The 144179-nt window shown below is 29.9% G+C and overlaps 8 protein-coding genes and 1 non-coding gene across 12 annotated transcripts; 4 read left to right on the top strand and 5 right to left on the bottom strand.

The window, feature by feature from the left end:
* The first annotated feature begins 32532 nt into the window (after positions 1-32532).
* Positions 32533-35772, top strand: LOC137836885 (homeobox-leucine zipper protein HAT7). Its single transcript, XM_068645662.2, has 3 exons — positions 32533-33072; positions 33638-34014; positions 35240-35772. The coding sequence occupies exons 1-3, from the start codon at positions 32943-32945 to the stop codon at positions 35558-35560; spliced, it is 828 nt and encodes a 275-aa protein (XP_068501763.1). The 5' UTR covers positions 32533-32942; the 3' UTR covers positions 35561-35772.
* A 1533-nt stretch (positions 35773-37305) lies between these two features.
* LOC137838925 (U1 spliceosomal RNA) lies at positions 37306-37465 on the bottom strand. Its single transcript, XR_011085566.2, has one exon. It is a non-coding gene; the product is annotated as a U1 spliceosomal RNA (small nuclear RNA).
* A 16038-nt stretch (positions 37466-53503) lies between these two features.
* LOC137836601 (putative serine/threonine-protein kinase PBL11) lies at positions 53504-66314 on the bottom strand. Its single transcript, XM_090301530.1, has 6 exons — positions 66119-66314; positions 65377-65807; positions 64964-65099; positions 55120-55256; positions 54934-55039; positions 53504-54018 (listed from the first exon to the last, which is right to left on the bottom strand). Exons 1-6 carry the CDS (start codon positions 66312-66314, stop codon positions 53504-53506), a joined length of 1521 nt encoding a protein of 506 aa, XP_090157656.1.
* A 13907-nt stretch (positions 66315-80221) lies between these two features.
* LOC137836374 (putative serine/threonine-protein kinase PBL11) lies at positions 80222-84697 on the top strand. The gene is made up of 6 exons (XM_068645101.2): positions 80222-80527; positions 81588-81886; positions 81991-82126; positions 82338-82477; positions 82681-82804; positions 84085-84697. Exons 1-6 carry the CDS (start codon positions 80341-80343, stop codon positions 84606-84608), a joined length of 1410 nt encoding a protein of 469 aa, XP_068501202.2. The 5' UTR covers positions 80222-80340; the 3' UTR covers positions 84609-84697.
* Positions 84698-89125: 4428 nt separating this feature from the next.
* Positions 89126-106571, top strand: LOC137836600 (putative serine/threonine-protein kinase PBL11). The gene is made up of 6 exons (XM_090301529.1): positions 89126-89318; positions 90082-90413; positions 90757-90892; positions 103758-103897; positions 103986-104109; positions 106030-106571. The coding sequence occupies exons 1-6, from the start codon at positions 89126-89128 to the stop codon at positions 106569-106571; spliced, it is 1467 nt and encodes a 488-aa protein (XP_090157655.1).
* A 2440-nt stretch (positions 106572-109011) lies between these two features.
* Positions 109012-113660, bottom strand: LOC137836883 (3-dehydroquinate synthase). Of its 4 annotated transcripts, none has more exons than XR_016520503.1 (9): positions 113197-113660; positions 112318-112484; positions 111962-112060; positions 111758-111826; positions 111547-111701; positions 111369-111458; positions 110718-110885; positions 109628-109703; positions 109012-109550 (listed from the first exon to the last, which is right to left on the bottom strand). XR_016520503.1 is itself a non-coding variant. In XM_068645660.2 (9 exons), the coding sequence occupies exons 1-9, from the start codon at positions 113576-113578 to the stop codon at positions 109423-109425; spliced, it is 1320 nt and encodes a 439-aa protein (XP_068501761.2). In that variant the 5' UTR covers positions 113579-113593; the 3' UTR covers positions 109012-109422. The 4 variants fall into 4 exon arrangements, 3 of the variants coding, with proteins under 3 accessions (XP_068501761.2, XP_090157699.1, XP_090157700.1); XM_068645660.2 differs by having other exon boundaries at positions 111547-111687; positions 113197-113593; XM_090301573.1 differs by lacking the exon at positions 113197-113660 and adding an exon at positions 112729-112821 and having other exon boundaries at positions 111547-111687.
* Positions 113661-114734: 1074 nt separating this feature from the next.
* Positions 114735-117893, bottom strand: LOC137836882 (uncharacterized). The gene is made up of 5 exons (XM_068645659.2): positions 117556-117893; positions 117398-117447; positions 116180-116303; positions 115887-115994; positions 114735-115578 (listed from the first exon to the last, which is right to left on the bottom strand). Exons 1-5 carry the CDS (start codon positions 117731-117733, stop codon positions 114932-114934), a joined length of 1107 nt encoding a protein of 368 aa, XP_068501760.2. The 5' UTR covers positions 117734-117893; the 3' UTR covers positions 114735-114931.
* A 1703-nt stretch (positions 117894-119596) lies between these two features.
* Positions 119597-125068, top strand: LOC137828083 (uncharacterized). The gene has a single exon (XM_068634503.2). The coding sequence runs from the start codon at positions 119597-119599 to the stop codon at positions 125066-125068; it is 5472 nt and encodes a 1823-aa protein (XP_068490604.2).
* Positions 125069-132828: 7760 nt separating this feature from the next.
* LOC137836880 (plant cysteine oxidase 2) lies at positions 132829-136908 on the bottom strand. Its single transcript, XM_068645657.2, has 5 exons — positions 136124-136908; positions 134848-134966; positions 134586-134748; positions 133461-133679; positions 132829-133193 (listed from the first exon to the last, which is right to left on the bottom strand). Exons 1-5 carry the CDS (start codon positions 136341-136343, stop codon positions 133069-133071), a joined length of 846 nt encoding a protein of 281 aa, XP_068501758.1. The 5' UTR covers positions 136344-136908; the 3' UTR covers positions 132829-133068.
* Between the last annotated feature and the right edge of the window lie 7271 nt (positions 136909-144179).

The following is a 144179-nucleotide window of genomic DNA, read 5'->3' as shown; positions in this document are numbered from 1 at the left end:
ACCGGATGGATGGATCAACCGGTGTAATATATGTAGTGCCAAATTTATTAAATTTTAAATTTTTTAACTCTAAGAAACATATTACACCGATTGGATGGACCAACCAGTGCAATATGTCTAGTGTCAAAATTAATAAATTTTAATTTTTTTTACTCTCAAAGACATATTACACCGTATGGACTAATCGATGTAATATATGTTTAGCGCCAAAATTAATTTTTTTGAAACATTTTTTTACTCTGAAAAAAATATATTACTTCGGTTGATCCTGTATATGTCAAATATCTACACAAATATCACTGTATTTTTATTTATACCAATTCTCAATTAATTGACCTAATATATTGTTGTAAAATACCTTAATATGATTCTAGCGTAGACTTGTCTAACACTAGAGAGATGATAGTATAATTGTGGACAAATGTCCCCAAGTCGTCTCCCAACGAATCCAATAGTAAAATCAGTTGATCAGGGTTTAAAATCTATCTGCAGACAATACAAGTTAGCAATAACAATAAAGATAAAAAGGGGGTTTGAGATAGTTGTGCAGAAAATATAAAAAAAAATTAAAATAACAAATAAAAAGCGGTTGATCCCAAGTTCTTCCACCATTGAATTCTTCACAGGTTCTCTAAAGATTAATCTTTTCTCAATCCTCCAACAGAGTTAAACCAGATTGAACATGCGCCGATCTGATTCAACTGAAACTCACCAGTAAAGCATGCGTCTACTGGTTTAATCAATACCCACTTTGTTCCATGCATATACTCCATGGGAATGCTTACCTCCTCTCCCTTGAATCATGCGCCCAAGAAATTAATTAGAACAATGCGAACTAACTAAGAAACCAAAGTTTAAGATAAGGAAGACTCTCAATCATGCGTTCAAGTACAACCTCTCACAAAAACCAGTTTTCCAGGAGATTAGACAATAAAAACAACTGCTATAGAGAATTAAAAATCGAAACTTTTATTGAACAAAACCTCAGACCTCAATGGGGAATTACAAAAGAATCAACCAAAAAGGTTTAGCCTTCCATGCGGAGGCAAAACAAAAGAATTGCAAAGAAGAAAAGAAACTAAGAAAACCCTATGAAAACTCTCCCTTCTCTCCTTTATGCTTGTGTCCTTTTATAGGCTTTTTTGCTCCAAGGATCTTGAGAGAATATTGTAGTTTATATTTTGTTAACCGTTTCTAAGTTTCCATCTTTCCATAATTCTTGTATTTTGCAGAAGATTTGCTTCCAATTCTGTTTCTGAGATATTGTAGATTTTATTTTCTCTTTCTTCTCCTCAGAATTTGTTTTCTGTTTTGATTCAAAGAAGCAACTTGGACTTTTGCATGTTTGGTCCATTCACAAAGGTAGATGCTTAAGATAATTTACCCTAAAAACACAAAATTACCAAAGATAATAGTTAAGGTCCAAATAAACCCAATAATATGAATATTAATTAAAACAATGGATTTATTTATTATTATAGTCCAATAATCTATGATTAAGGCTATTGTGTGTGAATAAATATATGCTCATCAAATATCCCCACACTTATCCTTTTGCACTCCTGGGCAAAACATTCTAAGGTTTAAAAATAAAAGAAAAACAGTGCAAATAACAAATAACAAATTCTAAGAATGCATAATGACAAATATGATATAATTTCAAGAAATCAAGGAATCAAGAAAAATGTGAATGGAAATTCCTATATTTTAATATACAAGCAGGTAATTAAAATCGAAGGTTGAATCAAAATTGACAGAACTTCACTGGACACTCTCAAACTCTCAAGTGTTTAGGGCTTGTATTTACACTCAGCACCCATGCAGACAAACACTACCATATGCTTAGCAAAACTCTAATATTCACAACAACCGAAAAAAATATGCAATCAAAGATCAAGAGGACTTCATAAGGGATGTAATGAGGCTAAGGTAAAGGTAGGTAAAAGGGGAAAAAAGGCTTAAAACCATAGAAAAACAAAGGAGCAATGGTGGGTAGGTCTAAAAACAAGTGTAAGTATTTATGACAATTCAACTCCTCTTTTTATTTCAAGATATAATTTTTTTTCATATAGTAGACAGTCAATCCAATGTATTAGAGGATCCACTCTTATTTTATTTATTTTGCTTTGCTTTTCTTTTTCTTGATGTTTTCATTTTTTTTTCTTACCCCTTTCCTTTTTTTTCTTTTCTTTTTTCTTTAAAACTGAAGAGGTAAACTATGAAAATGAGATACACCCCCACACTTATTCAAAAACCTATTCCCAAATAATTTCAACACTCCTTCATCTTCTAAGGCAGGGACAAACATGGTTTTTTTGTTTTGAGGCTTGCAATGAGGGTTAAAAATAAGAAAAAGGCTATAGGCTCAAGGGGTTAACAAATGGATTATCATAAAGGTAGGCTAATATGGCTAGTGGGTTAATTTAAACAAAGAATGCCTCAATCATATCAATTCATACATGTAAATCACAGTTGTAAAACAAAGAATCAAGCTAAGTTCTAGAGTATAAGCAAACATGAGTGAAAACACACTAAAAAGAGTATTAAATGATATATCAATTAAGCCTCAAAACTCACTTGGGACATTTTATCAAAAGATTCAACCCAAAAATTCTCATAACCAACTCATTTATCAATTTTTAAGAAAATCCAAACAAAAAATATCAAGAAACCAAGATTTTCAAGAATTATAAAACATGTCAGCCATTAGACAATCCTAAAAAGCTTATTTATTAACAGAAGCAAAAAGAAACTCAAACAATTAAAAGAAAAAACAAAAAACACAAAAATAAATCAGCAAAAGATAAATGCTAAACTATGATTCTCCTCCCCCACACTTAAATCATACATTGTCCTCAATGTAAAATCAATAAATAAATGTGTATAATAAAAGTGAGAGAAGAAGTACTCCCTCATTCAGCTTGAGGGAAGTGGCAGTCGCAGCTGTTTCAACCATCCCCTCTACAGTATAAGCCAAGACTTTTCATCCACAGTGGTGTAGAAACACTATTAGCTGGAGCATCTAACCAAAGCATGCAGTACCTTGGTAAACTATGTAACAAAAATATAATGATGAAGAAGCCTTGAAATAGTGGATGGAACTGGGGTAGGTCTGGAGGGCGTGTGAAATGGTACAGTTTCTTCCATGAATGGATGATGGTACTTTCTAGAGTATAGATGGAAGACAAAAATTTATTCATCATAGACGATCTGATATGGTTAGCTGTTTGGGGATCGTCTAAGGGTGGTGGTCTAAGGCTAGACAGTCTAGCTAGGGTAGACGGTCTAGTTGGGGTGGGAGATGGAATGAAATGTAAGTTAGGAGATGGTGGTGGCTGGTAAAGGCTGCTTTCAAACGTTCCAATTATGATAGAAGGTGTAGCCAGTGGAGATGATGGAATGAGTGATATGGGCTTCACCTTAAATAGTGGAGGTTGTATTCTTTGAAGCTTTAAGGATGGAAGAATAATATCATCTTCTTCTCCACTAGCAGTGTCTACTTGAAGGATGGGTAACATCTGCTCTTCCTCTTCTTGTATTACCTCCAAAACTATGTCAGAGCCATCTGCTAGTGCACAATCTTTTTTAGTAGATTCGGCAAGTATAGCAGCATCAACAACTTCTCTATCAAGACTTGCATCACAAGAGTTAGTGCATTCTATCTCAAAATCTGTACATTTAATTGGATTGGAGAAGTTAAAATCTCCTAAAAACTCAAACACATTTTCATCCTCAGTGTTTATGTGATGCACTAAATGATCTTCACATGTCACAACTTTTAATCCCTCATGATTTAGCAATGATTTCTCCTCCATCAGTAGAGGTTGGACAATAACATTCAATGGTGTAGCAATCTTAGGTTCAGCCAGCTCAACTTCATGCAAATCATTCGGATTAGCTTTAAAAACAGTTGATATGCCCCACTTCTTTTCGAGAGTGTCTATGGCAGAGGTAGGTGCTTCAGTGCCTGGATCAAGAGTTATATCTGGATCACGAGGTGATTTCATCTCTTGAACATAATCTGCAATCTCTCCAATCATTTGATCAGTTTTCTCTCTTCTTGCTACAACATCAGTCTCTTGAATTTTTTCATCTGCCCATTCTTGAAATTTTATGTTAATCTCCTCCATCCGCCTCACCAACTCTTCTAAAGTTGGTTCTTCCTTTTGAATTGCAATTTTTTTAGTCGCCCATTCATGATCATATTTCATGTTGACCTCCTTTATTTGCCTTGGTTCTTCCTTTTGAATTGCAAATTTTTCAACCGTCCATTCTTGAAATTTTGTGTTACTCTCCGTCATTTTCCTCATCAACTCCTCTAAAGTTGGTTCTTCAAGATTACGAGGAGTATTATCAGTTTGCACAAATGGTTGAAAAGATGTTTGACTTTCATCAAAATAGTTTTGCTGATAATATGATTGTTGTTGAGGTTGCTCATAAGGCGGTTGACAATATGGATTATAACGTTGAGGCTGCCGAAAGTGAGGTTCACATTGCTGCAGAGGTTGTTCATATTGCTGATAATATGAATTATAATGTTGAGGCGGTTGAAAGTAGGGTTCACATTGTTGCAAAGGCTGCTCACATTGTTGATAATATGAATTATAATTTTGAGGCTGTTGAAAGTAAGGTTCACATTGCTGTAAAAACTGCTTATAAAACTGTGAAGATTGCTGCAAATATGGCTCACAATGATTATCATAATTGTAAATTTGTTCAGCTAATTTCCTTTCCATTTTAGAATTGCAAACAGGGGAGATATGTAATGGACACCAACACCTATTAGACGCCTCAGAGCAAACTTTTTTTTTTTAATTGAAAAGCAAACCAAGTAAACTCCTAGGAAATAGAGGTGAGTCATAAGCGGACAAACTTAAAAACCAAGTCTTTCCTAGCCAGAGTCTTCCCTGAATTGCTTTCAATTTAAAAACTTAAAGAGTAGCAACCGAAGTGTCTACCCTAAATGCAAAATCCTATAAAAATAAAAACTAATGCAAATGCTACACTTAATGCTTTAAAAAAAATAGTTAGAGAAAAAAAGAAAAAAGAAAAAAAATATTATGTAAAAATAAATAAAATATAGAAAATAAAAACAGTAAACAAAAACAAAAATAGAAATAAATAAAGATGACAAAACAAAACAAAAGAAATAACTAAAAAAATAAAATATATAAAATAAAGGCAAAATAAGATAAAGATAAAAGATATAAAGGAATAAAATAAAAACAAAAAAAATAAAATAAAGATAAAAGATATATGACATAAAATAAAATCAAAACAAAATAAAGATAAAAGATATAAAGAAAGAAAATAAAACAAATCAAAACAAAATAAAGATAAAAATATAAATAAAGAAAATAAAAACAAATCAAAATAAAATAAAATAACAGATATCCTAAATATTAGATTTTTTATTTTTTATTTTTTTATTTTATTTTTCGTTTTTTTATTGCTATAATAAATAAATAAAAACTAAAAGGAAGAAAATAAAGGTTAAATATGCAGAAAAAAAAAATTGGGAAAAAAAAAAAAATTATGCAGATAAGAAAGAAAAACCTAATAACCAAAATCAAATTGAATTCCCCGGCAACGGCGCCAAATTTGATAGCTGTCGTTTTGCTGTCAAATTAATATGATTCTAGCGTAGACTTGTCTAACACTAGAGAGATGATAGTATAATTGTGGACAAATGTCCCCAAGTCGTCTCCCAACGAATCCAATAGTAAAATCAGTTGATCAGGGTTTAAAATCTATCTGCAGACAATACAAGTTAGCAATAACAATAAAGATAAAAAGGGGGTTTGAGATAGTTGTGCAGAAAATATAAAAAAAAATTAAAATAACAAATAAAAGCGGTTGATCCCAAGTTCTTCCACCATTGAATTCTTCACAGGTTCTCTAAAGATTAATCTTTTCTCAATCCTCCAACAGAGTTAAACCAGATTGAACATGCGCCGATCTGATTCAACTGAAACTCACCAGTAAAGCATGCGTCTACTGGTTTAATCAATACCCACTTTGTTTCATGCGTATACTCCATGGGAATGCTTACCTCCTCTCCCTTGAATCATGCGCCCAAGAAATTAATTAGAACAATGCGAACTAACTAAGAAACCAAAGTTTACGATAAGGAAGACTCTCAATCATGCGTTCAAGTACAACCTCTCACAAAAACCAGTTTTCCAGGAGATTAGACAATAAAAACAACTGCTATAGAGAATTAAAAATCGAAACTTTTATTGAACAAAACCTCAGACCTCAATGGGGAATTACAAAAGAATCAACCAAAAAGGTTTAGCCTTCCATGCGGAGGCAAAACAAAAGAATTGCAAAGAAGAAAAGAAACTAAGAAAACCCTATGAAAACTCTCCCTTCTCTCCTTTATGCTTGTGTCCTTTTATAGGCTTTTTTGCTCCAAGGATCTTGAGAGAATATTGTAGTTTATATTTTGTTAACTGTTTCTAAGTTTCCATCTTTCCATAATTCTTGTATTTTGCAGAAGATTTGCTTCCAATTCTGTTTCTGAGATATTGTAGATTTTATTTTCTCTTTCTTCTCCTCAGAATTTGTTTTTTGTTTTGATTCAAAGAAGCAACTTGGACTTTTGCATGTTTGGCCCATTCACAAAGGTAGATGCTTCAGATAATTTACCCTAAAAACACAAAATTACCACAGATAATAGTTAAGGTCCAAATAAACCCAATAATATGAATATTAATTAAAACAATGAATTTATTTATTATTATAGTCCAATAATCTATGATTAAGGCTATTGTGTGTGAATAAATATATGCTCATCAATCCTATATATGTCAAATATCTACACAAATATCACTGTATTTTTATTTATACCAATTCTCAATTAATTGACCTAATATATTGTTGTAAAATACCTTATTTACACTTATGAATCCTTTGGTGTACTCCCTTTCCTACAACATCTTGATCCTAGTCATCAACTTTGTATTTATTGTTGGAACAAACAATCTAGGAAACACAAAAGGAAAAAAAAAAAGGCTAAATTGCAAAGTTAATATTCCCTTAAATATGTGTTAGGCTTAAGGGTGGAAGGGTTAGGTTCTAGGTTGGATTATCTTGGGTCTTGGATAAGTAATAGTGGGTTTCTTTATAAATTAGAATTTATGGAACATTTCTCCATGCCTTCCCATTCCACCTCATCTTCTTCTTTTTTTTCTCTAAAATTTGCTCATTCAACAACGTTTGTGTATACTTATTTATCACTATCTTAACAAATGCCCTACAACAATAACATCACAAGCCTAACACTCCTCAAAACCTAAAACCTTTCTAGAAAGAGAAATATGATGGTTGGATGAAGTTAGACTTTGTTTTTTTCTAAGAAAGTAATTGGTGGTTATCATGTTACAAAATTATATTTTTAAAAAGTTTTAAATAAATAATATTAATAATCAAAGGACCAACTTGTTACTTATCACATGTGTGTAAATATTTATGGCCCTAATAAGAGAAGGTTCCAAAATAAGTTATTTAGAGAGAACACATGAAAATTGTCTTTTGATTTTTCTGTATAACACACACATATATAATATATAATGTTAATAATTTGATTTTATAATTTAGTACCAAACAAAATATTAAATAACTTAAAAAGATAAAATAAAATAAAAAAATGCTAACAACTAGAAATAATTAGCATCGGAATTTTTTTGGTAACCAAGATCATTAGAAATTGGCCATGACACTAAAATTGTGTATGTGTGAACCAAAATTCAACAATCAAAACTACATAAATCAAAATACTTTTTTTTAACATTATAAACCAAAATCGAAATTGATTAAATTAGAGGAAGTAAAAATACAAATAAATTTGCTTTGATAATCTAGTTTCAATTTGACAAGATTCATATTAACTACTTTTTTTTTGGGTTGTGAAATATCTTGAGGTTTGCACGTGGGAATGTGGGACACACTTTATCTTTATGAACATATGATTCAATGAGATTTTTTGGGATTGAAATAATGTTAGTAGTTGCTGTGATTGTCTTGAGCTTGTCCATATGAATGACTGAAAAATGTCTATATACAAAAACTTGGATAAGATCACACTTTTTCAATATTTCTCCTCTTTTAATAAAAATATTTTCATTATCACACAAAACCAAACCTGAATTTGAGGTCACGATTCACTAGATGGAGAAAAAACCAAGAACTCGGATTTACATATATGTGATTTTCATAAATTATTTCCATGATTTGTATGTAGTGCATTGAATATTGTTGAATGAGTATTTTTTACTATATTTTGTTAAGTTTGAATATCTTTTGATTATAGCTAAAGACTAGATTTTTGTTGAATTTTTTTATACACATTTTATAAAAAAATCATTAAATAAAAATTAAGTTTAGAGATCACAAATAATTAATTTTTTATATTGACTAAATTAGATATTATTTTAAAAATTGAAAATTATTGATTTAAAGTAATTTATATTATTAATTAAAAATTAAAAATTATTTTTTAATTTTGGTATGTGGCATTAGCTACCACAATTTTAGTTATAATTAAAACTATGATAATTAGTCACTCTCTGTTTTTATGATTAATTTTATTTTAATATTTAAATTTTATAATAAATTACTAGGATTTATTAGACATGTTTTATATTAACCTTAAACAAGAGAGGGTCCAGATTCTGTTTAGAAGAAATTAAACTATTTTACAGAGAACAGAGAGCGAAAATGATAGAAAAATCAGGCCCTTCAGCCCACAGGCCCATGGACCCTATAAACTTGAGAGGGCAATTAATATGTGCAGTCAATTTTATGTAAAATGATAAAAAAAAATATACTTAACTAAAATGGATGTGAATAAAAGTACATTTCAAAATTTCTTTTTCTGGAATATTTTCCAGATTAAGATTTCTGTAATATTTTTCTAAATTTTATAATATGTTTTTAGATTTTTTTATTCTTTTTCTTATAACATATTTTTTTCCTTTCAAAATTGTTTTTCTGAAATGAAATTTTGATTTTTAAATTTTATTTACAAAACACAAGGACCTATTCAAGATTTTCTTTTTTAGAATGTATTTTTTTAATTTCAGATTTTCATTTTTGGAATGAAAAACATTTTTAAAAATTTAAAAGTATATAAGGTGCAAATTCAAAAAAGTTGGGTGTAGAAAAATTTGCCACTTGAGAGAGTATATAAAGCTCACATATGGTGCACTATGGATTGCTTCTTTCTGCACCTCCACGACTTCTTTAGCCACCCCTATAAAATTTAAAATTCCTAAATTACCCTTCAATAAAAAGATAAAAATACACTTAGTTGTTAAGTGAAGAAGTAATTCAATCTCGTGTCCTTAAATGCTTATTTTATGGATTGGGTAATCTGTAAAATCAACGGATTATATAATCATAATTGTTAATGTGAAGGAATCATCTTCTAGATTACATAACACGAAACTTAGTTTCAGAATATGGATTATTCAATTCGTAATAAAAATATATTATTTAATCATGTAACAATAAAAATTCTTACCGAATGTGCACGCTCCTCCTGAGACGAGGCGACGACATGATACAACACTGGACTGATCTCCAAGCTTATCTCTACCAATGTATGAGTGTGACACCGTCCTAAATCAAGACATGTACTTAGGAATACATGTAGATGGACTAGAAGCAACGGTTAAACTTGTCACCAAAACTGGTTAGCAAACTGTAACCATTTTTTATTCTCAGCTGACATCGGTGATGGTGGAAGACTCTACTCGTAGCCAAAATGGTGCAACACATGCTCGGGCATATGTCTTTATGATAAGCTGCCCCATCGTAGGTAACCCGAGAATAAATAAATTATTTCAAATGGCCTTGTCAATCTGTTGTCCTTATATGGAGTCCAGATGATGTCATCATGTGTTAGTCCATCCAACTGCACCCGCGCACCACCAACAACATAAATCTGATGGGCAACGATGTATCGTGTTGCCTGCGTGTGTACCTTGTCATATGAGGATTAATATCTCTTCTTCTCATGCTCGAGAAGTGCTTATAAATTCATTGATCATATTAATTACAAATTATTTAATACAACATTATAGAATGTAACATGTGATTGCTAATTATTTGTATGATTTCATACCTGAACCAGTGTCGCATAACTGCCCAACTGTTTTGTGTTAAAATAACATGCATCCTCAACTACTCATATAGATGTGTCAGTGTTGTTGCTCCCCGACACATACATAGATTGTTGAATAGCAGCAAGTACGAACACAGATATAAAGGTGATACTTTTATCTGCAAAAGTAGTGCATCGAAGTCAGCTCAGTCGTACATAGACACCTCGACACTACCTCATCTCAAGCTTCTCATGACTCTTCTCCACCCCTAGTAACTTAGTTAAAATTGCCACAACTCCATTGTACTCTAAGGGAACGTATGTAGGGAATTAACTCAAAATGGGGAGGTGTAAAAGTGATGACACATCATCAAATGTGATGGTCATCTCACCTATGGAAGGTGGAAGGAGTTCGTCTCCCCATGCCACCTCTCGACAAAGGCTGAAAACAACCCCTTGTCCCCCACCTCATAACTTATATTGCACAAATTAAACAATCTAGAATTTTGTACAAGAAGCTCAATATCAGCATGAGGCATCCCAAATTTACGTAATTTTCTACCTTGGGATACCAAGTTAAGTTCTCCCCGATCCTAATACAAAATTTATATATATTTAATATAATTAAATCAATTTATAAAACAATTAACAAAGATAATTTAATTGAAGGTTTTTTTTGTTCTTACCTCACTGTCCCAACGCTCAACAACAAAGCAAAATTTACCAGCAACGACATATAAGAAGATCCTCCAAGAAACCCTTCTCCCTAGTCCACTTGCTCATCATCACATAATCCTTGTTATAGCTCATTATCAGTATGATCATCAACATCAATCCTGTCATAGACATCATCTCGGTCTCTTCTACGGACAACCTTGTGCGATCATGACTTTAAGGTCCAACAACTCTTGTTTTAGCCATATTTGTCCACCACGCGATGTGAATTTCAATTACTTATAAATAAGATAAGGGATAACATAATCATCAAGTTGAATCAAGCCACATAATATAAAAAAAGGTTCTTTAGGATTACCTAGTCTTTCTTTAGGATTACCTAGTCTTTCTTTAAGATTACCTAGTCTGAAACCCCAAAAAAAGCCACTTCCAGATTACCTAATCCAAAACCTAATTAAACAACAAAACTACCGAATTACGTAATTCGGAACCTATTTAACAAACTAACAAGATTGGATTACATAATCCAAAATATATTTAAAGAAAAAACCTACCAAATTATGTAATCCAAAATCTAATTAGACACCCACTAGATTACGTAATCTATAACCTATTTAACAAATTAACACTACCGAATTACGTAATTAAGAACTTAATTAAACAAAGAAAAATACTGAATTAGGTAATCTGGAATTTGACTAAATTCAAATGAAAGAATTACAGATTCAAACAAACAAAATTACTAAGCTCTATGGTGGATGAAGAGGGCAAGTGTGGTGAATGCTTGGAGGAGAGTATTTGGAAGAGAGTTGTGGAGGAGAATTTTGGAGGTGGAGGTCTGCTGGGAGGCAATGTTTCAGAAAGGGAAAAGTGTGAAAAGTTAGAAGATAGGTTAAAGTAAAAATTGAATTTAGTTTTTTATTTTTTAATATTAGTTACTGAAGGATTTAGTATGGGGGTGGCTGAAGAAGTGATGGAGGTGCAGGAAGAAACATTCTGCACTATGTTCAGTTTTTGGGCCATTAATATAAACTAGAAATTTGGGCCGCTTTAGAGAAGAGACGCACTTAGAATAACAAGGGAGTGAGTAAAGATATTTATAGGTGCAAAAACAATATAATGAATCAATGTTATTGTATATATCTCCGGCATCCAACCATGATTATATTTCAAAATGATCAATTTAATTCTTAAAATTCTATTTCGTTGTTATATTAATCTCTAAAACTAAGAAAATAATTAACTAAACTATTGAATTTCACAAGATTTTATTTAAGGCACTAGATTTTGTTTTTTCATTTTGGTTCCTAAATCTACTTTATTATACAATTTTAGAAAACTAAAATGACAATTTACTCTTTCAAACAATATGTTAAAACGACTGAAATATTTTAAAATATGTTAAATATCGTAATGTTACACGATTTATTTTGGGTTGCTTCTTTCTCAAAAGGATGTCAATCTAGTTGTTTATTGGGCTTAGCCCATTTAGTTTCCGAAAACAAAAATCACATGTAAAAATATGAGTAAATTTTGAAAGAGCATTAAACATCTTCAACAATTTTCCTTAAGTTACTTCATATACTAAAAATATCACATTTACACTCAATTTTTCTTGAAAGTTATCAATACATCTCTATATCTTCCCCCTACACTTTCATAGGTTTTTAGTTTCTAACAATACCTTCTGAATATGGTGGAGAGTGTGGTGTCTGGGTGATGATTGCTTGTTGTAGTTGGTGATGGTTAGTGGTGAATATTGGTGGTGGAGGTAAATTTTGTGATCACGAAACCCAAAAAAGAGAGGTGTGAAAATGAACTACAAAACTCGAAACAGAATTATCTTAACATTGGAGAATGTCGAATACAACGAATCTTCTTTTCAAACCTTTTCGCACATGCTCAAATGATAAAATTGTTCTCTCAAATGTTAAGATTGAAGAAGAATAAGAGTGTTAAAATTGAAAGAGAGATATGAGATATGGAAGTACAACTGAAATTATTTAAAAATATAAATTTATGCTTCTGGATTAGGTTTTATTATTGATGAAAGATGAATGAAAATGATACTCAATCTTTATAAATAATTATTTAAATAAGAACTAAAGTTTCTTCTTAGATACATATTCATCTTCTTCTAAATTGAAGACACCTATTAAAGTTTGATGAACATAATACACAATACAACATGAGCAATAATTCATCATATAGGACAAAAAGTAGCTAAAAGAAAAAGACAAAGGAAGCAAGTATAAATGATATTGCATCATCTTGGAATAGAGAGTGCAATAAATGAAAAATAGATCAAACTAGATGAATTTATTGAAATTAAAAGAGTTACAAAAAAAAAATATTTGGAATATGATATTCTCATGGAAGACAAGTCTAACATGTCTCAAAAGTAACAGACAATTTTTTTTTACTGAATTAGGTAGAAAGAATCATGACACACTTATCAAAACCATATTAATTATGATAATTGACATACTTTTAAAAAGGAGAGAGATTTGAAATAGAGACATCCATTGCCAACTCTAGACACATTTAATCAAACATATTTAAGAAAAATTTGGAAGAGAGAACAGTGAAAGTTAATGATATAAAGCATATTGTATTTCTTTAGTGTTATATAATTTTTATAATTTTCCAATTATTTAAATGTTCAGCAATTGACATAATTTTAAATTTAAATATTTTTATAAATTATCAATTATTCAATTAACTAAGTTTTTAACAAAAGAATTTTCAATTAATATAAAAAATTATAAAAAAAATACTTAAATTTTAATAAAATTTATCGTAATAAAATATTTATTTTTTATTAACTTATACTATTATTACTATTTATAATAAAATTTAAATAAAAATATAAAATAGTGAGTTACTTGAAAAAATTTTAAAATTTATTTTATTGAAACAAATCTTATTTGATTTACTTGGAGATTATTGATTAAAATTAAAGATTATTTGATTTGCAGACTAGATTTAAAAGAAAAAAATATAGTTCTTTGGACCAACCTAATTAAAATACAGTACATAGCTTGTTCTTGAGTTGCTTTGCTCTACTATAAGCTTTTTTTTTGGTTTGGAGTCATAGTCTCTCTTCTCTATGGTGTTATGAATTAGAGCATCACTTAAATGATTTTTTTTTAATTTAATTTATTTATTATCGATAAAAAAAACATACATTATAAAAAAATCATTAAAAACATTAATTTTAAAAATAAAAAATAATTTATTACTAAATTAGATACTATTTTAAACACTAAAAAAATTATTGACATCTAAAACAATTTTTATTATTAATAAAATTTATAAACTAGTAGCTATTAGATACTAATTTAGAAACTAGTTGATAAATTTTATTAATTAATAATATAAATTATTTTAGATACTAATAATTTTTTTAGTTCCTAAAATAATATCTAATTTAATCAATATAATAATTAATTATTTTTAGTTTCTAAAATTTATTTCTATTTAATGTTTTTCTTAAAATAATACTTATCAAATGGGACTTAAGAAGTTCACTTATCCCTATACTTCCACTACAAGAAAAAGTTATATTTATGTTGACCAAAATGAACGTGAAGTAACAAAAATAGTGGAAGCAACGTGAATTTTCGTCGACCAGTCAGAGAACACAATTTGCGTGGGCTAAGCCAACATAAAACTGATGCAATTTGCGTGGGTCAAGTCAACCCAAACTATGTGTGGGCTAGGCCGACACATAAGAGCTGGAAAAAAATTATGATGATCACATGACACTCTCTTAGTGAGTGAGAATAAATTTATGAATTAGATAACCTTATATAATTAATTAATTGTACAATTAAAATAATAGCAAGTAATATAAAGATTCTTTAACAAGGCATTTTCATGAAAAACGAAGTCATGACTTTAGGAGGAAGACAAGCAACAAAAACACTACTACAAGCAACCATAAAAAGTTCAACCAACCTCAAATCATAAACCAACAACCATAAACCAAAATAGCTCATTCAACAATTCAAACTGAAACTCTAATTTAAATTTACATTTTAGCAATTCAAAATCAAAATACGTATAAACTGAAGAGGGAGCTTCACCTGAGACAATAAATAGAGCTGAAATAAAAAAAACAAAAGGTTTATTTATTGTTATTATTATCAAGAGAAGAGAAAGATGGAAGTCACGAAAGAGGAGAACATGCCACGGAGAGAGAGCGATAGAGAGAGGAAGCGACAAAGGGAGAAAGTTGCACAGAGAGAAAAAAAAAAGATTTTGAATTTTGGGGAAAACTGAACACGAGGAGAAGGAGTTGGCATTTATTAATAGTTTTGCATTGACTTAGATCGATGCAAAACAACGCTAAAACCTTATACAAAACTTGCATTGGTCAAGCCGACACAAAACCAACAACGACTATAACATTGACTAGGCCAACACATATATTTATACTTTTATTTAATTTATTAACTAAAATTGCATGATAAATAAAATTTATTAACAAGAATTTTCAAAATAATTAATTTTTTTTTGCATCGGTTAAGCCGACACAATTTTTTTTTCTCTTCCACTTTGTCTTAGCGTTTGTCACGTGTCGGACCGATCCACACAACTTTTCGTTTTGCGTCTACCTATCATAAGTTTGGCCGACGCAATTTACGTCATTCTCTTGACCGACAAAACTCTTATGTAACTGATCTTTCATTTTCTTGTAATGCGTATAGATCCATAAATTAGTAAAAATTTATAACAATAAAATGTGAAGAAAGGTAATAAAGTTGGTAAACATAATAGTTAAATATATAATTAAGTGTATTTGCATATATATATATATGTAGAAGAGAAGGAAGAAAAGTTGTCAACCAACCATAGTGAATAAACATATAGTTATGATGTGATTCAAAGGATTTACCTTGCAAGCCATGGCCATGTTTTTTTGTTGGGATTGCATAAAAGATTGGTGGTTGGCTTGCATCCAAGGACTCAAGTAACATGGTTGGGGAACACTTGGTCTCCAATGAAGATGCTTTTCTTTCTTTTCTTTCCAAATTCTATCATCTCAAAACCCTAAAATAGAAAACCACTTATTAAATCATTTCCAAAACTTCTCAAATATTAATACAACGTGATGGAAAATGATCTGTTCCTACACAAACCTAAGTATGTAGTATAGAGAATATTTATAGACCCAAACAACACATTACTTTATAAGAACTTTCATCCTACACGCAAAAATAATCAAAACCCTAATAACATCTATTATAAAACTCTTGATTCAATACCATAGTTTACTACTTACCTCTTCTTATTTTGCAAATTTTATCACATCTTTTCTTTACATGTATTTGAACGTTGAAATTTGTACTCTTTTTCTTTTTTGCATTTATAATCTTTTTAACGAAGTAATAATCTGTTAAAAACCATTTTATGAGTTTTACTATTTTTTTTCATATTTTACCATTCAATTTTTAATTTTCTCACATTTTACAATCCATTAAAATTCTAAAAGAGTGATAACCGGACGATTAATTATTTGAGTTTATTTTTAAAAAAATGCTTACTTAATAAAATAACTAGATTTATGATTTTTTGTTTAATAAGAAGTCTTCAACTTATTTTAATTAGTAAACGTTATTTATTTTCTAAATAAGTATTTTTTAGAAATATGAATTTCAAAACACTTACTTTAAATTTAAATAGATCGACCAAACATGCAAAAAAAAAATATTAAAACAAAATAACGTCCTTTTGTGACCAACTTTTGCAAAACAATATCGTTCGTTTAATTTTCCAGATTTTTTTTTCATAACATGTTATCACTTGTTATAAATTTAATGAATAGATAAAGCATGTAAAAATTTAAAAAATGATAATAAATTACGTGAGGGTGATAAAATTCACAACAATAATTTGAATAAAAAATGTAGTTAAATAAATAAATAAAACACCGAAACAACGTTTATTTGATACCAGTTTTTTTATTTTTTGCAAAACAACATTGTATAATCTTATAATTTTATGAAACTCTTTTATCACACATAATCACATTTTGGTTATAAATTTAACCTATTGAAAAAACATGAGAAAATTAAAAAAAAAGTAATAGTAAAATGAGAAAATTATGAATGATAAAATTCATTAAAAATAATTGAGCAGTTAAACACGTATTTTACACAACTAATTATAACAATACAATAAGAATTGAAAAAGACAATGAGAAGGAATATTTATTTTGATGAAGAAAATTAAAGTTATGTCTCCAATATGTTTAGGTATAGCTAGGGATATATGAAGCAGAAAATGAAGCTATAGTTATGATTTTCTTATCATGGAGGTACCTATGAATAGTTTTATGAACTCTACTCTAGGGAAGCATGGTCATATAGGTTATAGAGATAGAAATAGAAAGACAAAGACTCAAATAATGTGTTAATAATTAGGAAGCCTTTTGAAGGCATCATTTTGTTGCTAGCTTTTCATATTTTTTTTTTTAACTTTTTTATTTATTTATTATTCAAATCTTTCATAGTATGTGGACTCTTGAGTCATGATGCTTAGCCACAAAAAATAAAATAAAATTATGTGATTAAAAAGTTCAAAAGAAGAATGGCTTATTTAGATTCCCCTAATGATAAACAAATAAAGTGTTTTTTTTTCTTCTAAGAAGTGAGTTATACTTACCCAACTTGTTCTTCATCATTGTCTTCTGGGGAACAGTGGTTGATTTACAACATAGGAAATTGTGAGTGTGTGTGTGCTTGATCCCAGATTTTTGTGAATGGGTGAATGTGCTGCTGCAACATATATAACTACTTATCAAGAATCATAAATTATTATATATCAATTCTTTAGTTTATCTCAAAGTACTTATCCCTTACCATCCATCTATTAACAACTTTAATTTTTCATTGGAAGTTGTATATTCTTTAGGTCTTGCTACCCAATAAAATAAAATATTGGTTAAAGAATTAAATAATAATAATAATATTTTTTTCATTAAAATATCGATAATAGGGGCTAATAAAGAAATTAACCTTAGTTCTATGTTTTAAATATCATATTAAAATAAAATAAAAATAATAAGATAAATCTCATATATCTATTATATTTATATATAAAAAAAACATAAAAAAATATGAATTAAACCTTAAAAATAGCTAACAATATCCCTAATATCTAATAATATATATTAAAAATTATTAAATATGATAAATTTTATTTTTTTAATTGCAACCAGTGTTCTAGAACACTAGTGTATTTTTTTCCTATAACTTTTGGATCATTCTGATATTTTTATGGAATATCATGCTAACAACTAATTATGACAGATTTTTTTTTTCATTTAGACGGTTTAAACCTCAAATTTTTCACAATTAAAAATATCTAACAATATTTATAATATACGTAATATCTAACAAAATTAAAAATTATAAAAAAAAGTTTTTTATCATGATAGTTTATTTTTTAATTGCATAACCAGTGTTGTATTTTTTTCCTATAACTTTTGGATCATTTTGATATTTTTAAGAAATATCATGCCAAAAACTAATTATGTTAATTTTTTTTTTTTCATTTAAACCTAAAATTTTGCATAAAAATAAGTGAAATTCCACTTACAGAAAACCCATAGAAATATTTTTTTAAAACAAATAGATTTGGCACACCATTTGAAAATTTGAATAGAAAAATATGATTTTGTAAGAAGATTTAAAAAAAAAAGGGTATTATCTGAAAGACAAATAATATGAGACAGAAAGAATAATTAATAATTTAAATCAGAGAGAGAATGGAAGAAGTAGGGGGCATTAAAAATGAAGTAAACATGGAGCTGAATTGTGTTTGTGTTGTTGTGATTGAAAATGATTTTGGTTGAAGAAAGAAAAGAAGAAGAAGAAAGAGAGAGAGAGAGGAAGCAGAAGCACATGGGAACAGAGAAGCATGTGGAGAAGATTCAGAGCACTTTGATGAATTAATTTAGGGAGAAAGAGCAACAGGGAATAACATGGTCTCACCCTATTCCAAAGGGGTTGCCCCCAAACTTCCAATAAAGGGCTGCAATTGCAAAGGGACTTTGGTGCTGTAGGACAGCCTAGCTAGAGAGGTACACCTGGTGGGCCCCAGTCCCCCCCCAACTCATACCCCATTACCTACCCACCCTTCTTTTTCACCACCACACAATTCAATGTCCAACTATAACACCAACCTACCCTACCACCTACCAACTTTTCTTCTCTAATCTTACTACTACCCTAACACCACCCTCATCTTCTATACCAATCAAACTAATCACTTTATTGCTTAATCATTTTTAACCTTATCAATCAATTTTTAGTTTAGTGAAAAAAAAACAAACAAACTAGTCTTTCACAATGGATTTACAAAAAGGGGTTTACTTATAAAAGAATATGCATGTTCCTAAGTTTTTTTTTTTTTTTTTAATTCATGAATTGTTATCTTGGTTTCTAGATTTTGATATTGAAATAGATATACAAAATATTGTAGTGTGAATGTGTTATTGTATATATTCATGACTATTATTGTGTTTAGGGTTTAGGGTTTATTGTATATCTTTAAAATAAGTTATGTAGTGAAATTCGAAATATGATTGATGTAGTTTCTGGTTTTGTTGGTGTAGTTTGTGATTGAATTTTGGAACGGCAAATAAAGGAGAACATCACTTGTAAGAGATTTAGGTTAATAGGTTTTGCTTTGGTTTTTAGTATTGTCAATCCTGTTTTGAGTATAGTATCGCTCTAGGCTTAGTGCATGTGGAAGCTTGGTAATACTGATTTTATATAAGGGTTTGAGTATCCTTGAAATACCCTCTTTAATAATTTCATTCTTAGCCGATAAAAAAATGGCTATTATTGTGTTTGTTTAATTGACTTGTGGATATAATTACATTGAATATGTTTGACGTGAGAGGTGAATTATTAGGAAATAATGTATGTTGAAATCGATGGTTTTGAAGTATTTGCAATGATGTGTTATATGTTTTCTAGTAAAATTCTATTATTTAAGCTAAAATCGATTAAGTGGTGGACCACCACTTAAGCGACATCCATGTGATGAATCACTGTGGACACTCAAGCAATAAAGTGCATAGTTGAAATAAGGATTTGAGGATAGGGTAATATAGAGGCAATGTCAAGTCACTTGAGCGGTGAAATGACGGTGGTACATGATATTCTGAAATGTGTGAGATAATGAAATTGTATGTCAATGCTTAAGCAACAATATGGTCATTCAAGCGGTAATATTAGTGATTATGGATTTTGTTGAATGATACAAGTATTGTTAAAGTGTTGAAATGACGCTCAAGTGATTGTCGCTTAAGTCTCAGATGAGCGTTTGAGCGAGAAAGATGAACTAAATTCTTCCATTTGGAGTTGTATTGCTTAAGCAATATGAAACACTTAAGTGATAAACTTTTATTTAGTTTAAAAGGACAAAGTCACTTAAGGGAGAAAAAGCTTGCTCAAGAGATATATATTGTATTTTTTTAAATCGGCAAAATAAATAAATAAATATGGAGTACTTCAGGGGTGCTCCAATCCTATTACAAAGAGAAAGTGCAACAAAGAGAACTTCCAGCCAAACCTATAAGACTTAAGAGAATTACATACCCTAGTGTCCCAAAACCAACATCATCAGAACAATTTCTCCAAAAACCCGACGACACACACACACATATATATATATATATATATATTGTATGATGATGATAATATTGATAAGGAATGTGTAAATGTATATATTATTATAAATGTGATTGATGTGTTGAGATGCATGCGTGGAATGATTATGCGATGATAAAATGCATATATTTGTATAATATACATTGTGTTGTATATTGTATGCGATATTTAAATGATATGCCTTTTTATGGATGTATAGTAAGGATATTAGAGATGATATTGTGGTCTCGTATTGAACACAAAGCTCATTAAGAAAAAGAAATATCTTATATTTCACTAATAATCTATTTTCATAGATAAGAGAAAAACTTAAAGACTTTTTTATCATATAAGAAGTCACTCAAACATAAAAAAAAAATAAAATGAAATTTTATTAATTGTATTATATTTTAAATGGGTTAGATGTTAATTTTTTGATGAAATATATTTAATAAGGATGTTGAATATGGAGGTGAAAATTCTTTTATTCTTAATTGAAAGTAATTTAATTATAATTTATTGGAGGTGTGTGCTATGTTGAGATTGTGACGTGAACAATGTATATACGCATTGTTTATAAATATATATAGTTTTAAAATAATTAAATGACTGTATACGTATTAATTTCTATAATTAAACTTGGTTCAAAAATAAATAAGATACCAGCAAATTGGGAAAATGTTTTAAATTTTCCTAATAGTTTCGTAATTTATTTGTTTAAATATATAGTGTCGGAAATTTAATGTTATAATGTCTGTATTATATATATATATATATATATATATTTTATACAAGTATATTAATGTATGCATGTTATATAATACTATATATAGACTAGTATAACTAAATTAATTGCGTTACACCGGTGAAACACTCTCCTTTTTTTTTACTACCCTCTCTTGTACTCATTATAAGTCAAAATTGCAACACAAATATTACAACAAAACAATAAGCAAAATTCAAACTTTCCTCTACGTTTCGTTAGAAGAACATTCTCATAGACTCGTTATCAAAGAGATAAAAAAAAAAGGCCTTAATTGGAGTGAATTTTGTCATCTAAAATTATCCTTCGTATAATTTAACTTATATTTGTTGGAGATCCCATATCGACTAGAGATAAAAATATTTCATTGTAAATAAGTGGGTGCAAACCTCATCCCATGTCCACTTCGTAATATGATATCAGAGTCATTTAAAGTCCATCCTAACGAGTGTTTGTTGAGTCTATCGTGTCACCTGCTATCGGGCTGTTATCGAACCACCCATCATATGTTATCCCACATCGACTAGAGATTGAGACAATTCATTATATATAAGTGGATGCAAACCTCACCCCATGAGCCGGTTTTATGGGGTTGAGTTAGGCCTAAAGTCCACTTTGTAATAATATTTTATATTTTATTGATTTACTCATCATTTGTTTATGAATTGACGGATTGGTAAAATATATTTTGTTTTTTTAACTTGTGTGCACCTAGTCCAGATCGGATATATATTGTTATGGATAGATCAAGCATGTCTGATCCAAATCACGATACATCCAAGACTCATAACGAAATAGAAACAAAATATATGAAGGGTGAAAATTTCCAAAAATTCACATTTATTTTCATTTTGGATTTAATCAAGATATTTAAGATTCTTATTAAAAAATTCGACAAATTTATTATCACACGCATTCAAAACCAATATCAATTGTTCAAGTTCATAAAGACATATAAATAGACCACCACACTCAAGAAGTGAACTCAACTCATATTTTTACACTATATTAACTTTATACACTATATTTTATGTTTTTATTGATTTGAATGTTGAAAAATCTTTTGGAGGCAGAGTTTTCTCTTCTCCTTATACTTCACTACAAGAAAATCATCAAATAGAAACCAATTTTTAAAAACCAAAATAATTAGTTGCAATAGTAATTAAATTAGAGACCATTTTAGAAACTAAAACAAAAATTGGTTTCTAAATTAGTTTCTATTATTGTTAAATAGTTTCTAAATTAGTAACCAATGTTTTATCTACCAATTATTTAGTTTCTAAATTTAGTCTCTAAAACCTTGGTTGCTAATTAGAGACCAATTTAGAAACTATTTAACAATAATAGACAATAATAGAAACTAATTTAGAAACCAATTTTTGTTTTAATTTCTAAAATGGTCTCTAATTTAGTTACTATTACAACTAATTATTTTGGTCTCTAAAAATTGGTTTCTATTTCATCATTTTCTTGTAGTGGTTGATCCACAAAGTACGCAAGAATTCGATTCGGTGACCATCTCGTAAATCACTCGACCTCATCTTAACGAGAACACGAGGTACAATAAACCCAACAAAATTCACAAAATATAATTAAATTTCATTACATTAATTTAAAAACGGATGGAATAAGGTAGAAGTATGATAATTTAATTTCAAGAAACTCTTCTTAAATATCGAAATAATTAAAAGAAGAGAGGGTACCTAGGTAGGGTGTGATTCTTGTGAGTTAAATTCTCGTAGATACGCTTAGCATTAGAAAAATAAAAGCACTTAATGCTTTCTCCATCAATGGATAAAAGACATATTCTATCACATTCCCTCACAACTCTATATATTCATTCATTCATTCACAATGCTTGTGTGAAAATTATGATTTCATGACTCATCACTACTCATCCCGAAGAATAAGCAAATTCGTGATCTAAAAAAAGATACTCTCAAATTTGATTTGATCCTTCAAGATACATATGTTTATAGCTCTACCTTTAAATTATTGGTATATATATATCCAAGAAATTAAAGTGGGGTACATGGTAACGTGATCAACCCCAATTATACCAACTAACAAGTTATCTTTATTGTTTCAGGGCATTTAAATGTTAACTAGTATATAATCTTTTATTTATGTGGTTTATTTGATATATATATATATATATATATATATATATAATTAATATGTTTTTTTTTATATCATCATCTAACATAAATTAATTACCAATTTATAATATTTTTTATGGAGATCTCACATCGATTAGAGATGAAGACAATTCATTGTATATAAGTGGGTGCAAACCTCAACCTCATGAACCGGTTTTATGGGATTGAGTTAGGCCTAAAATTCACTTTATAAAAATTTTCTTTTAAAGAAATTATGGATATTGATCTCTTTAAAAAATAATCACATTTGAAATGTTTTTTACATATGTTCGAGTAAAAATTTCCACTAGATTAAAATCACTAAATAGTAACTATTTTAAATATTAAAATAATTAGTTACTATTTAACTAAATTAATTACTATTTTATAAATAAAAAAATTATTGGTATCTAAAATAGTTTATATTATTAATAAAAAACTATAAAATAATTTTTAAATTAATTTTAATAATATTTTTTTTTAATTTTTTGTTTTGAATTTTTTTATTTTACATTTCATATAATGACTATTTAATTTGACTTATATATTATCAATGTTTCATGAAACATATTTTATATTTTTAGGAACCTTTAATTTGTCTAGTTAAAGATTTCCAGAGACGAAATATAAAATATTATTCTTTTCAGAGACCAAAAACACTACTCTTTTATTAGAGACTAAAAAAAATCAAAACATCTTCGAAAACAAAACAAAAATACTCAAGTCTAACCATATTTACACTATTAATTTATTGAAAATTAATATGTTATACTATAAGAGAATTAGATGAAATTTATAATTTTTTTACAATAAAATCTATCTTTACCATAGCAGGATTGGAGTGAAAATATTCGAAAATCTTAGTGTATGTTTGATAGAAAATGGACAAATATATCCAGCAGATGCCAGACTCATCACTTTAATTAATTTAATTCCTAGTGCAAGTTCCATCACTGATGCTTATATACTTATAATAATTTTCCCCAGAAACAAAAAAATAGTACTTATAAATAAAATCACTGCTTCATGAAGTGTGCATTTCAAAGTATTTTTCTATTATAATTCTCTCCTTGGATTCTGGATTTTCACGTTGCAAAATGCAGGTTTCCTCGTCACACACATGCATGACCTAACCAGTTAAATTGCCTTAAAATCAAGTGGCTTTTTTTTTGGGAAGATTCCAACTTAATTATCAAATATTAAATATGTTTTAATATTATTATATAAAAAATATGTTTTTTTACTAATTCATACCACTACAAGAAAATTATTAAATAGAATTAATTTTAAAAACAAAAAATAATTAGTTATTATATTGACTAAATTATATACTATTTTAAAGACAAAAAAATATTGGTATTTAAATTAATTTCTATTATTAATAAATAATTTCTAAATTGATATCTAATTAGCTACCAATGTTTCTCTACCAACTTTAAAATCTAAATAATTTAATAGCTAAAGATACTAATTAATATCTAATTCGAAACTAATTTAAAAACTATTTATTAATAATATAATTACTTTAGATACTAATAACTTTTTTAGTTTTTAAAATAGTATCTAGTTAATATAACAACTAATTATTTTTTGTTGATTTATGATAATATTGTTTTATATCATTATAATATAAACAAATTTTAGTTTTGGACCTTGTAAGAAAATAATAAATTTTAGTTTTGGACCTTGTAAGAAAATAATTTTAACCCCTTCAAAAATTCAAAATTAACATTTTTTACATAAAAAAAGAACATTTAATTCAGAGATTTTTGATATTGCATTATATGATGTTAATTACCCGAGATCACCTTTCAACCTTTTGCTAAACTATACATAATCAACATGTGTCATTTTAAACAATAGTAAGATTCTTTTAAAAGTTTTTCAATGCTGAAAACCATTTTTACAAAAAATTAAAATAAAATTCATTAAAATTTAAATTTCTTTTATACTAAAATAAAATTCCTTTTGGTTTCAAGTATTTGAAATTTAATTTGCACTGATTATACCCAATAATGTATATATGTCAAGCTACGTCTAGATTTCTCTAAAGAGACCAAGTTTTCTTCTTTTTATTGGGATTGTTTGTGCTTTTGATGTAGACATATATTAACTAAACCAGACTTGCATGATTCCAATTTCTCATTTCCATTGATCAATAAAAAGCCAAAAATTCCAAATAATATAATATATATACATGAAATAAGTTATTTTGTATGGCTGGAACTCATTATCGAATCACTCAGTTTGAATTATTTTTCATTTTTTGTGGATTTCAACTTATCCCTAAAGTTATATAAACGTATAAATTTTTAAAGAAGAGAGAGATATTAAAATATTTTGAAAATATGTGCTATGAATCTTCCATGTTGAAGGATACACAAATCAGCAGCCATATGTATAAAAAAAAAAACATTTTCATTATTATAATTTGAACTAGTTTTGACAAAACCATTTGTGTTACAGATCATACACATCTATGATTTTTCTGTTCATATATATATATATATATATATATATATAATCAATCAACATAAGTGTCAATTTTTATAAATAGTATTTGTAACAATTGTTTTAGAAAAGAGTATTTTTAATGTAATTATGCTTATAAAAATTATGTGTAAAAAATGTAATATAACTAAAGAAAATATTTTAAAATGATTATATAACTTTATTTTAAATTTTACAGATTTATAAATATTTATTTTAAAATATTTGGAGGAATAATTTTATCATTTCTAAGGATCTTACCTGTATTGAATTAATAGAGTCTCGTCTTTTCCGGAGGATAATTGTGGCTTCAATAGAAAAATGTCTTTAATAAATATTATTGTTTATATTTTAAATATAAGAACGTATTTTAAACTAATAAATTATTAACATTTTAATATTTTACCGTTCTTTATATTAGGTATCAATTTAAATTTTAATAGGCTAATTGTATCTACACCATGATCGAAGCATTATTTATATAATTTTTGTTCTTAATTTTTTCTCAAACTTAGTCTTCTTTTACTATATCCTAATGAAAATTTGCTCATAAAAAATAATTAATTGCTTTTTGAGATAAGAAAAACATTTGCAAGTTTCCAAAGTATGCTTAAATTATATGTTAGTCTTTCAAAGAAGGAAAAACATTTACAATTTCTTAATTTTCGATTAAGTATAATGTTATAACAAAATTTATTAAGTGAAAGAGAACTTTAGATAGTCTAATCAATTTAATTAACTTATAAACATTTTGAGAAGGAAAATAAAAATTTAATAGTTTTAACAAGAGGACAATTGATAGAAGGATTTGAGTATTAGTTAAAAAGTTAAAAGAATGAATTGTAACAAAAATAAAAAATAAAAATTATTATCCCTTTAAATATACATTTTTTTTAATTTGGGAATAGCCTCCTCAAAATATAAGTAGCTTCGTTTAGACTATAAAAATACAAAAATAAACGTATACAATGTTAAATACTAAGCTAAATTTGACAACTATTCAAAATTTACCGATTAACGAAAACAAAATTCGCGAATTGAAATAAAAAGGAAAGGGTCACTAGAAAATTATAATTTAACTTTCACTACATTTTTTCACCATTTTTACCTTTTTAGTAAAAAAATTATTTAAATTAACTGTATAAATAAGTTTTCATATATATATATATATAATTAATAAAAAAGAAACAAGTTCTAATCATGAAATTATGACACCCACATAAAAATATCATATTTATTGAATATAATTACCTTTTGGCTTTCTACATTAAGAGTCAATAATCAATTTACTATATTGGTTTAAAAAAAAATCAATTTGATCATATGGTTTTTAAAAATGTACCCTTATATTAAATTTTCATCAACCGTATTAACTCGTGATGATGTGACACACTGAATGTCACAAGTATGCACACGTGGACTGTGGAGTTAGGTACACATGAGATATATTTATAGCATGTCATTTTCTGACGTGGCAATTGGAGATTTAGGTTAAATGATATTGTTAAAGAGAACGAAATTGGGGAAAAGAGATTAAGCATTCAATTGCAATAAGTGATTTGGGCGATTTGGATTCTGCTGTTAGGAATTTTGGTGTTCTTATTGCAGCACAGTTTGCGTGTTTGTGGTGCAGTTCGTGGTTACGTATTGAGTTTGTAAGGTTAGTTTTTCTTCATTTTCACCATGTGTATCAAGCGATTCGTTGGTTTGGGAGTTTATGACTTTACAGTGGGTCTAAAATGTTGTTTATTTAATTGTGTTTTTTTATATGTGGTATGTTGTGTAGTTGATTACTTTGAGGAAACTTTTAAAGTAATTTAGGGTTCCACCATGTGCAAAATTTTTGTGTGTGTGGTCAAACATTTGCTATTCAGTTTATTAAATGAAGGATTGATTTATAATTTGTTTGATATTTTTGTCTATATCTATATTTGATGAGGATAATTTTTATAAATTCGTTATCATGTATGAATGATTTTTTGACCTTGTGGTCCACCATAGTGAGAAATTTTTGGAAGATGACAGAGTGAGATATCTGGGTGGTCAGACATCAACATGGTCATATGACTTGGATAGATGGAGTTACTTTGAAATAGTAGGCATAGTGAAGAAAATGTGGTTTTAACAATTAACCAGATGTGGTATTCATGTGGAGGGCGTTCTGTGTTTGAAGATTGGTTGCAGGTTTTGGCCAATGATGTGCAATATATATGCATAAAGTTGGATATAGATATGATGAAATTCATTTATTTTTAGTACACAATGCGTCAAAGGCCGAAGTTGTGGAGCACTATTTTATAGAATATAGGATATAGGTGAAGGTGAGGGTGAATGTCAAGTTCAAGGTGAGGATGAGGTTCATGAGGGTTAGATTGAGAAAGCTAATGATGAGGAGGATGATGTTCAGGAAGCTGATGCTGAGGAGGGTGAGGTTTATAAGAGTCTGATTGAGGAAGTTGATGCTGGGGATGATAATGGTGAGGCTGACAATGCAAAAGGTGAGGGTTAGGGTGAGAAATTGTTGAGGTTCAAGGCACGAGGGGTATTGAGAGAAGGAGGAAAAGAAGTAGAAGGGAAACAAACATTCCCATAGAATGTTATGAACCAAATTCTGCAGATGTTTTGGAGAATTTGGTTGATGTTGTGGATGAGACTGAAGATAAAAGTGTGCATGGTAGAGTTTGGGAATCAAAACAATTGGAAAATGTGAATGATGATATCAATAGTTGATATGCGTATCGTCTGACATTCAAATTAAAGTCTTTACATAACCAAACTATCCAAAGAGATTTGTCTAACAATGAGGAATGGTAATATAGAAGGTCTATTGACCCCGAGTTTTCTCCCAACGAACTCAAGTGTGAATCCAGTGAAAACTAGCTCTCAAACTATCTGCAACACAATTGGATTAGTAATAACAGTAAAAGTAAAAAGGGGGATTTATGTTTGTTTAGTAGGAGAATATAAAAGAGATTGAAAATAGTAAAGAATGAAGGTTGTGATGTGAGTTGATTTTAAGAATGCACATTTTAAAGGTTTTACTTTTGTTTATGATTTTTGATTTAAAAATTATGGTGAGAACTCTAAGAAGATTCTCACTGGACACAAACTTAACCAAATAGTTAAGTAAGTGTGAAGGTTCAGTTTAGAAGGGCAAAGAGAAAAGACAATTATAAGGTGACAAATGATGTGACGAAATTAGAGACAATGAACAAATAAATAAGAAGAACAAAGTAAAGAACAAATCAAGAGAAGGAGATATCTATGGAATGGAAATGGATGGCGCAAAATAAAAAGACAAAAAGAGGAAGAGTTGAAGGGAGCTTATGGAAAGAAAGGAAGTCACGTTACTTGGAGCAGAGGGACTCTAAGATGATTGATGCAAGAACCGCCACTTGAGATATTACCCACTCAAAATAAGACCCAGACAACTCAAAGTACTCAGACTCACAAATTCACTCAAGCAGAGTTTCTTTACTTCAAATTTCAATGTCCAAATACATGAGACAAAACACCCTATTTATAGGAAGGGGTGCCTTGGTGGGCAAGATGGTGAAGGGTAAAAAGGGAAAAGGGAAAGGGGCTGCCAAAGGGGGTTCACTATGGTCAAAGCCGCCCCTTAGCTAGGTCTTTTAGAAGGTAGGTTAACCTTCCTAAACCTAGGTGCCTTGTTATGAAAAAGTGGGCTTGACACAAGCCCATTTCGCTAATTACACTCCCTTTTATGCTGTGTGAACTTACTCTAGCCTATTTTTCTATTTGGACCCCCAAAGTGAGCCCAATTTATTTAAAAACATGTTTTTGTCTTTTAAGAAGACTAGAAGAAAGAACATTTGATGTTCTGGTTTATGCCCAGTTCTTCTTCTTCTTCTGAGGTCTGTCTGATGTTTGGTGGGACCTTGTCTTGATTGCTGAGATTATTGATCACAGTGTGAATTGTCTTTTGAGTCCTTGGTCATTTGCTTGACCACTTGATTTGTTTCAGGTTGACTCCTAAGTTTCTTCACGAATGAATTCCTTACAAGTTATCTAAATAGTATCACCCTTCAATTCTCACATAGACCTAAACTAGATTGAACATGCGTCAATCTAATTTAACTTGAATCTCACTAGTAAAACATGTGTCTATTTGTTTAATCAATACACATTTTGTTCCATGCGTATAATCCATGGGAATGGTTATATCCTCTCTCTTGAATCATGCGCTCAAAAAATTAAATAGAACAATCTGAACTAACTAAGAAACCGAAGTTTAAGATAAGGAAAACTCTCAATCATGTGTCCAAGTACAACCTCTCACAAAAACTAGTTTTCCAAGAGATTGGAAGATTAAAACAACTGCTATAGAAAATTGAAAAATGAAACTTTTATTGATCAGAACCTCAAAAATCAATGGGGGAATTATAAAGGCATCAAGAAAAAAGGTTTAGCCTTTCGTGCAGAGGAAAAAAAATACAAAGATAAAAAATGTAGAAAAATAAACAAAGGAAACAACTTTGCACTCGGAGAGATTGGTGTATTTGGTGTGTTTCCTTGACTTTCCTTTAAATAGGACACAAATCAACAACCATATTTACATTCCATGGTGGAGGCACTACTTTTGGTGGAGAAGATAATGGAGAAGATGATGGAGAAAATCCAACTCCTACTTAGGTGGAGAAAATCTCTCATACTTTGCATAAAATCTTCTCAAATATTTGTTTATGTTTTGATTCAAAGAAACAACTTGGACGTTTGTATTTGACCCATTCAGAAAGGTAGACACTTCCTTCAAACCATTTACTCTAAAAACACAAAATTAACAAAAACAATAGTTAAGGCCCAAATAGACATAATTATAATCTTAATTAAAACAATAAATTTATTTATTATTACAGTCCAATAATCTATGATTAAGGCTATTAAGTGTTAATAAAATTGTGTTCATCAGTAGTGGTGGTCAATTTCCATCTTTTAAAATGTCCAAGAACATGATAAATTTCTCTTAGGATATAGGTACATATTTTACACACTATTCAAAGATGCCATCAAAAGTTATGTTGTCCATTCAGGGAGGAATTTAAAATAAAAAATAAAAAATGATAATTAGAAAGTTAGAGTGAAATGTATTGGAGTCCAAAGATAGTGTCACTAGTAAGCATATTGTGGGTACTTTCCCTCAACAAGTTCTTGCCAGTTAAGGAAAATAAATGACATTCATATTTGTAGCAGGCAATTTAATGTAGTTTTTGTTGATTGCCAAATGGTTAAGTGGGAGGTTAGAGTCTTCATTAAGTCAAAATCCAAAGCTCAAAAGTAACGATGTACGTAATAAAGTTGTAATTTGATTGGTTGAAAATAATCATTAGCTTCCCAACTATTTTAAGGTATGATCACATTCTGAAAGAGATGAAGTTTGGAGGAACGAAATTATAAAATAGTTAGAGGGAGAGAAAGAGGATTTTTTGAACTAGAGAGAGAAACGTAAAAGTTGAAATGAAAAAAAAAATGGTTTTGCAACTATCCTTAACACCTAAAATTTTCATCCTTGAAAATTGTCTTACCAAGAAAAGGACTAGTGTGTGATTCTTTTATCTTCTCTTCTATCTCCCAAATGGAATAATCCAGTATGAGATCCCACAATATTTTGACCATGTTTATATTGTTACCATGAAGTTTATTTACTTGAGAATATAAAATTCTAATTGACTTCATTTCAAAAGATAGATTTTATTTTACTTGCATTGAATCAGTTTCTATAATATGATTGAGATTGGGTACACGTGTTCTTAATTGTGATATATGAAAGATATCTTCAACCAGATTTACCTTCCCCAAATAGTCCATAAACTTGAAATTATAATCCTTCAAAAGCTTCATCAATCTATTTTTGTCTCATGTTTAACTCTTTATGAGCAAATAAGTACGAAGACTCTTATGATCACTAAACATGTGAAATTGAGTACCATAAAAATAGTGCATTGAGATCTTGAAGGCAACACCACTACCACCATCTATTATGTCATGAGTAGGGTAATTTTTCCCATAAAATTTTAGTTTTCTTCAAGCATAATCGATTGTCGTCTTTTCTTGCATCCACACACAATCAAACTTATATGTGATATATTATAAAAACATATTGTATAAAGAATTATCAATACTAGTAAACTATTATGACCAAGTTACCTTTATTTCAAGATCATATATCCTATAAGATTTTATAAAAAAAGAATAACTTTCTTTACTTGTAATTTTTTTTTCTAAAGTAACTCCCAACACCAGAAAGAGAAATACTCAAAATCTGAAAATCTAGAGCAAAATATCTAAATATAACAAAAACCAATATAACCTTAACAAAATTGAAAGAATCATTTTTCTCAACTAAACTCATCAAGATTGATAATAAATTAAATAAAAAATAAAAATAAAGAATCTAGTTGAAAAGTTAATCGATTGAAAATTTAATTTCCAAACTATTATAAGATGTAATTATATTTTAAAAGAAATGAGATATGGAGGAATTATAATAAAATAAGAAAAAATTCTTTTGAAGTAGAGAAAGAAATGAAAAAAAAATAGGTTTTATAGAAATTATAACATATAAAATTTAATTAAAATTTGTCATGTAAAACTTTGAATGCATAATTGCTATGAATGTAGACTTTGTATGTGAGTGTGTATTGATATAAAAAAAATGAACAAGAGATGATGAGAGAGAAGATGGGACCATGAAAGATCTAATATATGAATTTGATGTATACTAGCATTTCACAGTTTGCTTTTACACCTCTTATTATTATTTTTTTTCTCTCTCTGCTGTCTGTCTCTCAACCTAAAAATCGCTGTCTTTCGGTCTGCATACCTATCATCATCACCATCCCTCTTTCTGAAAACTCTGTCACCATGAGAGTGAGAGCCAAACTCCTGTGATCGCCACCACCCTCTTCTTCTAACCCTTCTAGCAAACCCAACCTCAAACAAAGAGAAAAGCTTGAGTGAGTGATTTTCTGACCCTCCTAAAACCTTGCATGAATGAATCATATTAATAGTGATAACATCACTGTTACCACAACAACAACACCACCACAACACACTCTTCCTCTCCCTCTCCCTGTTCTTCCACCATGGCCTTCCCTCCCTCTCACACCTTCATGTTCCAAACCCATGAAGATCACGACCACCACCAACTCCACCTGCGCTCCACCTCTTCCTCCCTCAACGCCTTCCCCTCTTTCCCACCCCATCACTTTCAAGGTAATCACAACAAACCACACTCACTCATCTCCCCTCTCTACAACTTTAATTCCATCTCAATTCTTGTACTTTGTTCCACACAGAAAACCGTTTGTATATGCAATTACAACCACACCATCACTATTTACTATAACATCTTAAATAGGCTGACATCTAAAAGTAACATGAATCATCTGACATCATTCAGTTTCAGCAACATCAACTGTTTTTATCTGTAATATCAAGAATCATGATGAAACTGTGATAACTAACACAATTTGAAACCTTGATGTGTATACATATATATCAAGTTTTTAAATTGCAGTCGCGGTTTGATTATGATTGCTGATAAATGTAGTCCATAGAACTACAGGCGCAGTTGCTTTGTGGTATCTAAGATCTTAGAAACTTTGAAACCATGGATTGTTTTTTAAAATCTTGATATTCTGGGATATATTATTTTTTCAAAAAATTATCTGGGTCATCTGATAAAGAAAAAAGTTTTTGTTTTTAGGTAAAGGAAGGGTGTATTTTTTTATTGGATATGTTGGTGTTGATTCTGTGTGGTGTTGAGGGGGTGGTGCAGGTGCAGGTTTCATGATGAAGCGATCGATGTCGTTTTCTGGCATAGAGAACAAGTGCGATGAAGTGCATGGAGACGACGAGTTGTCAGATGATGGATCTCAGCTAGGGGAGAAGAAGAAGAGGCTGAGTTTGGAGCAGGTGAAGGCACTTGAGAAGAGCTTTGAATTGGGGAACAAGCTTGAGCCTGAGAGAAAAATGCAGCTTGCCAAGGCTTTGGGGCTTCAACCAAGGCAAATCGCTATATGGTTCCAGAACAGGAGAGCAAGGTGGAAGACCAAGCAGCTTGAGAAGGAGTATGAAGTTCTCAAGAAGCAGTTTGAAGCTGTGAAAGCTGATAATGACTCCCTCAAGGCTCAGAATCAGAAATTACATGCAGAGGTAATTAATGCTACTTTTGTACCTTTTCTTTCAGTTTTCAGCACAAAACTTAGATGCACTTCTTTTATCTTGCTCTCCCATCACGATTGGAATTTCAATTCCACTATTCTGAAAAAAAACTTACACTAAGATCATCAGATGGTTTACTTGGCAAACTTCAATTCTGATTGAAAAATACTGTCGAAATTGCTTAAAGAACTGCATCTAAGTCTTATTATTTTCAATATCAGAAACGTGTCTTCTGACTAGTCATTTGTTTGTAGGACTAAGGTTCCTTTGTGGGTCTTGATAATAATGGTTTTGGAGAAAAGTGAGCTTGAAGTTTTTGAGATCTTGGGGGGTTAATTTGGTACTCTTTAAATCTTGATCTTGATTCAAAATATCATTAAACGACCATGTAATCTTCATAGAGTTTGTCGTGAATCCAAAATCCAAATGTTTGGTTTTGAACTGTATATGCTTAAACTTATATTTTTTTTATCTGTAAAAAATAAATAAAATAAAATGACACAATGATATTTTAGAGTATTTTAACTCTTATAAAAAAAAATAACCATGAAAATCTACTGATCTATATACATTCTCAAGATTCTACGAATCATTAAATCAATCTTCAAAGCAAAATTGTATTTTGTAAAGGCCCTCTTAGCCGTTTCAGTGCTCTTCCTTTTCCATAAACAATGGATGAAATTGATCTTTTTTTCATGTTTGAAAAAAGAAAGCTAGTCCTTTATACACACATTTGTGTTTTAACTATAAGAGGATCTTTGGTTCTTTTTTATTTTTGAGTTTTTGGTGTTATTTAGTGGGAAAACTCCATTTCACTGATTGAGTTATGATGATCCCAAGCGTTAGTGAGCAATTTTAAAGAGATTGGCTCCATCATTAACTTGCTTTTGGTGATTGAGTTGATCATTCTCGGGAGGTGTCAGTGTGACAGTGTCAGAACTGAGAGCTGCGAATTAACAGTAATGTTTGCTTTCCTTTTTCCATTGACAAACTCTGTGTTATAACTGTTCCATGTTGGTAGCTATGAAAAAGACAAGGCTGCATTTGATCCTTCACATGGAACAAATGTAACATGATGAAGGCTTGGAATCAAAAACCTGTGATGAAACTAACATGAACACACAGTTTTGGTTTTACACAGTTGTAACACTCCTTAAATGGATCGATTTATTTTAATTGTTTTTTCTGATAAAAAAAAACTGTGTGGTGTTTGCAGCTACAGAATCTGAAAAATAGGGACTGCTGTGAAACCAGAACAGTTAGCCTGAAGAAAGAAACTGAGGGTTCATGGAGCAATGGAAGCAACAACAGTTCAGAAATCAACTTGGACAGAACACCAGTGATGAACAGCCCTGTGTCTTCACAGAATGGAAAAAGCCTTGTACCAACTTCCCTTAAGCCAACAAGCATGACTCAACTCCTCCAATGCTCATCAAGATCAGATCTCCAAGATGAGAGCTTCTGCAACATGTTCCACAACATCGATGAGCAGCAGAATTTTTGGCCCTGGACTGAGCAGCAGCACCAGTTTCATTAATCAAAACTTGATGATTTTGGATATTATAAATGATTTGAAGTTGAAAAAGGTTGTGATGAGAAGTGATTAAGTTCATTAATTAGGCTTAGCTCAACTCTTTTTTCTCCCTACCAGTTTTTCAGTTTATGTTTATGATGTAGATTGGTGTATAAAGAGTTTGAACACATTTACTTGAGTCATGATCAAGAGAGGTGGTGAACTTTGAATAGTAAGAGCATCTTTTTTCTTTCTTTCTCTCTCTATCTACGTGTAACAAAAATTATATTCAAAACATCGTCATTAAATATGAAAATCTTTAGCATCAAAATTTAAGTAGATTGATTAGTTACAGTACAGTGAATTACAAGTAATTTATTTTAAATAAATTTATGCAATTTAATGGATCAATGTAATGATTAAAATAACGTATTAAAACGAAAATTTCGTGTTTAATTTTCATCATAAATAAAAATTATTAAACTAATAATATTTATGTTATTGTGAATAAAATTACTCTCTATTTTAACAAAATTAGAAAAATTTATGCGAGAAAAAGAATTTGTACACAACTCAAGGCAATTAATTATTTTCTTTATTATCAAATTTTGGTTCTCTTTTAAAATATCAAGTATTAAAAAAGTCGTGTTATTAAGTAGCTATGTGAAGATGATTATATAAAAGTTGTGATATTTTTAGATCTGTTTGGAATTTGATTTTGATATTTTCATAAGGGTTAAGATATTTTTGAAATCTCTTTTATTAATTTAATTTTTTTTAATAAAAAAATTTGAAATCTCTTTTATTAATTTAATTTTTTTTAATAAAAAAATTATTACACCTTAACACAACTTTATTATTTTTTCGAAATAAAATCTTATGTTGGCATGAATTTTCTAATCTTGTAGTATTTTTTTTATATAAAAATTTTCATGTTGGATAACACTATATAATTTGATATTTTAACTACAAATAATAACAATCTGCGATATATATGAAAATAAATATTGGTAAAAAAAAACTAATCCTATTTAAAGGACAAACTAAAAAGAGAAAAAAAAAGTAATTATAATATTTTTTATATCAGCAATAAAGATTGAATAATGGAGTGATTCAACTCTTATACATACCTAAAAAAATATGAGACAAATTCACTGATCTCCCAAATCAATAAATAGAGAGACAAACAAATCTACCACTAAAACTATGTATTTGTGAGAAGTAAGAGGTGAAATGAGAGAGTGTTTAAAGAATTGATTTGAAACACATTTGTTTATGAATGAGATCTAAAAATGTGATTGGTGTTGCATTAAAGTTGAGAGTTATGGAAAAAGAAATATGATTTGTGGTAATATATATATGGTGGCCCTAAGTGGATTTGCAGGTGTGGAATGTAGCATGGGGCCAGAGATGGAAATAGGATTCTCTGGTGGCATTCTTTAAGCAGAGAGATAGATATAAATGCATATTATTTTATTTGATGTTGGTGCTTTGGAATCATGATACAGTGTCATGGAAAATTGCATGGAAAAAGGTGTTTGGAGAAAGTTTAGCTAATGAGATAAAGCCCATGGCTGACTTCAGTACTCACGAGAGAGTGAGCCATGTCGTTTTATGGGATCAAAGAAACAGCCAAATCTAGCTCCCACTTTACCAAGACTACCATTCTCACTTTTCACACACTCCAACAAACAATAACAAATTAACAAAAATAAATTAAAATCTTATTTAATATAATTTCAATTTTTTTATTGTTTTTTTTTTCTTAAAAGGGACCGCGCGGACGCAAGTCTCTGTTGCAACAAATTATGACGTAGGCTCTGTCATTCGGACAGACTTTAGAGAAACACTCTTTCTGTGTGTAATGAAAGTCACTTCGCTAAACCATAGACCTTCTTAATCATCGATCGACCCCGTCCAGATAATTATATATAATTTTAAAAATATTTAATAATACAATCTTTAAAGTTATTACAACCAAAAAAAAAGTTACTACAAATCAGTCATTGAGTCAGCTTTCCCAAACTTTATAAAACCAAATTCAGACTTAATTAACTTGTCTTATTGATTAACAAAGTTATTATAATTTGACATTCTTTTCTAAGTTCCACTCTAAAAGAAATAACAATATTTTAATACTAGTTTGATAATCAACTTGACAAAAAAATATTTTATTCTAATGAATGGTTTTTTTTTTCACTGTTGGAATGTTAAAAAAAATAATTTAAAAAATGAAAAACGTGTGTGATTTTAGAAAATGATAAAAAAAGAAGGATTGAAAAAGATTAGGGTTATAATTTGTTATTGGGAAGATAGGTTGCTTTAAAAAAAGATGTTTGGGAGTTTTTTTAATCTGACAAGTGAAACTACTTGATTCTGAATCCTAAAGAAGATCCCATGTGAGGTACTGCCACAACCAAAAGCAAAACCCTCTCTTCTCTTTCTTTTTCTCTCTCCTAACTCTGCATCCTAAGTTTCTCAGTAGCTGTCTCTCACAGAAAGTTTTTCTCTGCTTTCTTAAAAACAATCTACACTTTTTTTTTATCAGAAAAAAAATTAATAAATAAATTGAACCACCCCTTATACAATACATCTCTTAATAAAACAAAACAGTTGTACATGCACACCATGGTTAATTATTAGAACTAGCAATTTTCAACAAAATGTTATTTTTATTATAGTTATGAATGATTGAAAACTTATTTGAAGATTTATCATTAAACTAAAAATATATTTTTAGTTATATTTTATAAACGTATACTTAAAAAAAATTATTAAATAAAAAATAATTTTATAGATAAAAAAAATAATTAAGACTACAATTCACTTGAACATATAATGTCCAATCAGGTGTAATGTAGTCACATACTACATCATTATGGTTATAAGCGATGTATTATGTATCATTTTTACACCATTTCACGATCTAACTGATATTACATTGATTAAAGTTTCAACTAATATAAAATGCTATCATTCTTCATTGGTTTTGTTACTTTTTCAACATGTAATTGTAAATCACAAACATACCAAATTGTCAAGAAAATAAACTTTTGTATTTATCCAGATCTGTCCAAACGAACAATTCAAGTTCAATATAATGATTGTCATTATCACCATCTCCTTTTTGTTTTTAAATATAAGAAAATATATGAATAATTGAAATTAGAAGTAGTATTCTATATTGAATATATTGAATGAGAGGATTTTTAAAAGACAAACAAGAAAAACTAAACCAAAAGTAGGAGGATATGTAAATAAGACTTTGAACAAGACAAGCAACAAAACACTTTTAAAAACTCAAAAAAAAACTTACTTATACTAACTATGAAGTATGTATATAGAATCTACCAATGGTAAAAGGATAAAACTCCACAAGTATGATTACAATGCCACACCTAAAGAATCCTTAGTTTTGAAAGTTATAGTTTGAAATATGAATGAATGCACTTTCATTTTCTCATTTTGTTTTTATTAAGTCAATATTCAAATTCCAAACACTTTTTAAATTTACTTTTCAAACTTAGAATTAGTATTATACGGATTCAAGTAATGTGATCATTTGGACTCTATGTTTGGAATTAAACCAACTTTTAACCAAGGCAACTTATATTTTTAATTTCTTATCAATTAATTCAAGTAAGTCGAGAATTAATACTCCTAAAACACCTATTGAATATATGACTCAAGCAAAAAAAAGTTGCAAAAATTTAAAAGACAAACAAAACATACAAAATTGAAATAGACAAATGAATATGAGAAGTAGAAATCCTACCAAATTGAATTTGTGCACAAGTGAAACATGAAAGGATTAAACAAGATGTTTCAAATCAAATATAAAATTCAAATGAACCATGCTCTGAATACCACATGATATGAGTTCAATTTAGGATTACCACATGATTGAATTTAGTTTTTGTCCTTGAAGGTTGTCTCTCGAAGTTCCAAAATGAGAGAAGGCAGGTTGATCAGTTTTCTCTAAAGCAAATGAAGCAGTACAAAGTGGACATTCTTTGAAACATGGTCCTTTGAGCCTGTGCGAGGCAAAATGATATTGTAGACAATGTTATGAATTACTCTTCCTATGGGAACCAAGTTGAAAAATTTTAGAAAATTTCTTATCATAACATATGTTTTTGACGATGTTCATGATTTGCCATACAACAAGATGTCCACTTGTTCAAATATTATATCATCATCCCATTTGTTCGAGAATACTTCTCCTTCTTCATTCAAATAACCCACTTTAGCAATATTTGACGTGGAAATTCTTATTGACTTATAAGCTACTTCACCCTCATTACAATTTCTAGTAGATTACGTGTTTTCCAAAACTAGTGTAGGCCTAATGGTTCCAATGGTTTCTTAGAAAAAATAACTTAGTTCATCTCACCAGACAATAAAATATGTTAAGGGGGTATCTAGCTCGTTCCAGGCTTGAAAAGTTTAAGTACTTTTAGGAATAAAATGTGTTTCAGGAAACGTGGACATTGCTTCACTAGGATTGGAGATAAATGTTGTGGGTCGAGCAATCTTTTTTTGAGCCATTGATGTTCTGAGGTTGGAGTTTCATAGGAAAGAGAGATGAATTGTCTCAAAGTTTCAAACTTTATTTTTTAAAGGGAGGTGTATGTAAGAGAAAAGGCTTGAGGGAAAAAAAGTATCTCTCTTGATAAGAAGAGAATGAACAACTAAAACATTGGTTATGATTTTTCTATTGGACTATGTGGATGCATACATGACAACATGCACAGTTTAATGTTCTTTTAGTTATTCTAGAGATCATAAATAGAGGGACTTGTCATTTCATCATTAATGCTCCTAAATGCATGTGAGAGAAATTTATTTTAAGAAAAATATAATTCTTTGCATAAAGTAAAAAAGATTTTACTAGGATGAAACTATTGTCTTAAGGTGTGTTTTTCTTATTGTGTTGGATCTTTGTATCTAGACATTGTTAGGTGCCCAACCCTTTAGAGGCTTACTCTCACACAACCTGTGAAAAGTAGAGAAATCACAAGAACTGAGGGTGGAATTGATATTTTATTAAACTTTAATAATTTTTTCAAATATCAGTTTATTAATGAAACTAAGATGAAAATTTGATGTGTAAAACAATCAAACTCAAACTTTGTCATTTGATGTGTCATTTCGTATGCACTTGGCTAACTCAAGTGAATTATCTGTCTATGTTATTTTCTAATTGAAGATCAGACTATAAATTATGCATCTGATAGGCTACTCTAGATGTAGGTTTGACCTAACATGATTTATTAAACACAAGAGATACATTGTTCAAAATCTTTTTCAATGAGTTTCGTCTAATTAAGCATAAAATGATTTTCCTTAAATAATCTTATAATAGATATATATGACTGGACGAATCATGATTAAATGCTTATACTCTCCTTATTTTCTCCATTATAAGTGCTCACATCAAACGTGGATTTACAACTCAACTAAATCACTTGGCTAACTTATATTAGTGTTTGCTTTAACATGTGATTAGGTCATAGTTTTAGCGTCTGACTAACCAATATATAAGAAAATCAAATACCAAGTTTTAAGAGAATTTTGGTAAAAACCTTTTTGGTATGTACTCGCATATTAAGTCTTCTTCTTAGATTAGTGAAGATGATGGTAACATGTAATATAAAAGAGATAAGGGGAAAGTAAAACGCACAACAATTTATATTTGCTCGTTTGTTGCAAAGACTACATCCAATTCATGGCCAACCAACCAAGTTCAACTTGGCAAACAAATGCTGCAAAGTATGCGTTGAGTATTCCTTGGGCTTGTAGCCATTCTTGGCTAACCTTTAGAGTATTCTTGACACAAACCACTTATGGCTTAACTGAGTATTTTTAACACAAGTCACTTCTAACTTAACTGAGTATTCTTTGACCTTGTAGTTATTCATGGCTAACCCCTTGAGTATTCCTTCCTAAGGCCACTGTTGGTTGACCCTAAGTATTCTTTACACCTAGCCACTCTTGTCTAATTGATTATTCTTTCGGATAACAACCACTTCAGGTTGACCCTGTCAAGGAGTATTCTTTACTCAAACCACTTCTAGCTAAATCTGAGTATTCTTTGTCAAACAACCACTCCTGACTAAGATATGAAGGTTTGGTGTTTCAATAATCAACTGATCATTGGGTCTAATGCTTAGGGAGGATTGCGTTTGCTAATGAATACAATGTTTAGACTTTCTAGGCTTAGAGGGATGCTCTTAGTTGTGCAACATTTTGGCATCAAGTATTCCTTTGTGTATATACTTCTTTTTTTTTTTTTTTGTAAGGCTTTAAATAGATTATGGAAGAAGGTGTTCGCTAAAAGGTCGTTTATAGGTGTTGAGCATCTTTAGCTTCCATGTTTGTCCATTCTGCATCTAATGAGTTTCAATATTATTGTTGCATTTATTGCACATTTGATCTTTGCTCCTTTCTCTTCTTAAAATCCTTGATAATTGATAACACTAATCTCCTTTGGTAGCATAGCCTTTTGTACAAATTCATATTATCGTGCATTTCGTATAGGGCATGTAATTAGGCCCGAGTTGAAAGACTCGTTGTGACAAAAAATTGATGAAGAAAATAGCTTTAGCTCATACCTTGAGAAATCTTTTATATTTATTTTATATTTGATTTTGAACGAATCTCTTTAACAAATGGACATTCTCTAGAAACACAGAGTAAACATATAAATGTTTATTTTAAGTATGAAATTTGCTTTGTTTGTGAGTATCATCTAATGTTTGATGTATGTTTCATCCATTCTCATGCGTGGCTTATCAGACTTTGAGAAAAAATTGCAGGACAATATATTATGTCATACGAAACACGTGTATCCTATATGATGTGTTGTTTTCATAAAACTATCATCTTACATACTAAATATGTCATATTTTATATTTAGTTATTTTGAATCACTAATTAAAATATTAAACTTTTTTCTTAGTAAATGTCAAGATTATAATAATTTCTTTTCAATTGTTTTCTTTAGTCAATTTAAATTCTTGAAAATTTGATCAGGCGGAGTGTTACCGCTAACGGTATGAATTAGTTCCACCCCAAAGTAAATATAAAACTCAAATATAGACAATGAAATTAGGGTTCAGTATTTTTTTTATTTAAAGAAAATTGATGAATTGATTTTGATTTTGGTCTTTGTAACTTCTTTAATTGAAATTTTCATTTTATTGAAATGGAAAGAAATATATCGAACTTTATTTTTCTTCTAATGTAAACCTCTCTGGAGTATCTGTATCGGCAAATCAAAGTTCATAAAACTTAACTACGTAATTATTCCTTATCAAGACATTTATGTTTGAAAAATTAGCTACGGGTACATAATAATAATAATAATAATAATAATAATAATAATAATAATAATAATAATAAGAAGAAGAAGAAGAAGAAGAAGAATAATAATAAGAATAATAATAATAATAACCTGTTGTCCTTAGTTCTCATATATTATTATACATGAAAAAATATTTATTAAAAGGGGTCAATTTTTAAATAATTCTCTATACATTTTACATAATTTGTTTCATCAGTAACTCTAATTTAAAAATTAGTTTGACTAACTTATAGGTTGATTTAACAAAAAAAAAAACTTTATTTAGTATTTTTAATTTATTGTCATAAGTTAATTATCCAATGATCTATTTAAACAATCTTCCTTATTTAGTTAATATGAAAGTTTATTTTAGTAACTCTTAACTTATTTTTAGGTATTTATCTAAAAATATGTTCGGATAGATTTTTTTTATAAAAGGAAAAATTGAACACTTTTATAAATTAAATTATTTTACACATCAATAAAATAATTGGAAAATTCATACCAGAAAGTTTTAAACATTACCATATGAATAAACTAAATTTATCTTTTAGAAAAAAATAATTTATTTTATCCTTTTATTATTTTTACCTATGTAAAAAGTAATTTTAACTTTCAGAAAAAATAATTTATTGTTTATCTTCTTACTTTTTTCTACTAAAATTTCATGTAAATTTTTTTGTCTAAAATGACTAGTATTGATTTATAAATTAAATAATTCATTGAAATTATTTTTCATTAGTATTTATATAATAAGTTAATTTTAAATTATGATATAGAAGAAGCTAATTTTAGTTTATATTTCTCCTTTTGAAAGTAACTATAAAGAATTTCCTCCAAATGTTTCCTTAATCTGTTAAATAGGTTTTCATCAAACACTTTTAATCTAAGCAAGTAGGTTATAATTTTTTAACTTTGAAATTCCTAATATATATATATATATATATATATATATTATAAAGTTTGATCTAACTAGTTATAATTTGATGAAATGGACAAGAGGAAGCCTTGAAAAAATAAAAGGAAGGTGAAAGGCATTGGTGCAACTGTTATGAAGCACGTGAAGAAGAAATGTACAAAAATCCAGCATTACAAGGTTGCAAAAGGATGAAGTGGCAATGTATTTAAGAGATTGGGGCCATCAAACTGACACAGAAACTGATAGTGAAGCCATTCCATGACAGCATATACAACAATCACCATTAATGGTTGCGTATCTGATTCATCCATTCACCAACACATGTGGCCATTGCACTGCATGCATGTGTGCCTGTGTCATGCAATAAACATATTCAACAGACAAGGTACGAGTCATTAGTCATTTGTCTTCCTTAATTTCGATCACTGCTATCACTTGCATTTCCAGGAAAAACCAAAACATCTTCCTCACCGTTTCTTCTTTCCTATATATCACATTTATTAAGGAGAAGTGAAAATCATGTGTTCTCTCTTATCCATCTTCAAGATTCGACTACCTCTTTCGTTTTTTTATGCAGATAAAATAAAAAACTTTATAATGTGTACTCAAGTTTACTGCAAAATACTTCTTTAACAATATCAAATTACAATATTTAAAAACGATCATCATAAGAAAAATATAGTGTTTTTCATATGACTCCCTTAAAATATTATTAGATTTATGAAGTTCATATTTTATGCGTTATATTGTTTGATTTTGGTTATATATGGTCATTGAGAGATCCTTACTTTTTTCTTTCAGATTTAATACCCTAACTTGTGTAGTACTACACTAGTACTCCTTAAATGTGTGTTTTAGTAAAATGAAGAAGTAATTGTGACTGAAATATGGAAGAAGAGATATTTTTTTTTTTATCTTTTGTATTGTTGTAAGTTAGATGTGAGACATTGTATGGATGTAATGCACGTAGAAGAATATGTGTGATAACTTAATTGGAATACTTCTTAACATTAAAGGTACGATGAATGTTAATATGATGTTCATTAAGATTTGATTGAGTTGGATATATGAGAGGAATTGACATCACGAGAGGTTGATAAATGTACATATTTGCTTACAACATTTTACACTTTGACCAAAGAGTAGAGAACAAGCTTTTGCGAATGTCTTAAAGTTGTTAAGGTACCACAAGACCATTCTTCAAATTTTAACAGTCTTGTATATATGCATGATTTGAAACTAATTGACTTAAAGTCTCATGATTGTCATGTTCTAATTCAACAATTACTACATGTGGTTATTCATAATCTTACAAAAAATGTTGAGCATATCATAACTTGATTGCGTTCATTTTTTTAATTCAATATGTAATAAAGCTATTGAGCATCAAAAGTTGGATGACCTTTAAGAATATATTGTTATTATATTTGTGTTCAATTAGAGATGTTTTTTCTCCATTGTTTTTTTTACATCATGGTACATTTGGTTATTCTTCTTGTAAGAGAACTTAGACTGTGTAGGGCAATTTGTTGCGACAGATGTACAGTGAACAATACATGAAGATTTTGAGGGATATGTGAAAAATCAATATCGTCTAGAAGATTTTATTATTGAAAGATACATTTAAGAGGAAGCCATTGAGTTTTGTTCCAAATACATGTTAAAAACAAATTATATAGGAGTTTTTGACAAATGTTGGCATTCCCGTAGATCAATAGGTAATTCCTCAAAAGGCATACATGTAGTAAACAATTATAGAGAAGATATTCAGCAAACACATTTATGTATATTGAATAAAACAAATGAGGTCTTATGGTACTTAGTTGCACACAAAGTCTTTGTTAAAGAAAGAAACCTAAGGTAATAAGATAAATGGGTGTCGATAAAGCTTAACAAAACTTTCATGTCATTCTTTAAAAAAGAAATCATCAATCATCCATCAACATTTGAAACATTGACATGTCTTGCAAATGAACTAAATTTTGATGTCTTATGTTTTTCTCACTATGAAACAAATGATTATATATCTTATACATTTAAAGGATAAAAGTGCACTGCAACATAGTAGAGTCACTTTGGAGCAAAATTTCATACAATTATGTACTTCAAAAGATCAAAATCTTGTTGTGGGATCGATGTCATATCATGGTGTGATGGAAGAAAATTGGGAGGTTAGTTGCAAGTTTTTTGTACTTATATCTAAATACATATGGGTTGACAATAAGACTGATATTAAAATTGACAAATCTGAAATGACCTTGACTAACCTTTTGAAGATAAGATATCAAGACGAACCATTTATATACATGTATACTTGTGGATTAATTTATTTGTTGACAAAATTATCATATTTTGGGATCTTTAATGACAATTCGTGCAAAATCATCGTCATTGGCAAGAATTTTTTAATGACAATTTATGTAGAATTATCTTCGTTTCTCCAATTTTTTAAAAGTATTTTTAATTTCAATACGAACTTTTGATTATGTTATTGTTACTAAATTCATGTATAATTAATTTTTTTTAAAAGAAATTGTCATTAAAATGTTATTTCGTAATGACAATTTAGACTATCATTCATCTATTAAACTTATAAACATCTTCATTAACAACGTTGTTGCTTTTAAAACCTACCTTTAATTGTTATTAAAAGTCCTTTATACAGTAAATGATAATTTTCACTCTTTATATTTCAAAATGAATTGAAGATTCAAATAAATGAAATACATACTTAAAACTTTTTTTTTAATATTATATATATATATATATATTAATTTAATATTAAGGTGTTCATTCATATTTAAATTTATCTTCAAAGAAAAAACAATTTGATAAAATAATCTATAATTTAGTCAATATAGTATTAATTAATTTTTATTTTTAAAATTGATTTATTTTAATAATTTTTCTGTAATTATAATTAATAATTAAAATCTTGATAGTTAATATTAAATATCAATTTAAAAACTAGTTTATCAATTTTTATTATTAATAAAAATTAATGTAGATATACCAATAGATTTTTAGTTTATAAAATAATATTTAACTTAGTAAATATAATAAAAAAATTAAATTAATTTTTATTTAATAATTTTTTTGATAATAAATTTAAACTATATTTTAATACCTAAATAAAAATAATTTTATGTATATTAATTATTTAAACTTAATAAGGTTTAAGGAGGAGTGATTGTGATTTTCATCTTTGCTAAGCAATGTGCTTCATGCTTTTGTAGAAGTGGTAGTGGCAAGTGTTGTATATAAAATAAAACTCTAAATTAAAGAGCTTATATTAATGTGACAAGTGTTAACAGTATCATAGAAGATATTCTAAAAATAAAGTGTTAATGTTTTCTTATTATTCAAGATTAAAGCACACATGATTATTAGATCGGTCAACTCCAATATATATAATTAATCTTTTCATTATCATAAATTATTGTTCAGATCTCTTGCTTCTTCTCCAACATCATTATTCACTCTTTTTTCCAAAACCATGTTTGGCTTTGCTAATTACCATTAATTAAAAAAAATTAATAAAATAATTCTAATTTCTTTTAAGATGATCTAAAAGTTCAGATTTTCTCTTGTATTTTTAGTTTTATTCCATTTAATAAATCTTCAAAATATACTGGTTGATTTCTTAATATATTTTAAAATATCAAAATCAATGTATTTTAGAGTAACATTAAAGGAACCAAATTCGAGATCTACGCATAACCCTAATATGGGATCCAAAAATTCTATAAATTTTGTTCATAATTAATTTTTTCAAAGAGTATATAACTAATTTTTTTTTCTTCTAAATCACATTTTCTATCTATAATATTAGAATTTGAAACATTGGTTAACCTTATTCAATACTATTTTAAAAAATTCTCTCAAATACTTCAAATAATTTAATTCATTCGACAAATAAATAAAAACTTTAAAAAATTTAACATCACTATTCAAATATAATTTAGATAATGCATATACATTTGAAATGTGTGTTTCTGTGTTGAACTTATGATGAATTTGTAATCAAATATCTACAAAAGAATCTTTCTTTATCATGTGAATGTTCTCTATTATATACCTATCATATTTATGATTTATCACCGACCATTTTAATTTAAATTTAGCAATCTCTTAAGAAATTAGTTTTAAAGTCTACTCAACTTTCATCAAACCCTTCAATCATATATGGTTCTTACGAAATGTCTTAAATATAATAAGGTTAAAAATAAAAACTATTCGTTACGAAATGTACCTTATAATAATATAACGTTGGATAAAATTAAAAATAAAATAAAAAATTTCTATTTGATACAAAATGTCTCATAATAAGAGAAAGTAAAATTAATAAGCGAAACAATTAATTTTTTTTTCATCAAAACAATAGAAATAGAAAGAATAAATAAATATAGAACACTTAATATATATTACAATCTACAATCTATAAACAAGTTATAATTCCTAAAAATGTTTAGCTCAGATACTTCTCTTAAATGGGCGTATCCGTGTCGGACACACGTATCGGTGTCGATACTCTACGACACTCGTAGGATACTTATCGGTGAAGTGTTCAATTCAAAAAATATTTGTTGGATTTTTGAAAATTCTAATGGTTCTAACACAATTTTAAAAGGTATAAATATAATAATTTTCTAAAAACTCAAATTTATTGTATAAATTTTTATTATGATTATAAAAATAAGGAATAAATTCTTTTGAACGAGTCATGAAAAATATCTTCCTGCTCCCAAAAGAATCTCAAACATACTTTTGCACATAAATATTTATTTTCTATTTATATAATTCAAAATTATATAATATATAGATCCGTGTTCCCGTGTCCTACATTTTAGAGATTATACGTATCTCTGTGTCCATATCCATGTCGTGTCAGTGTCCGTATCCGTATATATGCTACATAGGTTTCAACTATTACCATCTATATACAAGTTATCATTTCTGTATAACCCAAAAAATAGCAAAAATGAAGAAGAGTGCATGGATAAAATAATATGGCGCCAATTAGTACATTGATGATGCTTTAAATTTGTGAAACATTGAGAAATAGTACACATTAAAAATTGGAGGAAACTTTCTTTTTTTTCATATTTGAAAAAAAGTAGAATGCATCTTTTGACCTTACTTTCTAAGGATGGTGACTGAACTTGATTTTTAAGTGGAACCACTTTTTTTTTATGGAGAGCAGAGCATAGCTAAAAGAATAGCCATTAATATTTTTACATTACTTCATATATTTATATATTATCTCTCATTTGTGCTTCTTTCTTTTCTTCTGGGTCTATATCACACTAAGTGATAAGGTAGAATGTGCAAAGCTTTCTCAAATTAATAATATATAGATTATACCATATATACATATAGAGAGAAAGAAGGAGAAATTAAATTAAATCCATTTAAGTTTCATGTTATCTCATTTAATATCTTTTCAATTAAATCATATATATTTTTTCTAAACTAACTATTGAATCGAAAAGTTCCTATCTTATATACACATTTAAATTATTTTATATATTTTTATGTAAATAAAAATTAATGTATCATATGCTTTTCAAATTATAATAAAAATATGAGTTATTTTATAGTTTTAATATTATAGTTCAATTTTAACAAAATTTAACATAAATAATTGTGATGATATTGAATGATTGAATTGACTAAATATATTTTTATATAAATTTATTGATGATGTAATATATATATATATATATATATATATATATATATATATATATTATGCATTTGAAATTCGTTTGGAAAAAGATAGCAAAGAGGTATAATAAATATAAGGGAGTATCTTATATACAAATAGTTACACTATATAAACTTCTCCCCTTCCCTTATAAATAACACTTATGTTGTATGATATTGGATCGTGGCAGGCCCATAAGTCTAGGCCCAATATATAATTTATCCTTAATACAAAGGCAATTTCTTTCTGCACCTCCAAGGCACTTCATTAAAAAAACGTGAAATGAATACTTTACCCTTTTTTCAATGACATTCTTTTTTATCTTCTTTTGGATTATAAAATTCTGAACTTTAGAATTTAAAAAAAAAAAAATTTATTCCAAATTCTAGAGTTTGAAAAGTATTTTCAAACCTAGAAAACACTTTCTTGTCTTATGAATATTAGGAATTAAATTTAATGGCTTTAAAATTTGGAAAGTAAATTCTTGAGTAGTGTTTAATCAGGATTATGAGAAAAAGGGAACAAAAAACAAATGAAGTTAATAAGTAAATTTTATATACAAAAGAATGAAAGGGAAAATGAAGTTATCAAATAGGGGAAGTTAAATAGCAAAAGTGTAGACCAAACAATGCTGAAATTTCTTTGTACCTTTTTTCAAAGCCCACTGATCAGCCCAACCAGACTAGTTAAATAGGTCCAACTCTGTACCCAATTATATCCAATTCAATTAGTTTAATAATTTCATTTTTTAACCTTATTGATTTAACTAACTAAAATAATCTATTGATAAACATTTTAGTAATTTTTATAAGGTCCTATTCATGAACCTAACAAAGTTTTAGATATAAAACAAATTGTAATACAAAAGGGTATTTAAATATTAACAAAAAATTATTAAAAATTTGAAGTTAATTATACAGTATTTAATATGACTTATTAGCTATTTTAGTTATTAACATCAGAGTCGTACACATCATTTTTTTTAAATATAATCCTAATTCTTATTACAAGACATATTTTAGAGGAGACTAATGGTCTTTTTTGAAGACATTTTATAGTTTCCACAATATTATATTTTTTTTCATTTTTTAATTGTATAATCCATTAACCTTATAAACTCTAGAATATAAAAATTATTATTTTTTCTTCTGAATTTTAGAATAAAAATGTATTTTTGCATTTAGAGTTCGAAAGTTATTTTCAAATTAAAAAAATATATTTTAAATTTTAAAATTTAGAATACAATTTTGTTTTTAAGGATTCTAGAGTTTTCATAAGTATTTTCAAACTCAAAAAAAACAAATATCAAATATTTATATATTTTAAATATTTTAAAAGTGTCATTATACATCAATAAGTTTTCTTAAGAAATTCAAATAAAAATAAATTGTATTAAGAAAATACATTCAACTAGTTTATTAGGGTTAGGAGCCTTTTTCAAAAGCCTCACAACAGACATAAAAAAAAGACAGATTTTTTCAAAGGCAACCATTAAAAGATATAGAAAATATTGGAGCCATTAAAACACAGTGTCTAATTATCACAGATTTTTTATTAGTAGTAATAAATGATAATTTATCTAATTAGAGAGACTGGTCCTTTATTTATATTTATTATAATTTATCAATAATTTGTAATATTATAAATGAATGTGGTCAAGATTATAAAATAAGAACATGTACTTTTTAATGAAATTAATATTTAATCTTCCACATAATTAATTGGTCAGCATTCAAAACTTTCACCATCTCCCACTACACCTCCTACTATATTTGTCTATATTATTACATATATATTTTAAGGATAAAATTATAGAAGGACATGTTATAATTTTTTTCCTAAAAATACTATAAAATACAATTGATTAAAAAATACATGAAAATCTAAAAAAATTTAAATGTTTATTACTTTTATTGTAATTATTTTCAAATTCAATATGTTATTCTCACATTCTTTTGATGACTAATTAGAAGAATCCGGTAATAAAATCAAATTTTTGTTATTCTTACCAACTCATTTATTCTTTCTTAAGTTTAAAGAAAATATAAAAGAGATAAAAAATATTTGTATTAGATAATTCTTCTTTCAAACAAAATATTAAAGTCATTTTTTCAACTTTGTTAATTTCATGTGACGCCAAACTATTATTGTAGAAGCAATATATATAAATTATTCACACTAATAAAAAATTCATATATTACTTTATTAATTACACATTAATTTTTTTAATTTATAATAATAAAATATAATATCAATCAATTTTAAATTAATAATTATTCAATCATTTTACAAACATATTCAACATAATTTATATTCTTCTTATTTTTTTCCCCACTAATTCTATATCATCGTTCTTATTAATGTATATTCCTACACTATTTTTTAAAGTACTCTGAATAATGTATATATGTATGCAATTGTTTCAATTTATTATTTAAATTAATTTTAATTTAATTCATTATTTAAAAATCTATACATTTAAAGTGTTCATAGTCAAATAGCGTTATTTTATTTTAATATTATTACTTCAATTAATTACATATATAATTTATTATTTAAATATCAAATTATCTATACACATTATTAAAATTTTTAAACTACATTGCTTATTTCAATTTCACATAATTTTTATATTTATAAAAATAATGAAACCATAATTAATAATGTAACATTATTTTTGTGTTATATGATATTTTAGCATTTTTTTAATTAAATGTTCATTAATATTTATTTATAGCTGTTATTTTCTTAATTAATGTAATTATTCAAAGTTTTTGAAATATTCGATTTCAAGATTCAACCTTTATATATAAATAGTTATTAAAATTAAAAATTTAAATTGAACACAAAAATATACACACTTAATTATTAATTTTTTTTTACATTTTCAGTTTTTTAAAAACTAAAGAAGTTTCTAATAATACAAACAATTTTTTAAGCAAAAATTCTTATATAAATAATTTTGAAAGAATTCTTTTTTTCTGTTTTTTTAATCGAAATGGCGTAGCAAAGTAAAATGTGCTATCTCTATTTATAATTTGAACTATCTCAGTAAAAATTATGTTCAAGGTGCTACTGGCGAAAAAAATTTCTATTTATACCTTATTATTGTACTTCCAACCTCGATATAATTGGGCTAAGCTAGCTTCTATTTACACCTCCATATCTTGTTCAGCACCTCCATGGGTGATGAATTTACCATTTAAACCTTATTAAAAAAAACCTCCACCACCCTCATTTCTTCTCTTCTTCGCTTTTTTCATGTACCAAAAATTTCACCATTCAAAATCCAGCTGCAGAGAAATGTAAAAAAGTGTTAAAATACATATTTCGAATTTTAGAATTTTGAAAGTGTACGAATTATACAATTTAAAAATGAAAAAAAAAATCCTACTCTTTCATCAAAAAGTAATTTTGGAAATAAAAAAGTTATGGAGTTAAAATAAAAAATTGACTTGGGCTATAAGATACTCCTTGCACCTCAATTTACTAATAATTTTGCTTTCAAAAAAAAGTTATGCAAAACAATTCCATGAAAGGCAACAATAAAATTGTAATTGAAAAATTTATTAAGTTGTGAAAAATGTTTAAAAAATAAATAACAGAAATAGTTGAGTGATGTTTCAATCCTTTTGTTTTCTTAAAGCGATTCGTTGAAGGGCGACAAACTTTTGGAAAACAGAAACTTACTAACGAGGCCAAAAGAAGTTTTAGAAAATAAAAAATTATTTTTACAAATAGCAAATAAAAAAGTTCCTATTTTTTTAGGACAAATTAATAAAGATTATAGCTTTCATAAGAGATGAGAAAAATGCATGAGACCAATTTCCATAACAATCTACCCAAAGGCTCTTTTTACTTTTTACTTTAAATTGCTAACACTTTGAAATTGTTAACCACAATATAAACTAGACAACATGGTAATTCCACTAAATTTTGGAGAAAAATGGTTAGATGCTCAAGAATTTCATACAAGGGTTGAATGAAGATGAAACCTTAAGAGTTAGATGAAGATCCAAGCCAAGGATTTGGTGGAGGTGGAGGTAGAGGAAGAGGGTAGTATTGACACTGTGGTGAAGCTTGAAAGCACCTTAAAACATTTGGTGATGAACCTATTCCAAAGCCATACTTGTTAGCACTATCATGGTTTGAAGGGCCTACATCCATTCTACCAAGTGAGGTTGAGGGACCAACCTCACTAACCATCTCATCATGCAAATACTTCAACTTATGAACTACTTCACTCATAAGGGGTCTTGTTTTAGGGTCTAGACGAAGACAATGAGTAGCTATCCTCATTGTCCTATGAGCACATTTTGTTGGGTATTGCCCTTCAAGTCTAGGATCCATCAAATAATGAAAATTTGCTTTGTTTTTTAGACGAGGCCGCAACCATTCTACCAAGTTTTGTTCTTCTGTAGCCATTGTTTGATCTAAGGCTCTTCTTCCTGTCAGCATTTCAAGCAGCACAATCCCAAAGCTATAAACATTGCTCTCAGAAGTAAGGTGGCCTGTGTCAACAACATTCTTAATGTTAATAACCATTTGAGTAAAAACTTGCACCATAAGCAACATGGAAGCTTAAATTATGCATTAGTCATTAGTCAAATAATGTGATAAGAAGACAAATTAAAAAGGAGAAATTTTGTGTGGCCCTAATTAATTATGGAGATTTTGGTATGTAGTTGAGTTTTTAACCAGTAGTTGTATGAGTTTCCATTTGATGAAGTTATGTCATCTATATGTTTTGCCATTTGGTAAGAAGAATTTATTCAACTTTTAACCCAAAAACTAGTTTAATGTTTTTGTAATCAACAAAGATAATATACATACTAATTGTAGGTACAAGAACATAAAAACCCATATAGGCAAAGATTACAAAACTTTTTCCATCATTTAGTCACTTAATATTTATCTTTCAACTTAATATATATATATATATATACAAACTAACCAAGACTCAAAGACTATTTCCTATGTTATTTTGTCCAAGTGAGAATGGTATAACTAGAACTATTTTTCATATTGAAAAGGCAAATTTAGAGGAAATCTTTGCATTAGCTTAGCTAAATGGTTGGGCATGGATAACCAACACACACCATAACTAACTTTTCATATTCAAACTAGTATATTTGTCCAATTACCTGTTTGAAACAGCTCCAGTAAGTCCATATTAAAAAGGTTTTATCTTCAGATGTTTTGTCTTGTTGTTTATCATAAAACCTATTTGAACAAATGTTATTACAGACAAGTAAGTTCTACGATAGAAAACAAGACAAAGGAATAATATGTCTATGCTTGAGTAATGAATTTCTATATTCTATTTTATGTATAATTAATGTTTCTATATTACTTTAGGATAAACAACATTTGATGATCCAACGAATTAGACAAGTTTATGTAGGGTAGAAGTTATTCTGACTAACCTGACATCAAATACTCAGGAGCTTCATAGCCTTTTGTTACAACTACTTTAGTTGTTACATGAATTTCTCGAACAAGACCAAAGTCCCAAAGTTTTGCATTGTAGTCCTGAGATAAAATGATATTAAGATGTAGGAAAAGTTGTATTATATAAAAATTAACATAGTAAGAGATTGCAAAGTTATTACCATATCCAATAGGATCTTAGATGTCTTAAAATCTGAAAATATTATTGGCCTTGAAGCTTCCTCGTGTAAAAATGCAAGGCCATTAGCAGCACCAATTGCAATTTTCATTCTCATAGGCCATGTAAGTAGAAGAGTTCCTACTCATACATCACAATATAACTTGTTAATTCAATAATTTATCTAGCATGTATAATAATAATTAATCCTGTTTTAATCAAAATAAATTTGAAATGGTATCCAAAATTAGATTAAAAGTACAACTCAGCGCATTAGAATATATATATATATATATATATCATTAAAGTAACATTAAAATAGAGATAAAAAATAACATTAATAACAAGGCAACTTTCACATTAATATTTGCACTAAACTTAAAAATAAATGTACATTTGATTTGTGGAAAATTATCATTTTCTAACCTTAGATTGTACTAATTTGCCTAAAAAAATATTAAAGAGAATAATTATGGGATGTCGACTATGTTTATAAAGAGTCAATATATGTTGTTATGTTTCAATTTTACAAGAAAAAATTGATTCATGTTAAAAGGAAGATATAACAAGATTAATAAAACAATTTATATTAATGGTGTTATATGTCACACTAAGACGAAGTATTTCATCTTTCATTTTCGTAGTTCCAAATATGAAACTTTGAGGGAGTTTACACCTATGTATTTGATGTGATGGATTGTGACAATTTTTTACTAAGAGACTAAAAGAGAGTATTGTCAAGAATAATTGATAAAAAAACAAATTGTCTTTTGGAGTATAGAAAAGTTGTCTATGAAATAACATATGACTCTTTCTAGAAATATTTTTTATGAGCAAATAATTAATTAAATTAAGTGGAACATTTTAGGGATGTCCTAACCCATTTACACAAAATGTAAGGGGTTATTAGTCAACATCATTTTCCAACATGTTTCAACCCAATCCTAACATACATTGATGTTGAAAAATTGGTATTCCTAAGGCCTCCAAAGTTCTAATCCAAATACTCAACCTATCTCGCAAGTTTCTATTTCTACATATGATCACCTCACTTGGCTTATCCACAATGCACTTAGAATACCATAACCTAGCCACTATTTCCTCTACCAGACTTCACATATGTATTTCCCTAATTTCAACTACAACAATTAATGCACCATGAAACCAGACAAGGGATACACAAATGCGAAAAATCTCTCCCACTTGTTGTAAATCAATCCTAATTTTTTTTATAAAGATTTCGGCTAACCCCCCAAGTTATATATACACAACATATATAAAAAAACTTACCAAATGTACACCAACCAATAGGAATAGTTGTAATTATTACTGTTGAATGTAAAACTGAACAAGCAAAAAAAAATGAACTTCTCTAACTCTTGCAAGAACATAATAACACTCAATTCAATTTAGTAACTCTCCCTTGAAATTTTGTCCTCAAACTCAATTTTTTTGACTAGAAATATAAGTGGTATGTGATCCACACCCAAGCTTTCTACTGTGTTATGAGAAAAAAATTCCTCTACATTCACAATGTTTTTTTTTTAAAGATGATTCCATTTTTATGACTTTATATACCATATATTATTGTCACCTACATGATCACCCATTTCTTGTTATATCTATGGATTAACTATAAAGTAGAGAAAGTCAACAAATGTTCCTTTGTTGAATTACGACCACATGATTGAATATCTACTTGACTATAACTTATCACATATGTTGTGGAATGTAGCGAACAAAATCACTACAAAGCTATCTACAAACATAAATGTAATTACGATAAAAGAGAAGAAATCACAAAAGATCAGTAGAAGGTAAACAAAGGAAGAAATAATAAAGAATCAACATACTAAAGTAACATGGTTCAATTGAAGCCTTAAAATAAATTCAATTCATGTCCATGATAAAATTCACTATAAACCAAGGATTACAAATCAAATTTTTTATCTTAATGAACTCTTGCTCAACTCACTTTATAAAGTATAATATAACCATCTCAATTAGCTTTCGTGAAATGTTCATAAACAAGTGGAGAAGACATTTCTTACTATTGAGTTAAAACATCACTAGGACAATTAGTTGAAGAACAGGATGAAATCCTTTAGGTTTTCTTTTTCAGAGTGACTTATGAATCTCATCTTATGTATCAAAAGCTTATTTTAATGTGGAAGGTGTTGGAGATCCCACATCGACTAGAGATTAGAGCCTTTCATTGTATATAAGTGGGTGCAAACCTCAATCTCATGAGCCGGTTTTATGGGGTTGAGTTAGGCTTAAAGTCCACTTCGTAATATGGTATCAAAGCCATTTCGAGCCTATCCTAGCGAGTGTTTGTGTTGGGCCTATCGTGCCACCCGCTATCGGGCCGCTATCGGACCACCCATAATATATAGTCCCACGCACGAGTTGGTAGTCTCGGTGTGAGAGGGGTGTTGGAGATCCCACATCGACTAGAGATTAGAGCCTTTCATTGTATATAAGTGGGTGCAAACCTCAATCTCATGAGCCGGTTTTATGGGGTTGAGTTAGGCTTAAAGTCCACTTCGTAATAGAAGGTGAGGGGTGAAAGGTGATTAGAACTGGGGGTTCTGTCGAAAGTATGAGCAGTTTAAAACCAGTGCTGGGAAAGGTAGATCATTACTGGATACAAGGATTGGTGTTAGTAAAGAAGATAGTGTTACAATGTTCAACAATGGAGATTTCACGTTTTTGTAGGTTTTGAAGGAGGTTATTGGTATATTACTTGGTTGTTTTTTGTTAATGCTTTCATGTGGTTTATAACCATAGTAGAATGACTTTATCTTAGCTAAAGGCTAGGAAAGGTTTTCACTTATACAGGTTGTGAAGGATTGAAGAGACAAGTTGTGAAAATAGATTGAAGGAGAAGTAAAAAGGAGCAAAGGCATAAAATAGTGGAATAAAAAACAAAGGTTTGGTAAAATTTAATGTAGAAATATTGAGTGACAACGTGAAGGAGGGACAACAAGTGCAAGCTGGGAAAGTAAAGAAGGATTAAAGGGTTTGGCTTGAGAACAAAGTTTTAAAGAAATAAAAGATGAGGAGGCTTGTGGAAAAATCCTATGCAGAGCTAGCAAAAGGGCTTTGGTTAAATGGTTAACTGATAGGAGAGGATTGCCAAGTCACCATGTTGCGTTGCTTCTAGATACTGATGTAGTATGGACATAAAACTCAACCATCAATGTGATTGCATGGCCAATGATTGCAACATGAAGTATAGGTTGGCTGGGTGGAGGATGTGGTGGTGAATATAGACTTAAATTTATGCCGGTGTGGGTTAGATCTTGATATACAATGTCTTAATTACACGTGTTTTTATTAAAGATGTGAAGTAACGTCTTAGCTAAAGGCTAAGAAGGTTTTTTTTGTTTTTCTGGGTGTGAAGGTGCGACAGATTAGGCACAATGCAGTTGGAATATCGTAGATTAAAAGAGGAGGGAATGCATATGAAAATGGAAGCCTATGCAAATCTGGATAAAGCTGGATGGTGAACATAGTTGGACAAAGATCTATATGCAAAGGAGAGAAGGTGGAAATCTAGGCTTGTATGGATCAGATCTAAAACAAGAAATTGAACATGGCTGGGAAAAGGTAATTATGTAGAGGGGAGGAGGATTAGGGGGGAAAGTGTCCAATTTGCTGAGACAGAAGCAAAGATTAATAAAGGGGTGGCAAATGGGCAGTGGTTGAAGGGATCTTTGGAAGGGAAGTTTTGTAATCATAAGTAAGGTTAGTTAGTTTGCTTATGTAAGAAAACAATATCTGATAGGTAAGTAAGCCAATTTGGGTTTGTGCTAGGTGGATGTTATTACAACGTTGTTAGATATTCTGGTTGTGTTCCATGCTCTAGTGGTTTTTTTATTTTTCTTTGTATAAGGGTTGGAGCATCTCTGAAATGCTCATTTTTATTAAATTATTTTTTTGCCGATAAAAAAAAAAGCTAGGACAATTACTCTAGACAACATTAGTCTCAGTAGAAGCTAATAGGCTAGACACTCTACTAGGACTATCTACCACTGATATGAGAAGACACATGTCTTTTATTGGATACCCAAGTGAAGTTATTAGGTTTAGGTACTTGGACAAGATTTTATGAACCAATCTTCACAAATATCCACCTTAGTTCAACACAAATCTTTTGAGCAAGACTTTTGTCTTCAACTAAGTTCATTACAGGCTTAATCACTAATCAGTTGGATGAAATCCAAGCAATGGAAGACTTGTCTGGAAAAGTGTTCACAATCATAATAGAAGGAGTATAACCTATTAAGACCTTCCTCACCTTCACAAATCCCTGAGAAATCTCTTCTCTTAGAAGTGTAGCCTAATGTCAATGTGCTTTGTTCTTTGATGTATACTTGATTCTTTGATAACTGTATAACATTGTTGTTCTCACAGTAGACAGATCAAACCTAGTCTTGCACCCTCAACTCCCTACCTAGACACTTCTACCACAAGTATTTCGTTACCACTTTGATCAAGACAATGTTCTCTACTTCAGTGGTTGGCAAAATCACTACCTTCTATAGACTGACCTTTCAGCTGATAACAATACCATAAGTAGGTAATACATAAATTGTAAGAGATTTTTATGATGTCCAAACACTTAATATGGTATGAGTCAAAATAAATTTCTATTGAGAATCTTTGGCATACCAATTTGTTTCATCATAATTTGGAACTTTACCAAGTTTCCCTTTCAAATATTAGAGGATCCACTTAAGAGCTTACTAGTGGCTTGTCTAAGGTTTGACATGAACCTGTTAACAAAACTCACAACATAGGCTATGTTAGGGCGAGTGCAAAGCATTGCATACATCATAAAACAAACTACGTTTGCATATGGAATTACTCTATAAAGTTTTGTTCCTACACCGTCTTAGGAGATTGTGTATCACTCAACTTGTAGTGTGAAGAAAGAGGTGGAAAACAAACTTCAAGTTCGTCATTCCAAACTTGTCAAGGATTATTTGAAGTGGGTCTCCTAAGACACATATAGACGTTCTAGATCACCTAGTAGCTTTATGATCCTTCATGTCAAATTTGTCATTTAACTCAACGTTAGGTTTAATATTTATTGCTATTAGAATGTTATCAACACACAACAATAATAATGATTTTTTTTGTTACAAACTTGAACTAGGCATAAGGATCATACTTGCTCCTTTTAAAATCAATACTTGTAATGAACTTGTCAAACCACTTGTTCAATTTCTTAGGGGATTTCCATCCTTGCATTTGAAAATCCATTTAAAGTTGACCAACAAATGGCTAAAATGAGTACATATCAAATTCTAGGCACTGTTTAGATAAAGAGACTTTATCTCCTCATTCATGACTTTTAACTATTGAGACTTCTTCTTACTTGTAAGGGAAAATCATACGCTAAAAAGTTCATCTTCTAACACCTCACTTGTAGCCACTAAGGACTACATAATAAGCTCTGCGTATTTATACCTCTCCAAAGCTTCGATTGTTCTCCTAGCTCTGACTGTATCAATTTTGTAATCATCAACCCAACTATCTCCATCAGAAACTCCTTTTCTATCTTTTACCAAATCGTTTAAATCTTCATTTTGTAGAAAATCAGGTGTTTTTTCTATGCCAAACTCAACCTTAATGTTCAAATTCACACCATGGCAACTACATCTAGACTCACATTCTAAAACTCCTGGCTTATGAGACATCTCAATTTCATTGAAGATGATATCTTGATTGATGATACACTTCTTAAATCCTGTCTTAAAACACCACAGACAATACCTTTTCACACCTTTTGGATAACATAGGAGCATGCATTTATTGACAAACACATCTAACTTCCCTTGCCTTATATGAGTACAAGCAACACAACTAAAGATTTGCAAACTGTTAAGGTTAGAGGAATTCCTTGACTTGATTTCTTTACGATTTTTCAAGTGAAATGTCATTATGGGACATCTGTTGATAAGGTAGGAAACAACAACAATAATTCTAGCCCAAAACATCTTTGAAACACCAACATATTAGAATGGTCATATTAAACCTTTAAACTAGATAATTATGTTGTGAAGTCCGGACTATCATTTGATACCTTTGTATGCCATTCTTCTTACAAAACTTTTTGAACATTTCTAAAAAAAATTAAAGACTATTATCAATTCTAAACCACTTCATTGTCTTACCGATTTAGTTTTCTACTAGATATTTCCAAATTTTGAAATTGTCAAAAGCTTTGTCCTTAGCCTTTTAAGGATAAAGTCAGAACTTCCTCAAATAGTCTTCTCCAATCGATAGTAATATCTCGCAAGAGTGTGATCAAGTTGTAGACAATCCCCGTAGGTTAGCATGAACATAGTTAATAATACCTTTTGTTCTCTGTTTTTCTACATTAAATTGAGCCTTGCAAGCTTTCCCTTGGACCCCATGATCACAAAATTTCAACCTTTCAACTCTGTCATTTCCAAACAAGCTTGGATTATACAATTGAACTATTTTTTTCTTGCGTACATAACCTAAATTTCTATGTCATATCTAAGTATTGGGCAAGATGGTATTCTTAGCAGGAGGCACTGAGACAAATAGTACAACACCTTGTAAGGCATAAAAGTCATTTTTCCTCATACCCTTCATCACTACCATGGATCCCTTCATTAGCATCAAGATTCCCCACTCACCTTTAAACATATATTCCTTCTTCTTAAGTTCACTGAGAGATATTAGGTTACATTTCAAGCTAGGTAGAAGCCTAACTTCTTCAAACACTCTCTTAGATCCATCATGTAGAAAAGACTTGGTGTTTCTACTCTAGTTATCTTACAGGACTTGTTATCACCAAGGAGAATTGAATTTCCTTGAAGTTCTGTAAACTCCTAGAGCCATAAATTATTACGTGTCATGTGAAATAAGTAATCAGAATCCATATCCAATCACAATCACTTTACACTATATAGACCTCTGGTGATTTATAAAAGTCTTCAACTAAAGTTGTTTCACCAAATGTTGGTGGTCTATTCGAACTAGATAATCTATAACCTTTATTTATTTCTCAAGACATAACCTTTTGGTGACCTTTCTTCTTGCAATGGAAACATCTAATATTCGATGCACCCCCACCATTGAAATACATTGACTTCAACATCCTTCTACAACCTCATTTATCATGGGTAGAGGATCTTCCCCTTCCTACAAGGTTGTCTTCTAAATTATATGCCTTAACATCAAACTTATCGTTGATATCATTCAAGATTAGATCAGCCTGAACTTCCTCAAGAGAGAAAGAAGCTACAAAGAGTTTATATTCCATACAACAAGATTTGCTTAAAATGATTATACGTCTTAGGCAACAAACATAACAACAACAATGCTTGATCCTCATAATCAACCTGAACTTCAATTTCTCTTAATCAAGAATCAACTAATTAAATTTATCCAATTGTTTATTAATTTCGTTTTCACTACTCACATTGTATGAGTATAACATTTACTTAAGATATAAATGATTAACTAGGTATTTCTTCATGTATAAGCTCATGAGGTTCATCCTTAATCTTTGTTGTGATCTTCCACTTCTAAATATGCCTCAATACATTGTTATCGAGGCTAAGAACAATCACATTTTTTAGCCTTCCCCAACAATGTTTTCTTGCTCTTCTACACCATGAATACATCAAGCCTTGATTCACCTTCTAGAGCTTCAAGTAGGTCTTATTGAACCATAAGAGCACACATTTGAACAACCATAATCCAAAATCATTTGAACCAGTGTAACACTGTATAAGTACAACAAGTGCTTTAGATATTGACAATTAACTACGAATTTCGTCATGTACAAGCTCTTGAGCTTTGTCTATAGTTCCCTACGATCTTCCCTTCCAGACTTGCCTCAATACCTTATTATTGAGCTAAGAACAATCACATTGTGAGACTTGTTCAATAACGTTTTCTTGCCCTTCTCCATTGTGGCTACATTAAGCTTCAATTCACCTTTGAGTGCTTCAAAGAGGACTTATTGAATTAGAAAAGCACGCAGTTTCAACTGTTACAATTCAAAATAATTCAATCTAGTGAATTTTCAACCCCATACTTTTGTGAAAGTCATGGTGATTGAATTTCACATTCACTACACCACCTTTTTTGTGGAATATACACAAAAATAAATCACTACAAGATCATCTACCAACACAAATAAAATTATGATAGTAGAGAAAAAGTTGTAAATAAGAAGTAGAAGCTAAATAAAGGAAGAAACAAGAAAGATTCAACATGTAGAAATAACGTTGTTTAATTGAAGTGTTAACAAACTTCAATCGAAATTTTGAATATAATTCATTATGAACTAAATATTACAACTCAAAGTTTTTGTTAGTGAACTTTCACTTAACTCACTTTAAAAAGTGTAACAATTGAACTTACAACTCTTATTTAGTTTCCAATTATCCTTATAGGTTCTATGTATAGTAAAAAACTATCTTAACTAAATTTTGTTAAACGTATCTAAACAAGTAAGACATGTAAACAATGTTTTCCACTACTAAATTGAAATCTCACTAAGACAACTACTCCAAACGATACTAATCTTAGTAGAAGCTAAGAGTCTAGACACTATTGAGACTATCCACTAGTGATATTAAAATATGCTTACATTGTATTGGATGCTCTAATAAAGTTAGACAGTTTAGGAACTCTGACAAGATTTTATTGATCTTCACACCATACTCTCTCATCCAAACACTCTTGCTTTATTAAATATACTTATTTTTTTACCAAAAAAAATACCTAAACAGTATGATTTTCCACAATTACTTATGTTTTTTTATATTATTTAAGTTGTATTTGACTAATCCATTGGATCAAGTTCTCTACTTCGTTATTATTCCCAATAAAACCATGACCATGGCCATGACCATCTCCACTCCAACTCCCATATCCATATCCTTTCTTGTATCCTACCCATATAATTGAGTTTTGATAGACTTTATTATACATATCCATGACTTCTTTCTTTTATAACCACATGTTAATTTTTTTTATCAGTAAAGTATTAAATAAATTTAAAAAAAAATATTTTAGGAGTGTCCTAACCTAACCTGTATACAAGTTCTAGAAAATTCTAACCATGTGTAGACTTATGCTTGTGAAGCATTCCTTCCTCTATTCTAATAAATACACAACAACACTGACCACCTTTTATAGTCCATTCTACAACTTCCTCGAACCAACAACTTGTTTCTCTAAACCCACACATTCTCCTTAGATCTTGCCACCTCCGCAATCAATCTCCATTTTTCACTTCGCTAACAAAGATATATTAAATAACTTTAAATCTTTAAATCTTTAATTTCTAGTTCTCAACTTACGCAATTAATTTATTATTCTCCCTTTTATCGAAATGTTCTATGAAGTATTTTAACCTTCTTAATAACCTCTTCTGCCATCTAAATAGATACATAAAGAATAAAGGTAATGCAAACATCAATCTAATGAGAGATACTCTCCCCATAAATTAACCACTTTTGAAAACATGTGTTTAATATGAAATTAAAGGTACAAAAGAGAAATTGAAATATGGTTTATGCATATTTAATTGGTGTATGTGAAGAAAAAGGAAGGAATGTATTTTAGAAAATAAGGGTTGGAGATATGAAGGCAATGATTGAAATCAACAATGATAATGTATTTTTTGTGGCACGGAAACAAGTTTATAAAGAAAAAAAAAATATTTTCATTTTTAATTATAAAAATAGTTTTTTTTAAGTAAAGCAATGAAGTAAAAGTGGAGTAATAAAAAATAAAATTTTCAAACCATAACTTAAAAATAATGAATTATTTGGTACATTGGGACATACTGCTGAATAGTTGCTTCTCTAAGCTCCCTTGACACATATATTCATGCACTAGTAGTCTTTTGCCATCCTCAATGCAAAACCCTACTATTTTAACCAGATTTAGATGATTGAGTTCACTCAGATAACTAATTTCATCCTGAAAATAAATGAAAACAATGAAAACATTTTACATTTTAAGAAAAACAATATAAACAGTTAGTGATGTAAACATTTTATACAAAAAAAAATGAGCAATTTACTCATCAACACCTTCTCTAGTATATTGAGATTACACATACCATTGGAATGTATTTAAAAGGGTTAATAATGATGTGTGCAATCTCAAGAAATCACAAGACATGTAAATGTAAATTTGCTTAGATAAAAAAATAACAAACAAATGAAGAAATTTAGTTAGGGTTAGCATCACATACAAGCCATTCCTTATGATCTTGAGATTCATTGAAGTTGAGGGCCTTCACTGCAATTGGAATTCCTGTTCCAGGCCTTGCTGCATAGTTCCCATATGGATTAATCCAACCTTTCAACAAAATTCCAAACCCTTCTTCATCATGAAAATTCTCAACCCTAAAAGTTCTTGTTGCCAACATAAGATCTTGAAATGTGAACCTTCGAAGAAGCAAAGAAGCTTCAAACAATTCTTGATCTGGAACACACGATCTTGCATAGCTACTTAAGCTTCTGTTTGATGAGGATCTTGTTGGGGCAATTGATTGCTGGCTATCAGCATCACTGGTGACATTTTTTTCTGCTGATTTTGGAGTGAAAGCAAAGTTATAATAAGCAACATAAAATGTAGTTAATTTGCAATCCCAAGAAGATATTGAATTGCCATTGAAGTAATTTTATTGACACATGCATAGATTTGGTTAAACTTATTTTTAGAAAGGAATTGATTTTGTGTGTTTTTCTATATATTGTGAGAACAAAGGTTTATGCATATATTAACACCTAATTAAAGAAAAAGAAAAGTAATGTGATAATTGATATGATTTGAAGTAAGTGTTCTTATAATTACATGCCATATAGGAATTAAGTAATTCAATATAAGCCTTTATTAAAAGAGATTCTTTAATTGGAACAAAAAACAAACATGAACTCTAACAAGAATGGTGAAACAAGGTAAGAATATCTATATTTATACACCATTTTTACCTTGATTGATTTTGTTTCTGGTTGAAGCTTCCCCTTTGGAACTCCAAAGCATGCAACCTAAGAAAATCCTCAATTTCTTCCAAAATCTTGAACCTTCTTCAGTAGTTCCTTCAACAACATCTTTGTTGTTTCTTCCTTTCTTGGATTTGCCCCCAATTGAGGTATCAACCCTAATACAAGCAATGTTTCTTCCCATATTTTCAGTTCAAACCCCTAAAAAATGAACATATAAAAATTTCAGCACAAAATTCTTAAAGATGAAAACATATATAGAAGACAAAAATGGTAGCCACAATGCACTTTGAAACCTTTTGTCAATTGATCTTAGTATGCTTCGTGGTTATTAAGATATGGGTATTAGAGGGAGAATGTGCTTGTTAAGTGTTTGAATATATTTTATGGGGGTCAATGTGTGTACTTTTTCTAAATAATAATAATAATAACAGTAATAAATGTTAGGGTGGTGAAAATGCATTTTTAAGAGGTTATTTTTGGGGTCCGTTAGTAAAAAAAATCGTCATGAAAGTCAACCATTCCACCAATAAAATTGAGTTTAGCAACACAAATAAAATAAAAAAAACTCTAAGAGACATTTTTATAACAGTTAAAAATTTGCTGACTTTAAGGTTTTTGACAAAATTTAGATGGATGTTTACAAATGAAGGCAATGAAAATAATCAATGATTATTGTGTGTGTGTGAGAGAGAGAGAGAGAGAGAGAATATTGACGTGTATTTTTTTTTAAATAACCTGAAAAAGTTTTGAACATTTATATAAAAGAACACGAGAGTTTGATTTGAATAGATAAATATTTTTCTATGGTTAATTAATTAAAAAAATATCATAACTATAATTTCTAAGTAATTACCATATGAATAATGAACGATTGATTTTAAAAAATATTGTTTTAGATATAAACTTAATTTTTTATAAAAATGTTTTTGAACTCAAAGAACATTTATATATATATATATATAGAAAAAAACTAACATTATAGTGTCACTAAAAATGACGAGTGAGAGCTTGAACATGTAACTTATCACAAATGAGACGATTTTTAATAATACACCGTAAATGTATTTCAAGTAATTTCAATTCCTATTGAGTTTGATAAGTATTAAATACCAATATAAAGATTGACTTTATATAATTAAAAAATTAAAGATAAATTAAAAAAATAATACTCAAGTCAATAAATTCATAGATAATTAAATAGTAATATAAAAAAATATTACATTATTTTTCTATAAATTTCCAGTAAAATTATTAAGATTTATTTTATTAGAAGAAATGTTAGATCAATATCTTAAGGACTTCGTCTCGTTGGTGGAAAGATGCATAGGTAAGTAAAATTTGACAAAAGTTTAATAATTTTTATTGAAAAAAAAATCTAATATAACTTATTATAAAGTTTACAAGGACTACAAACCATAATAAAAAATAAAAAAATTTCATAAGAACAACAAATTAAGAAAAATATATATCTAAGTTAGTTGAACATTCAACCAGTGGTGTAGGAAGACAAATCGAATACGGCTATTTTACATTCAATCATTGGTGTAGAAAGACAAAGCGAATACGACTATTTTACATTTATAAGGACAGTTATAGAGCTGTATTTGATGAACACGCATTCTTAAGCCAAAGAGATAAGAAAACGGTTATATAACTACATTTGTAAATCATATTTATAAGGATGACTATGGTAACCGCACTTTTATATACTTTCGAATGGGAATTTAGGATTTAAGGGTAATGTGTTTACAAATGTAGATATTACGATAGCCAGATTCATAAATATGATTAGAAGGAGTACTATGGTAAATGAAATTTTGTAAATCCTTGTTCTTGATTATTTCCTACAGTTTTCTCATAAACAAAGAGAATTTGTAAACACAAGCAATGAAACATAGGAAAAATTGGATGAATTAAAAACAGTTTAAAAAAAATCAGACACAGAATACATTACATGGCTAAGGAATGGAATAAAACAACACTGAAATGCTTTATTTCAGAGAAAGGATTGAACCATTGATGATCCAAACAGTCACATATACATTTCAATGATGTGCAGAGAAATTTGTTAAGCACTGCTATAACATTCTCAGTTTTTGTGTTCATCATTTTGTAAGTATGCAAGGGTTTGAAGATATCTCTAAATTTTTTAAAATAACAAACTAATCACCTAATATAGTAACCGATTATAATTATCATTGACCAAGTGTTTATTTTTTATATATAACTTATCAATGATTTTAAATATTTTAAAAATATGTGGTCAAGACTATAACTTTAACACAAGTACTTTTTTTAATGAAATTTAATTTTATTCATTCCAATATTATTCTTTGGTCAACATTCAAAGCTTTTTTCCTCACATAATAAACCCTCACACGTGTCATTCTATATTCCTATATTTTTACCTATCCATTTACTTAAATTTTGTATTCCTTAAATTATGAATATGGGTTTTCAGTGTTGTTATTTTGATGTAGGATGTTTAAATATGTATTGTTATGTTAAGTTGGACACATTACTGTACTCAATTTAAGATTAATTATTAATGATTTTTTTCTTAAAAGATAATAGTAGTTTATAAACTATTTGATTTTTTTATTATTTTCCTCAACTAAAAAAATGCCATTGAAAATTTTACAAGATCAAGAGCTGAATTTTACAATTGTTTTTAGTTTAATGAAGCAATTGAAAATTTTCAAATAGTTTAGCACCCTACTATTAATTTAATCTTACGTCATTTATTTCGTATGTTTTTAATTAAAAATAATAATTAAATATTATATTTTATGCATAGATTAATCTCTTCCACACCCACAAAAAAAAATCTTGAATTTATTACCTTCTTACTTTTCAATCTTTTCTGATATAAAATGACTTGAACTTTGATTTTTCATTTATCGCATCTGTTATATTATTTCTCTTTCATTTTAGTCTCCAAATACATTTAAATATGGTAAATAAGTTAAGATATCCATTACTCATGTTTGAGTTCTTAAATTCTCAATTAAACTCTTTTTTCTGGTTAAATTAATAAATTCAAGTTTGAGATTAATTCAGTAATTACTTATATATTAGTTTCATCTCTTTATGATAAATTCTTCTCTCAATTTATTTTGTCAACAATATTCGTTACTGAGTAAACACACATTAATTATAATAATATATATATAGTGTTTAATTAATATAATGTTAATAAGATAGGAGAAATTAAACGATGTAAGTGTTTCACTTTTTTTTAGTCAAAGATAATATTATACTCAAAGCTAAAAGAGGTACAATGGTAGTCAATAAGAAAGAAACAAATTCAAGGGTTTTTATCATTATGGGGTTATTTTTTTTACTTTTTACTAAAATGGAGTCCATTTAAAAAAATTACAAATTTAGACAAGTCGTGTCAATTCGGCACGACTTCATATGCACAAATCGTCCCAATTAGGCACGACTTCTGCCTTGTCATACTAAAGTTGTGTCAACTTGGCACGACTTCTGCCTTGTTATACTAAAGTTGTGTCAACTTGGCACGACTTCTGCCCTATCATACTGAAGTCGTGCCAACTTGGCACGACTTCTTCTGCCACGTCATAATGAATCTTTTATATTTTTATTTTATATCTTGTAATGAATCTTACTAATTTGTTTAGTTCTAATTAATCTCTTCTCATCATTGCGTATTCTGTAAAATCATTACTTCTCAAGCTATTTATTTTGCAAATTCACAACAATAATTCTCTATTTATTTTCTAAATAAAATAAATTTTCATTTATCTATTTATTTCCAAAATTCAATAACAATTTTCTTCATTTTTTAATTAATCAAATAATCAAGTTATTGTATTACATTACCGTCAAACATGATCCATACACAATTATCCAATTTTTTGTTCCTTAAAACTAACACTCTTAGAAAATTATGTATCAAATTAATGTTTAACATTACATAACTGACTACCTAATATATAAACAATAAAATTAAAAAAAAAATAAAGATTCATTATGACGTGACAGAAGTCGTGTCAAGTTGACACGACTTCAGTATGACAGGACAGAAGTCGTGCCAAGTTGAGACGATTTGTGCATATGAAGTCGTGCCGAATTGGCACGACTTGCCTAAATTTGTAATTTTTTTTAAACGGACCCTATTTTGATTAAAAAAAAAAAAAACCTCATCATGGTAAAAAATTCCAAATTCAAAGACATTAAAGTTAATATTATGATATCTCAACGAATTTAGATTCTTTAATTTAGTGTTGTTTTAAAAAAATACAATGATTTTAATATTTTAAAATATATTAAAAGAATTTTTAATATATCAAAATCAGTGTATATGTTAATTGCATAATAGAGTAATAACATAAAAAACTTAACAAAGAATCTATACTTTATCCCGAACATGATAAATAGATGTTCTTCATGGCCATTTAAACATATAATTGCGTTCCCATACCATTCAAAATACGAGAAAGAAAAAAAAAACTTTTAACTTTTTTTTATCAGCTAAAAAAATTTAACTTATTAGTCAGCCATAATTATGTTCAAAATTTAATGAGGTTAATCACAATTTCACAATTGGGTATCTAAATTTTAAAAAATGATACTATTTATATGTTACAATAATGACCAAACATTACATAGGTAAATCAAACTAAAAATATCCTCACTATATTTCATTCCTATTTTAAACCTTATTTCTGTTGTAAGAAAGTAGTCACATTTAATTGACAATACCATTCGAATCTCATGCTAAGAAGAATACAAAAATTATATTAAGTTGAAAACATACAAGCAAACAAACAAATGTGTAAAAATAAAAGTTAACATACTTTATTTTTTTATTTTTGATTAAGTGAAAAATAGTTGTTAGTTTATTTATTAAAAAATAGATATTCTGTTTCAGAGTTTATCTTCTTATTAATATATATATATATATATATATATATATATTATAATAAGAATAATAATAATAAACGTTAAAAAATTTCATAATTTAATATCTAAAAAAAAAATTGATGCACTATCTTCTTTTTTATGCAAGGAATATATCCGAAAAAGAAAAGTCAACAAACAATGCATCCAAAGATTGAGGTTTGAAAAAACATATCTTAAAGTATATTATCTATATTAAATAGAAGTTAAATATAAATCTAGAGTGAACTTCTCTATGAAAGAATACTCATATTATTAGACTTTTGAAAAAGTTCCTAAATTTATGTGGTGCTTTACTAAAAAAAAACTTAATTTTGATACGAAAACAAATTGGTCACAATATAGAGAAAATATCATCACAAAAATATATGCGGTAGAATCTATATTGAAAACAATAAAAAAAGATGTTGCAATTTTTTATTACGGAAAAAAATCACTTCGTCACAAATAAGAACATAACAAATGTTGTCAGCAACGCATATTTTGTCGTAAAAAATAATATTATTATATAAAAATAATTTCTATTGCAAATTGTGATGACCATGAAAGAATTATTCAACCAATTAAGCAAATATATGATTATTATTAAGAAGTGGACATCTAACTCAATCTTATAAAATCGATTTATAAGGTAAGATTTGCATTTACTTGTATACTATGAAATGTTCTTATCTCTACTCAATGTGAGATCTCCAACACATCTTTCTCACGTCCGAGGCTATTAACTCATGCATGAGACAATATATTTATGGGTTGTTCGATAGCGACAGTGGCCTGATAAGCCCAACATACTCTCATCATGATAGATTTTTAAATGGCTCTGATACCATAAGAAGTAGACTTTAAGCCTAATTCAACCTTATAAAACTTACTTATAAGGTGAAGTTTGCACCCACTTATATACTATGAAATTCTTATCTCTAGTCGATGTGAGATTTCTAACTTATCTCACGCAAGCCTTGATTGGAGAAACAATACTTTTCTCAAAGCGAAATAATGTTCATTTAAGGTGATATAACTCATGCTTTAAATGAGTGTTTACATTTGTCTTAAGCAAGTTATTACACACTTCAAGTGCTAGAGATAACGACAGTCACTTGGAATAAAGACATATCACTTTTAAGTGAATAGAGTGTGATTGTTGCTTAAAGTGATAAACATGCCTTTGGAGCAATACATGAAACCATAGTCACTTGGAGCAAAGAGCAAGTCCTTTAAGTAAAAGGTGTGCAATGTCACTTAGAGTGACTCATTGGTGCTTCAAGTGACACACAATTTGTTGGGCACTTTATACTCGAGTTTTTTTGTTCAAAACCACATTGATATATTGTTTAAGTGAGACATTTTTGTTGTTTTAAGAGAGAATGTAATATATCTATGTTGTTTTGTTTGTTGTTTTAAATAACATATGTGTAATTGTGAAAAATGTATATCATCTCTAGTTTTCAACCAAAAATCAGTCAAACTAATAACAAATATTCAAAATGAAACACAATATCATTATAATGTCTTACATGGATATGAATTGTTTTGCATGTCATAAAATTAATGTTACAAGTTACTAAATTTAAATGAACTATAAGTGGATGCAAACCTCAACCCTATAAGCCGGTTTTATGGGGTTGAGTTAGGCAGACTCTAATCTCTAGTCGATGTGGGATCTCCAACCGATGTAATTTTATTTAAATTATACTTTAATATTAATTTTTTATTTGAGCTTATATTTTAAAGAATTGTTTTCAAATAATTTCTTTTTAACTAAAAGTATATAAAAATATTCGCTGGTATCCATGGATGTCCGCATGTATACAAAAAAATTCCAAGATATTTTCGCATAGATACTTGGCTATGAAATTTAAGAATTCAAGCTTTGAAAGAAAGAAAAAAGTGCTTAGAACTTTATTTAAAATAAATAAATAAATTTGATTGAAAATTTAACAAATTAAATACGAATAGATGTAAGAAAAGATCAAAGGAAGAATACAATTAATGTAATAAATAATACAGTAATTTATTTTCATATATAAGATAAGATGGGAGTAAAATGGTAACAAATTCAAGATTTATTTATGCCATTTTTGTGTTAAAATTACTGATTTATATGTAATCTTAATACGTGTTCTCATTGTTTTTCTGTTAAAACGTACTAAATAAATTACTTCATGGTAAATTAATTATTAGGTTCTTAAAAATTAATAATTTTTAATTAGGTAACTAAACTAAAAATGTTTTTTTAATTGAACCCTTGATCTTTTAAATTAACAGTGGCTTCAACTAAAAATGTGAACAAATGTGAGGTAAGGTTAGCTGAATAGGATATACTTGTCATTGAGGAGGATTAGATAAGGTGGGATCTTGAATATTGATAAATTAATTATAAAACTATACATATTAATTTTATTAAAAAATATATATTTTTTAATTATTTTAACCTCATTTATTCAAGTTATTATAATTATATTTACATGTGGACCTCTCTTCTGTTTTAGCAATATGTTGAAACTCATCCTCAAATAATTTATGAAACTTAGAAAAAGAAACTTTCTTTCACACCTTATTTAAAGAGACACTTTTCCTTCCAATAAGAACAATTAATTCTCTTAATAATAATTATTTTTGTATAATTAATTGTTAAAAACAACTTAATTTTTTTAATTAGGACAAATAAAAAATTATGAAAATAAAAATAAAAAACTTCAATTCTATTGAAAAATATAAAGCACGTAAATATTTAAATACACTACAAGAAAATTATTAAATAAAAATTAATTTTTTTAAAAAAAATACTTCATTATTATATTGATTAAATTAAATAATATTTTATAGAAAAAAATTATTAATATTTAAAATAATTTGTATTATTAATTAAAAGTTATAAACTAGTTTCTAAATTAATATTTAAAAATTATATCTAATTAGTTATTAAGGTTTAAGGTTTTAGCTATCAACTATCTTACCCTCTAAAATTGGTAAAACCTTGATAGCAAATTAAATAATAATTAGTTAATTAAATAAAAATTTAAAAATTATTTTTTATTAATAAAAAATACTTTAAACACTAATAATTTTTTAATTTATAAAATAATATATAATTTAATCAATATAGTAATTAATTATATTTTTTATCTTTAAAATTAATTTTTATTTAATAATCTTTTAGTAGTTGATATTTTATATTTTCATATTTATGTTTAATAAAATAATTAGAACAAAGTAAATTTATAACATGTCCTTTTATAATTTTATCTTTAAAAATGTAAACTCATATGCATGATCAGCACTGTAGGAAAATAAGGTAACATGTTTTTAGGTGCTTATACTGGAAGATGATGAGTGTGTTGAATGTTGACCAATAATTAAGTATATGTCAAGGATTAATTATTAATTTCACAAAAAAAAGTTCTTGTGTTATATAATCTTGATTACATTTATTTATATTATTAAAAATAATTTACAGATTATAAATATAATTAAAGAACCTCTATTTGATAAATTAGTTTTCTTGTTCTTCTTAACCATTATTTTGTGATTTACTAACCTTCTGCTTAACCTTTCACTTTATAAATTCTGTGTTATTTAGTGTTTGATTTCTTATAATAATATATAATATCACTCAATTCGAGATCATTTCTCACACATAAAAAAAACACAACTGTGAACATAATCAAAGTCTACCTTATAAGAAAATCATTAAATAAAAATCAATTTTATACAAAAAAAAAAGTAATTATTTGTTATAGTGACTAAATTAGAGATATTTTAAAAATTAAAAAATTATTGATTTCTAAATTCATTTTTATTATTGATGAATAGTTTATAAATTGATATTTAATTAGTTATCGATATTTTTACTACTAAATTTTAAAATCTAAATAATTGATTGTTAAAACATTGGTAACTAATTAGATATCCATTTAGAAACTATTTATTAATATTAAAAACTAGTTTAGAAATCAAAACATTTTTAGTCTTTAAAATGTCTCTAATTTAATTATTATATAATTATTTTTTGTTTTCTAAAATTAGTTTCTATTTGATGTTTTTTTTATGAAAATTTTAAAATAAATTAGGAGGCTTTTAAAAAGACTTGTAATGAACAAATTCATTTTAAAACTATTCTTCTTTATTTTTTAATTTATATAAATTCTTTTGAATTTTTTCTATACTACATTTATGACAAGAAAAAACACTCGGAAAATAAGCAAAAGTTTATATTTTACACTGTTAACCAGGTCATATATTTTCTTTATTATTAATAAAAAAATAAAAAAATATAAACAGTTTCAGGTCCACATCATTTGTTAATTTATTTTTATAATAATTAGTTTAAAAATAATGATGGGCTAAATTATAAAATTAGTCAGTTACCTTTTTCTTGACTTAAACATGGACTTCAGTCAATTATATTTTGAAAATGTAATGTAGTCCGTTATATTTTTAAAATATTTTAGATTTAAATTTGTCAATAATTTAAATATTTTGATAATTAAATTTTTTTATAAAATAAATTTTATTTTAAAAATATATTTTCTGAAAATTTTAACCATTTTAATAATTAGAACAATTTCTCATTCTCTGTGACACCCCATAATTTACATATAACTATTACAATAAAAGTTATACCTGTTTCTATACAAACTTGGAGTTTTTCAAAACATTCCTAATACATGATTAGGATTTATAGAAATACAAATATTTACATATCCATAACTCAAAATAAAAATTTAAAACTTCTAAGGCTCTCCTGCACCTGTATGGTCATTTGCTCGTGTACATAGTATAGTCATCGCAGTTCAAACACAACACGGAAAGCAAGGGTAAGCTAGTGCAAAGAAAATCCATAACATAATTCATGGAAATATAACCAATTTAGACTAGTAATTTATAAACATTTCTTTAAATGATTTCATGTAAAATTTCAATACCAATTCCACCATTCATATAGACCACACATGGATCTATTTTCAATCATAATCATTGGATTTCATTTCAATCTCACTTCGTCTTCCGGAAGACTCATTAAGTATGCCCCTACCAGATACTAACATCTGATCCAAAAATTACCAACGAATCCAATAGAAAGGATCAGAGTAAGTTCAAACATCCAATACCGAGTGTCTACCGTGGGACCCGATGTGTATGAACTCCCTCTCAGCTTCTCACCACCTAATATCTTAGTCTACATGACTTAGATCATTAGTGAAGTCAGAGCATCTCCGTTGATCTCCGTTAAACATAGGTTTTTCATACTTAACGTACCATCAAACAACAACTCATACATTATCCCAAATGTATGCATCAATTTCATACAATTTACATCATTCGTATATAATACATATCATTCAATCACATAACATTTAAAAATTCATATCATTCCAGAAATTTTCCAACGTCAAAAACAATATTTAACTCTCAAACTATCAAAATATAATATTTATAAAGTTTAAATAATATATAAACAAACACACAATATATAAACAAATAACACCCCTACAAGATAAATTCAATATTGGGACCACGTCCCTTCCACATTCAGATCTTCTATCCTAGGGTGCTATTAAAAATTAAATTTAGCTTCTCTTACCTCAATTACTTGCTTTCCAAGCAACTTCTAAAATTTTATTTCCCACAGTTTGGATAAGCTTCAAGATTTACGGGCTTAATGCAAGTTATCCAAACAGAACAAAAATTCAGTATATAATAGAATAAGTTGAGAGGATTAAACTTCTCAACTGACCTCACAAGTATTGATGACTAAATTCTAAGAAAAAACAGAGAACAAAGGATATATAAAGTCAAAATGAACTTACTCTGTTTGAAAATCTAATCAGATAGAAATGTTCCTTAACTCGCCAGCTACAACATGGTCCGATCAGATTCTAAAATAGATGAAGATTGGGAGAGAAAATTAAGAGAGAGAAAAAAAAGAGATAAGGAAGAAAAATGCTTCCAGGTTCTGTTTCTGTTTTTTTTTTAAAAGTGACGTTACATTCTCCAATTCAAATAATCTTCTTCTTCACTCAACCTCAAACTCTTCTTTATGAAACTGAATTTATGATAACTTTTTTTTTATTTGAATGCATTAATTGCGTTTTGTATTGAATAAGGTGTTATAAATGTTTCATTGATGATTTTCCATTGCCTTAAGTCATCCTTCTACTTTTTCATGCATAACGCACGAAATCTCGTTTGAAAAATCAGCGTTTCACTTGACTCAGTCAAAACTATTCTATATATATTTATTTCATTTAATATTTTTTCCTTTTTTATCATTAAAAAATTATAATAAAATTAAATATTTTAGAAATTATTCAATCTTTATAAAAACACTAAAAAATATATATTAAGTAACAATCAAATTCAGAAAAAAAATATAATTAATTACTATATTGATTAAATTAAATTTTATTTTTAAAACTAAAAAATATTAATATTTAAAATAATTTTTATTATTAATAAAATTTTAAAATAATTTTTAAATTAAAATCTAAATTAGTCATTAAGATTTTAAGTGTTTAATATTTTTTATTTTAAATTAATTTTAAACTAATTTAAAATATAAAGTATTAGTACTTAAAAAACTCGATAGTCAATGAATAGATATCTACAAACTATTTTTAAAATTTTTATATTAACAATAAAAATTATATAGATATCTGTACTTTTTTAATTTATAAAATGATTTTTAATTTAATAAATTATTTTGATATTTGAAATTAATTTATATTTAATATATTTTTAGTATAAAGAGAAAAATGATAAATTCACCATAAATAAGAAGCACTAACATGCCTGTATACATCAAATACAACCCATGTAGAAAACACATTACACACTTTCCTAGTATTTTTTCATCTATATTAAGTAAAGTATTTAATTTTCTATTTTTAGTGTAATTTTAATTAAACTATTCATTACAATTTTTTTAAGTTTTTATTGCAATTTAAATTTATGTGTTATTATATTTAAAAAAAACTGATAGGAATTTGTTGATTATCTTCATTTTCTGTCTTCCTAATGATCTTGAATTTTTTTTTTCTGCTTAACCTGTGCAAACATTTATTAAATTTCCTGATTTAGTTTTATTGAGTTTTAATAGTTTTGATGAATGTCAATCAATTGATTTTAGACTTTTTTTTATTATATAACACATTATTTTATCACAGTTTATATATACTTCCGTAAAAATTACAATTTAGGCTCATTATAAAGTGGCTTATCATTTTGTAATTGTTATTAATAGTAAATCATTAGAAAAAAATTATTAAATAAAAAATAACTTTAGAGATCAAAATAATTAGTTATGTTGATTAAATTTAAGATATTTTATAAACTAAAAATCTATTAATATCTAAAATAAATTTTATTAATAGTCTCGTGAAGGGAATGCATATGTGATAAATTTACTAATTAAAACTTTATTTATAGAGAATAATTTTATTGGTATAATATGCTTAGTTTTTTCTTAGAGTTCTTACATATGTACTGTTTTTATTAATATATGGATTTTGGTCTAATTCTCTCATATTCTTTTTGTATTTCCTTTCTTTTTTTCTTTTACATGTGGTGGCTGATTGTTGTTACTTGATGTGTAAGTGTAACTGAGATGTCAAGTTTCATAGTGATGCCTAACATGAGACCTTTTATAAAAAAATTATAATCTAAAATATTAATAGTTAAAACCTTAGTAACTAATTTAAATATCAATTTAAAAATCAGTTTTAAATTTTTTTATTAATAATAGAAGTCACTTTCCATACTAATAATTTTTAGTTTCTAAAATAATATCTAATTTAGTCAATATAATTACTATTTTTTTTCTAAATTTAATTGTTATTTAATATTTTTTTTAAATAAATGTTATTTTTAAAATAATATTTTTGGAAAATTACTTTGTACTTAACATTTGTCCTCTTTACCTCTAAACATCTTAAATAAGTCCAATCAGTATTACACATAATTTATTATTCTTCCTATCTCATAATAATGACTGGTATTTAAGTTTTTTCATCTGATTAAAAATAACAATAAATGTTTTATTAAAACAATTTTAGTATACTAAAATAAGTCCACCACTTTTCTCAACAATTTTATCGACTACAAATTACAAACATTATTATATTTTATCGGAAAAGAAATTAGAAAAATTAGGTTTCATTTAAATTTGAAATACCAATCAATTATTTTTTTAAAAGACTATAACAAAAAGGTTATTTTAAGACGGAAGGAGTATTATTCGTTACAAAAATAATGTGTATAAAAAAACAAGTATTCTTTTATGTTAAATAACTTTTAAAAAAAACTTTCTAACTAGGTTGAATATCTCATGTCGACTAGAGATAAAGACATTTCATAATTATAAGCGGATGCAAATCTCATTTTAAAAGTCAGTTTTATGAAGTTGAGTTAGACTTAAAGTTCACTTATTAATTTAATATCAAAGTCATTTAAAGTTCATCCTAACGAAAATTTGTTGAACTTATCATGTCACCTGCTATTGTTATTGGATCACTCATAATATATAGTCTCACACACGAGTTGGTAGTCTCGACATAAGAGGGGATAAAAACATTTCATAATATATAAGTGAGTGCAAACCTCTCGCACAAGTTGATAGTCCCAACGGAGTGTGTTAGAGATTAGGATATCATTTAATACTCTAAGTGTATGCAAACCTCATCTTCTAAGTCGGTTTTATGAGGTTCAGTTAGACTTAAAATTCATTTGTCAATAAATTTGAAAATTGTTTCTTTTTATGTTTTATTTTTAAAATTTTAAGACAACATAATTTTCTTTTGAATTAAGCCCTTATTTCCGTGTTGATAAAAACGGTTTAAACATTAAATAGGAAAAAATATTAAAAGAAGTTAAATAACTTATTTAAATATGGATTAAAAAAATAGAAGAATTAAATATTTTCTTAAATTTTATTGAAAAAAAATCTTGAACCACTGTCATATAGGGAAAAAAGAGTCTAAATGGCCCTGAAATAACATATCAGCATTAAATTCATCACTCTATCATTCATTTATTTATTTATTATTATTAATTGGTAATAAGAATAATAATAAATGTTTACACATTGACCCATATTAGTTAAACATCTAAGCATCCTTTGTTAATCACAGGGTCTATATAAACATTCCCTTGCTCTTCTTTCTTGCACATCTCAACTGAAGCATAACAACACAAGCATTTTCTCTTCTTTCTTGTTGTCATCTTCAATAATTTTTTGTGCTAAAATTTGTGTGTGAAATCTTTTAGGGTTCTGAACTGAAAATATGGGGAGCATTGGTGGCATTGAGGCTGGTAAATCCAATGAAGGAAAGAAAAACAAAGATGTTGCTCAAGGTGCCATTGAAGAAGGTTCAAGGTTTTGGAAGAAATTGAAGATTTTTCTGGGTTGCATGATTCTCAGTTCAAAAGAGAAAGCAAACTCCAGTGACAAAAGCACACAAGGTGAAGAAGGTATGTAACTCTTGTTCAACCATTCTTCTCTGAGTTCACCCTTTTCCAATTTTTTTTCTTCTTCTTATTACATTGTTTTATTTATGACATTTATTAATTCTCTTTCTTTTTAATTTTTTTTTCTCTCTCCATGAGTATTCACCACCCAAAATCCACAATTTTTTTTCCTGTGCTATTACATCTCTCACCCTTTTTCTTTTTAGATCTCTCTTTCTGGTTCTCTTTTTCTTATTTCATACCTTAAATCAAAATCTATCCATTTTGCGTTTTTTAAATCAAGCCCCATTTACCATATATATATATATATAGAAAAGGAAAACAGATGTTTAAAAATACGAAAAGTTTTGGATTACAATTTTTGAAAAATGTTGTATTTTTAGATCTTTGAGAAACCAAAACAAAAAAAAAAACGATTTTTTTGGAAAAAAAAATTAAACAAAATATTTAAGAGATGTCTCAATTTTATTACAAAAGATAAACTATATAGCGTAGTATTTTTTTTTATCAACAATAAAAAATAAATAAATGGAAATCACTTCTGGGGTGTTCAACCCTTATACATAAAGAGCAAAACACTTTATCATACTCTTACCATGAAACACCTATCTGATTAATCTAAGGAACAACCAAACTAACCACAGGAAAACATTAAACAACCATCCTCATACAATCCACTGGATTTAAAACCTAATTAGAGTACCCAAAGGAAGCATAACGGGACTTTGCGTAAATCCACCAAACCTTTACCTGTACCAAAACCAATACTTCGAGCGCATCTACCACCCCTATTGAAGGACACGCAGTTCCTATGATTCCAAATACCACTCCTGAAGCGTAGCATGTAACAACATAAGTTAAAAACTTTCTACTTCTACATAGATATTATTATGTTTATGGAATTAGTTGTAATAAAATCGAATAAGGGCTTTTTAGTTAAAAAAATGTACTTTGTGTATGTTGCAAAATTGAATTAGACTTAGTTAATGTGAATAGTTCATGTACAATTTTATGTTGTTGATTGAATTTTCTTTGATGTTTTTTTCTTCTCTGTAATCAACAGGAAGAAATGTTAGAAAAGATATTGTTAGGCAGAAGAGGTCAAAAAGAAGCTCATCCACCAACGAAGACGAGGAATTGATTGCAAATTCTTCCAATCTTCGGAGGTTCACTTTTCACGATATTCAGAATGCAACAAGCAATTTCGATTCCAGGACTTTTCTTGGTAGGGGAGGTTTTGGAACTGTGTTCAAAGGTTGGGTTGATGAAAGAGAGAACTACTCAGCAGTCTCTCCAACAAGGATTCCGGTAGCAGTGAAGACTCTAAACCCAAATGGATTTCAAGGTCATAAACAATGGCTTGTATGTCACCATTCTAACCCTAAACATATTTCTTTCTAACATTTTATTTAATTTTCACTATTTTTTTTTAAAATTGAATCTCTTCATTGTTCTGTATTTGGCAGGCTGAAATTAAATACCTGGGTGAACTCTATCATCCAAATCTAGTAAGATTGGTGGGCTATTGCATGGAGGAAGATAAAAGGGTACTCATATACGAATACATGTGTCGAGGAAGCTTAGAGAAGTATCTGTTCCAAAGTATGTTGTCATTTTATGTCATTGTTTCATTCAAATTTTGGTTCTAATATATCAATCAATGCAAAACTTAAGTTATTTTTGTTCTTGTTTTTGTTTATAGTTATACATTTTAATCAAAACTCACTGGTTTAAACAAATTGGATCATTGATGTTTTGAATATGCTAGAGATTTTAAAAAAAAGTAACACGAAATGTTCTTATTATGTATCAGGAGGAACTATGCGACTTCCATGGCGTATCAGGCTGAAAATTGCAATGGATGCTGCTAATGGTCTGACATTTCTGCACGAGGAAGCTTCACGGGCAGTGATATTTCGAGATTTCAAAACATCTAATATCCTATTGGACAAGGTGATAGTTTTAATGTTGCATTTCTTATTATAATAAAATAAGATACATCATCCTTGTACAAAAGAAAAAGATGAAGATGAAAATGTTGAACCCTATGTTTCATCTGACACTAAAACAGACATGATAGAAGAAGACATGCAGACACTAATTTTTAACATATGTATATTCATATTTACCAACATCTTACCATCATTCCATTTCAGGACTTCAATGCAAAACTTTCAGATTTTGGGTTTGCAAAAGATGCTCCAGTGGGAGATAAAAATCATGTATCTACAGAGGTCATGGGAACAGAAGGCTATATAGCCCCTGAGTATGTGATGACAGGTTAGTACATTTTCAAACATCTCATCATTTTGTTATCAAAATGTTATGGTTCATGGATCTGAATACCTTCTAGCCCTGGAAAATTTTACTGTTCAAGTACTCCTTTTGTTCACAGATGACACATATTGTTACTTACTCACTTTTAATTCTTCAAAAGAATGAGAAAAATATATATATCTGTCAAGGGAAATAGTTTCCTCACTTTTTTTTATCACTTATGATTTCTAGTTTGGAGAGTCTTCATGTTTATAAAATTAGGAAGACAGACATGTTTATATTGAATTATTCTAGTGAAAATCATTGTTGGAAACAAATACTTGTCATTGTCATTATAGTTTTTCCTTTCCTATTTTATATTCCATATATGTCTTTGTTCAGTCAACTTTTCTTTTCATGTGTACTATATAATCACATAAAACACTTGTAGTATGACCTGTATGCTGAGGAGATGATCATGGAATTATTGCAACTTATGTATTTCCTTGTATATAGTTTAAGTAGTTTGAGATGGTAATGGAATTATTGCAACTTATGCATTTCCTTGTATATGATTTAGGTAGTTTGTATAATAATGGTAAACTTATATCAAGTCAATGCAACATGATATATGAACATATGATATTCTACTTTTTAAAATTCTTAAGATAAAGAGATTCACTTGTATTTCTTTAGAAAATCAAGAATTTTGTTTCCAAAAATTGTAAGATTAGAGAGTCACAAAAATCTAGGGATTTTGGTGCATAAAACTAGTTTTTAGTCAATGGTTGTATAAATTTTCAGTCAATGCTAAATAAAGAAACAAATGGCATGACTTCATTGAAGGAAAACTCATACAACTATTGGTTAAAAAAGCAACCTCTAAATCTATGAGGGTGCATAAAATTTATCTTTTCTCCATCAATGACTTCTTATCATGTTTTTTCCATTTATGCCATAATACATAATGCATTACACATGGAAACAATATAGTTTAATCTTCTCAGTGTTGCATATGATACCAGTTTCTACTGCTTTGGTGGTTAAAATTAAGCATGTTGTTGACATAGGGCAACTTACATTGACGTGTTTGTTTATGATTAAACATTCTTAACTTTACAGACTTTTAATTTGAGTAGAACACTTGTGTGATGCTTTTATATTTCTCTATTTGGTAGCTTAAGTTTGATTGAGTGAAATAGTTGATTGTTTCCGGTTTGATTTGTTATAGGTTGAACCACCTTTGAAGTGATTCATATTTATTTATTCTTTCTTGCTGATAAAAGAAAATGTTGTTGACACAGGACACCTTACATCCAAGAGTGATGTGTATAGCTTTGGGATGGTTCTCCTTGAAATGGTGACAGGAAGAAGAGCTGTGGATCAAAAGAGGCCTGCAAAAGAGAAAAACTTGGTAGATTGGTTGCGTCCTCGTATTAGGAGTAAAGAGAATTTTCATCATCTGATGGATCCTAGATTTGAAGGCCAATATCCAATTAAACATGCGTATAGGGCAATGAGGTTGGTTGTTCACTGTCTTCGCCATGATCCAACAGCAAGACCCCTTATGAGTGAAGTGGTTGCTGAGTTGAAGTCTTTGATAGATGATGGCATGCTTTATAGTCCCTCAAGTTCAGCTACCTCACCTTCTATCCCTTCAACCTCACTTGGGAGAATTCATGTAGGTCCTTCCAACCATGTTGCTGCCAACAAGTATGGCCTTAGAAATAGTTCAGAACCAAATGTTCCATCGCGTTTTCAAGCCTCACCATTGGACCTAGATAGCCCTCTAACTCCACCTTCCCAGAATCCTAGTGTTGAACACTAATCCAAATACTAGGGTTTGACCCTCGTCAAACCCTAATATTGAGTTTTTGTACATATAACTTCTTTTTATATAATCCAGTCATGTTATCCAATTTCATTTTGTAGTTAATTTAATGTATAAACTCATTGTCTCAACTTTGTCCCTCTGCTATGAATTATATAATATTTCCATATTTGTCTAAAAGAAAAGAGTTTACTATTTAAACAACAACTGTTTTTTTAAATACTTTAAACCAACTTTAATAATATAGTAATATATTTTTCTGATAAAAAAATATAGTAATATATATTAAGATTTTAAATTTAAAATAAAACAAATATGTTTAAAATATTGTTATTTTGATTTTTCATTTGAATCTTTCTTGTTCTTTTTAATGATGTCAAAGTATCACCACTTAATTGAATTTACTTGAAGAAAGGCATAACTCAAATATTTCTATTTTTTTTAAATCTATTTTCCTAACATTTTTTACTAGATAAATGTTACAACAAACAACTTCAAATAATCAATAATAACTTGAATGGACTTGTATATATAATAAAGATAACTTTGCATAACTTGGTTTTCCTTATATAATAAAGCAACTAGAGATTTAAGAAGATGATGAATCAAAAGAACTCAAGGAATCCCTTAATCACCTCAAAGATCCATAACATCCCAAAATTCCCTACAACCCACAAACCCCAAATCCATGCGTGTCTCTCTACAAAGAGATAGAAATTGAAGAAAGGAGTGAAAAAAAAAATATTACCAAAAGAGAAAAAAATCTATATAATATTCTACACGAGCAATAAATAATAGGTTTTAAAGTTTGAAGAAGGGAAGAAGGATTGAATAAAAGGGAATGAAGAATCAAAGAAGTTTGAGTTTTCGAGAAAGCAAAGAAAGGAATTTTTTTAGATTACTATTAGTACCCATTCACTTGCTTCACCTTCTTTTGTTTTGAGTTATAAATTGGCCTTTTCTTCCTGCATCCCTACGTTTTTCTTCCTGCACCCCACAATTTTTAAATCCCGAAACTGACCTTGATCTTTTATTTGAAAAAGGGCACCGTGGTTACTGGAAATTGGGATCTGAAAATGTGCTATGGATTCAAAAATCCGAAACTGAATCTTTTTTTTTTCTGGATGAGGGGGTGTTCTGGAAGTAATTTTTCATAAATTATTGATTTTCATATTGCTGAATCCAGAAGCCTAATCATTGGTGGATCTAGAATTTTTTTTTTAAATTATGAATTTCTGAATCCATAATGCATATTTCTGTTACGGATCGGTGGATTTGGAATGCTTTTTTTGAATGATGGATTTTTTAATGTGAAATACATATTTTGAATTACGGATTAGTGGATCCGAAATTTCACCAAAAGTGCCAATTGAAAAATTTTCCAAATTTCATAATCCAGAATGCAAAAACATAAATACAGTTCAAGTGCATTTTAGGGTTTTTAAAAAATAATAGGAAGAGTTTGGTCTTTGCATAATATTGTGGGGGTGCAGGAAGAAAAATGTAGGGGTGCAGTTCACCTTCTTTTGTTTTGGGTTAGAAGTTTGTTTCAACCCAAACCTCAAGGCCCAATATATTTTACTATACCCACGACTTAAAATACTATTCTCATTTCGAATACATTTTATAAATCCCTTAAATACATAATTAAATAAAGAAGCGCTTAAATACTTAACTTTAATTATTATTTTCCATTTAACTCATAAAAACAAGTCTTAGCGAACGTGTAATTTTTCTCCTCTCTTATTAACTTTATATTAATTAAACAATTTATTCATTTATTATTTAAAAAATTATTTATTACAATTAATGTGAGTTTAATCAATAATAATTTTTTTAACAAAATAAAATCAGATGAAAAATTTATTACAAAATGAGGAAAATAGACACAAAAGATAGTTCATAGTTGATTTTTTTTTCTCAAATTTAAACTTTGTTTAATTAAATAAAATGCCTTATTCATTGTTTATCAATCAGAACCTAATAACTCATGGGTATCTTAAGTCATTTACAACTTATAAATGTATTAAGATATGGAAAAGAAGGAGAAATAAATATAAATAAAAAGGTAATATATGAAAACAATTTAAAAAAATCATTTATTATATTAGTTGGACGTAAAAAGTAAAGAGGCAATAAATTCAAGATTAAGTTATGTTTATTTATTTTTTAGTGCGGAAGTGGTTATTTTTTTCATAATATATAGTAATATACTTATTCTTACTGTTTTTCAATTAAAATAAAATAAATGACTTTTGGTTGAATTAAGCAGCAACTTCCTAAACAATTTTGAGAAGTTTTAAGTAGTACATTAAACTAAAAAAAATAAGGAATATTTAAGTACTTGTTGGTTTTTTTTAGTTTAGTAACTTAATAAAACTTTTCCGAAAAACATTTTGATTTTTTGAAGCGAAAAATACCAATGTTCCTTTGTTAAGAACATCATAAAAGTTTTGTTGACATAAATAGTAAAAAACATACATTTGACACTATTTCTAATAATATAATAATTTTTTAAATAAATTAAAAATAAATAAAATATTAATTTATTATAATATGAAGTGTTCATTCTTAATAGTGTTAATATTTCAGCACCCTAAAAACTAAAAACATATTATAAACAATTAAAATAAATACATGTACATGTAATATAGGAAAATGTAGTGACACGTGTAACTGTTTATTGTGATATGATGAGGCTGTTGACCATTGACCAATGAATAATATGTGAAGCAATGAAGTTAAATTTAATTAAGAAAAAATTACATGTGTTGCTGTTATAACCTTGACCACATTTATTTTTCAATATTTAATTATTTTACATCATTGAAAGATCAGATACATAAATAAACACCTGGTCAATGATAATTATAATCAATTACTATAATAATTAAGTTCTTAGTTTCTGTTAAAAGTTTCTGCAGCCCTTGCATATTACAAAGTTGATGAACACAAACGAGGAATGGTTTTTGCAGTGTGGTTTTCAAAGTTCTCTGCACTTTGAATCCAAACCAGTTCTTATCAGAAAGACATGTATTGGTGTTTGGATCAGAAATGGTTCTATCCTTCCTCTGAAATAATGCAGTTCATCACTGTTCTTTCATTCCATTCCTTAAACAAGTAAAGTATTCTGTGTTCTGTGATTTTTCAAATAGTTTTACAACTCTGTTTAATGCATCCATTGTTTCTTCTATTTTTCTTTGCATGTGTTTGTAAATTCTGTTTATTGTGATGCTTTTGATATATGGTTTCTAATTTATTATCTTAATAAATTCTGCTGTCTACTTTATGAAAGAAAATAATATATACACTATGTAAAATATTCTTATACATTGTTATTCAATAAAAAATCATCACATGTTAATATATTTTAATAATTATCTTAACAAATTTATATAGTTGGGAAATAATTTGCTAATTTCTGACTGTGTGAAAATTCAGTCATTAGTTGTTAATGCTTAGTAAACTCAATGATAATTTTTTGTTCATAAACTTTAATTAAGTTCAAAATGGCATCATATTGTTGCCTGAATTTATGAAAGAAATTGTTAGAAATGATTATATTATTTAAAAAAACATGTCTGAAAATCTTACATGATTTTTAAATTAAATTTAAAGATAATATATATTTACTTTTTTATTCTTAATCTACAAAAATATTATTAAAAAAGAAAATTAGGATAGAATAATCACCTTACTTTAAAATACCAATATTTCGATTAACTTACAATTGAAACGCATACTACTTTTATTGCTGATTAAAAAAATTGAAAAAAAAGAAACGCATAATACTTAAAAAAATATCTTTTTTGTCTGCTAGTCATTTTATCTTATATTTTTTAATTGATTCACCCGAAAAATATTTAATATTTTAATTTTTAATGTTAATGTTATTCATTTTAACGTGTTCTCCGTCTCAATATTCATCGATTTTATTAAACTATTAATTTTATTTATACATAATCATTTCTCATATTCAATGAGGTTAGCTTTTTTAACTTTTTTATCATGTCTAAAATAGTTATACTTAAATGCTGAGAAAAAAAAAACTTTAACTCTTAAATATCAAAATGACAAAGCATTTGACAAAAACTTTATCTTTAATATCTTTTTTAGTAAAACAAAATCAAGTTTTCCGCAGTTACAATATCACGAATGAGACTAATCTATCCATTTTTTTTAACATTAAATCGAATTTATCACGAGTTTTGTTGAAAAAAATTGCCAATGGATTTTTTTCCAAATAATCTTTCAAAAATATAATTTTTTTACCCTAACATTATTTATTGTTATTTATTAATAAAAAGTATAGACCCACATAAAATATCCAGACACAGATGATCTAATAAGCTCATAATGCTAACATCTAATGCACATACCTTATTAAGTACTGAAGAATACTAAGATCAGTTAACACAAAAGATTACGAAGTGTGTGATTACATGGTATCTTCTTTGTTTTCATCTTTAAGAATTTTGTGCTGAAATTTGTATTTGTTGAATGTTTTAGGGAAAATGGGGAGCATTGCTGGTATTAGGGTTAGTTCTACAATTGGGGACAAATCCAATGAAGGGAAAAACAACAAAGATGTTGTTCAAGGTGAAGAAGGTTCAAGGTTTTTGAAGAAATTGAGAATTTTCTTATGTTGCATGTTTTGGAGTTCCAAAGAAGAAGCTTCCTCCAGAAACAAAATCAATCAAGCTAATGGTAATATTCTATACTTTTTCACCATTATTTCTTAGAATTCACACACGTTTCTTTGTTAAACTAAAATTCTTGAATTGTTTGATTTATACATTGGATTGGTCTATATAAGTCACTATATTAAAAGACTTGAAAACTCCACATTTTTTTTTCTCTCTTGTTCTCAAATCATATTTAGCTATTACACTTATAGATATGGTTTTTAATTTGCATTAGTTTGTCCACCACTCTTTCCTCTCACAATATAATATAAACACAAAAGTTATTTTGAAAAACTAACTTAAATTTTTCAATTTCTTTCTTGTATAAGTTGAACTAATCTACATAGATTTTGTATACATGTTAACATAATTACTTGTGAAACAAAATTGAATGTGCATCTTTTTAGTACAAAATACATAACAAAATCATATGTTATTTTTTGGAGATTAATCAACATTACTAATGTTTTTACCATTATATCAGTTTGTATAAATAGGATTTTATTTTTTAAAATAGGGTATAATGGTGTGTTTTCTTTTTAGTATGGTAGTTGACTAGCTTCTACATCTTTTGTATACATCTTTTTAGTTGGAACATTCCTTAAAAAATTATTTTATTTTACTTATTTTTTGTTCATAAAAAAAATGTAAATGGGCAAATCAAGTTCTTTTTTAATCCTTTGGGGATTTCAAATTTAGATTTAATTGATGTGTCTAATTCATGTGCATTTTATGTTGCTTATTAACTTTGCTTTTATTTTGAATCCTAAACCCGAAATCAACAGGAGAAAATGCTACCAATGATGTTGATGAACAGCAACCAATTGCTCCAACATCCTCGTCCAACACAAGGTTAAGTAGCTATGAAACATGGTGTGTTACAGATCAAGAATTGTTTGAAGCTTCTTTGCTTCTTCGGAGGTTCACCTTTCATGATCTTATGTTGGCAACAAGAACTTTTAAGGTTGAGAATTTTCATGATGAAGAAGGGTTTGGAATTTTGTTGAAAGGTTGGATTAATTCATATGGGAACTATGCAGCAAGGCCTGGAACAGGAATTCCAATTGCAGTGAAGTCCCTCAACTTCAATGAATTTCAACATCCCAAGGAATGGCTTGTATGTCACCATTATAATCCTTTCTATATATATTTCTTTATTTGTTTGCTATTTATTTTATTTTCACCATTCTTTTATTATGCAAATTACATTGACATGTCTTCAAGATTTCATTCTATCTTTTTAACACCTTTTGTTTTAAATATATTACACTCATTCCAAAAAGGCAATTTAATGTGTATCCTCATGAATAGGGTGCATAATATCAAGATATTATTAGGAAAGGTGTTAGTGCGTAATTTGCTTTTATTTTTTATATATATAATGCTATATTTCACATACTTGTTACTATATATATTGTTAATTAAAAAGTTGATTTATCTGTGTTTGTGTATATATGCAGGATGAAATTATTTATCTTAGTCAACTCCATCATTTAAATGTGGTTAAATTAGTAGGGTTTTGCCTTGAGGATGACAAAAGGGTACTTGTATATGAGCATATGTGTGAAGGAAGTTTAGAGAAGCATCTTTTCAAGAGTATGTTTTTAATGTATTTATTTATCCATTCATGTTAGTTTTTTAATTGTACTTTGTATGCTTTTAAAAAAAATTATTTTGTTTTTATTTTATTTTTCATCACTCAATCATTATTTTACAACTAAAAAACTATAATAAAATAAAAAAATTACTTAAAAAAACTAATTAACCCTTATTTAGTGTGATTACAATGACATTGTTTAATGAAATAAGTGATGTGGTAAGAAAAATAAGAGTGTGGAGTTAGTTTATAAGAGATATGGGGAGACACCAAAGGTAAGGAGTTGGTTTCTAAAAACATTTTTTTGAAAGTATTTCATGCTTTCACATAATTGTTAGTAATAGTCACACGATGTAGACACAAAGTTAGATAGAAAAATTGAAAGTTTTTCTTTTAGATTATGATTTAGTTGTTTATGTATATTTTGTTGCCTACTTTTAAGGTTAGGTAGGTCAAGTCACTATCAAATTGTGATGTTTGAACTATTATACTCTTACATAGAAGCAATTGTGCTTTAACTGTTAGTTATAATTTTTAGTTTAGTGATAACTACTCAATCAAACATATCATATTCAAATAAGACATTATTTGACCAAGTCAAAATTCACTTTCTTCTTTGATTGTGTTAATCAAGAAGAAGGACAACTAGTGATGATTTTGTACTAACTATATGGCCTTAAAACATCATTACTATCAAGAATAACTTTCTTATAAGTAGAAAAATTACTTGATGAACATTTTGGAGCCAAATAGTTTCTAAACTGGATCTTTGATCCGGTTAACATCAAATTATGGTACCCATCATCGGTATTAAAGTGGTTGACAATGTTGTTTAGGCTCACTAACACCTCAACCACATTCCAATGCCTTATGAACATTGTGTTTTGTTTGAAATTAAGGCATCTTGTCTTGGTTTTATTCAACAACATTTTAATTTATAGTTCAACTTGGTCTTCTCATCTACAACACATTGAGTCTCTTCAGCAACAGGTCTTTGGTATGTTATCCTAGTGCTCTTTTAGAATGTTTGAGGCTGAATATTTGGTCATGAAATTTCATGTTCAAATGTAGCAATGGAAGATATAATGAAGATTCCAAGGCACAAAAGGTGATGGAAGGACCACCATAAACAAATTTGTGGTTTTCTTGGACTTACAAAGTACTATTAATGTTTCATCAAGTCTTATGTACTATAGTGGCACCTCTTACACATTTGTTAAAGAAGAATGCTTTTTGTTGGAATAAGGTTGGTGAGGCGGAATTTCATAACCTTAAACATGTTCAGTCGAATATAGTAATTTTCTTAGTTTATAGGCTTGATGTTAAATACATGTCAATGTTTAGTTGTAAGAACTCTTACAACATGTTCCACCCTCACACCTGATAACTTCTATTTTACCACAAAAAAGGGTTTGCTCTTTCGCAAAGGCTGATTGCTAACAAACATCTTACTCTACAAATATTAAACAAATTTCATTGTTCCTTTTAGATGGCCACACCCGTATTGCACGCTCAACTACTCAAGTTATTGCTCAATTTTATTTGACTAAAGTTAAAAAGTTATGTTAAGATTTTTGTCCAAATCTCATGGTAAGCCAAGATTGCAAATACTTTACCATTTGGTTTGATCCAATCATTGCTTATTCTTCAACAAGTATGGGAAGATGTGGCCATGGACTTTGTCACAAACTTACCAAACTACTTTGGGTTTACAATCATCATGATGGTTATTGATAGTAAAATATAGCCATTTTGTTGCAATAAAGGCTAATTATATGAGTAAAAATGTTGTTAAAGTATTTTTGCTCCATAACGTCAAGCTACACAATTCATGAATTAATTATCTCTCACAGGGATCATGCTTTCACTGGTAGCGTTTGGAAGAAATTGTTTAAGTTGTAAGGGGTCACTTTTAACTTGAATTTAACCTACCACCTGTAATCCAATAGATAATCAGAAGCACTAAATAGCTTGAGATGTATTTGCATTGTTTCAAATTTCATAATCTAAAATCTTGGTATACAATACTTGCTTGGTCAAAGTCTTGGTATAAAACTATTTTTCACATAAGCTTGAGAATAACACATTTTAAAGCTTTATATTGCAAGGATCCTCCTACCCTAACATATTACATCGTCAATACTTTAGATCCCACTACAATGTTATACCTGGTAAAGGGATGCTTTACAAGTTCATTTGTGTGGCAATTTGTTAGAGGCACAAAAAATTATGAATCATAACGCTAATAAGAGGTTTTTAGACTTCCAATTTGGCATTAATAATCAAGTGTTAATGAAGTTGTAACTAGATCGTCCAAATTCCATCGTATTGCATAAATATCAAAAGTTATTTGAGATACTCTAGGTGATTTCTCATTGTGGCTAAAATTGGTGCAGTGGCTTATAAACTTCAGTTGTTTATATCAGAAAAAAATTCACCCTGTCTTTCATGTGTCACAACTTAAGCCTTTTGAGGGTGTCATTGTTATGCCATACCTCACTTGTTATTAACCACTTTTGAGTTATGTACATTCCTATGTTCAATTGTTATTTTAAAAACCAAAATCATTTTAAATAATGTTAACGAGGTTCCACAAGTCCTTATCTAGTAAGACAATGACACGCTAACTGAAGCTTCTTATGAGGATATTGTTTAGTTCCAACATAACATTCCTCACTTTAACAATGCAAACAAGGTTCTTTTTCTTAAAGGAAGGCATTGAAATGAAAATTTCAATTGTTAATTGTCATGAAAAAGGTGAATCATCAAATGTGAGTGGTATAGGAAAAAAATAAGAATGTGGAGCTAGTTAAACAAACTAGGAGGCATCAAAGATAAGAAAAGGAAGTAGGATTCATACATCAAACGTAAAGATGGTGTGAGAGAACTAGTTATATGTAAGAATGAGGGTTCAATTACAAAGGAAGAAAAATATGTAGGATGTGTCACCTTCCCCTTGACATTCTCTATTTTTTTGTCACTTCTAAGGTGTACGTACTATTCCTCTTATACAATCATTAGTATAAGGATATGAATCCCAACTAGGTTAACATCTCATATCTAAAAAATTATTTTGTTTTTTTTTTATTTTTATATAAAAGTTATCATGTTAGATATTACTACGAAATTTGACATCTCATCTAGCTTGACACCTTAAGATTTAACAATCATCTGTCACCACATGAAAAGAGTATTATTTAAAAGAGAAAAAAAAGAAAGAAAATACAATCACATATGGGGGGACTAGGACAAAACTCATATAAAGAACCTAAGTAAAGCGATACTTAGAGAACCTATACCTATTCATAAAGAATTCTCAGAATAGACTAAAAGGAAACCTATTATACCAATAAAATTGTTCCCTATAAATAAAACCTAAGTTAGCAAGTTGGTTAGTAGAAGCATTACCATCACGAAAAGTATGAGAAATTCTAAATCTGATTTTTCTCACAATAATCAGCCATTTGTTCCACCTATTATGAAGAATTAAAGGAACATCAATCCTAGCATTAAAAACAGCACAAGCCAAGGCAGAATCACATTCAAGTCATACACCGGGAAAACCCATCTTTTTGGCTTCTTCAATGGCATGGATAACCCCATAGAACTCAACAACCAAAGCATTCTAGATATCAAGAAAAATAGAGAAACCACCAATGAACTCTCTCATACTCCCGTGAAAAATACCACCACAAGAAGCAAGACCAAAAGAACCCTAACAACACATCAATAATAATTTTAACTCAATCAGGGGAAGGAAAATCCCATCTAACAGAAAGAGGATGAAAGATTTTGCTACTTCTAGTATTGATGTCAAAGAATTTAAGCACAACGAAGTCAAACATATCATTTACGATGAAGCTTTTAGATGAGTTATTCACCAAGAAAATGAGGTCTTTAATAGTGTAAATGGCCCTGGAAAGATCAATCTTAACCTGAAATCTAACATAATTTCTCATACACCATATTATTCAAATAAAGAAGATCATCATAACAAGTTAAATCAGTTTAACCAAAGGACTACCATTACTTTAATAAAAGAAATGAGATCATCAACATTAGAGAAATGAGCATTAGGAAAAAAAATTGTATCCAGTTCCAAATATGAAAAGTATGAGTACATTCAAAAAATAAGTGTTGAATTGATTCTTCCTACTTTACACAAAGAGTACACAAAAAACATATATGCAAACCTTTGCGCTGGATGTGTTGGTCAGTAGGAAGCCTCCCATGAAATTTTTTCCAAATAATAAATTTTATTAAAGAGAAAAGAATCATACACACATGGGGAGCAAACCCAAATCCATGTAAATAAGAAATTTGTATAGTCTGGAAAACCATATCTATTACGATAAAATCTATACAAATAAGTAGACAATTTCTCGTAAAAAAAAAACTTTTTGGAATTCACCCTAGATTAAAAAGCTTATTCCCACATTTATGATTTGCAATAAAAATATGAGACTTTGAAATAAAGCAAATTACTTACAGTAAGAAAACATTTCCAACAAGTTTTATAATATCAAGGAACAATCCCAGGATTTTGAAAAGAATGCACCATCAACATAGAGTTGCTTTCTAGCCATAAAAAATTCCTACCATTAACCACATTTAATTCAATAGCAAGTATAACTCTCATCAACTCTACCTTCAAGCCACTGTCAATACCAATATAAGAAGAAAACCCTCTTATATACTCACCTCTACTACCTTTGGAAAGGTTAACACAATCAGTAAGCTTAGGCTTCCATGACAACGCCATTCACATTGCATTTAACAAAACCAATAGACGGACATTTCTGAATAAATATAGAAATTATTAGTCATAACCCCTTTAGATAAATTGTTAGCCATACAAATCCCTATCAAAATCAAATTCTTGACAAAAATTAAGCTCGTATAGGATTATCAAACTTGTATGCATTTTGCATATTTAAAATGCGCCACACCATATGAATTATAGTAGCCAAATAGATGTCACAAACCTATGTGCTTTTATTAATTTGCAAAACTTGAAAAAAATAGAAAGAAGGGAGTTGTTATTGATAACACAACTAAACATACCTTGTAGCCAATCCCAAAGTTGTGCAACAATTGTGCACTCAAAAAATAGATGGGAAAATTCCTAATGTTTTTTATAGACAAAAAGGAATTACTATAACAATGACACTAGGGGTGCCATAACCTTTTTACATAAAATTGTACAAGTTTAATATCTCTCAACCTTTAATGATCCACTCAGATCACACTTCCTACTACCCATGGTTCTTTTATTAATTAAATAAACTTCTACGAGATTCAATTTCAGTACAAAACCACTATGGATGAGAGACTAACCTCTTGATAATGTTTGCTTTTATGCCACCAATCACTTAACATAAGGTTGAACTCACATCATAATGAGATGTTTCTTTTTTCCTTTTGGTAAATCCATTATCAGAGAATCATACAACCCTATTGTTATCTACATACCATAGTCTCCATGGTACAATTATGTACCTGCCCTCACAACTAAGAATAAGTAATAAAAAGTTTCTCCAAGGGCTATAGCACACTGAGGATTGGAAGCAGTTCCATCAGCCCAAGGCATTCCATACTATATGATTCTAGACCAATGAATAATTATTCCCTCTGTGAAAAGCTTGTTGGTTAGAGTAAAATGAAGGGTGTGTCCAACTTCTACTATGGTTGGGCCAAAAAAGTGGCCATTGATTCCTTTCAAAACTTGCTTTTGGAAATCTGGCTCACCATACCTATACTCCATATCTAACTAGTTCCTACATCTCTTTCACTTACCTTGTAGTCTTCTATTCGAGTGGACATACTTTCCTTAGTTGCTAATTTCTACTTGCCATAGTAATATATTTGTGTTGTAAGAATGATACTCATGAGTTCTTCATTAAGTTTTCATCATGATTCTTGTTGTGCTAGTTTCATAACCTGATTCCAAGATCCCTGTAAGAAAAATTTTCACACGTAAATTACCTCATTCAAGGAAAGTTAGTTTGAAAATAAAGATGTTATTGAGATGCAACCAAGATTAGCCGTCTGGTTATTGTTTTGCCTACCACCTAATGACATTGCTTAATGTTATCTTTATATATATATATATATATATATCATAATTCTACTACACAAGTTGTGTTATAAAAATTACCCAAATACACTTCTATCTTGTAACCAATATGAGTCATGTTGCCAAAGACCTTACATAAATAGAGGGGCAAAAACAACAATTTGAGTATGAAAACTAAGATTTTGGATACATGTTTCTCAACCAAGCCCAAACATTTAACTATGTCATACTGAAAATCTCATAAGTGGCTACATTGTCATCCTTAAATACCACTATATTCCTTTGTTTCCATATATTCCATATTATGACTACCCATATGCTCTTCCATGCCTTATTTTCTTTGGTGTTCATGTCCATTAGAATGAATTGTTGGAATTTCAACTTTGGTTAGTTATAACTTATTGAACTTATGTCTATCAACTGATAACACTTATTTCACACTTCCTATTACCTTACAACTAAAGAATAGGTCACTAGAAGATTCCTCCCCATCCTCGCACATTGTCTACCACTATTTCCCCTCTTGATAGGTTATCCTTTGTTGAAACCCTGCTTAGTAGCATCTTCTAGGAAAAATGTTGAGCCAATGATATTGTCTTTATTTTCCAAAATTGGTTATGTCTTTAAAGATAGGCAGACCAAAATGTGTATTGTTTTGTCTCTGTGTCTTTCCACCTCCATTCATCTTTCTTACTTCTACGTAGTAAGTTTTGTGACAAAATATTCATCACCACCCCCACATGTGGCTTTTTTATTCAAATCATTCTCTCTCCATTCTATGTTCCACTTCCATTTATTTTTTATCCATCCTCTTAACTCCACTAAGCATAATGTCTTATTTTTTTGTGTTTAGATACAATCTCAAAAACATAAGAGGAGTTTCGCCAAACCATTTGCCTTCCCAAAACCTTATCCCCGTTCTTGCCTAACCTCCACTTCTAGTTAGCTAAAAAAACTATATTAAACAATTTTATATCTTTAACTCCTAGTCCCCCTCTCCCTTTGTTTTGCATATATTTTTTCCATTTAACCCAAGTTATTTTCCTCCCTTCTTGACCCCAATATCATAGAAAATTATTTGGGATCCTTTTTTATTTCAACGACAAACAATTGTTGGTGCGTTGTACATTGATAGGTGATAAAAAGGTAGAGATGTTATAATTGAATTTATTAGGCAAACCCTTCTAGAAAAAGGTAGGTACATTCCTTTCCATCTTGCAAGTCTTTTCCTAAAGAACACCTTGCCAAAAAATAATTTTCCTAAGATTACCCTCGATAGGCAGACCTAATGTAAAAGCTAGGGCTATAGTTTATGACATCTAAGAACCTATTCAAATTTTGTTCATGTACTCCTAAACCCCCTATTTTAATTTTCAAAAAGTTAACTTCAAGTCCTGAGACAAGTTTGAAACATATTAGGATGCATTTTATGACTGTGACATTTTTCATGTTGGCTTCGCACATAAACAATGTATCATCTGCAATCTATAGCATGCCAATAAATACCTACTCTTGTCCAACCTTCACCCTCTTAAGCATTTGTTTCTTAGTAAACCCCCTTTACTATTCCTGAAAATCCTTCTCATACTATTAGAAACAAAAATGGGACCATAGAATCTCATTGTCTTAGTCCTTTTGATGGTTTATGTACATAGATTGCAAATAGAATAAATGAACCTCAACTTTGTGCAAATTACTATCTAAAGACAATCTAGTAAAAAAAAATTACTATATCACAAAAAATTTGGAAAGAGGAATATAAGCCTTCCAAATTCTACCAGGCTAAGGATGAACCTCTCACTTGTATAAAAAAATTTCTTAGTAGTCTTTTTAGTTAGAAAACCATCATTAGTATCATTCCAAATGACCTCATCAATATGGTTTTTAATAACATAATCTTCCTAGAAAGCTTGTACCCAAGGTAAACGTGAACTCACGAGGTAAGGAATGCATCAATCTTTATCCCAAATATGAATTACATTAACCACGAGTTTATCAGATACATTCTTTGGAATATTCAAAAATTTATCTAAAGAAACATAGAGAACCAAACATCAGTCCACATATTAATAATTTACCATCACCTAATACCTAATGAGCTTTATCTTTTCTATCTGAATCCAAGGTTTTATACCATACGAAACTATATTAAAGATGCGGGTCTAGTATGTTAGGTATTTGTGACACTCAAAAATTTATGTTTCATCAAGATTTCCCAAGTCAAAGAACTACAAAGAAAATCTCAAGCTAACCTAAGAGATGAAGTTTTTCTTCTCTCAAGCTAATCACAACAAACCACTCTCAACCTTATGATAACATAAGGCATTCCATTTTTCCTTGACAAAACCTCTTGAAGATGAATCTCCAATTCAAATAAAGTTTTGGATCCATGCATCCAACTCTTTACCCTTCAATTATACTAATAATTAAAATAACTAATTGAATCCTCTCCATCATTTTTTCATCGGAAAAAAAATTAATAAAATTAACATAGAACACTTTAGGGGATATTCCAACCCTAATAAAAAAAACATGAACCATAGCCAAGCTAACTTGATCTCCAAAGTATTTTAATATCCCTAAAACACTTAAGAGGATGAACTAGAAGTATTACATTGTTGGGAAACCTACTATTAACAAACTAACACGACAACAACAATTATCTCCTCCCCAAAAATTGATATACTCGTTGTTGCCATAAACTAGTGGGGACTCCAAACTACCTTTGCAACACATTTTGGAAACTTTGTGATACCAAAAAGGAATCCCTATTCTTGCTATAAAAATTGTTATTCATCCATGCTCCAATGTTAACAAATATGCATATTATCTTTTCTTATATTGTTTTCCACATGAACACTTGCAGAATTGAGGGTTCTCCTCTGGTAGTTGTAAGCCTCTATAATGTGACCCATAGACCTCCATATGCCATCAAACGTATGAGAAAACATGTATTTGGTTAATGCATACCATATTCCTATGAATTGTTTGCTCCTGAGGAGAAATATTTGTATAGGAATGATCTTTAATATAACCACTGAAAAGCGGAAAACCAAAACCAGAAGTTTCATAAATGACTTCACAAAGCTAAATGCCAAAGACTTGATTGGTTTAGTAGTAATAGCAAATGGCATGCATAATTTGATGAATAGAACAAAATTTTGAAAAAATTGTTGCATTAGAGTATCATCCAATAACAACTTCAAGAGAGAGACCAATTGTCAAAACAAAACTCTTTTATGGTATTCTTGTTGCAATAGCAGAATCTTAGTCATATTCTTTCTCAGCAGAAGAACCAACAAGAATTGTTCATTGAGAAATGGAACTTAAACCAAGCTTGATAGCACCTCACTTTACTTGTCATTCTAGTAGCCTCAATACTAGAAAACTACACCTAGATACAATAATTTGAGTCATCATTGTTGCGTGTGTGGCAAACAACACTTTTAGTCACATGCTGGTGGAATTGCTTGTTGCATGGTATCCTAAATTTGCTATCAATAATGCAGGACATTGTTAGGACAGGCCTAATACCATACAGGCCCAAACTCAATCACCTAGTTAGATGACAGGGTTTTTCTGAATAAAAAAAAGAGAAGAATTTAGTAATCCTAGTTTTATTAGTCTTAGTATTCCTTAGAAATAGTTTTAGTATAGGTAGTCACTTTCTATCATTGGTGCTTTTATTGCTCTTAGCATGCCTCCCAAAACCCAAACAAAAGTCCTCAATAAAATCCTAAACTCCATCTAAATATGCCTATCTGCTATTGAAGTGAGCCTTGAGAACCACCATACCCCATAAGCGGCCATAGAAGCACATGTTCCCCCTCATAGCACGGCCCATTATTTTCAAACCACCAACACCACCCCCACCTGCACCACACCACCAGTGTCGCCACAACACACCATCCAGCCCCTAGAACAACTTCTGCGTACACCAGGTCGCACGCCGCAACACCGTTCCTTGCACCGTGAGTCGCTCAACCACCAGCACCGCAACCACCGCGCCACCTAGTGTTGCCTGAAACAGCCTTCGTGCACACCCTTGCAACACCGTTATTGGCACCTAGATTTGTTCAGCTGCCAGCACCCCAATCACCGCTACGCGGCCCAATGCCGCCTACAACTAAAACCTCCCGCATCCACCCCAATTTTTGTGTCTCCCTCCTTTGTCCCTTTAAAGCACCAAAGAGTGTTTATCCCACTAACTTTATCTCTCCCGCAAAATCACACAACCCAAAAAACAAAGCAGCAGCGGTGCTCATTAATGAGCATCTCCAACCCTTCCCAAAACCTTCCTCCAACCAAGCCTTACTCCTCACTCTTGTAACCCTATGAAAAAATGTCTTTCATACCGAAACCTAAATCACAAGCGACGTCTCACATATCCCATCCTGCACTTAAACCTAATATTACTTCTACCCATGCACCTCCCACAATTAAACCTACCTAACAAACGACCCCTCACATAACCCCCCACACTTAAGCTTAATAATTATCCCACCCAACATGAGTCCAATATTAACCATGCAGCCCATGAAAATAATACACCCTCATTTTCCCCAACGACACCCCACCAGTTAAACATAATATTCAAAGTGTCCAACTCCTACCCAATCACATCCATGTGGTTCAATTGACTCCAAGACTCCACTTTGAGGACAAAGTGTCTTCTAGGGCTAATAGTATTATTAGGGCAGGTCCAATACCATACAGGCCCAAACTCAATCACCTATTTAGATGACATGGTTTCTCTAAATCAAAAAAATAATAACTTTGTAACCCTATTTTTATTACTTTTAGTTTTTTTTTATCAGCAATAAGGATTGAATAACAGGAACCACTTAAGGGGTGGTTCAACCCTTATACATACCTATATAATATGAATCAAATCTCAGGTCTCCCAAACCAACAAAATGAGAGAGACAAAAAATTCTACCACTAAAAAACTCGTACAAACCCGTACAATCCCGTACAATACTCAAAACAAACATGTACAAACTCAAAACAAACCCAATACAAACTCACTGCAACCAAAACAAGGGGCAAAAAGAACAACAACCCTTATCCACCAACCCAGACACCAACCCAACAGCCCACAAAAACCAACAACCATCGAAATAGAGATACCTTTCACCCTAAACTGGGTCATGCCAATTAAATCGATTTCAAGCACGATAAAGGAGCAAGACACCAGTCAGAAAAGGAGAAGCAAGAAGAGGGTATTTTAGAAGTTACCCATGACCAAGCCTTCAATTGAGCCACAGTGAAGATTTCAGAATGATCCACCACACCTCCTTTAAAAATAACTTTAGTAATAACTTTATTACTATTAGTATTCCTTAGAAATAGTTTTAGTATAGGTAGTTATTTTCTATCAACGTCAACATCCTAATATACTTCACCAACATAATGCATTACAACCAAATTGTGCATGTGCTTTGTGCCTACTGGTTAACCAAATACATTTTGTTGCACCTGGTTCTTGAGTTTGCAGGCCCACCAAGAGTGTATCAGTTTCCAGCTTTGTAGCAAAGATCTTATGTAATATATCAGTTTCAACCTTAGGCCAACAGTTTTTATTCAAATTATCATTTTTTGTTCAAACTAAACTCCTCTTAAGGGGATTTCTTTGTGGTAACCATTTATCCATGCAACCTTAGTTTTCAAATATCAGTTAAGATGTTGTCACTCTCCACAGAGATCCTTAACAATACATGCTTCAGGCCTTCCTTCATGAATCCAACTCTTTGATTATTATGTGGTGCTACCTTCACTGCAACTTTGAACCTCCTCCATTCACTACATATGCTTATATGTTCCAATAAGGATCATGCAAATTCTTCTTCAAAAATTGATCAAAAGACTTCCACCTGCAAAACATGAAGACAAAACCTTTCTCAACCAAGTCACAAAGATCAATAGAGTAAATTCAAGGTTAAAATTGAACCTGTAGATTAGGAACATGCAACCTAGCTAAAAGAAGACTTAGACTCGAGCTAAACCTGTGATTATTACCTTGTTTGAATAAATACCAGCATTGTAGGACTACCATCCTCTTAATATCACTTAACATTTTACCTTTCTATTTCTCCAAATGCATTTTACTTTTTTTTCGTAATAGGCTTCATATATATTTTCCTTTGAAGATTTGAATATCAATGTAAATAAAGGAAAAGAGCCTTTAACATAATTCAAAGGAGATATGTGGTTTTTTAAAAATGTAGAAGACTTAGAAGCAACATAAAAGTAACTTTTTTCTCTATTGTTCCATTAACCCAATGCAGCCTATAAAACTCTATCAGTTCACTAGTAATCTTCAAATAACTTTTATTACCTTTACAAAAAATCATAACATCATCCGCATTAAAAACATTTGTAAGAATATAAACACATTTAGATAACATCCTAGAATCAATCCTATAATTCGAGACCAATTTTAATAATTTTTTACTAAGTCCTTCTTTAACAAAGATAAATGAGAATAGGAAAAAGAGAATCTCCTAGCTAACACCCTGTTAAATAAATAGCACACCATATTACCATAATAGACAACTTAGTAGAATGTTAAATATTATTGATCTGATTGCAATTATTTAACCTTTATAGTATTACCATATGTTATTGTCTTCATCCAATGAACAAAACAATACCCATTCCATTTAAACTCACATTTATCTTAATGTAAGTTGCACTTCTAATCTATTTTCTTTTGTACATAATAAACTTAGTTTGCTTAACATTTGGGTTGTATATTATTTATGTGTTAAGAGATATATTATTGTCAGCAGGAGCTGTGCACCTTACATGGCCTATGAGAATGAAAATTGCAATTGGTGCTGCTAATGGCATGTCATTTTTGCATGAGGAAGCTTCAAGACCATTATTATTTCGAGATTTTAAGACATCTAGTATCCTATTGGATAAGGTAAATTACTTGAATGTTCCAATGCTTACTAATTTTCAACACATATACATCATTACCTACATTTGATATTGTCATTTTATTGGATAAGGATTACAACACAAAACTTTGGGACTTTGGTCTTGCAAAAGATGCTCCAGTGGGACATGAAATCCATGAAACAACTAAAGTAGTAGGATCAAAAGGCTATGAAGCCCCAGAGTATATGATGACAGGTAATTAGTTTACTTAAACTTCTCAATTTGTTATCAAAATTATATGATCCTTGAGCCTGGATAGTTTTTTTATATATATAAAAGTTTTCATGTTATGCATCACTATGCAACTTGACATCCCAGCTAGACTGACACCTCAAGTAACAACAATCATCTACCATCACATGAAAAAAGTATTATTAAAAAAAGAAAAAAAAATACAAAAAAAAATGAGAGGATTAGACCAAAACTCAGATGTTAACAAAAACGATACATGGGTAGACTATACATATTCAAAAAGAATTCTAAGAATAGACTAGATGGAAACTTATTATACCAATGAAATTATTCTCTATGAATAAATCCTAAATTAGCTAACTTATCAACACACGTTTTCCCTTCATGAAAAATATGAGTAACCCTAAACCTAAACCTTGAGCCTGGATAGTTTCCAATTCATAAAGTCATCACACATAAATTAATTTTATAGATTCGTTCATTTGGGTCATATAACCCTTTTATGAAAATTATGACCCCTAACACACATGGTTGCATTACTCTTGATTCTTTTGGGGAAAAAATAAGAAAATTTTATATTTATAAATGATAAGAGTAAAATAAAGAACCATATTACAATAATATGAATTGATGATCATCAAGACAATAGTTTAATCTTTTTTATTTTTCATTGACGTTATCTTGTATTGACTACATGATTATCCGTTAGAAAGGCATATAGAAAGTTTAGATTAATATTTCTATAAATAGGCATTATTTGAAAGGATAATCATTATTGGAAACAAATATGCTAATTAGATATTCCTTTCCTATTTTCTATCCACACAGATGATATCACTAAGTCTCTTTAATATACTTAAGCTGCAAAAGAAAAACATCAACACCAATACCAATGTGTTTGTTCAACCAAATGATTCATGTTTAGTACACAATCACAAGCTTTATGAAAATACCTATTCAGATTCTATTTAATATGTTTTCATGGTAAACTTATTAAATCGATGTAATAGGATCTATGAACTTGTGATTTTTTGCCTAAGATTGAGACAACATCATTTATGTTTCTTTTAAAAAAAAGGATAAAAACTGGTTTACAAAAGTATAAGATTGCAGTGTTGCAATGATTCCAAAGTAAATCTAGGGCATTTGGTGCATAAAACTAGTTTTCGGGTTAATATTTGTATAACTTTTTAGCTATCCTACTAAATGGAAAAACATATAGATGAATTGGCTTCATTAAATGAAAACTCATACAACTATAGGTTCAAAAATTAACTATACCAAAATCATCCAATTTTATTTGGATACCATAAAAATTCTCATCTTTTTATTTGTGTCTTTTTATCTCTCTATTTCACTACTGACATATACATAATGCATTGTACTTCGTAATAGTGTGTGAATGATTTAAGCTTCAATGTTGCGTATAATGCAAGTTTCTACTCCATTTTGTTGTAAACATTAAGAGTGTTGTTGACACATTGTCTTCTTATCTCTCTATTTCACTACTAGCATATACATAATGCATTGTACTTCGTAATAGTGTATGAATGATTTAAGCTTCAATGTTGCGTATAATGCAAGTTTCTACTCCATTTGTTGTAAACATTAAGAGTGTTGTTGACACATTGTCTTCTTATCTCTCTATTTCATTACTGACATATACATAATGCATTGTACTTCGTAATAGTGTGTGAATGATTTAAGCTTCAATGTTGCATATAATGCAAGTTTTTACTCCATTTGTTGTAAGCATTAAGAGTGTTGTTGACACATTGTCTTCTTATCTCTCTATTTCACTACTGACATATACATAATGCATTGTACTTGGTAATGGTGTGTGAATGATTTAAGCTTCAATGTTGCATATAATGCAAATTGCTATTCCATTTGTTGTAAACATTGAGAGTGTTGTTAACACAGGACACCTTACTTCGAAGAGCAATGTTTATAGCTTTGGTTTGGTTCTACTTGAACTGTTGACAGGAAGAAGAGCTATAGATCAAACAATGCCTACAAAGGAGCAAAACCTAATAGATTGGTTGAGGCCTCGTCTTAGAAACAGAGCAAATTTTCATTATTTGATGGATCCTAGACTTGAAGGCCAATACCCTACAAAATTTGCTCATAAGACAATGAGGTTAGCTATTCATTGTCTTCGCCTTGACCCAAAAGCAAGACCCCTTATGAGTGAAGTAGTTCGTGAGTTGAAGTGTTTGCATGATGACATGGTTGGTGCCTCCACCTCATCTCCCTCAGCCTCACTTGGGAGAATTCATATAGGTCCATTCAACCATCTTGGTGCTTGCAAGTATGACCTTGGAATAGGTTCATCATCAAATTTTCGAAGGTGCTTTCAACACTTTCCACAGTGCCAAGACTATCCTCTACCCTTACCTCCATCTCCACCAAATCCAATAGTTACATCTTCATCAAATCCTAAGTTGGAACTTCATCCAACTTAGTTTTAGTTTCTTGTGCATATTATTTTTTTTATTGTGAAATCTAGTGGAATTAATTACATTATTTTCTAGTTCCATGTAATGTTGTTGTAGAAAAAAATCTAGAAATTTATATATCATTCAAAGTATAAGCATGCCTAAATTGTTATATAGATGATCTCATAATGAATGTTATAATCTTTACCATATTTGTTATTAAATTTTGTTTTAAAAAAATCGATTCCAAGTACACTTCAAAGCATTTTTCTCCTTAGCACATTGATGTTTTCTAAAAGTTTGTCCTTTTGAGGAACTTTAAGAAAACAAAACTAGAGGGTGAAGAAACATCTCACTCAGCTATTTTTGGTTTTCAAACCTCTTATTTTGAAATAATTTTCAAAACACAATCAATTTAATTGATTGTTGACTTTCATGGAATTGTTTCACGAAACTTTCTTTTGGAAAGGCAAAGTAAATTCTAAATTAGATTTCAAGGAATACCAACAAATGATTGGATTCCATATCATTCTTGTGAAACTTACTCGTATTACCATTCAGTTAAATTTCTTCTCTCTAAATTCTCACTATATAAGTTTTATAAAATTAATGTTACGATCCAAATATTTTTCTAAAAATATATTAGACTTATAAGAAATTATTTTTATATTTTAATTACATAATTTAAATTTATGTGTGAATAATGTATAGAAAGAGAAGGGAGGGAAAACTTATCATGTCCTCTAGATTTTTTGGGATTATTAATTTTGATAAATTAATAAGTGTATTTTTTATATTTTTCTTTTCATGCTTATTAAATTAATGAATTCATTTGTAACTTATAACCCTTTTATATCTTTCCAATAAAAACAGTATGAGTTATAAGCCTTTTTTTCTTACTATTATAAAAAAAAAAAGTTTTTCAAGCAATAATACTTGGAGAAATAAAAGAAAAGGATAAAATATGTTTCTCAGTACACAAAAGATTATGATCAAGAGAGATGCAAATTTGATTTTGAAGTGAAGCAAATGCCTTCCATCCAAATCTATTTATTTATTTTAAATCCAATTTGGATATAGATATGTCTCTTTATGGCTGAATTAATTAAAAAAAATAGATAGATTATCCATCCATTTATTTAATTTCTTCATAGATGGTTAATTGCCCATTCATTATATTTAAAAATCTAATGAACTTTCTACTCAATATTTAGTATATCAAAACTAATATAAATAATTTTACATATTTAGTTTTTTCTTAAATTGATTTTTTTAAATGTTCAAAAATATATGTTTTGAGAATATTTTGAAAATATACCTTTTATAATATTTTAAAAGGTTTTTATTTTTTAATAATCCAAATTAAAGCTTTAATATTTTATAAAACCTTTTAACCTGTTTTTCACTATCTCCAGAAGCAATGTTTTCTCTCCATATAGTATTCACCTATCTCTCTCTTTCCCATTCACTCTCTTCAATTTTTTCTTGCTTATTGCTTCTGATTATTACCACTTTTAATTTCCAACTCATAATAAAATTGAGCTAAAGTTCAATGAATAGTTCATATATAATTTGATTCTTTTAACCATAAATATATTATATAAGTTTTAAATTGCATGTTTTTAGTTTCTTAATTAAAATTAGGATGAAAATAAGGAGATATGAAAAAAAATGGTTAATGGATAGAATTTTTTTTTAAATGAATCATGATGAATAAAAAATTTGGAATAAATTTTTAATGAATCAAAATAAATTAATAAATTATTTTTATCCTATACATTATAATCTGAATTAAAATTTAGGTAAGAATGTCACTCCTATACTTTATACTAGAATTTCAAATATTGTTGTTACCTGTGTTCATCAATCCCACTTTCCCTATGCCATATAGCTATATATTCATTTTATTGTTTTTTTTATTGTTTTGACTAAATATTAGTTATAAGGATCCTATTAGGATAGATGATGATTCCATTTGATATGACTTACCATTCCTTTTAATCTTTAGGATTGGTTTGGTGGTCTGTAGAGTTTGAAGAGTGTCTATAGGTCAAGTGTTGAGCAAGTTGGCATTAACCACTTTTTGTATAAGGGTTGAAACATCCCTAAAGTGTCTGTATAAGGGTTGAGATACTCCTAAAGTGTCTTACTTTATTTTCCTAAAGTGTCTTACTTCATTTTATTTATTTTTTGCTGATAAAAAATATATTATTTTCAGTTTTATCATAATCAAGATAAGGTCTAGGATCTAATGTAAACTATCTTTTAGAAAAATATCATTTGTGCTTTCATTTGTTTATAGTACAGAATGATTACTTCTATTGCAAATATATATACATGCTCTGAGAGAAGAGAACAATGGGAAACTGATGCAGGCAGCATAACAAAACCTTAATCACCTGCTTCAAGACATAGGTGCTGACACAAAGTGTTCAATTGGATGAACTATAATTTAGTTGTCCAATAATGCCAAAATCAGAGATGACACCTTAAATTTTGAAGAAAATGCATGCAACATGTTTGATTTAAATCCCAATGTAAACCCTCAGTTCATAGGCCCCCAAAAGCATTTGAAAGAAGGAAATGGAGAGCTACTTCCATCCAAGATGCATTTAGAGTTCAATCATGATGGTGAAATTAACAGACACTTGGTGATTGCAGTAACAATTCTGTGAGTGAGTGCTGTTGTGCAATCATGTTAACCCTTTGGCGCAACCTAACTCAACAACTTCAATGTCATTGTGTAGAGCAAAATATAAGCTGCCCTTTTCCATGTCTCTGGCCAGATCATAATCTACTCTAGCATCATAACTGCAGGGAGAACAAAAGTTCACAATTTGAATGAGTATTATTACAACTTGAATACATTATTACTAGTTCATTTCTCAACTATAAATTCTTGAATTTCTATTCCTGTATGCCGAGCACCTCCTTGTACTCTCAACAGAATTTCATCTCCAACTTTGAGTGAGGTCACTGGAATGGCTGTTTTTAGCAGTGTATTACCTGAATAGGGAAATACACAACACTTTAGCAAACTCAACAAACTAAGAGAAAATAGAAGGAAAAAATGATTGCATTACCTTGTGGGGGACAAACTAATGCAACTGTTTCTGCATTTTGTAAGAGGATGCTGATAGTTTGAGTATCTGATTCTATCTGAAATGAAACAATTATTATTACCAGATCAGATTTTTGGATAGGTATCAGCAAACAGCAATAAAAGGACCTGAAATAGTGATAACGAAGTTACTGCCACACAATGTGTAGTAAAAAAATTGCTTGATGTTTTCATGAGACATAGCACTATCTCTAAGAACTTATCCGCAATCCGCAATAGGAGAAAAAGAGTGAGTGAAGGTGTTTGGAGGACAGAAGAGATACTTATATTTAGAAGAACCAACCTTGACCTACAGGGCTACATGCTCTCTACCACCATGTAAATAATGTTGTGCAAGGAAAGGAGAAACATTACGTGAATCAAGATAATGTTGGAATACTCAAAATTACAACACAATGTTCATCCTTAATATTATGAAATGCTACTTAATGACACCTTGGTTTCATTACAAGTGCTAAAGAAGGGGAAATTTGAGAACTCTCAAAGCTAATTTAGAACTACTTAAAATAAGATAACCATATAAATTCAGGTTATTATAAAACTAGGTTTAACCCAAACTTCCATTAAAAATTGTTTTAAGCCACTTTTTATCTTTCTGGTTTTAAATTAAAAACACCTGACATGTTTACTGACTGATAAATGAGTGGTTTGTGCAATTTTATCTTATCCAATAAAACCAGATGAGGAGGACAAGGGCAAAATGAAGAGGAAGAGAGAGCAAAATAAAAAAAATAGTTGGATCAAGAAAAAGATCAACACTGAAATTGGTTTTTTAAGAATCAATTTTATCTCAAAATTAGTTTCCATGAGAAATTTTGTTAAAAACTGACCCATTGCGCTTTGATATCTAGTTTTTACGAGTTTCCATAAACCTCTAAGAAGAAGTAATAATCTCAGTGTATTATCAACTGCTACATCTTTCAAGAATATGTTTTAGATTAACTTGACATATTCCACAGCAAGTGCAATATAGCACACTCATTGAAGAAATCAAGCTAAAAATCATTAAGAAACACTTTTCAATCATTTTTTTCAGTAATGCATTCACAAACCTTTGCCTCCACTAGGATTAGTGGTCTACTTTCTATCTTTACACGCCCAACAATTGCAATTCGTTGGTGACCCTTCTGATCAACAACAATCACTTCTTTTCCTGACTTTAATTCTGACAGGTAGGATGTTCTGCTTCCTGGAACAGCAACATAGGCATGCACTGGTCCCTGTTATGATAAGTGATTGGTTAGAAAAGGTTCATACAACTTCTCCAGACAGCATCATTTACATTTTAACTGGAAACTCCAAAACATTGTGAATGCAAAAAGTACACACAAAAAAACACATTAGAAACATCAAACTTTCAGCTTCAAGAAAGTAATTAGGCTGAATTAACCTTACAAAATGAGACATGCAAGGATAGAAAATATTCAGCTATCAAGTGACTAGAACTTCTAGAACATATAAATTTTATTCAACGTTCATGAAAAATAAGGGGAAACAATTATCATGACTAATGTACTGCTAAATAAAAGCTTGGCCATTGGAAGGTGAGTATTACTCAAACAACACCATAACTTTTTCCCAAAAGGGATGTGATGGCTGTTCTCACACTGTCACTCCATTGAATTGTGATGAAAAGAGAGATGATTTTATCCAAGATCAAAGGAAATGAATATATTAATTTCAAGTTTGTGTGCACAACTTACTGCATTCACCCGGAAAGGCCTACTTGCAATGTAATTTGACTCCAAGCATTCTGAGTGAACAAGAAATAATCCTCTTGCAAAAGATCCAACCTGTTGCAAATATTTGGACAATAAGAATGGAAGCTTCACTGATTAAACAAGAAATAATTTAAATGTAGCAGAGTAAACTGATACATACAAGAAGTCCTTCACCAGGTCTCATGAGACTGCAGAGATCTACACAAACGCGATCCCCCATTCCAGTCCCTTGAATATGTGTCACAGTGGCTTTGGTCAAGCTCAGTAGATTGCTTTCTTCCATTCTTCTGTCAAAATATGCCTGAAAGTTTCCAACTGAAATAAGAGGTAAAGCCTAATCACTGAAGAAGTCTCATCTAGGTACAGAATACCTTTAGCTCGAGAACAGGTTCAACATCTTCAATTTTCATTACTATGCCATCTAAACCATGTTCAAGCGCCTACAAAATCCAAGGGTTGTAACTGTGAGAACAGACTTAAGGCTGAAAGAAAAAGACTAGTATTATATATACAGTCACACACACAAGCTTCAACTCTGTAAAATTTACTTCATTAATTAGTCTCCTTGTATATACCTCAAGAAACAACTGAGCTTCAGATGTATTATTAGAGATGGCAAACACGGTCTTTTGGCTTCTTTGAAAAGCAGCTATTATATTTTCAGCAGGAATTACCTGAGAAAATTAAACAAAGAAAATTAGAAATGTACTGAAAAAAAGCTATATTACACTTTTAAAAGACAGTGGATTTTGTTGCAGCAATTGAAGTCAGAGAAGATCAAACCATAAAAAAAAATGGTTTTTGAGGTGATGCAGTCAAAGTCATAGAGTTAAAATTGATATATAAATAAACTATAGACAAAATCATTCATGGATAACAACTGTGCAAACTATTCCATCATAATTGTTATAGCAACCTACAATGAACATACCTGCCAATCTAGTAAATTAACTACAATGCTCTCTGCGTGCTCATCTTCTGGTCTAAGTCCCTCTAGTTCCTCTGGGTTCGAAACGTCAAAAATTGTGGCTACCCTTTTATTCTGTTCATCCAAAACCTCTCCCCCATTAACAAAAAGTGGGCATATTACTGCAATTTCTGTACCCCATCAAGACCAAAATTTCAAATTCATACAATAAGACATGGTAGTAGTATTATATACCGGTCCACCAATAATACAAACTCGAGCCCGAAAATGTATTGTGCACAAAACAATTATGGTCATCTTATCTTATTTATGGTTAGCATAACACTAAAGGGATTTCATTTTGACTTTCTACACACACAAAAAATCAGTACAAAACATTTTCCCACTATCATGTATTAACAAATCGAATCTCACCAGAATGCATTCTTCAATCATGGTCCACATTCATTTTACATTGGCAGCCAAGAGCTTAACATAGCTCTCCTCCTTTACTAGGATTACGACCAGCTATGAAAAGGGAGAGAGGAAGACCAAGAAAGAAACACATTGGAGAAAGTTGTTTAGAGGGATCTCATGGTAAATAATATCTCTGAAAATCTTATCTTTAAAGGAGCAGAATAGCATAGTGTGAATCATAAAACCAACCTCACCAAATAGCATAAGGCTTTTGTTGTATGTTTTGTTTGCATCTTGAATCATTGATTGTTTCATGTATGACAAGATTGATAAGTTCTATAATTATCATTTTCAAAGTCATTCATGGTGATGGATTCCCAATTGATTGAGATTGCAAATATTCTTACATTTGCAGTCAATCCAAATTAAATTCTTCCAAAAAAACACAAATGGGTGATAGAATTGCCTTCCAAATGAAGAACTTACCAGACCATTCTCGAGCAAGTTGTCGATGGTGTGATGGGAAAACAAAAGTGTTCCATCCTCTCTCTACAGCCGCAGTCATGACCTGCTTGTTTGAGGTCCATATCCACACTCTCTTGGATGGTTTACCACTCTCATCCAACGATGTCCAAGAAGGAGAAGAAGGAGACGGCATTGAAGAACAAGGACTATTATGCCTGTGCCGCAAAAGGGTCTTCCCAGAATGAAGAGAATTAAAGTTGGAACAATGGTTTGTGGCTCGAAGGTTTGGAGAGTCTGTGGAGAACCAAGACAATTGGAGAAAAGTGGTCGGTGAAACAGAGAAAGATGAAGAAGGTGGAATTGAAGAGAAGTGAGAGATGCAAATATGAGAGAGCAGTGTCATCCTATGTTGTTGTTGTACTCTGCAACAGCAACTAGTGACTGTGTCAGCAACAACCTCATTTCTTTTTCTTTTTTTCCTATTTTGTCTGCTTCAGTCACGTGACATTTCTTTTTGGTGTTCCATAATCGCTTTTATTTCCTGCACCCTGACATAGATAAAATCTAAAGTGTCTTTTTTTCAATGGAAAAGTCTTTCAGATTAAATAATTTAGTATAAGATTCAGTTTACTTACTTATCATACGTGTAGAAAGCATGCTAGTTGAATAGGAAAACTTATATTTTGAATGGTGAATTCATAAACATTTAAAAAATATAATATAATATTTTAAAAATATAACATAAAACATGTAAAAATATAAAGGAAAAATAATTATATTAATTAAATTAGATTAATATTATAATGGTTCGACTTGGCTGGTTATACGGTCTAACTACTTTAAAGAAAAAAATAAAATTAGAGTTTTATAGAACCAATTGAAGGAATCTAGCCCAGTTCACAACTAAACCCAAAATAAGTGTCTGATAAATTGATGGTGTGCCAATATCATTTTTGTTACTACATCATATAGGCCATATGGGCCTGAATTTTATCAATTTCTGATAATCAATAATAGCAAATTCTTCTTGCACCTTTATATTTTCTTTCTACACCCCATACTGCCAAAAATTACCAAAATTATCCTCGTATTCTCACTTTTTTTTTTTAATTTCAGAATGTGTAATTCAGAGATTTGTATATTACAAATCCCTGAAGTTATTATTTGTGATTTTTATATTTTGGAATACAAAATTAGTATTTTTTAATTGTAAGATCAAAAATGCAAATTTTGTATTCTAGAAATAAAAATACAAATTTTGTATTATGTTTTATGCAATATGAGATATAAAATTTGTATTCTAGATTGTAAAATCTAAAATACACATTTTACATTCTGATTGTATACTCTAAAATATAAATATTAATAAAACCTAACTTAAAAAGGTAATTTTAGTTATTGTTTTTTTTTAAGTATAGAAATAGAAGAAGAAACACATGAAGATGAAAATGCAGGAAGACATTCACAAATAAAGAAGTATGATATCAAATCAATAATAATAGTAATAATAATAAATGATAACTAGTATAATACAGACTAATCTTTTTCTAACTGTACTCTTTTAGAAATAAATGCATTCTATAGGAGAATATGATAACCATAACATAGTTTGTAAAGATGAAATAACAACAGATGCAGAAAATTGAAATATGACATCATTCAGTTCAATGAAGCAAGGCCAAGTTTGCATGAACACAAGAGGAGTCATGCTACCAACAAGCACATAAAAAAAATGGGTGAGAGCACAGAATTGGAATTAGAATTGTGAAAAGGCATGTGGAATTTTGGTGGAAAACTTGAGCAACAAGACATGTTTGTAAGGGTTTTGTGGGGTGACAATAGTTGATGGAAAGTTAGGGTGATTGACAGAGTCAGGGAATGCTTGACTCTCCAAACACAGTGCAGAACGTGGCTGATAAACAAACCCCCCTTTTCCCTTCTCATTCTTCACAAAATTAGCAGTGTAGAACTGCAAACCAGGAGCATTTGTGAACACTTTCATCACTCTCCCTGACTTCTTATCCACCACTATGGCACCAAGCTTGATCTCTTTCCCTTTTGCACCATCAAGAACATAGTTGATGTCATAGCCATTGGTCTTAGGCAATTGGTTGATCCTTTCCCCAACAATGTGTGGTTCAAGGAAGTCATATGGGGTTCCCTTCACAGAAGCAAATTTCCCAGTGGGAATGAGATGATCATCCAAAAGGGTCACTTGGGATCCAAAGATCTGAACCACTTCATCTAGAATATTGCCACTGTTGTGGTTTCCTAGGTTCCAGTATGCATGGTTCAACAGATTCACAGGCGTAGGCTTGTTTAGTGCTTTTGCTTTCATCACTATTCTCAATGAGTTTTTTCCTAGAATGTAGCTCACACTTACTAGCAGATCCCCTGGAAATCCTGAAACACAAATATTGAATCATCATTAGCATAAGTGTCTGATAATTGGTGGCCTAATAAGTTCAACAAATTGTATTAGGATAAGTTTTAAATTATTCTGATACCGTATTTAGAAATGGACAAATATAACTGGTATGTTTTCAATTATGTACTAGATAATGTTTTTATCTTTAATCGATCTGTAATATTCAACCGATTGAAAAAAAAAATAAGAAGAGAAAGCAAAAGTGTATTTGGCCACATAAATACAGGTTTCATAGTTCAGCAAAATGAAAGAAATGAAGTTAACAGATAGCATGCTTAGTTACCTCCTTCACCATCAAAACTGTGGTAACTGAAGGTGATTCTTGGTCTGTCTCCATCTTTTATATACTTTTCCACAGTCCAAAGAACATCACTGAATGCTTTGGGTCCAGCTATAAGTATAAGGTAAGTGAGAAAGCATGAGTTTCTCTTTCTATATGAGAAAACTAAGACTTCAAATTGTTCAATATCATGGACCATAGATTGTAGAAAATTGTGTTGAATAATGTTGCAGCATCATGGACCATAAATTATAGAAAAATTGAGTTCAATTATATTTGTGGTAAAACATGTGTACCATGAAGTGTGTTGTTTCCTTCATTAGCTACTAATTTGTAATGGATTCCATTCAAAGTGAACTGAGCTCCTCCTATTCTGTTACCAACACGACCAACAGTAGCTCCAAAGTATGATGAATCATTCTGCAAAATGTTTTGCAATTTTAACCACAGTTAATGTTATACCTCTTTGTCCCATGTTAATTCTCTTGTAGAAAAAGAAAGTGTTAAAATAAATGTTATTTTTAGTTTTCACTTAATCCATTTTTTCTTGTAATTTTACTACAAATGCATGAAAAATACTCTTACCCTGATCCTTATATCTAAATGGACCTAATATTGAAATTGTGTTTTTACCTTAACTCTTCAAAATCATGTGATGTTTTTCAGCTGGTATTCTTTCATTTTTACACAAAATATTGTTCATTTTAGTTACTCTATAAAAGAAGAAAGAGAAGTTTGCAATTTTTAATAAAGAAAATGAAGGAGATACAAAATTTTCAAAGTCATTTTCATTGAAATTTTAAATTATAATATTGATTTCGTGTTGAATGCTTCACATTAAAATAAAACTTTTATTCAATAAAATATACCAAGATGTTGACTAAACACGTATGGACTTTTCCCTTGATATCTGGATCTATATCAGACACATAAAACTATATTTATCACTTTTTTATAAATTAACAAATTTTTTATATCTCAAAGTCATTCATTGTTGACTTTTTTCCCTCCTTTTATATTTATCTTCTGTTCCTCATATTTATGATATGGTTAAATCAATTTATTGTGAACTTTCTATGCAGAAAATTCAAATTTTAGTGTTGAGACTTGAATAAAAAAATTTACTCTGTCATTAAAATGAAAAAGATCTTGGTATTTTTTAACAAACATCTCTAGAAAACTACTATAAGAAAAAATATATAAGAACTCAACTGACTTCTATACACAAATTAAAATTAGTTTATGCAAAAATTAAAAATAAAAAGTTAAATAAGCTATATGAGAGGGTTTTAATAAACTAATTTTAATTATATAAAAGTTAAAATTCATGTTTTTTTCTTATTCTTTTCTTCAAAACTTGTCAAAAATATGTCCTTAGTCTCAATTCATGTTGAAGAGCATTATTATTGGAAGAAGAAGAAGAAAACTGTATCCATATCTCATATCTTTTATAACAAAAGAAAGCAGAATATATATATATATATATAATGAAATATTTACATGTTATGACTTACAGTGTAGGCCTTAGGAGAATCATATCCAAGAACAATATCACCCAACACTCCTTCATGGTGAGAAAAAACATTATTAATGCCTTAAAATGAATAAAAACAGAAGAAGAAAAAACAATTATAGTGAAAAGGTTTGAACACAAAGGAAGATACAAGTGTACCATTTTTATCAGGAAGAATGAGGGACACAAGTGTTGCACCCCAGTTGGTGACCTTTATAGAAAGATCATCTTTTTTGAGCTCAAATAACCTGATATGATCCTTCTTCTTGTGAGAGCCATGGACAAAACCAGAAGTAGCTAAGAAGAGAAGACTCAACAAGACAAAGATCTTGGTCATTGTATTATAGTACCAAGCATTTAAGGAAACTGAGAATGGTGTTTTCTGGGCATATAGAGCTAAGAGGGATAGCAAGAGAAAAACCTAATATGAAGGGAAAACAAATAAAGTGCACAAATCAATGATAAAAAGTTTAGTTATTTGTAGCTTTTGCAATTTCAATGATTAAAAGAAAATTCAAACTAGATCTAATTGGATAATAAATTTGTGGAGTCAAGTTGACTGAGTGGTTCTTAGTTGTCATCATGTGCTGTAATACTAATACCAACTCAACAAATTTAAATAATTCTTGAACTTTTTAGGATTTAATTTAAGTTTTCCAAATTTTATTTTGATATATAGTTTTTTTTATTGGAGGGGGAAAATTCCATGTAATCGAAAAATATAAGTAATAGTTACATTTTAGAAAGAAAAAAAAAGGATGGTCCTTTTATAAAATATTTTAAAAAAAATTATGAGATTTTTTTTTGCTTGTTCTTATTAAATATTATGAATAGGTATTTTTTATTAATGAATAATAAAAAATTAAAAATCAATGAAAGTAAATTTGGTGTATTAATAACATTATTTTAAAAAAAGTCAACAGAACTAACTAAATTCATTATTTTGTGTTTTTGTTAGATATTAAGGACTAAAGGGAGTAATAATATATATTTGCAACTAAAATGGAAATGGATTTTAAAACACTTAAAAGAAAACCCCACAAATTATTAGACATATTTTTTATATTATTATACTGTTGTTAATTCGACAAATTCTTACATTCAGTAAGATTAAATACGAAATTAATTCCTTTTTTAATAATGAATAATCAAGATGTCTATTTCAATAAGTTTAAGTGGTCATTTAATCATCTAAGTCCCTCTTAAAATATTATTTTAATTATGATTAAATAACTTGTTTGCATAATTTATTGATTAATAAATTAATAAATGTACATTATCAATACTTTTTATTTATTTATTTATCTATCTATAGCCGCCGCGGGCCCTCATTGATTGGGGGCAAATTATGATTCAAATTATCATCTTAAACTATCCAATAAGAATATTAATTAATACTAATTACATCATATGTTAGTAAGAAAACTATTATAAAAAAAGTTCTTGTTTAATATTTGGATTTTTGACCAAAATTGTAATTTCATCTCCAACTTAAACATTGAAATGGAAATGAAACTACCACTTTATCTAGAGAGAAAAAAAACTATTAGATGTTCATGTCAATGAAAATTTGTCTTATTATAAATACATTTCAATATTATAAAGTTACATCACCAAATATATATATATATATATATATATATATATATATATATATATTAATGATATGTGTACCGGTCGGCACCGGACGTCCGCATTGTCCGAATTAAATTATCCAATTAAGCAAGGAACATGGTTACACGTGGGACAAACGGTTACAATTTCCACTGAGTAACAAACACACGCGAGCACTCCCTGGATTTTCGGGAACACCCCCTAGATCCTAGGAAACCATCTAACACGATCCAGACCACAAAACACGTCGTAACCACTAATGACCCAGAAGGCCCAAGCCCAAAGGGATATACAAAAGAAGAGAAAGAAAGAGAGAGAGGTACGTTTTTCAGATTATCACAGATTCTCACTGAGAGAGATTACTGACTTGAGCGTCGGAGCACAATCGCAGGTACCCCCACCGGCCGACCGAGGCACGCGAGGAAGAAGGAAACTCGAAGAACAAGACAACTAAGACTGAAGCAGACACCTTGTATCGACGTGGATCAACATTACTCAGTCCCCAATATCCATACAGGTACAATTGGCGCCCACCGTGGGGCCGAGTAATCATTATTTCCAGACCCAAAGATCCCAACGCTTGAAGATGGGCTCAACGGCAAACAACAACAACAATGATATCTCTGAAGAGCATAGGACCATACTACAAACCCTCCAGATTCAGATGCAAGAGTTACTCCAAAAAGGAGTCATCGATCAACTTCGCCAGGATGAAGAAAGGAAAAGACGAGAAGAAGAGCGTCAACAACACGCAGAGGAGATAGCACAATTGAAAGAACAGAACAAGAGATTGTTGGATAGACTTGAGCAATCTGAACGCGAAGGGCATTCACGTGCACCTTCTCCATCACCGTTCCAATCAGGAACAAGAACAATAGCCCAGGCTATACCTCACACGTCACTCGTTCAACACACCCGTCAGAGTGTAAAGCCAGTAACCCCAAACGAGGTAGCAAACCCGAAAGGCCATCCGTTCACTGATGACATCATAGCCACTCCTCTCCCTGACAAGTGGAGGGGCCTAACGATAAACCTTTATGACGGTTCCACAGACCCAGACGAACATCTGAATATATTTAGAACTCAAATGACCCTTTACACAACCGACCGAACGGTATGGTGTAAAGTCTTCCCCACCTCTCTCAGGGAAGGCCCCCTTGGATGGTTTTCGGACCTTCCACCCAATTCCATTGCAAGCTTCGACGCTTTGGAATTGAAGTTCACCACGCAATACGCTACAAGTAGACCTCATCGGACATCCTCCATGTCTCTTCTAAATGTCAAACAAGAAAGGGGAGAATCATTGAGAACATTCATGAACAGATTTAGCAAAGTGTGTATGAACATTCGTAATCTTAATCCAGAAATAGCCATGCATCATTTGGTCTCGGCCATACTACCAGGAAGGTTCACTGAAAGCCTTATCAAACGACCTCCGTGCAATATGGATGAATTAAGAACAAGAGCAACAAAGTTCATGCAGATAGAAGAACATATTGACTATCATCGAAAAACTTATGCTGAGAACACGGACAAGAGCAAAGGAATTCGTCCCCCCACAATACCGACCGACCGAGAACGACATCGCCCCAATAGGGGACCCCGTTTCCACAACTACACTCCCTTGATTGTACCAAGGGGTAAGGTTCTCGACGAAGCACTGCAGATTGAATTGATTCCGACATTGAGGCCATCACAAACCCCTCCCAATGCCGACACCAGTAAACGTTGCCAATACCATCGTAACTATGGCCACACGACCGAAGGATGCCAAGCACTGAAAGATAAAATTGAAGAGCTCGTCCAGGCCGGTCATCTGCGCAAGTTCGTGAAAACCACCATCACTGCACCCAGGTCACCCCAGCGTGATCATGATCCCCGCGAACGTTCGGGACGAAGAGACGACCGGACCCGTGACAACCACTATCGTTCAAACAGAAGAAAAAGAAGCGAAAGTCCGATCAGACGAACGAGGCCTAAAAGCGAAAGCCCTGAACGTAGAAGTCGAACTAAACAAAAAGTTCGCACAGTCATCAATACAATCGCTGGACCGGTGTCGCTCGGTCAGCCCCCTCAAGAAATTAATTACATTGCAGGTGGCGGTCAGCCCCCTCAAGAAATTAATTACATTGCAGGTGGCTTTGCGGGTGGAGGATGCTCTAATTCAGCAAGAAAAAAACATTTGAGAGCAATTCAATCCGTTCATTCGACTCCCACACAACGCCGACCGCATATACCACCAATCACTTTCACTGACGAAGACTTCACAGCAATCGATCCATCTCAAGATGACCCCATGGTAATAACTGTGGAGATAGATAAATTTGCAATTGCAAAAGTTTTGGTAGATCAGGGTAGCTCGGTCGACATCCTATATTGGGAAACGTTTAAGAAGATGAAGATTCCAGAAGCAGAGATACAACCCTACAACGAGCAGATAGTTGGTTTCTCAGGGGAAAGAGTGGATACGAAAGGATTTATCGATCTATACACCACGTTCGGGGATGATTACCTCAGCAAGACCATCAACATACGATATCTACTCGTTAATGCCAATACATCGTACAATATTTTGCTCGGTCGACCATCTATCAACAGATTGAAAGCCATTGTCTCAACTCCTCATTTAGCTATGAAGTTCCCCTCGGTCAATGGAGATATAGCAACCGTGCATGTAGACCAGAAGACAGCACGAGAGTGTTATGTAGCTAGCCTGAAGGTGGAGCCGACCCGAAGGCTTTATACCACGTCAGCCGAACGGACCACAGAGCGAAGAGGTCGGCCAACAGAAAGACGCTCCAGAGGAAGAGAATCTAGAAGACACTTGGTCGCTTTAGTCGATCTAGATCCTCGACTGGATGATCCCCGAATGGAAGCAGGAGAAGATCTTCAACCCATATTCCTTCGGGACAAAGACCGGAAAACATACATGGGAACATCCCTCAAACCAGACGACCGAGAGACGATCGGTAAAACATTAACAAAGAACGCTGATCTTTTCGCCTGGACGGCTGCAGACATGCCAGGGGTAAAATCAGATGTGATTACCCATCGATTGTCTGTTTATACAGAGGCCAGGCCGATCGCTCAAAAGAAAAGGAAACTAGGTGAAGAACGGCGCAAAGCCGCACGAGAAGAAACCGACAAGCTAATTCAAGCTGGTTTTATTCAAAAGGCCCACTATACGACATGGCTAGCCAATGTAGTGATGGTAAAAAAGACGAATGGAAAATGGAGAATGTGCGTAGACTACACAGACCTTAACAAGGCGTGCCCAAAGGACTCGTATCCTCTACCTACTATCGACCGGCTGGTCGACGGTGCAGCCGGTCATCAAATCCTAAGTTTCCTTGATGCTTATTCAGGTTACAATCAAATACAAATGTACCACCGTGATCGAGAAAAAACCGCGTTTAGAACAGATTCTGATAATTTCTTCTATGAAGTCATGCCGTTCGGCCTCAAGAATGCAGGAGCCACATACCAGCGACTCATGGATCACGTATTCCACGACATGATCGGTCGGAATGTAGAAGTATACGTTGACGACATCGTCGTCAAATCAGACTCTTGCGAACAACATGTTTCTGACTTAAAAGAGGTTTTTCAAGCCTTGCGTCAATACCGCATGCGTTTAAACCCGGAGAAGTGCGCGTTTGGCGTAGAAGGGGGGAAGTTCTTAGGCTTCATGCTCACACATCGGGGTATAGAGGCTAATCCAGAAAAATGCAAGGCAATCACCGAAATGCGAAGTCCCAACGGACTCAAAGAGATCCAGAGACTAGTCGGCCGTCTCACTTCGTTGTCTCGATTCGTACCTAAGCTTGCCGAACGAACGAGACCCATCATAAAACTTCTGAAGAAGACAAGTAAATTTGAATGGACAGATGAATGTGAACAAAATTTCCAACAGTTAAAAGCATTTCTGGCATCTCCACCGGTCATCCAGAAACCGAACGCATGGGAACCCATTGTGGTCTACCTCGCCGTCTCCAATGAAGCGGTGAGTTCCGCTCTGGTACAAGAAATTGAAGCGGAAGAACGACCGGTATATTTTGTAAGTCGAGTCTTACATGACGCAGAAACCCGGTACCAAATGGTCGAAAAAGTTGCCTTCGCTTTGGTCATTACCGCACGACGGATGCGGATGTATTTCCAAAATCACAAGGTCATTGTTAGGACTAACTATCCCATTATGAAGATTCTCACCAAACCTGACCTCGCCGGACGAATGATAGGTTGGGCAGTCGAACTGTCAGAATTCCACATCGAATACCAACCCAGGGGAGCCATCAAGTCCCAAGCCCTCGCCGACTTCACAGCAGAACTCACTCCCTATCCGACCGAACGGACTCCCCGATGGACACTATACGTAGATGGGTCATCTAACAGTCGTTCGTCCGGAGCAGGAGTTGTACTTGAAGGACCAGGGGAGATTGTTGTCGAACAAGCCATGAAATTTGAATTTAAAACTTCCAATAATCAAGCCGAATACGAAGCTATAATCGCAGGTTTGCATCTGGCGATTGAATTGGAGATAACAAATATAACTTGTAAAAGCGACTCCCGTCTAGTCGTCGGACAACTTACAGGGGAGTATGAGGTAAGAGAAACATTACTCCAACAGTATTTTCATTTCGTAAAAAATCTTCTAAACAGGTTCAAAGAAATCTCCTTCCAACACGTACGGAGGGAAAATAATACTAGGGCGGACGCTCTATCAAGATTGGCTACCCTAAAAAAGAAAGGCGTCCACCGGTCGGCCATACACGTGACCCTGGCTAAACCAAGTGTTGGTACCGAAGAATGCATGGCGACTGACACCCAACCTAACTGGATGACTCCCATAAAACAATATCTTACCGATGGTGTATGCGATCCACATTTGGAGAAAACGATGAAGTTACAAGCCGCCCGATACATACTGATTGGCGAAGATCTTTACAGGAGAGGGTATTCCCGTCCCCTCCTAAAATGCCTTGGTCCAGAACAAGTCACTTATGTAATGACCGAGTTACACGAAGGGATATGCGGAACCCATTCAGGAGCGCGGACTATGTCCGCCAAAATTCTAAGAGCAGGATACTACTGGCCGACCTTACAGGGAGACTGCACTGAATACGTTCAAAAGTGCGTGAAATGTCAAGAGTTCGGCACCCTATTGCACCAAAAACCAGAGCACTTGCACTACATCCTATCCCCTTGGCCGTTCGTGAAATGGGGAATGGATATTATCGGACCTTTCACACCCGGAAAAGGGCAATGCAAGTTCCTACTGGTGGGTATAGATTACTTTACCAAATGGATTGAGGCTGAACCACTAACAGCCATCACCGCCCGGAACGTACAAAGCTTTGTGTGGAAAAACATTGTCTGCAGGTTCGGCCTACCTCAGATCATTATCACAGACAACGGTCGACAGTTCACCGACCGTGGGCTAGCTGAATTCTATGAGAAACTTCACATCAAACATATAACGAGTTCGGTCGAACACCCTCAAACCAACGGTCAGGCGGAAGCCGCCAACAAAGTTATTCTCAATGAGTTAAAGAAGAGACTTGGCCCGTCCAAGGGAAATTGGACTGAAGAATTGTTAGAGGTTCTGTGGGCTTATCGTTGTACTCCCCAGTCAACAACTCAAGAAACACCTTATAGCCTGACGTACGGCACAGAAGCCATGATTCCGGTCGAAATCGGCGAGCCTTCACTACGCCGACAGACGTTAGACCTAGACTTAAACAAGGAAAGTCTACTAGTCGGCCTCGACCTCATCAATGAATTAAGGGACAAATGCAAGATAAGGGAAGAAGCATGCAAGATACGAGCAGCACGAAGGTACAACTCCAAAGTCAAGCCACGAAGCTATCAGAAAGGAGACCTAGTTTGGCGCATGCGCAGCGACGCCCGGAAGGACGGAGGAAAGTTTTCAAGCAATTGGGAAGGTCCGTTCCGCATCTCCGACACAGCAACAGGAGGAGCTTATTACTTAGAATATTTGTCAGGAGAATCTGTACCGAGAACGTGGAATGCCACGCATCTCAAATTCTATTACAGTTGATGAATAAACTTAGTGCACTCTTTCCTCGCTCGGTAGTTTTATCCCTAAGGAGGGTTTTCTACCGAGAAGGTTTTAACGAGGCACTTTAAATTACCAATCTTGGTCAGAAATTCAATTAATTCACCGTTCATTCGGTCGGAATACATAACTAAAGTTATCCGAATTATAGCTTAAACGTTATTCACCAATCTTGGTCAGAAATTCAATTAATTCACCGTTCATTCGGTCGGAATACATAACGAAAGTTATCCGAATTATAACTTAAACGTTATTCACCAATCTTGGTCAGAAATTCAATTAATTCACCGTTCATTCGGTCGGAATACATAACGAAAGTTATCCGAATTATAACTTAAACGTTATTCACCAATCTTGGTCAGAAATTCAATTAATTCACCGTTCATTCGGTCGGAATACATAACGAAAGTTATCCGAATTATAACTTAAACGTTATTCACCAATCTTGGTCAGAAATTCAATTAATTCACCGTTCATTCGGTCGGAATACATAACGAAAGTTATCCGAATTATAACTTAAACGTTATTCACCAATCTTGGTCAGAAATTCAATTAATTCACCGTTCATTCGGTCGGAAGATATAACGAAAGTTATCCGAATTATAACTTAAACGTTATTCACCAATCTTGGTCAGAAATTCAATTAATTCACCGTTCATTCGGTCGGAATACATAACGAAAGTTATCCGAATTATAACTTAAACGTTATTCACCAAATCTTGGTCAGAAATTCAATTAATTCACCGTTCATTCGGTCGGAAGATATAACGAAAGTTATCCGAATTGTAACTTAAACGTTATTCACCAATCTTAGTCAGAAATTCAATTAAATTAACTAACCGTTCCCTCGGTCGGAAATTCAATTAAATTACCTTAGTCAGAAATTCAATTAAATTATATATAAATGTCCAAGTTACGCGCGACATCAAATTCTTCATCAAAGCACCGTCGTCCGGTATTAAATTGCGTGGTAGTAGCAACATGAAAATAAATTCGATAGCAAAAAGTAAAATAGTTCAAAACACGCCACAAAGCAATAAAATTGTCTTTAGCCCACACCCCGGGCCCAGGTAATGAAAATATTAAACAATATCAAGGGTGTCATCCGGTTGCATCGACTCCTCCGGCGGTACGGTATCATCTGCACGTGGCATCTCTTCGGCCTCCTCGTCCCCCAGAGGCATCAGACGGCCGCCCACAACATCCATGTTCGAGTCGTATCGCTCATCGTCGTCCAGCACCCCATGGAAAAAGGCGACCTGCCGAACTCCCTGCCTGAATGACTCTTCGTTGATGCGCAACATGAACCCTTGCAGCTGTTCAACTTGAGCACTCAACAATTTCTGCACCACAAACACGAAGGTAAGATACAAATATGCTATCAGCCGAACGACTGCAAGAAGAAGGTGCTCACCATTTAGGTCCACCCACTGCTTGGACGACCCGTAAAGGGCTATCAGTTCCCGCGTAGGGAGCCTACACGGTAGTTAATTCACGACCATCCATGCGTCACATCTCTGCCACATATTAATGATGCCAGCTATCACGCATTGTTTCAATAACCCCCTGAGCCTTATACGACTCTTCGTCCTTACATGACCTCGAGCCTGGGGGGCAAGTGTACCGGTCGGCACCGGACGACCGCATTGTCCGAATTAAATTATCCAATTAAGCAAGGAACATGGTTACACGTGGGACAAACGGTTACAATTCCCACTGAGTAACAAACACACGCGAGCACTCCCTGGATTTTCGGGAACACCCCCTAGATCCCAGGAAACCATCTAACACGATCCAGACCACAAAACACGTCGTAACCACTAATGACCCAGAAGGCCCAAGCCCAAAGGGATATACAAAAGAAGAGAAAGAAAGAGAGAGAGGTACGTTTTTCAGATTATCACAGATTCTCACTGAGAGAGATTACTGACTTGAGCGTCGGAGCACAATCGCAGGTACCCCCACCGACCGACCGAGGCACGCGAGGAAGAAGGAAACTCGAAGGACAAGACAACTAAGACTGAAGCAGACACCTTGTATCGACGTGGATCAACATTACTCAGTCCCCAATATCCATACAGGTACAATATGAATATTAAAAAATCGTGCAGAGTTTTTTTTTTTTTTTTTTTACTCTTGATACCTCTAATGAAAACCAGTAAACATATATAATAATCAAGTTATGTTGTTGTTTAGATAAAAAGGCAAAAGGGATTCAAGTGTATACAAAAGGTGAAGCCAAAATTCCCTTGGCTTGCTGGTTGAAAAATAAAAACACTTGTTATGGTCAAAGAGTTATTCAAATTCCTTTATTCAAGTTCAACATGCAATTTTTAAATGAAAGATAACAAGGGAATAGAAATGAAAAAGATGGATTGATGTAAAATTCTTGAATAAGGGGCTCAATGGTTTGGGCTAGTTGAGTCTAAAACCAAAATTCCAAAAATGGATTTCCTTTTACATCTCAATGTTTTTGTTTTGTACTCCTATAAATATTGCAACTCCTATTTTACCCTTGTTATAGGAAGACTTGTATAATTCAAAATTAGGCTTATGAATTGGAAAGCTACTTTTGCATAATTCATAACTTATTCCAAAATTCTACTTAGGTATCAGCAAAATATAATAAAATAAAATAAAATATTTAATGGATATTCTAATTCTATTATAAAAGGATAAACTATCAGCTCCAGAAAAGTCATAGACCAAATAATACAACTCATAGACATCCTGCATCTACTTTACATATGAGCTAATACATCATATTGATGATGGATATAAAATGGCAAAACTGAAGGTTTTAGGAGAATGATCACCTAAATTAGGAATCAAAAAACATGGTGGCTTCCTTTTGGCAAAGGTCCTTCATTTCCATCCCAACAAGTTGAAACATAACAGATTTTCATCATTCAAAACATATACATCTAACAAAGTTCTATCACTGTTGCATATCATTGATTTTTTTAACAGATTTTCCTTCCCTCTTCATTGATACCTATGCTTTAAGAACAACATGTTGCATATCATTGTTGTTGTTTTGTGTGTACCTGTATGTTAGTTCTACCACATCCAGAGACAAGAACTATCAAAATCTTTCACCCTCACAATATGCTTTAAACCTTTGTTTACAACCTTTTTAGACATAAGTTTTGGACATTGTACCCAATCAGAATAAGAAAAATAGGTTTTAGGTATCTTATGTTTTATCAATGTCCAAACATTTAGTTGTGTCATACAAAAACGTTCTTTTGCATCTACACCATCTTATTTAAAAATAATCATATTCTTATGGTTCCATATCATCCATATAATTCCTATATGCATTCATTTATACACTCTATTTTATTTTTTGTTCAAGTTCATAAAGTGAAATTGTTGAAAGTTTTCAATTAGATGTTCGTCATGTAAAAACATCAATCCTACTCGGTTATCACACATAATCACTAGTCATAATTTGAAATTAGATAATTCATAATAAACTTATAAAATAACTTCTAAATTGTAAATTAATAAGTAACTTTCAAATCCATAAGTTTATAATCACTTACACAATCTAAAAGTTATTTTAAAAGTTTATTCTAGATTACACATCAAAAAGTCATTTTTTTTTAAAAAATGACTTTTGAATTTATAATTTAGAATAGGCTTCTAGATTTGTAAAATTTATAATTACACAATATGAAATTACTCTTTAAAAAAACACTTCTTAATTTTATAATTTGAAAAATTCCTATATCACATAACCCAAAAGAGAGACTAACCGAGATAGTTGATGTCTAAGGTTAATTTTGTCTTTTAAACAATCCTTGGGATACAAAAGGAAACCATAGGGATGAAAAAGAAATACTCTTCCCAAAAACCATTCTCAAACTAATTTAGGAAAATTCTTCTTACACCATATCAATTTCAACTCGCACCCAATCATTAAAAATGACAAAAAAATTCTTGTGAAATGATGAAAATGACCTTAAATGAAAGGAGACTATAGATAAAAATATTCTTTTGAAACTCCTTTTCTGGAATACATTTCCAAATTTGGATTTTCAAAACTCATTTTTAAATTTTTGAAATTCTTTTCCAGAATGCATTTTCAGAGTGTTCTAGAAATTGTTTTTCCATAATACATTTTTGAATTTCAAAAATTCTTTTCAAAAATGTATTTTCAGATTTTTGTATTCTGGATTTCTTTTCCATAATATATTTTTTGCATTTCAGATTTTTTTTTCTGAAACAAAAATTTTCACTTTTGAATTATATTTTTTAATTCTGGATAAATAGAAAATAATTTTGAAAATTTTGAAAAATGATAGGTGCATTGATATGTTGCACGTTGAACTTGGCACCAATTTACCCAAAAAACCCACTTCATATGCTTATATCCATCAGCAAGGAACAGTGGGAAACCAAAACCATAATATTACCAATTAATTCCTCCAGATTCAAACATAAATAAAAGTAGTTAATTCTGTTATTAATTAATATATTTTTAACTAATTTCATTTAACAAAAGAAAGTTTTGTTCTTCATGTTTTCTTCATTGAAACTAGACATCAATAATTAAAAAATCATTAAAAATAAAATCTCAATTAAATAGAAAGATATTCTTGGGCTGGTGTAATTAATCGGAGTGAAAGTAGTTAATTTTTTTATATAATTTAGTCCATCATTTTATATTTTGGTTTTATTTCAATGCAAAAATCTAAACTACAATAAAATGCGTAAGGTTTTAAATTTTGAATGGCAAAATATATAAAAATATGAAAGTAAATAAAAATATGTAATTCTTTTATCATATCATTAGTCCTGTGTATTTATTGTTATTATCTCACATCTCCAATCCACATCACATAAACATGTTAAATTAGCAATCAACTAATAACATTGTTGAAAATATACAAAATTCTGAAAATAATAGCAAAGTATACAATTAACTCAAATTAATTATATTGAATAATATAATTTATTCATGCCACTTGCCCATATATGAACTAATAGCGATAACTCCTTTTATTTATGTCTATCATTGGAATAAGCTGGGGGGCTGGGGTTGGATAGGTGGGTCTGGAAGGCTGGACTCAAAGTTTTACTGTTAACTTAGCTTATATTAAGGTAAGGAGGGTTAGTGATGAGGAGTTCTCTCCGATCTACTGTAGGTTGTGGAGGTGTAAAACCTTGCCTTCTGCTGTATTTTTGGCCTGGAGGGTGTTGGAGAATAGGATTGCGACTAGGGTTAATTTGGTAAGGTGTGGGGTGGTGGTTGAAAACCCTGTATGCTGCTTGTGTGGAAAGGTTGAAGAGTTGTCGAGTCACTTGTTCTCCGTTTGTGACTTTGCTTGGAGGGTCTGGTGTCTTTGCTTTGAGTGGCTTGGAGTGTTGTTCGTAATCCATTTGGATCTTATGCAAAATTTTATCCAATTCAGGTTGAGTCAGGCATCTGATTCTGTTAATGATGTTTGGGGGACAATTTGGGTTGAAATTGTGAGTGAAATTTGGAAGTATAGGAACTCGGTCATCTTTAATGGAGGAGTGACAGATGTATTAGAAGTTTTTGCCTCGACGCAAGTAAAGGTGTAGTCTTGGATTTCTGCAAAGTCCCGCGTAGTTTATTTTTCCTACCCCTGTTGGGTTCTGGATCCTTTGGCTTGTATACGGCTGATTCGGTAAAGTTAGTTAGCGCTTGGTTTGGTTGGTCTTTTGTCCGGCTGTTCTGAGTGTCAAATTAGGTGTTGGATTCTATGTGTTCTTATAAAAGAGTTTGATCACCCTTAAAGTGGTTCCCATTTATTTATTTTTTATTGCTGATAAAAAAAAGTCATTGGAATAAGCTTCACATTCAGAAATTTTCAATCAGTATAAGAACATAAGCAAAAACTAAAACTTAAAATATTTGTAATTTTTATTGTAGCCATGAATAAAGATTATTATAAAAGAATGTATATATCCAAAAGAAGGGTACATGATATCTTGATATGTACGAAAAATGTTAAATAATTCTTTGCTGATAGCAAAGTTTGAGTTGGGCCAAAACCCTGCAGTTTTGTTGTGAATCCAGGCTAAAAACCTGATCAGATCAAAGAACCAAAAATACTTGTTTATAATTAATACAATAATTTATTTGGTTCATAGTTTAAACCTCTTGTGAATTATTAAATTATTTATTAAAATGATAAGTACGAAAATGAAGTTATCTATACACATCAAGTTGTACGAAGGAATCTTAAAAATGGAAAACGATTTCCATTTTCTCTGCTAATGTTTTATTTTTGTGTGTGAAAATTCTGACCCTCTTATTGCTCCAGGAGTCACCTTACGTTGGACATTCCAGCTAGCTTCAACTTGCATTCTAAGGTTTCATGTCTCTGTCACGTGCATCAAATCTTCTCTCTCACCTTTCCTTGTCCCTTAAGGTCAAGAAGAACCTAATAAACTATATATATATAATTCAGCAGCAACATTTTCCAACAGTTACCCTCTCATACACACACCATGGGAGCTACGTGCCTAGTTTAATACCTATATATACACATATATATCACTTTAATTATGATGTCAGCATCATTCATGCATGCATGCATGCAACTATTCTCACATATAACACATAAAGCTTTATATATATATATAGCAGCACAGAAAATCATTTGAACCGTCTTTTGTGTTTGTATAATCTTTGTATAATCTAAGATGTTCACAAAATGAGACACTTTAGGTTTGTTCCAACCCTTATACACAGACATTTCAAAATTATCTTAACCTTTATACAAACAAGTCAAAATGAATTAGTAACACCTAACCTACAACTATACTAGAGACTCTACTACAATCTCTACATATCATCAACCAATTCTCAAATACAAGTTACGACAAACAGAAAACAATATCTACCCTATAAGATCCGTGATAACCAATTTTTAGTCAAATCAATACACACAAAACATCTTTTGTTACATTCAGAAGTCCTCAAACAAATTCACAAAAGCATTATAATTAATACAAATAATTAAAGGTTAAGCAATTCGACTATAGCATTATCTTCTTTCTTCTTTTCTGATTTTGTGAGGGCATAGGCACGAAAATATGCTGCATATAAGCAATATTACTTATATTTTTGTTAATTTCTTTTGTTGATTTCTTTGTTTTTCTTAATATGGTTTGTATTTTACATTAGTTGTTCTCTTCATTGTGCTTTTTTTTGTCTTTACTCGTAATAAAATTAAAATGATAAAGTTATATATATTGAAGTTATTATGATAATGGTCCTGTCTAGAAAACAAACATAGTACCTTAAAATGTTTTACATAGTGTATATTATTAGTATGATAATGTATAAGGTAAAGAAAAAAGTCTATACAATATTATTATATAATCTTCTTAATTGCTAAAGGCTTCCACCATTTGAAAAGGAATAGCAACACTTCTAATATTCTTTCTTTTTTTAAATATTGTTTCATTCCTAAACTAGAAAAGAGATTCTCCAAGTGAGAAATAAAACTTACCAAAATTTATCACTATCTTATATCTCAACCTTTTTATATTTGAAAACTATATATTGGTGTTCTTTACTGAAGCATTGCATACCAAGTTATTAATATACATGAATTGTATATATAGTAGCTGCTTTAAATCATAAGAGAGTGAACTAAATTAAATAACCAACTAGCCTACAAATTGCAACTTCAATTAAGTTTAATTTTCAGTGAATTTTATCCTTTTCTGTTTCTTGGTATGTACACAAAAGAACTATATAGACTGAAAACAGCACCAAGTGCATGGCAAGCGCCTCATGTTTCATAAAGAAAACAAAAACACTAAGAAAACAAAAAAAAAGGTACAAGAAGAACACAGGACTTGTTTCTCTACTTGAAAAAGAAAGAAATTGACAGAAAAATTATCTGTAAAGGTATTTGGCAGCAGCAGCTGCAGCAACTAAGCACAGGAACTGAAAGATAGTGTATGTGATCTGAGAAGATAAGATTATTAGCCATTTAGTTCTCCACAATCTTTGGACCACTGTACATTTTTCCTTTTACTTCCAAGTCTTCAAGTTCCTCCCTCTCTTGTAGCCATTCATAAGCACTCTTTTCCTCTTCTGGTATGGATAATCCATCCACTGGAAATTGAAATAATGTGCATCCATAATTGTTAATAGAAATAATTAAACTACAATAAAAAGTAGCAACAATATTTGGTTTTAGTGTATGTTATGCACAGATCTGTAAAATCATGGTTGGTATAACTTTTAAAGTAGTTATTAGAAAAAAGTTAACAAACTAATCTTATATGATATTTTGTGTTTGGATGACAATGAATATCCTGATTTTTCTTGAAAGAAGGTATATATAACAGTGCATGCATGCCTGCATTAGTGGCAAGATACCTGAAAAGTTGGAAAATGGAAAATTGTGGTAGTATGTGCAGTGTCTGCCTTCACTATCAGAATATGGAGGACCAAGAACATCTAGAAATGCACATGCTGTCACTGCTGTGAAACAGTGCATGTTGCCCCCATCTTCTGGATAAAGGATGGAGGGGTTGCAAGGAGCAGTGAAATCAGCATCAACCTTGATTTTGGCTAGCCTCATCTCAGGAGCTTGGTCTGCAGAATTAGAATATAAAGATTAGTTGCCTTTTTGTTAGAGAAGGTGTGCTTATAATTACAAATTAGTAAAAAATTACTATGAAAGAGCAACTGGTGCTACTTTACCAATTCCCCTTTCATGCTAAAAGTGTCCTCTCACATTTTCCATAGAGAGGAGGGAATATATTTGTTAACAAACTCCTTTATTATTAAGTAAAATTTATGTGGGGCCCTCTGAATCATGTGGATCCCACTCTATTTTCAATGAGACTAATGAAAAGGCATGTAAAAAAGTATGTCATTGGCATTTCTCTTTCAGCAGGAAAGAAACTTGGGAGATATATTGACCAAATACAAAAAATCAACTGAGAAGATATATTCACCAAGCATCTTGAACTCAGACACCGTAAAAGTAAACAAAGACATGACCATACATAGTATCCATGAACTATAGCAATCAATCTTTCATCACCAAAATATTCACATCACATCATTCTGAGATGAAAAGTACACGATGATTTTTGACTATTGGAAAGATTTGTGTGGTATTTGAGAGTTCTATTGGGGTTACTTAAGGAAGTTTCTAACTCACACACCATAGGATTATTAAAGATAATTCTAGTTGGCAACAAAACCCCTTCTAGGTACATTTCTCCATTACAAAAACAAATTCTTAAACCAGACAGCATGTTCAACACAGAAGGGCATGTACCAAATGTTATCTTAAAGCATCATTATAAGTTTATGCTTGGATAATCGTTTTGAATGTACATTTGGATTCTGAAAGTACTTTTAAAGAAAGATATTCTTTGCATCTTTTGTTCTAAAAGCATTTTCTTGAAAGACGTGTAACAGTTATGGAAACATGTTCTAAGCACAGTGAAAAAGTACATGGATATGCTACAAAAACAGGAAAATGCTCACTTTCTGGGGGATTGATGATTTTAGGAGATTCAGGAGGCATGTCAACTACCCAATCATATGACTTGATGTGCATAGTGCCAAAAAGTAGCTTACTGAAAACCGTCATTCCAGGATGATTGTGAAGAGGGATAACCCCAGAAGGTGGCAAACAAAATATTCCCATCTGAACAAAAGACACAACAAAACAAGGTCACCATCAACACCAAAACAGCACTCACTCTCATACCAAGAAATCAGTTTCAGGTTTAGCATGTGCAAATACCGAGAACTTTTCACACTCATAAATATGCAGGTACTGGATTTTTGGCACTCTCTGAGAGGCACTAGTCCTGAAATACGGCATATCAGGTCTCAAACCAACGTCTTCTGGCCTTATTCCATCTGCACAAAGAGAGACCACAGGAGTTGCATTGCATGTTTTTCATGACACATATATAATTAAACTCAAAGAAAAAAAACAAGAACAGTTAAAAACAATTGGTTCATAATTCTTGACATCACTGTACAGCTACCTGTGGTCCAGGCAACTGATTAAGCAAGTTAGTGGTTTCAAAGGAACATATATACAACAAAAGTTCACTATGTGCATTAATTATGGTTCAGACATGTAAAACTAACTATGAGTAGCATTCCTATGTTTAACAACTCCCACTGAACAATGAGAGTGTTGTGATAGGCCTCCAAAACAGAATAATTTTTATTTTCCCTCTTTGGCAATCATCATCACACAAAAAAATTGCTACAAGCATTCAACTTGTTAGCAAATCCACTGATTGGTTGTCTTGTCTCCCACCTAATAATAGGATTTCAAGTCTTGGATCACCATTAATCTAGCTAATTTTATCACCTAAATAGCCCCAAAATAATGATATAGAGAATCAAAATTATCCACATGAGAAAATGAGGGAGGAGAGAGAAGAAAGGGATTTCACTATGTTTGATGTCATTCATATTAGAATTAAACACGTAGTTGACATCACACTGTGAAATTGGTTCAATGTCAATATATATCCGTGGGGGCACACCAGGCACATGATAACAAGCATTTTTTATTTGATAGCCAATGCAGAAACCTCGGAACATATATGCAAGACACATGCATGCACGTTAAGACACAGAATTAGAATATAAAAGAGGCAGAAACCCCACACAAGTTTGGTGCAAGATATTGAAGCAATTGCCAAAAGCATACACATCAAAATTCACATTATTTTATTGTATTGGGACATTAAATAGACATACTAAATAAATAAAATACACCCACCCTCCCTCCAACAATACAAACTCCATGACCAAACTAAATTATTACAATTCCAATAAGAAGAGAAAAATCCAACATATTTCCCCATACCACATTAGAATTGAGATTACATTTTGCAACAAGATGAAAAACACACAAATTGAAACATTTTCATTCCAGATCAAAATTTTGACACCCAGATGAGAGGGAAAGCAACCAATAACAAGCAACAACACATGCCACAATCATAAATCAAAAGAAGAAAGAAAAAGAGAAAAACAACAACATGGTATAGTACCTAGAACAGACCGCAACTTTTCAATGTCCCGAAGGGGAGGAACAAAGCCTGTCCCCCCAGAGGCAAAGACAACCTTGCAAGTCTCGAACAGCATCTGAACCGGCGGCTTCTTCCTCTCCCGCCGCCGGTTCCGCCGTGAGTTGCTGCTGGCAATGGTTTCCCTCGAAATTCCACAAAATTCTCTTCCTTTTCTCTCAGTTAAGGCCTTCTCAATCCCCATCCAAAACCACCACCACCAAAAAAGGTCTCAACTTTCCCCCACCAACTCAATAATGCAATGCCAAAACACCCCCAAAGCCTCAAATTCACCAAATGGGCACCCCAAAAGCCTCTCCAATATGTAAAACAAAGACACCCCAGAAGAAGAAACAGAGCAAAAACAGGGGAAAAGGGTAGAGTGATATGTGACAAGTTAAAAAAAAATTAATAATGAGCTACAAGGGTAGAGTTTCTCTAACTGTGTACATGTGCAACTATTTTCTTTGTACTTTTTTTTTCACAGTTGATGTTGTTGGTAGTGTGTTGTGTTGGTGTGAGGGGTAAAAGGTTTATATGATCCTAGTAATAACAACAACAATAATAATTGGTGTGAAAACTTTACAAATTGGCATGAAAAATTGTGCTGGTGAAGCAGAGGTGGGTAAGGAATGTGGATTGATATTGATATAAAAGAGGTAGAAGAAGTGGTGGCAGGGTTAGTTGAGAGAGAAAAACAGTTGATTTTTGGAAGCAAAATCAGAAAACCAGGGGCCATGTTTGCCATTCCAGTGGGCTGTTTCAACAGCGGGTTCTTTTTTATATATATAATTTATTATATACCATCATTTAATATCTTATATTAATGTTGGTAGTATCATATCAATATCTGCATAATCTATAGTATATAGTATATAGTATATACTCCTTCTCTTTCTTTCTTTTTTTTTTCTTTATTACACACTGTATTCTATATTTCATGATCCTTCTCTATGTATAGTTTCAATTTTTTTTTCATCAGTTATAGTAACTGTAATATAAGTTTTTTCTATATATTATTTTTTTAATAATGCCTTATCTTTATTTTTACCCAGTCAGAAAATTAATTAACTAATATATCTTATCTTAAAATAAAAAAGTTAATGTTTAAACGAAAACTAAAAGCAATCAACTTAAAAAACAAATTAAAACCCTAAAGTTACTTACTGTTATTCTAGATAGAAGGAATCTGTTACATACAGATTAGTAAGAATTAGGATAATATTTGAATTATTTAATGATTATTTGATAATATTTAACAAAGAAAAAAAAAATCTCACTTTGGTGAAGCCATTTGAAATATTATTATGTTCAACACAAGTGGGAAACCTGAAATATGAGTTATTTAATTGATTTTTGGCACCTAGTTCTGCATTTTGTTTTTATTATATTAATTAATCTGCACACATCTTTATAGCAGTAAATTATTTATTATTCCAAAAATCATGAGTTCAGATATCTTCACATAAATAAGGGAGTTTACATAGTTTATAGCAGTAAATGATTTATTCCAAAAACCAATAAATAAACAAGTATTTGAGTGTTCTTAATTATATTATATTTTACTGATAAATAAGTTGTGGTGCCTGTCATGATAAATTTTAATATTATAAATACGATTTTGAGTCTGAATTTTATTAATAAATAAAAAATATTTCAGACAAAAATATTTCACTAAAAATTATAAATGAAGTTTTTAAAATTTAACAATAAAATATGTTGAACCCATATAATATGACACAATTTATATAGCTAAAAATTAGTGTTATATATTATATTGAAAAACTCATTTTAAAAAAAGCTGGTTTTCCAAAAAAAATATTTTGCATTTGAGATATGATTAAAAAAAATAGTATATAGTGCACTAAGGTGATAAATATTATTGCTTTGAATATGAGATAATAGTTAAATACTCATAAGAGGAATGTGATAATATATGCAATATTTATATTTGTTTGTTAAAATTTAATAATTTAGATATAATTATAAATAGTTTTTTTATTAGTAAATAAATAAATATGGATTTTTTAAAAATATTTTAATTTTATCACATGAAAAATTTATGTCTAACTTAAAAAAACCAAACATGCATGAAAATTTGTGTTTACCACTCAGACACCTAATAAGTGACACTCTACAACTAAAATATATAAAAACAATTCCGCTGAAAATACCATAAAAATATGAAGTACAAAATAACACTTTGTTAACTTAATTAAAATTAAGAAAAAATAAGTTCTACATTTTTTACATTATTATTTTAAATCTATTCTTTTTAGTGACATATTAGGGTAATGTAATATTTAGGAAAAAAATTATAAAAAAAAGTCTATTTGATATATTTCTTTAACTTATCAAATCATGCATATCAAATGTTTTTATAAGGATTTCGTGTTGATCAATGTAGTTAGTATATATAGTTTAATGTGTTCGAAGAGACGTTATGAGACATAAAAAAAAATATAAAAAATTAATGCATAAAATAATGAAAATGAAAATAACTCTTAATACATATTTGATGAATAATACAGTGATCAACAAATTAGTTTATAACAATTATTTATTTAGAAAACTATTTTCATGTTTATCCTTAATTAATTAATTTATATATATATATATATATATATATATATTTTGGAATCAGCAACATTTATAATATGCAGTCAACGAAATCACCCTTTGTCTTTCTTACTTAAAGTTCACAAATAATGTATTAATTCATATATAAACTCTTTCTTACTTAACTACCTTTCTTAATTCTATTATTTATTTATTTGATCTTATTTAATTTTATTATAAATAAATAGTTTGAATGGATATACACAACTGTAAATTTCTATAACAGTATAATATCAACATAAAGTTTGTATTTTATGTTTTGTTAGAGATTTATGTATTAGTATTATTATATTTTAGAAACCAAATTATTTAATTGGATTAATATATATATATATATATATATATATATGATTTCTTTAAATATGAAGGGTTACTTTTAATATATGTATATTTTTAATTTATATCCTTTGTATACAGATGCGTACATAGTTTTATTACTGGTTAAAATAAATATTTATGTATTGAAAAAGACATATTTATAGTATTATAAATTGATAATATAAAGTATTTGACCCACCTGTGTGTCCAAATTGAATTGGTGATAATATAATATAAACTTTGGTAGAAAGCAAAAGCTTGCACTATGCTATATTTTATTATTTTATTAAAGGGAAAAGTGAGACCAACAAGAACAAAATATCTTCACCTTTTTCGTAAAGATGAAGTAAACTTATTTATTTCAAAATTAAAATTTATTTAGATCAATGTGTCAAATATTGATACAACAATGTGAATTTTCAATCTCCAAATAAAAATCACATAAAAAAATTCATATTATCAATTAATTCTAAACTTTTATGGAAATTGTTAAAAGTCATAATTGTATTATTCTATTTTATCCGATGATAATAAACTCCTTATTTTTTTTTTGTATATATGTAAGTTATGCATGTATTTTAATGTCATTTCAATTACACGTGTAAATGATAATTTCTCAACATATATTTTATTATAAAAAATATGTTATAATACAAATTTATTGATAATATTTTTCTGCATGTCTTCAGCATCGATACATTAATATTTTTGTAGTCTTATTTTAAACGGTTTTCATACTTTATATTCAGGTGAAATTTCATATAAACGAGACAGTTGTTAATTTTAATATTTATTATTTATCGAATGATATTTAGATTTTAAATAAATATCAATTGTCAAAATAAGTAGAAAGAGTAAATATTAATTGATTTTTTATTTCATAAAATTTGATGCGGCGTAAGTGTTGAAGTTCCATTCAATTATATATAAATGGATTGATATTATTAATTTTTAATAAAACATTAATTAATTTCCTAAAAAATATATCAACTTTTATATTTAGTGGTTATATGATCACTTAAAAAAGTCACATGTATCTATGTATAGATCATACATATTTCTCTATTAGTGCAATTGTACTTGCTGAGAAAGATTGTTGTCATCCACCTTCTACCAATTAATTTACATGTTCAAATAGTTTTTTTAAGTCATTTTTTTTAAATTTTGTTTCTTTGATCCTATTCTTCTTAGAAATAAGTCAATATAGTTAATTTCATATTTCTTTAATTGAATGTGGTTTCAAAAAATATGTGAGTTTAGAATATTTTACAACAATTATAATAAAAAAAAACTATTATTTGTTCAACATGTTAGCCAGATCGTTTATCATGAACAAAATTGTTAATGTTTGAATGGTGTACTCTATATTACATTTGTGCAAATCATGGTTAGAACTAAGTAACACATTCAATTTGAATTATGTTATGCACTTAACAAAACTTATCAGACCGTCTAATGAATATATGTTATAGACTCTCAAATCATCTATATAACCATCTAATGAATATTGCAGTTATAGAAATATTTCTAAGATATTTTAATATACAAGTCATCTAGTCATTTTTTATCATAAAAAACATACACAAACACAACATATGATATCTTGTTCATCAAACCATTGTTTTTATGACGACAAAAACATTTATTCAAACAACACATTGTCTGTCCTTTTTACATACTAGCTCATCTTTTTCGAAAGCCTCAAAAAAATTCCTATATATTGCTCGAGTTGCTTAATTATTAAGTGTTCTTTAATTTCTTTAGGATCTTGCCCAATGTGTACCAATGGTTTCGAAAATCAAGGCAAATTTGGATTAGGGATATAGAGTTAGATAATCCATGTTTCCTGATTAACCATTTTAAACTTTTGAAACCTTACAGCTTATAGAACCCAAAAATCCAACAAACCCAAAAGTTCTAAAACAATAGCCTAGAAACCCTAACAAACCTAAAAAATCTCAAACCCATAAATTTAAGCCACTACAAAAAAAATCAGTATTATCTACAGATTTTTATCCACAAACTTTAATCCGTAGGTAAATTCAGCATTACCTACGAATATTATCTACATATCTGAATTCGTAAGTAAATTCAACATTACTTACCAACTATTATCCACGGATCTTATTACATACGAACTTTTACTCACGAATCTCTATTATCTACCAACTATTACCCACGGATCTCTATTACCTACCAACTATTATCATAATAATTATATACATAATATTAAAAATATTATTATAATATAATTAATTATAAAATCATAAATAATAATAATAACTAATAAGTATAACATATTATTAATATTATAAAATTAATAATATAATTAGTATTATATTAATAATATGAATAATAATAATAATAAAATTAGTAATATTAATAGTATTAATAATATAATAAAATTAATAATATTAGTAATATGTATAATAATAATCATAATATGATAACAAAACTTGAATGATGTAATGTTTAAAGCTTCTTTGGACATTCCTCAAGGGACTTGACTTCGAGTTCTACCGACTCCAGTTTAATTGTAACTTTAATTACAATTCTCATAACATATTTAATTTTAAAATAAATTTAAAGGTTAAAATTAGTGAAACATTACCATATCATTCTCAATCATAAAATTAAATATATTGTTTTTCTTAATGTTCAGTCATACTTAACAAAAAAATATTCAATCATAAAATAAACAAAAACCTAAAAACCGTAAACATGGCTTATAGGAAAAGGGAATGACCCATGGTTGAATCACCGAGGAAAGTTTTAAAAAATATCAGTGTGTGTATGTATTATCTAAAAAACGTAACCTTATAGGTCAATATCTATCAAGTCTAGAGCAAAAACTGAGGGAGAAATTCTATGTTAGATTTCTTTATACATATTTAAAAAGAAAAATAGTAATTTAGTGGAAAAACTTTTCTTTTTGGTGCTTAAGCATGCCTTTTTTTTTATTATTTTTTTCTTGTAGTGAAAATAATACTGTTTGATACCGTACAATCAGTATATAGTTTTATGTTATTTAGGAGTTAAAGTCAATGGTAGTTTAAATACATCTTTCTCTCTTAACTCACTTAGGTGTCTTTTAAGAACAACCTCAAATATAGTGATTGATCTTAATAATGTTATCTTAACAAACTTAATAGGTCAAAACACATACATTAGAACTTTCAAAGTCAATTGGAGAGAATTAGTTGATTAATTAAGTCTTTACACATGAATTCACATGAATATTTAATTTTGTCAATTCATATCAAATTTCAATAACTTGCATCCTTGATGAAATAATTACCTTACTGATTTTACACTATTCAACTCCATGTAATTTTATCTATGTGTGTTTATTATTGCTATGCAACAACAACTGAAAAGTATTTATTGCACTCACAAAATAATTTGATGCAAATAACTAGTTAATAATCAATCAAAGATTACTACTATAACTCAGCTAAAGTATAATTACTGTGTTTGCAACAAATGGAATGCAATAAATCTAATGTAATTAAACAAAAGAAGAAAAATCACAAAACCAAAAGAAGCATCAAGTGTTAGACTACAAGGTTTTAAATTAAAAATATAATATCATTAAAACTAAAACTTATGTAACTCAATTTTGTGAGTGTAAATGGAAAGAAACTTGAAGATGTCCCACTATATAAATGAACATCGGTTCCGAACTTATAAAACATATTATCTAAAGAAAAACACACTAAAAAAAATCATGAAATAGAAATCAATTTTTAGAAACCAAAATAATTAGTTACAATAGTAACTAAATTAGAGACTATTTTAGAAACTAAAAAAAAATTGGTTTATAAATTAGTTTATATTATTGTTAAATAATTTCTACCTTGGTATTTATTTAGCAACTAAGATTTTTGCTACCAAATCTAGAAACTAAATTATTAGTAGTTAAAACTTTGGTCGCTAATTAAATACCAATTTAAAAATTATTTAACAATAATAGAAACTAATTTAGAAACCAATTTTTTTTTAATTTTTAAAATGGTCTCTAATCTAATTTAGTTACTATTGTAATTAATTATTTTAGTCTCTAAAAATTGGTTTCTATTTCATGATTTTCTTATAGTGACGTACCACTAAAAGTTATATAAAGAAGTACGACATGAAAAAATAGGTAGAAAATCATTTTTAAAAAATCAAATAGGAAAAAAAAAATACAAATAAAAAAGTCTTAATACAAGAAATCTTTGTGTGTCTGAATTATTTTTCTTATGATTAAGAGGAGATGAAAATGGAAAGAGTTGTTTTGAATTTTAGAGTCTGAATGGGAGACATTTTCTAGAGCTGTGTGCTACTAAAAGTCAATGTTAAAAGTTATGTAATATGCCTCTGAAATGTGTGTAGAAAACGTGGGAACTGAAAAATAAAATAGGAAATCAAAATATTATAACTTTGTTGTGGTTTTTTAAAATACCATCTACACTTACCATGAATTTAAAAGACCATAGTTATTATAACTTCGATTAACAAACTCCTATTAGAATTATTAAAACAATTATAGTGATAAAAACCAACTATATATAATCATTAAAATGAAAATAATAGGTCGATAAAATTAAAACACGATTATAATGTATAATTAGCAAGTTAATACAGTAATTAAAACGTATTTTTTCATTATACAAGGAAAACTTTATTTTTTAAAGAATAACATGGTTGCTTAGAGTTACCATCACTTCTGAAAACAATTTTATCCTACAAAGAGTCTAAGAAAATGTGATCATTTAGTGTTGGGTATGAAGTCAGGACCAATTGGATTAGGCTGACTAGACATCATGTTTAGTGAGTGAACTTAATCATTGTGTACTTTTTATAATCTCTATTTAAAATGATCATTGTACTTGTAATTGGTATACAACAAGACAGAAATGAAAACCTAATAGTTGTCTGTGTGGATGTAGGTTGCAGTTGGTGACCGAATTATGTGTGTTGCTTATGCGTGTGTTATTCCCATCATTTAGTACCATTTCTTATTTCTTACCGTAACACCAGGACTGACAAAAGTTATAAAAAAACCCAATAAAAAGGACTTTATGATCGGATTAAAGTGAAAAAGGATTAGATTGAGATTAAT

The sequence above is a fragment of the Phaseolus vulgaris genome, chromosome 4 (genome assembly GCF_051622355.1).
Source record: "Phaseolus vulgaris cultivar YP4 chromosome 4, ASM5162235v1, whole genome shotgun sequence".
Lineage (NCBI taxonomy): Eukaryota > Viridiplantae > Streptophyta > Magnoliopsida > Fabales > Fabaceae > Phaseolus > Phaseolus vulgaris.
The sequence above is the reverse complement of the archived record's forward strand: the minus strand, read 5'-3'. Positions and strand labels throughout refer to the sequence as shown.

Coding starts and splice junctions, on each gene's coding strand:
- LOC137836600 (XM_090301529.1), top strand. CDS start 89,126: ATGGGGAGCATTGCTGGTATTAGGGTTAGTTCTACAATTGGGGACAAA. Junction 90,893..103,757: donor AGAGAAGCATCTTTTCAAGA/GTATGTTTTTAA, acceptor TATTATTGTCAG/CAGGAGCTGTGCACCTTACA. Junction 104,110..106,029: donor CCCAGAGTATATGATGACAG/GTAATTAGTTTA, acceptor TTGTTAACACAG/GACACCTTACTTCGAAGAGC.
- LOC137836880 (XM_068645657.2), bottom strand. CDS start 136,343: ATGGGGATTGAGAAGGCCTTAACTGAGAGAAAAGGAAGAGAATTTTGT. Junction 134,967..136,123: donor AAAGTTGCGGTCTGTTCTAG/GTACTATACCAT, acceptor CTCTTTGTGCAG/ATGGAATAAGGCCAGAAGAC. Junction 134,749..134,847: donor ATGAGTGTGAAAAGTTCTCG/GTATTTGCACAT, acceptor TCTTTTGTTCAG/ATGGGAATATTTTGTTTGCC.
- LOC137836374 (XM_068645101.2), top strand. CDS start 80,341: ATGGGGAGCATTGGTGGCATTGAGGCTGGTAAATCCAATGAAGGAAAG. Junction 82,127..82,337: donor AGAGAAGTATCTGTTCCAAA/GTATGTTGTCAT, acceptor ATTATGTATCAG/GAGGAACTATGCGACTTCCA. Junction 82,478..82,680: donor CTAATATCCTATTGGACAAG/GTGATAGTTTTA, acceptor ATTCCATTTCAG/GACTTCAATGCAAAACTTTC.
- LOC137836885 (XM_068645662.2), top strand. CDS start 32,943: ATGGCCTTCCCTCCCTCTCACACCTTCATGTTCCAAACCCATGAAGAT. Junction 33,073..33,637: donor CCCACCCCATCACTTTCAAG/GTAATCACAACA, acceptor GGGGTGGTGCAG/GTGCAGGTTTCATGATGAAG. Junction 34,015..35,239: donor ATCAGAAATTACATGCAGAG/GTAATTAATGCT, acceptor TGGTGTTTGCAG/CTACAGAATCTGAAAAATAG.
- LOC137836882 (XM_068645659.2), bottom strand. CDS start 117,733: ATGACCAAGATCTTTGTCTTGTTGAGTCTTCTCTTCTTAGCTACTTCT. Junction 117,448..117,555: donor CATTCTTCCTGATAAAAATG/GTACACTTGTAT, acceptor CTCACCATGAAG/GAGTGTTGGGTGATATTGTT. Junction 115,995..116,179: donor AGGAAACAACACACTTCATG/GTACACATGTTT, acceptor TTATACTTATAG/CTGGACCCAAAGCATTCAGT.
- LOC137836883 (XM_068645660.2), bottom strand. CDS start 113,578: ATGACACTGCTCTCTCATATTTGCATCTCTCACTTCTCTTCAATTCCA. Junction 111,827..111,961: donor AAGCTCAGTTGTTTCTTGAG/GTATATACAAGG, acceptor TGGATTTTGTAG/GCGCTTGAACATGGTTTAGA. Junction 111,459..111,546: donor GACCTGGTGAAGGACTTCTT/GTATGTATCAGT, acceptor TATTTGCAACAG/GTTGGATCTTTTGCAAGAGG.
- LOC137836601 (XM_090301530.1), bottom strand. CDS start 66,314: ATGGGAAGAAACATTGCTTGTATTAGGGTTGATACCTCAATTGGGGGC. Junction 65,100..65,376: donor AAGATCATAAGGAATGGCTT/GTATGTGATGCT, acceptor ATTTATTTTCAG/GATGAAATTAGTTATCTGAG. Junction 55,257..64,963: donor AGAGAAGCAACTATTCAGCA/GTATGTCCCAAT, acceptor ATGTATGAGTAG/GAACTCTTCTACTTACATGG.
- LOC137828083 (XM_068634503.2), top strand. CDS start 119,597: ATGGGCTCAACGGCAAACAACAACAACAATGATATCTCTGAAGAGCAT.